Source organism: Lonchura striata, chromosome 2, assembly GCF_046129695.1.
Source record: "Lonchura striata isolate bLonStr1 chromosome 2, bLonStr1.mat, whole genome shotgun sequence".
Lineage (NCBI taxonomy): Eukaryota > Metazoa > Chordata > Aves > Passeriformes > Estrildidae > Lonchura > Lonchura striata.
In genome coordinates this window covers 62,223,944-62,368,122 of record NC_134604.1, presented here as the reverse complement: position 1 = coordinate 62,368,122, position 144,179 = coordinate 62,223,944, and the positions used below count along the sequence as shown (strand labels likewise).

General features: G+C 39.4%; 3 protein-coding genes across 9 annotated transcripts in view; all 3 read right to left on the bottom strand.

Moving 5' to 3' along the window:
- CDADC1 (cytidine and dCMP deaminase domain containing 1) overlaps nucleotides 1–12,442 on the bottom strand; it is a 14,755-nt gene extending 2,313 nt beyond the window's left edge. The window contains exons 1-9 of the mRNA XM_021528413.2: nucleotides 12,269–12,442; nucleotides 8,799–8,893; nucleotides 7,408–7,585; nucleotides 6,085–6,663; nucleotides 4,093–4,142; nucleotides 2,940–3,109; nucleotides 1,701–1,890; nucleotides 1,108–1,168; nucleotides 1–8 (exon numbers count right to left, since the gene is read on the bottom strand). The exon at nucleotides 1–8 is cut by the window's left edge and continues 2,313 nt beyond it. Of these exons, the coding sequence (XP_021384088.1) occupies nucleotides 1–8; nucleotides 1,108–1,168; nucleotides 1,701–1,890; nucleotides 2,940–3,109; nucleotides 4,093–4,142; nucleotides 6,085–6,663; nucleotides 7,408–7,585; nucleotides 8,799–8,893; nucleotides 12,269–12,341 (1,404 nt within the window). The 5' untranslated portion in view covers nucleotides 12,342–12,442. The remainder of the gene's footprint in view (nucleotides 9–1,107; nucleotides 1,169–1,700; nucleotides 1,891–2,939; nucleotides 3,110–4,092; nucleotides 4,143–6,084; nucleotides 6,664–7,407; nucleotides 7,586–8,798; nucleotides 8,894–12,268) is intronic.
- A 12,062-nt stretch (nucleotides 12,443–24,504) lies between these two features.
- Nucleotides 24,505–27,524, bottom strand: MLNR (motilin receptor). Its single transcript, XM_021528476.2, has 2 exons — nucleotides 26,746–27,524; nucleotides 24,505–24,918 (listed from the first exon to the last, which is right to left on the bottom strand). The coding sequence occupies exons 1-2, from the start codon at nucleotides 27,506–27,508 to the stop codon at nucleotides 24,605–24,607; spliced, it is 1,077 nt and encodes a 358-aa protein (XP_021384151.2). The 5' UTR covers nucleotides 27,509–27,524; the 3' UTR covers nucleotides 24,505–24,604.
- Nucleotides 27,525–27,677: 153 nt separating this feature from the next.
- FNDC3A (fibronectin type III domain containing 3A) lies at nucleotides 27,678–139,488 on the bottom strand. 7 transcript variants are annotated; one of them, XM_021528415.2, is made up of 26 exons: nucleotides 139,380–139,488; nucleotides 122,258–122,386; nucleotides 102,166–102,241; nucleotides 78,944–79,020; nucleotides 74,081–74,318; nucleotides 71,260–71,532; nucleotides 69,130–69,188; nucleotides 63,664–63,821; nucleotides 62,442–62,501; nucleotides 58,335–58,473; nucleotides 57,828–57,881; nucleotides 57,115–57,239; nucleotides 53,770–53,944; nucleotides 53,084–53,170; nucleotides 45,814–45,952; nucleotides 44,090–44,158; nucleotides 42,689–42,807; nucleotides 40,533–40,638; nucleotides 40,266–40,441; nucleotides 39,101–39,214; nucleotides 37,354–37,503; nucleotides 36,986–37,269; nucleotides 34,882–35,091; nucleotides 33,374–33,540; nucleotides 32,687–32,814; nucleotides 27,678–30,199 (listed from the first exon to the last, which is right to left on the bottom strand). In XM_021528415.2, exons 2-26 carry the CDS (start codon nucleotides 122,357–122,359, stop codon nucleotides 29,885–29,887), a joined length of 3,600 nt encoding a protein of 1,199 aa, XP_021384090.1. In that variant the 5' UTR covers nucleotides 122,360–122,386; nucleotides 139,380–139,488; the 3' UTR covers nucleotides 27,678–29,884. The 7 variants fall into 7 exon arrangements, with proteins under 7 accessions (XP_021384090.1, XP_021384089.1, XP_021384091.1 ...); XM_021528414.2 differs by lacking the exon at nucleotides 139,380–139,488 and adding an exon at nucleotides 139,227–139,335; XM_021528416.3 differs by lacking the exons at nucleotides 122,258–122,386; nucleotides 139,380–139,488 and adding an exon at nucleotides 111,446–111,725.
- Between the last annotated feature and the right edge of the window lie 4,691 nt (nucleotides 139,489–144,179).

Sequence of the window (144,179 nt, the reverse complement as noted above, 5' to 3'; positions counted from 1 at the left end):
GACCCCATCTAAAGAAAAAAACATGCATGGAGCATTAATGTAACAGCAAGCATAACCTAATACTCAGCATGGAAAGGACACACTGGAATAACACTGGGAGTGGGGAACGGGGTGGAGATTGTCTTTTTCTCCTTACAGAGGACATGCAATAATCATAGCTAAAAGGAATACACCAAGGAAAGAGAGGAACTTAAACCAGTGCAGTATTGAAAACTGCACATCACATTAAAGAAAACTGTTAGAGAAATGAGCCTTGTTAAATTTGTCAAAGTACCCCAAGATTAATCTTTCTCCAGCTGGATCTGAAAACCATTAAGAGAGAGAGGGACAAACAAGCCCTAACATTTTGCAGTGATCACTAATATCATAAACAATACTGTGAGCCCTTCCCTCCCCCCTTCCCCCAGCCCATAGGAAGTAGCTAACAAAAAGACTTCTCCATTAATCTATCTCAGTACATGTTAGGAATTTGCTTGGAGTATGTGGCTATTTGTGTGCCACAGAAACTAACTTCAGTCTTTTTTATGGTCCTAGCACAGTACTCAATTCATCTTTACACTGCATCTTCATGCTTGAAGCACAAAAATTATTTATCTGCCATTTTCCATGTTGCTTTCCCCTCTGGATGAGTAACATTTTAAGGATTGGTAGCTAACAGCAGATGCCTATGGTGGGTCTCTTTTGTAGCACAAAAAGGCTTCAAAATAAGACTTATCCAAACTCTGTTTTGAAAAGATGACAGCTCCCTTGTTATAGGGAGCTCACTCTAAAAGCTCTAATCTAAAAAGTCTTTCTAGAACCAAATTTAAAACATGATTAAGCAGTCTGAAATGATCTACGTACCAAACAGCATGTTGCTGACCTTCATAGTAGCATTGCTGGATTTTGTAATGTGTGTCAATGCCAAGCATTTTGTTCCAAGTAAGTTCATCTATTACAGTTAGCTCATCTATTCAAAAACCTCAGAAAACTTTTCACAGCAAAACTTAACTCACTGAAGTCAAGACTAATTAAGACTAAACACTCCCAGAGGGAATCAGGTTGGTTTCAAATGTGATCTGACTTATTGACTGCAGTTATAAAATGAATTAATAAAAAAATACTTACTTTCCCTGGCTATAGGGTCATGGAATTCAAGTGCATTAGTCTGCAATGGACTTAACTGCCACTGGTAAAAGAAGAAGAAAATGTTTACTTATTTCAGAAGACAGAATAAGGAGCCAAGCAAGACAGGAAAAGGACCCTACAGGCCTTCACTGAGAGGCATGACTAGGGGTGAGGTGGGGAATGAAGAACGCTCCCTTGAACACATTTGCTTTGAGGACAAGTAACTGTTACAGGCATGCAGACATTAACTCCCTTGAGAAGGAGGAATGAGGCTGCTACACCTTCAGTGCTTCAGTTTGTCCGGGAGAGTGCCCTGACTGCAGGTGCACTTGGCCACATTTGATACCCACTGTAGCTCTTTTGGGAACTGCTAGAAAGGCAAACAAAATCACACAGCGACCTCCCAAATCATGCTGTCACTATGCTGTGACAGGGGAGGCTTGGAGAGAACTTCACCATGTGAAGAGATCACCTCCAACAACAGCTAGTTAGAGGCAAATCCTCCATGTAGATAGAAAAAACAGAGCTCACTCTACTCTCCCATCAATGCTGCCCCCAGTTTTTAGAATACAGTACATTTAGACATTACTTACTGTAAATTTGCTTACACCCTCAAGTTCACCAAACTTCATGTAGGATATGTCTGCTTTCTTTTTTCCAGCATCAACATCTCCTGCATAGATCTGCTTGATACCAGCTCCTTTAATTAAAGGGACACATTCATCACATGGACATTTTGTTACAAATATCATGCTTCTCTCATCTGGCTTTATTTCTCGACACCTACAAGCAGTCAGAAAACAGAATTTCAGAGTTTGTATCTTGGTAGTTTTCAATTGTTACAAATTTTATGCCTCAGAAAACAAGCAAAAAATTATATATACTCTCAGAAGCAACTTATTCCTAATCAAGTGCACAAGTACAAAATGAAATCTGGTTTGGTATCACTATGTGTGAACAACACCCATCCTATGTCTCCACACCTATTATTGTTGAAAGCTTCATCAACTGCCACAATTCCTCATTTTGGGTTATAGCATGGTCTAGTAAGAAGCAGAGCCAGTGGCTTGTATCTGAAGGATAACTGAAGGAGACAATATCCTTTAAAAACAAAGTTCATTTAAGAAATCTCAAGAAACCCCAGGAGCTGACTGTGCCAATATCCAACTTCTACATCACTGGCATAAAAAAGACTGTGACTGTAATTCACAGTTTGTCACAATGACATCACACATTGTCCAAGTGTGGGCTGGAATACAGTTAATTTATTCTCAGCAGTTGGTGCAGTGCTGTCTTTTGGATTTAGTATGAGAATAATGTTGAAAACAGACTGATGTTTTAGTTGTTGCTAAGTAATGCTTACTCTGAATCAAGTGCTTTGATTCATATTCTGGCAGTGAGGAGCTGCACAAGAAGCAGGAATGGTGACCCAAACTGGACCAAAGGATATTCCATGCTAGAGAGCGCCACTCCCAGTATATCAACTGGGGGAGTTATAGCCTAGAAGGGACATTGATGAGAGTTTGGGGATGGGGTTGGGCATTGATCAGTGGCTGATGAGCAATTGTATTGTGCATTACTTGTTTTTACCTTGGGTTTTATTGTTATCTACAATTATTAATAAATTTTAATTTGTTTCAATTATTATACTGTTCTTGTCTCAATCTACAAGTTTTACTTTTGATTCTTCTCCCCATTCCACTGGGGCAGGGAATGAGAAAGAGGCTGCCTGGTGTGTACCTTCCCCACTGGGTTTAAACCACAACATGCATTTATCATGGAATTGTTTCCAAACCATCTCATTCTTCTCTGTGGAAAAATAAACCCATTACCTGAATGTCAGGGCATTCTGCTCCGCATGGATAATGTATCTGAACTTTCTGATTTCCCGATCTTTTTGCTTATCATCCATGTGTGGAAAATCAGCATATTCAGATCCAACAGGAAAGGCATTGTAACCACAGCCTATAAAATACATTGCTCCTGTTCCATCACAGCCTCTCTGCAACAGTAAAAAGAGCATCAAATTTGGAGGCATTTTAACCAAGTTCTAAGTCAAAGTACAGTTTTGCATGATCAGACAGCTCAGCTCTTGCCAAAGGCTCCATATCTGTATGAAGCTTTTCCACTGAGTCCTGTAGGAGCTGCACAGGTAAAGTATAACACCTCTGTTACCTGCACCAGGCTTTTGGGGTTTTCCTTTTGGCAAGTAATACAGACAGCAAGGACAAGAAGTCTGAAGGATTTAGTCCTTAACAACATACGCCATTAAATACAGCTGGAGTTCATCCCTGATGTAACAGAGATGGTGTTTTGCCTGACTTTTAGCAGACTCAGTGACCAGTGGGCTGATAAGAGGCAATTGGTGATTGAAATAAGTAAAAGAAACAAAACAGCAATAAGCAGCTGATAACTGAAGGCTTAAAAACAAATTAAAATTATGTTGCAGCTGTGTGAAGAATGAGGCTTCCTGGGATTGGTAACATGCATAAGCAGAGATACAAAGAACAAAAACTTTATGTTTGGATGGGAAAAACACTGTAACAATATTCATAGAAAAATACCACTTTGATCCAAAAAGGAATGTGCTAAAGCCCATATAGCATTTATATCCTCAGGAGACTGTCACGCTATAGTTGCACTGAGACTTTTCCTAAAAAGAGCTGCAAAGAGGTGCCATGCAGGGCACACGCTGCCTGATCAGCAGCTGTGGCAATACCTTGTAGCCAGGATACCTGGAATAACTGACAATGACTGGGAAAGCAGGCACACTGAAAATCCATGCAGAGACACTGCTGTAATTACTAAAATAATTTATACTTCCTCTTCATCTTAAAGCATAACAATGAACCAGCCATTAACTGAGTTATTAAAGCTGTGTGTGGGTATGAAAAACAGAAGCAAATAAACTTTAAGGAAAATAACAAGTGCAAATCCAGTGTATGAATTGTGAGTGCAAGAAAAAGTAACTTTTCCAATACTTACTGATTTTTCCTCTGCCCAAATAATAGCTCCAACTCCCGTTTTATGATCCTCTAAAATACATAACATTTTAGGAGTAAATAACAAATAAAGCATTTCTGATTTACCTATACATTAACATATGACATCCTAGAGTAAGGAATAACATTTATTGTTGCTTTGTCAACAGGAGGAATAAAAGCTTGGAAATTATATGAATCTACTGTAAAAGCTGTGTGTGCTTTTACTGCAAGGCAGTCATTCTAGAATTTTGCTGTGTACATTTCTTCAAAAATGAAATGAAGTAACCAACACATACCTAAAATGTGTGCCAAGAATATGTGTGGACAGGTTCACTGATGTGAGACATCTAACTGATAGGAACCTTCTTGTTTACTACTTAATTTAATGACTTAATTTCTGCTATTCTTTAAGTTTACGCTTCTGTGATCTGAAGTCCTATCAAAATTAGACCTATTTTATACCAAATTCAGAGACAAAATATTAACAATTGGATTTTGGGGGTGCAGTCTATCACCACCATAGGAAAACTGGTACAGAGCTTTCCTTATGTGACTTGGATGGTTTTTATGACACTTGAAAATCTTCCCCAGTAGCTACTGATGAGAATCTTCAGCATATCAAGGAGAAAAAACACTTCAGGCTTCCATTGATTAATATTGCAGAACACACTGTTTCCATGAATCATTTCCATCATCCTTAGTATCACTGCCATATGCAATAACTCAAAGAGGGTCTTTCCTGCCAAAGATGTCCTTCATCAAAGCTGTCTTCATCTATATTCTGCGTATTTATTAGACACTGATGAAGAGAAGATGATAATGACTAATTAAACCAGCAAAGAAAATATCCTATCCCATGTTCTTGCTCCCTTTATATCCACCTATATAATAGTGTAAAGCACCTTAATATGTGTGTGAGCTGCTATTTATTTTAATTTAATTACAGTGCAATAAAAGTTGGCTCAAACCCCAGACCTTAGTCCAGGCTGAATACTACAGCTAAACCTGAATTTTGCTGTTCCAAGAGTGAGTACTCAAACTTGGTCATTTCATCTTGCTCTGCATAATGGAAGCTGTACAAAGAACTCATAACTGGTTCCATGGAACTTCTGAATTACATCTAAAAAATGTCATTTCTGCAATTTTTGGAGAAGAAATTTGCTGAGGGTACCTGACCTTGTTGGGTTTGGATGGGTGCGTTGGGGGGATTAGTTTTGGTTTAAGCTTTATATATGTACTATTTGTTTGTTTACAATGGTTTTTAAAAAGCCACTATCATATCTAGAGTACAAAACCATCTCTATGGATTACCATCAAGTTTTAAGCTTTCTGTTCTCTGGAAGAACCTATCACTTTCCTGCATTGGTACCCAGAGAGAATAAAGCAGCTAACAGAAGTCATCCCTATCAAGAGACAGTCAGTAACTATCTGTCAGTAACTATCTTTCTACCTCAGAAACCTGGACATAAAATTCCAGCATCTGTGCAAAGAAAACCCCTATCAGATATATTAGCACTTTCACTAATAACTATGAGACTTAATATAATGGTACTGAATGTCCTACTGAAGGATATTATTTCACTGTTTTTTTTCTGAAGTGTATATAATCTTCTTGAAATATTGACATTTACTTGATAACAGAAGCATCTTGTGAGACCTCAGTAAAAAGAGCCTCAGAGCAACTTCAAGAATTTAAATGTCATTCTGTTCTATTTTCAGCTGGGTGTTGGACAGGGCAGGGCAGGACATTGGCAGGGCAGTGTTTGCCAGCACTGTATGTGAAACACCTGCACTGATTTCCTCATGGAAAGCTTTCACACACAGTACTGTGTGCCCCTGTGGAGTCTTTACTATTACTGTTGCACTTGTTTCACATGTGTAGGAACAGCATTGAGCAGCTTGCTTAAGGAAGTATGTGGAAGAATAAGGCTGATATTAGGAACTTGCTCTACTGATGAGACCCCATCATTCCTGTGCTCCAGTAACGACTCACCTGTCCGATAGGCAAGTAGCCTGGCTTGTATCATACAGTGCCTTGCCACGTCCTGGGGCAAACACTGGTCATCTGCTTCATTCGTACGTTGGGATCCACTCCTGTAAAAGCCAAAGCATCCAAAGACAGGGACACTGGCAGCCACTGATGCCAACACCAAGACAAGATCTTTCATATTCTGTCTAAGGTTGCTGAAGTACGGGTTTTCACAGAGGTTCTCCAGTCCTATTGTCATCAATATTTGCTTGTGTATTTCCTCATTTGAAATTAGAAATAAACTTTCATACTCTTTTATTCTCTCTTGCCTACATGCAGTATAAAAGTCAGTGTTATAGTCAGGCTGTGATTTTGCTATTTTCTGAATAAAATCAAACTTGGTGGAAGTTTCTTCAATAAACTGCACCATGTAGCACACCAAAGGTTGAAGCAACACACACACACGAGCACGACTGTTTGACTTCAGTCTTTCCACTGCTTTGGCATCCAGCTTTGCATCTTCAGTGCTTGTTGGATTGGATACCTCATTCTGCAAGCTGATCTCAGGATCCGCAGGCCAGTAAGAAATCCTGTTCACCCCGGCTGGAAGAGAAGATAATGCAGCAGAAGAAACCATGCAAGTCCAATGGAACATAAAGCTCATATTCACTATTGTTTAATCCTGGTTTTTCTTATTTAAGGCCCCATGTCCTGCCTAAGGGCTGTCTAGACAACAAAAATGCTGGTAGATAGAAGTATCAAGGGTTATCCAACTTAATAATCAGATTCAGATAAAAATTTGAGTTACCCAAGTTCTCAAATCCCAAGATCTTTGTGACTGCCTAATTTTGCATCTTACATCCAACAGATAAATTAGCAACACACAAAAAGAAGTTAGCACAGACAGACATTGCTGCTGAGATTAAAAATCAATATTTGCAGAAGGGCTGTACCAGCAGATCCCATTTCTCTGGAAGTGAATGATCTGATTTGTCTTCGAATCTCATAGGGAAAAGAAAGCCTGTGATTCCTGCATAAAAACCTATTTTTCCCTGTCAGCAGAAGGACAGTCAGAACCTCAGCAGTGTAGCCCAGCTGAGAGACAAGGACCACCAGTAATAATGGTTGCACATTACAGAAAAATAGGGTCTTGGCAGCAAACCCCAGTTTATTGACCATCAGCTCCAGGAAATGCACATTCATTTTTTCCTTATGGAAAACATCAACGCAGGCTACACAAATCAGGGATTTGCATTCACAACTGGCACAGTCCAAAGAGAAAACAGGCTTTCTGTTTTCAATCACAAGCGTAACATCTACTCATACTCTACTACAGTCATTGCTTACCATTTACAATCATTTTTAAACAAGTTGAACATGGTTTTCTGGAAAAATAAAGATCACAGTTTTTAAGTCTTGATCCATGTTTAATGAGTGCAATCTGGCCAGCATGCAAGTCTGTACTAGAGCAATGAAGACCGATAATCTTCATATTTTTCACCACTACCAGACCACTCTTCTTCACCTACAGAGAAAGGCATTATTATTATTTTACTTTTTTTCAGTATTGATTCCACAAAGAGGTTACAACTCTTCCTTGGATAACAGAAAGCAACCAGCAGCACAGAACTCTTCAATACAAATTAATCATTAAACAACCTGCATTTTCCTAAGCATTTTTTCTTGTTTTGTTTTCACATGTGCCTGTTAATATCAGGGTGCTGTGTCTCTGTCAAACTACAGAGAGGGACTTGTCACAAATTCCTGATTTTTTCTGGTCATTGCTTTGCCTGTAACAAAATCCAGAAGCAGCATAGGAAATTCTGTAAATTATAGCTGAAACCTTCTCTGAATCACCCAAATCACCCAGCATCTGGAAATGCTCATTAATTTAATTTCTGTCTTAAGCCTGATCATCCTGAGAGCTAATAGCTTCTCTAGTTTTCAGCTTCTCTAGCTTTCTGCCTCTCTAGATGTCTCTTCTATGTAATGAATCCTGGTTATAAATAATCTTCCATGGAAGAAGTCTGCATACCACAGGCAAGAGCTATTACATCTGGATTCCCACGTATTATGAAAAAAATGGATACAAACTAGTTTGATGAAGCTGGTGAAACAGATCTCTTTATGCAATCCAGCTGCTACTGAACAGTTGTCTTAGATCTGTAAATTATTCAACTGCTGTGTGGCTATAGAAATGAGACTTCACTAAAGCCAAGTGCCATTTCTAACCCAATTACTAAATTTCAAACTGCTTTTGAAGGCTACAGGTGCTACTCAGCTGTCCCTCCTTGGGATCTAGCCTGGGACATACCCAGCATTGAAAATGAGGCCTAATTGTCACTCAGATTATTTCCTATCTTTTCTTGCCCTGGTTGATACCTGTGCTATGGATCTTAGCACATGGATATGCTCTGCACACAGGGTACATACCACACCTCCTTTGTCGTGCTCTTTAAAACACCTGCCATTTTTTTAGTGCTTGCTTCACCTCTTGGGGTATGCATCTATCCTTTCAGAGGTTTTCAGAAAGAGCATGCTATTTAGCCATTTTGCTATTTTTCTCCTACTACTGGATTTTTTTTTCTACTTCTAAGAAATATTTGAAAAATGTTTATTACATATGGTTGTTTCTTTTTTTTTCATCTGGACTATATGTCATCTAAAGAGCAGTTGGGTTAAATTCACTGAAGGAGCTCTTCAGAAAGACCAATTAACAATAAGCACAGACATTTTACCTGGGATTTTTTCTGCTGCTCAGCTGAGGGAAAGAGCTCCATCCAGAGACTCAATAAAGTAAAAAGATTGACCTTAGAAAGTCTTGGCATTTGACCTGTTTTGAAGAAAAAAAGAGAAATATTTATTAGGGAATACTTATAAAGAAACTCCGTACTGTGAACATTATTTTTCAAGTCTTCTGCACCACAGCTGCTTCAGAAGCTGGTTCTGCTCACTCAGCAGCTCCAGACACACTATCCTTTTCAGGAAAAAGTCACTGCCAACTCAGGATGTTCACATCTAGATGCAGATTTGTGCAACAAGAGGAACTGGTGAAACTTTCACTGAAATTCAGTGAGTCAGTTTGACTCAGAGGTGTAGAGCAGAAATCACAGATCAGATCATCAGACCTCCACAACTTAATGTGCTCAAATGATTCACAGATGCTTACGGAAATCTGAGACAGCTTCTAATTCAGCTTCAGACTCAACAAAGAAGAGGGCAAAAATATCCAGGCAACACATCATGATCTCACACTGATGTCTGCAGCAAGAGTGGATAAGCCATTGTGAAACTTTCCAGTTGCATTGGTTCTAGACATCCTGCTTCTGGATTCTTACAGTCTACTCAGATTTTGGCTAGGTTTTTTACAAAAATTTAAGCCTTTTGCTCAGGCTGTCACTTCTGACAAAATACTCAAATGCAAAAATCCCTCCTCAGAGCACAACCATGTTTTTGTGCTTCTACTCAAAATCTGAAAGTTGTCCTGTGAGGGATAGCACAACTCAGCATTACTGAGTCCCCCATAAAGGAAAGAGGAGGAAGCACTGTGCTGCTCAGTATAGCTTGCACTGTTCCAGATGTAAAACTCTCTTGCCTCACACTTGGCAAGAAGTTTATTAAGTCTTTGAAATATCTCCAGTCCCCATTTCAGAGGTGCTTACAGAGAGCTGTAATGAGCACATATTCCTCTACAGGTCTCACACATGCTGTCTGTAGTATTTCTATCTTTTCCCACAAATGTTACAGTTTTTGCAAAGGAGGACATGGCAGTGGCAAGAATGGAACAGAATAGAGAAAAACATTCTTTAAGTAGTTCTAGCAGCTTGGAAGAGATACAATCAGATACTAAGATTACCTAGCTGTGGGAGAGGGTTAGTTTAATGGCACATCTGTGAACCCAAACAATTAGGACAACAGATAAACATATGCAATCCATGACTAAAACACCATTTGCAGACAGTATTTTAACAGCTTTTTTCACACGTAAATGTGGTTTGGGAAAGTAAATATAGGCCTGTTAGCAGCAGTATCTGATGCCATATTGTCCACTGTTCCTTAGGCTGCCCAGCTCTGCTACCCCACTTGGCACAAGCACTGCAAAGGGCACCTGTTTGACACAGTCAGACACATGTCCTAGAAATGTACATGGCAAGCAGCACAAGATCTGCTGTCACTTGTACTAAAAGCAAACTGTAGAAGTAAGTCTACAAGCCACATCTAAAGAAGCAGAATCTGTTTTGTTAAATGGGAATTTGAGTTCATTCTCATTACAGGCCCCGTTTACTTCTGTCATAGCACACACATGTAGCAAGTTAAAACACATGTGGCAAGTTAAAACAGTGCAATTAATACCAATGCACACACACACTCCTTTGTGTTTTCTAAAATGGACTACAATATGACACACAGAGAAGACTTAAAACTGTATGCACCACAAAGAAGTTTTAATTACGCTTTGTTTTCTTGCACCTAACCTGAATATGACCTGTCAAATGCATGGGAAACAAACTGAAGAACATCCTGACATGCATTTATAATGAGAAGCATAAAAATATTCTGAAGAAGGAAAGAACTTTAGTAACAGTTATCGTATCTGTGTGTTTGCATCTTCACGTAGGTAGTTAAACACTCCCTTAAGTTCAACAGGGTGAAGAGAAGCCTGGTTAAAATGGACTGGAAAAAAAGGCAGAAGATATCTTACAGAATTAAAAGCAACTACAGAAGACTGGGGAAGTAAAGGAATCAGGCTCTCTGCTACTGAGAGCAAAGCCACATAGAAGGAGTGCTCTTTGCAGGTGCATCAGACCCACTTCACACAAAGGTATGATTTTATTCCTCCTGGTTACGGATCTTGCTTCAGTGAGGTGAGGCATGCTCTAGGGAAAGTGTATGGAGGCTGGTGCCAAAAACCCTGCTGCACCTGGAAGCAAACAGGAGCCAGGCACAGCCTACCCGGACATGGCTCAGATCCAGGATTATGTCCTGCCTATAATGCAGGAGTTCCTAGTCCAAAGTCTGAAAGGCTTCTAACAAGTGCTTGACACCAGGGAGGAAGCTACCAGTGATATCGCTCTGCTGCCTGGAAAAAGGAAATTAAAACCCATTTTCAGACTTCATCGATTTTGCTTGCTTGGAAGCAGGATTTCCACAAAACCAGGATGAAACAAAATTCATATACCCACTCAGGAGAGCTGGCTGCTCTGTCATGGTGCTCAGTCTGAGAAACATATATACATCATATCTATATGCACACAACACTCCCTTGGGATGCAGCAGTAAAAAGGAAAGGAAAGAATCTGTGGAATCTACCAGCATCTGTTTCTCCTGGACATGCCCACTCTGTGAGAAAGTTGCTCTCTACCAAATCCATATCATGGGCCTGCTGTGGGGTTAGTTAGAACACTCCTCAGAAGGTGAGCATTTTCCTGCCCATTGCATTGTATGAACATTAAATATACTGATATAGGGCAAGAAATTGCTGTAACAGGGCACAAGGGGGGAGGAAAATACAATCTTATGTTATCAAAAGGCCCTCAGGCAGAAGGGTGTTGTCAAGCAGGAGTAGGGGAAAATGGAGGATATATATATATGTATTTTTTTTAATTTGATGTATAGATATATGCTTAACGATACTACACACAGAAATATAGATATACTTTATGCCTATATACACGCACTGTATATATAGCATACATGTGAACACACTAGATATATAGTATATATGTACACACACTATATATATAATATCAAGTGTGCATATATATAAAGTATATACTTATGTACTGGAGATGATACATATATTTTTGTATATATATTTATATATAAAATTATAGGTACATATAAGTTATGGATACTTTATATATACAGACACATATATGCATAGATAGATAGATGTTTATGTACATATACATTTTATTGCACTGTGTGTGAGGGTCAGGAGCACTCTCTAAGCATCACCGGCCGAGGGGGAAGGCGCGGGCTCTCTGAACATCCCTGGGATGAGGCGGAAAGCGTCCCCTGGGGAGAGGACAGAGCAGGTGGCCCCTGGATGGGCCCACTGGGTGAGGCGACACCCGCAAGGGGCCGGCCAGCGCACGCCCCCCTCACACCCACCCACCGGCCCGGTGTCAGCGCGGCGCTCCCGCGGTTCCGTCCCGGCGGGCCAGGCCCCGGCCCGCCTCCCTGCCACCCCCGCAGCCTGGCTCACCGGCCATGCTGTCGGTCTGCGTGCTCGCCGCTTTCACCCGCGGCCCCGCCGCCGCCTCCTCCGCGCCGTGCATGGGTCCCGGTGCCGTGCCGGTCCCGGTACGGTCCCGGTGCGGTCCCGGTGCCGATGGCCGCGCCGTGCCGGTGCCCCCGCCGGCCCCGCGCCGCCCCCGGGCGGCACCGCCCCGTGCCCGCCGCGGGGCGGGGCCGGTCGCTCGGCAACGGCCGCTGACGGGCGGGAGCCTCGGCCAATGGGAAGCGCGAGCGGCGCGGGGGCGGGCCCGGGGGCGGGGCGGTGGCTCCCGGCGCGGCCGCGCTCCGTAGCGGGGACACCGGGACACCGGGACACCGGGACACGGGGACACCGGGACACGGGGACACGGGGACACCGGGACACCGGGACACCGGGACACCGGGACACCGGGACACCGGGACACCGGGACACGGGGACACCGGGACACGGGGACACCGGGACACCGGGACACCGGGACACGGGGACACGGGGACACCGGGACACCGGGACACGGGGACACGGGGACACCGGGACACGGGGACACCGGGACACGGGGACACGGGGACACCGGGACACCGGGACACCGGGACACGGGGTGAGCTGCCTTGGAAGCGACCCGCCAGGATCAACCAGTCTACTTCTGGATCGGCACAGGACCACCCCCAGGGCACCATGCGCCTGAGAGCACTGTGCAAACGCTTCTCGGGCTCTCTTAGGTTCCAGTGCCCAGCCACCGTCTGGCTGAAGAGCCTTTTCTTGATACCCAACCTAAACCTCCCCTGACGCAGCTTCAGGCCATTCCCTAGGTCCTGTCGCTGTCAGCACACAGAAGAGCTCAGTGCCTGCCCCCACGCTGCCCCTCACGAGGAAGCTGTAACTGCGATCAGGGCTCCCCTCGGTCTCCTCCAGGCTGAACAGACCAAGGCACCTCAGTGCTCCCCATGCGGCTTCCCCTCAAGGCCTGCCACCACATTCGTAGCTCTCTTTTTGGACACTCTATTAGAACCACAGAAGAAGATCCAGAATATTCTGAGTTGGAAGGGATGCAACAGGATCATCAAGTCCAACTCTTGCTTGAACGGGATCCCAGGAAGTTATTTTCTGCAACAGGTGGCTCAGCTGAAGTGGTGCAGGTGGAGCAAAGAGCAGAGCCCCTGCTACTGTGCTTTACTTTATGGTGTTATGAGGGACTTGGGGATTGTGCTCTGACAGATTATTCAGCTTTCACCAGAGGTGTCTAGAGGGACCAACCTTCATAAATAAGCTCTGCTGGGCATCATGGTCGGCATAAACCATCTGCTTACGACCTCTGGGCTTTTAGATCGGAGCCTCTGGGGTGTAGTGCTTAATGTCCCTGCCATTTTTTCTAAATATCAGAGTATGTAAAAGCTTCTCTGTGGATACATTTTTGGAGGTATATCCATAAACTGCTGTCATGTATAAAACCCCAAAAAATTATTGCAAGTCAGTGACAAAAAAAATCCCATCTTGAAGAGTTTCAGAAGTCCCAGACCATCTAGACTACAAAGACTCAGGAATGCCTGAGGATTTAGGTCAGGAATTCCTGAACTAAAGCAATACAGAATTTTTTGAGTCTCAATTCAATTGAAGCCTAAAAACTGGATAAAAGCATGAATTAGGTTATAAGTAATTTCTTTCTAAGGATCCTTTTGTTTCATCTATGGCCTAAAATTAATTTATTTGCTGTGCATGCATTGCATGACTATCTCAGATGAATTTTTCTTGTTTGGAAAAATTCCCTTCTAGACACCCACTTCATGAAAGACTACAAAAATGCTTTGTGCATTTTCACTTATCAGTCTCTCAAAAGTGACTGGACCATTGATGAATTATCTGTTGAAATAGAGTGCATCAAGCAAATGTACCTTTAAGTACATTTTTATCCTGGTATTCCAAAAACAAACCAAGACTTACAAGAAGTCTCTCTGCTCTGTTACATCTTGAAGTGGGCTTTTCCCCACCTGTGTTAGAAAAACTTCTTTTTTCACAAGTAGCTTTCTGATTCAGACACAGTATTTGACTTGTGTGCTCTAGGGTTTCTGTTCAGAGCTGGGCATGGAGGTGGGCTGTTCGAGGGTCAGTAAGCCTGAAGTAAGTGGAAATCAAATTTACAGCAAAATTCATCTGCGATTTGCAGTCACCTCTTTGTGGTGGAGTTGTCTTCATTAGAGGTGAGGCAGCATGATAGATAGATAGATTAGATAGATAGATGATAGATAGATAGATAGATAGATAGATAGATAGATAGATAGATAGATAGATAGAGGGATAGATAGGTCCAATTTTACAATGGCTTCTAATCTAATTATGATCTTGAATTTGAAAGCTCCCACTGACTGGATTGGGACTCAAGGATTTGCTGCTTGTTTGCCTTCCACCAAAAGCTGCAGGTAAAGCTAGAGGGCAGCAGAAAACAGCATCTCTGTGGAGCATGAAGAGGGTACTCATTCACTCCAAAGTGAAGAGAAATAATGTCATTCCCAAAATTTGTTGAAAGGAAAATGGCACCAACCCTACTGCAGAAATGATCCCTGCCCAGGGACTAAGTGGGCTTCTTTTGTCAAGATTATAGTGGAGAATGGGATGGTAGTAATGAGGAAAAGTGTGTCTTAGGCTTACTGTTCTTTTATACACAATTCAGGGCAATTCAGCCTTTACAGTTAACCAGCATGTTGCCCTCTGAGCTTCAATTTCTACAATTTACAGATTGGCAAGAGTTTCTGGATGGGCCTTTTCTCCTTGAAAGGGATTTGCTGAAAAAACCTACTGCTTCTCTCAATACTGCATCTGTGTCTTACAAACCCATTTTATTCAAGTGATTGATTGCTTAACACCCCTTTTCCCTCACCCCTTTTTTCTTTACTTAGCAGACCCATTGGCTTGGATGTCCCATTTGAGGTGTCCCAGAAGGCTCTCATTGCTGATGTGTTGTGTTTTGATCTGACAGATAGGAGAAAGCAAAAGCTCTCTGCCACAATGTCCTTTGGAAGTTGCCATACCCCTTTGTGTTCTTATACCTCTGGTATGTTCCTATTTGTGCAGGTACCTTCTGATACACATGTACAAAGCTGTGTGATCATCATGGCCGATGATTTTCAGGATTTTATCCTTTACAATAATTTAATAGCCATTTGGTATAGCAAAGGTGCTCACTGTTTAAATTTACTGAGATGTTTTGCTCGGCTTTTATGGTGCTTCTTGTACCACTGTGAGTACATGTTTACACCCTCATCTTCATGGTATTGGTGGACTGAAAATCTCATTCAACATCACCATCTCTTTTGGGGTTGATTTGCTGAGAAAACTTATTCCTGCATTGCAGTTACCTACTTTGCAGTATTTTTCTGTGTCTGTGCACTGCAGGTTTTAGATCCTGGATCCAGGTTTCCTGTACTACCATCAATTCTCTTAAGGTAGATGACTTCACACCTACCTCAAAATTCTAGCTGGAATATAATGACAAACAGTGAAGCTGTTAATCTGCTTAAAGACTAGGAAGGACTGGGGAGTTGGATCTTTATTAATCTCTAGGAGTTCTACTTTGACCTTTATTAATCTCTAGTTCTATTTTGACCTTTGTTTTGCCTTCTGGATTTAAAAACAAACCCTCTTCTCTTTGAAAGTTTTATCTGTGAGCTGTTAAACATCTCTAACAGCTAGGCCCATCAGTTCATGTAGGAAATATCTAGTATTTGTTACTATCATGCAAATACAAGAAAGTGCTCTTTTTATCTCTTAACACCCCCTGTATAAATGACCTTGGAAGAGTTGTGCTTGCTTTATAAAGCAGCGTGATGAAGTACACGTAGTGGAAAGGGAAATAGCTGGAATGTGTGGTGGCAGGAGCATGATTTGTGATGGCTGTGTTGCTGAGCAGGGAAACCTGCCACTCCAAGAGCCTCCGTCTTTATCACTCGCTGCCTTTTCACTGCTTTGAAAAGCAGCAAGATTAGGAATGATGTAAAAGTCAGTTCGACAACAGTGAAGGCATCATCTGTCAACTCTATGTCATGGAGGCAAAAAAAAAGGGATTTACAAATTTTCTGCCTGTCTCTTGCTGTAGATGTTTTAGGCCCCAGTCCCTGCTTTGTGAGGGGGAGTGCAGTGTCCTGCCATGTTGGTGATGCATGGCACCACTGAGACTTTTTTAATGAGCAGCTTCTTCCCCACTGGTCACTGAAAGCAGCCAAGTGATGCCTCTTTCTTCCTTCCTCCAAGCAGGGCCAGGTTTGCGCAGGCAGCCTGGAAGTGACCAGTGAGGAAGAAGCTGCTCATTACAAAACACCTCTGTTGACACCTTCTGGTAAACAACAGCCACTGAGGCACAGCAGAGGTGTTTTGTGGGGTGGTGAGTGAACATCCTTTGGCTGCACCAGGGTTGCTCTCAAATGGCACCAAGCACTATCAGGATCCTTTGTACCTCAGTGCCCTCTTTGAGTTTGCTCCACTGGCTTCAACATAAGTGTGAGGTCCTGGTCACTCCACACCACCCTGCCCTGTGGGTCTGTGACCCAAACTCATTCAGGTCCAGCTTCCCTGAACACAGGTGTGGGATTTTACTCCCTGTCAGTTGTGTGATAAAGCTCAGTTTTAAAGGTTCTGTTGTGTAAATATCCCAAAGACTAACCAGTACCCTCTCTGCTCTTCCAGTCTGCAAGCTCACAGATGCAGTTTCTCCTAGGGTTGTCTTTTTTGATGACCATCAGTTGTAATACAGTGTATCCATGTGTCAAATGGTCTAACATGGATATTTCTCCCTTTATGTAACAGAAATTACCTGTCAATTTTTTCTTACTGACATGTGTTTCCTTTGACACCCTTGTCCCGTGTTTGACAAGTAGGCAAGAAATCTATTTTGTTTCTTTATTTAGAAATAAATGCATTATTCCTAGAGCCCAGACTAAAATGTAATACACTGGACATTTCCACATAGAGGCATATTACTCCTCACAACACAGCACTTCACAAAGCAAGAGGTGTCTGAGAAGAAGGAAACCAAATGAAAGTGAGGACTCTGGCTATTGCAAGCTCCTGATGAGCTGTAGTTTATCACCAACAGATGTAAAACAGACTGAAGACCAAATCAATTAGTGAAGGGAAAAATATGTAAGGAGGGAAGCATTTATAGGGAAGAAATGGATCTGGGTGGATCTCATATGTGTGGTAGGGGGGTTCTGCTCCATGAGACCAACTCCTACTGCTCTTCCATGTTTTCCTTTGCCTTTTTCATGCTTGTCTCAGGCAGGGCTATTTTCAGCCATGTCCATCCTTCCCTGCTTCCTTCCAGTCCCCAGGCTCTGCAGGAGAGATCTCCCTTCACAACAGGCAGCATGGGAAGGAGCAAACATTTGTTTCTTCTGAGTCTGTCCCTTCTGCATCTTTGTGGTAACTTCCCAGAGGCCAGAAAATTGGCCTGCTACTCTGGGAGTAGCTTCCCTTGTCTCAGCTGCCTTATCTCACAGGCTTGCTCTGGAGGAGCAGAATGCTGTGGGCAGGTGGATGAGTTGATTCCCTGGCACAGATATGGCTTGTCCAGTCAGTGACCTCTGCTGAGGTCTGGTGAAGTCTGTAAAGAGGTAAAGACTACAAGCCTCAAATGAAGTCCAGAGCTGGGAATGCTGCCTGACTTGGCAGAATTGCAATCCTTGAATAAGAGAATGTTCCCTATGCTGTGCTCAGCTGCTGTAGGAGATGGGGAAACAGCCTCTCTCCACATTCCTCTTCTTCTGTGGTTGTGGACAGCTTGTGCTTCCACAGTTGTTCAAAACACTACTTGTCTTTGGGGCGCATTTGTGCAGCACAGACAAAAAGCAGACCTATACTCAAATTAGGGAACTGATTTCCTCATTAAGATGGGGAAAATTTGTTGCACAGGAGCCACACATTTGTTGAGTACATGCTTCTCTTTATAATCAGTTTAGCTGCAAGCTGGGCAGTGGTGGTATCCTTGATTTATAGCAGATGCCAGGTGATTTTTGTTGCTTTCAAGGTTTCCTGACATTGCTTTGCAACCTCTGCAGAGCTTCAGAGAGCAGAAAACATTATGCAGAATTACACAGAGTATTTTGAGCTGAAAGGCACCCACAAGGATCATTGAGTGTAACCCTTAAGTGAATGGCCCAAACAGGGATGGAACCCACTTGCAGAGTCTGCTGTGCTCAGACACCCCTGATACAACAAGTCTTATGGAACTGCCATGGGCTCTGTGAGATGACATCACAGCTGAGTTTCTGAGAGCACTGACACAGAGCTGACTTGCTTTTGCTGCAGTGAAATGCTGCTCCTTGTTGCACAGGATGATATTCTGGAGGGGAAAAAGGTTACTTTTATCCTTTCGCTGCCTTTTTTCTCTTACTCTGGCAAGGGTAGCTGTCACGTCTGATACAGCAACTGCACCAACCTCCTCTTTGCAACAATACACTGGTGGTGGTTCTCCTATTCCAGGTAAATACACTCTCCCATCTGGCTTGCATTCCTGTCGCTTCATACTGGTTTTAGTGATTTACAGATGATGCATCTCAGGCTGGTTCACTGTGCTGAATTTGCTCTTTGCTCTTTGCTAAGGACAGTGGTATTTGATGGAGTCTCAGGTTTAGGCCTGACTTCAGCCCTCACTGAAGGTTGACCTTGTGAACACATCCCTGGTTGCATGCAGGGACATACTGGGCTTGAGGCAAAACTGAATTTCCTCTCCTGCCCTGTCTGTGGGCCTTAGGACAGTGTCCATGAGGGGCTATGGGGAGCAACGGAACCTGTGCAATGGCTTTACATGGCCTTCATATCTTGGGGACAAAATGACCCAGCCCTTCTTAAGGGTTAATCTTTTTTTAAAATCAGCCCACACCAGAGGTGGTATTAAAACTTTAAACAACTTCAGTGTGAGCTCATACAGGCTCATGGCTGACAGGGAAAGGCTGTAGTCGAAACATCTGGCTCCCCACCAATGCCTGGCAGCCGGGATGAGCGCCTTGGCAGAGATATTTGTCATAGATAGCTTCTGAAAGAGAAATAAATGATTCCATCTGGTGAGTTCTGGCTGGGAGAAGGAAGGGGAAAAGGAGGGAAAGCAGACAGCATTAGCTGTGCCCCACAGCAGGAGAAGGAAGATGAAGTCCAAAAGTGGAGATAGAAGGAGCAGGACTCATCTTGGAAAAGGGGCAGCATTCAAATGGGGTGATCTGAGGGGAAGATGAGGCAAGTGAGAGGTAGGACAGAGTTGTCAGCCCCACTGCTCTCTGTCCTCTCCCAGGGCATATGCCACCCCCATCCTGGGTATATACCCTTGGATTTCTGCTGTTCCAGGGGGCCTGGAAGCGCCCAGACACTAGGAAGGAGATTGAGATGATGTGTAGGGCAGCTCTGATCCTGGCTTTGGGGGACTGAGGACATGGACTCTTGGACGTGTGCAGCCCCAGGAAGAAAAAAAGCAGTGCTGCTGCTTAGAGCTGCTGCAGAAGGAGATTCCAACCTCACCTCTGTTAGGTACTTCCCAACCCGGACAGCAATTTTCTGATCCAAAACTGGCCTTCTTAAATGCTCTGGAAACCTTAGGCTTTGGTGACAGACTTGAAGATTTGTGTGGTCCACAGAAGTACTGGATGACATCAGCCTTAACATTTTGGGTCACCAGAGTAGGGTTCCCACAGTAGGGACACTGAGCAGAAGACAGCGTTGCTTTTGCTTCTTAGTATTTTGAGTCTCAGTTTGAGGTTCCATCAGCAACATCTGGGCAGGCACCAGAGATCCTTGGCCCATTGATATTCACCCAGATGTTGCAAACCCTTGTCTGCCTTGTCATGAGAAGCACCAAGCCTGCCTCAGAAGTAAACAACAATGCAACAACTGGACTTGAGCCTGTGGAAAATGCTGTGCTTTGTCTGATGGGAAAATCTTTTAACATCTACTGGTACCAAGTGCACAGGTGGTTAAATTTTGTGTCTGCCCCCCAACTCCTCAAATGCAAACCTTTTCCCCACTTGCAGTCTTTTTCCCAATTTTCTTTTGAGTTCCAGGAAATCCCCACCAAAGATCAAGTGCAGCATCACAGGTGACCAGGAGCATATAGCAACAGTAAACCAGTTTGTAAATAGTTCTCTAAAGCAGTGAAATATACTTCTGGACACTAATTTTATCATAGAATTGGCAATTTTGGCAATGTTAAGCCTGCTCCTATAACAAATAGGAAGGGGCTCCCCAGGGATGCTGGGGTTTGTTCCCATCAGACTTGATTGATGATCCAAGGTCAAGACCATGTTTGTTGGTTTAGCTAATTCAGAGTAGTTTGGGCCGTTTTATGCCTATTTGCTTTCCCTCTTTGTATAATCCCTTTGTTTTATTGCTGAGACAGTCTTAGGCTTTGTGTTTCCTGTGGGAGTGATGCAGCACAGTGAAAAAAGGAATTTTAAGGGGATGACTGTGGGAAGGAAACGTATCCCTGTACCTCTCTGTTTGCCAAGCCAGCTGCACATGGCCCTTGGAGACAGCATCACTCCAGCAAGTACAAGAGCAGCTTTGAACTTGAGAAGTCTTGAGAGGTCCCTCCCTCCCTCCCTCCTGTCCATACCTCCTTCCCGATCTTCCTCTCCATTGTCCCCTTCCTCCCTCCCATACTGCAATGCCACCCTAGTGCTGGGGGCCAAGCTCTGCCTTTAAACTATGGTCCATGGGAAGAATTTCTTTCCTCTCTGTTAAGAAAAACCTGTCACGTGTTTAAAAATGAAAAGTTTTAGGATCCTTTCAAGCTTCAGGTGGCTAACTTTGGGTTCAGCTCTTAGTGCAGCCACAACTCTAGCAAATGTCAGGGTTCTGTCAAATTGCTGATCTTCTTTCCTATGATTTTCAGCATGCTTTGAAAAAGAGACTATCTCACCATTTTTCCCTTTTTATCACCTGGTCTCTGTGCTTTTCTTTCACATCCCTGCCCCATTTTCTCTCTCCTTCTAGACCATTCTCTCTTGTATTTCATAGGCTTCATGTTATGGAAACTACTTGTCAAATACTTAGAGATTGCCTGCCTGCAGCTGGACTCAGAGTTCCTGGGAAGTGTTATTTTATTTACATCTCTGCTTACACAATCCAGTACTGAATGCCAGAGAGAGCAGTGCCAGGCCTGGTAAATTCTAAACACCCCAAACTTCATCTATTTCCTAAGCCTTTGCTCTGGTGGAGAGGGAGCATTAACAACAAGCTCACACGTGGGATTTTGCTGCCTGTGTTATTCTACCAAGCATGAAAGGGATAGTTTTCCCAGAAAACTAGACCATTTCAATGGAGTCTGCTAGTGGGAGCAGAAGCCTGCTGCTGCAGCATCAGAGGCCGGGCAGGAGCAGCCCAAGCCTGGAGCTCCCTGCAGAAACACAGTCACTCCGTGAGCAGCTTGGGAGCAGTGAGCTGGAGTCCCAGCTGAGAGGGACCCATCTTGGACACCCAGCACACACACAGAGCAGAGCAGTGCCAGGGCTGTCTGTGCCAGGGAGAGCACCCTAGAAAAGGGGGTTCAGGGCAGCAGCCCACCAGGGCATTTCCCTCCTTCCTCCACTCATTAGTGCGTCTGGTTCCTATGCAATTGCTTTTGGGGAAATTTCTGATGAGCAAGTATTTCACTCCCAGTGCAATTTAGCAGCAATTGATAAAGCAAAAGCCATTATCAGGAGACTGCAGGCAAGCAGAAGCAGCTCCACGGCCACATAACTATGTGATAAAGCTTTCTTCCTCCCCTTGGTCTGCATACATGTACAGAGATTACTGTTCATAACAACTCGTCCAAACCCCTCAAAAATAACAGCTGTTCTTTTGTGATAATTGAACATCTTAATGACACCCCCCCAGCAAAAGCAACCTAACTCAAGCGTTGCAGACAACTGCTCTCCACCAATATTAAGCTGACAAAAAACTAAAACGTTATGTGTATGCAGTGAGATAGATTTTTTCCTGTCTTTAGATTTTTTTAGTTTTTATTCAGTGATTCAGAGTTACAGACTCTTTAACGGAGAACTGGTTGTATTTTTCATACTTGGAGAAGACTTGGGTTCAGCTCTGCTGCCCTGAGATTGTCAGAGTCCAGAGAATCCCTTTGGCTGCCCTGGATGCCTCGAGACCCTGGCAAGGGGCTCAGGGACCTTGGCAGCAAGTCAAAAACACCTGTGGCTTTGATTTTAGCCCATGGGAGAGGCTGCCAACCTTATATGAGGAATTACAAGCCAAAAGGGTTTGAGTAGTGTAATAGGGGAATTGACACAGGGTGGAAAAGTATAATTTTGGGATTTTTTAGAATGCAATTCAGGGGTACAAGATGGAGGAATCTGGGCGTGCCCTAGCCTCTTCTTCCTTCTTCTTGTCCTCCATGTCTCAGTGTGATAGTGACACTTTTCTATTGGTCTAGGATAGGGACACACTGTCAAACACAGATTTTAGGTATTGGTATGGGAACTGTAAACAGGTACACGTAATTTTGAGTATATAATGTGGGAGATGCCCAGGGCTAAGGAGACTGCCATGGTTTCTGTACTAGCTGCACCTCGGCAGGTCAGAGAGAAACTATTATAGATAAGAAAAAATAAACAACCTTGAAAACTCGGCTTCATGCATTCCAGACCTTTTCTTCAGCAGCCAGGCTAGGGAGAAAAGTACTTTCACTCTGTTGGGGTCTTGCCAAGCTGACCCTGACAGAGATCTCTGAGCTAGCTGTTGAATTCTGTTGAATTTATCTGGACAGGCTGGATTGATGGCTGAGGACAGTTGTATGAAGCTCAGTAAGGCCAAGTGCTGGGTCCTGTACTTTGGCCACAACAGTCCCAGGCGGTGCTACAGGCTTAGGGAAGTGTGGCTGCAAAGTGGCCCAGCAGAAAGTGACCTGAGGGTGCTGGCTGATAGTGGCTGAACATGAGCCAGTGTGCCCAGGTGGCCAAGAAGGCCAATGGCACCCTGGCCTGCATCAGCCAGTGTGGCCAGCAGGACCAAGGCAGTGATTGTACCCCTGTATTCAGCACTGATGAAGCCACACCTTGAATCCTGTCTCCAGTTCTGGGCCCCTCACTACAAGAAGGACATTGAGGTGCTGGAGCATGTCCAGAGAAGGGCAGTGGAGCTGGTTAAGGCTCTGGAGCACAACTCAGGAGTGGCTGAGGGAGATGGGGGTGTTTAGCCTATATAAAAGGAGGCTCAGAGGGGACAGTTATCACTCTTGACAACTGCCTGAAAGGGGAAGTTAACAGAGAACCAAGGGCAAACATGGACATACCATCAGTGATGCCCCTGTAAGTGCAGTCCCACATAATTGATTTTGGTCCAGATTTACACCACTAGAGCCAATAAAGTAACAAGTAAAATGAACAGACGCGATGATCCTCCACAAGAAAACACCACTGCAGCTTCTTCTAGCTTTTCCTCACAACTAGCCTCCTTCCTAAGTAGTGCAGTTGAAGTTTCCAATGAAAATCTTTTGAAGCAGAATTAGTGAGTTGGTTTTTGACTCGCAGTGCAGTGTTATGCAGCATGAAGCCCTGAGCATAGTCCAGCACATTCAGTGATGGGTCTTGTTTGTGGCAAGGTGGGTTAACTTGGTGTATTACTTGCACACACAATACACAATGTGACACAGCGGAGACACACTGCTACTAATTACCAAACACTGCTCATCTAGCCTAAGGAAGATATCCGAGATAGCTCAAGTTTTACAACAGGCTGCTAAAATATAAATAAAAGACCTTATTTGATCCTGTGGGCCAGGCCCAAAGGGTTAAGCCCAGCAAAACAGCAGCAGATGCTTTCCTAAGGAAAAGTTCCCTTCATGATTACAAGACCAGGTAGTAAAAGCATATGCCTCTTTTTCCAGGGCTGTTCAGGTGGGTTTTTTTTTTGCATCCATCTCTTTGCAAGAGTCTGTTTTGTAAAATTTTGTTTATAAGAAAACCATTTTAAAATGGTGAAGGCTGTCTGGGAATTTTACCCACTAGAGCTCCCAAGAAGTGCTCCTTTGCAGACCTTGGTGTTATTATTTTTAGAAAACACTAGAAATGGCATAGAACATGTGCAATGAACACTGTGTAATAAAGCAAACCCGTGGTTTTACTGGCAATTTACTCCAGCTTCTCCTATTGACTTATCATCTTTCACAAGTTGCACATCATTCTCCCTACTTCACGGTGCCTGCTTGCTCTGTTATCAAAAATACAGGTATCCCAAAACACAGACAGTTATGAAACACCACATGCCCTAACAAATGTCCATCCTTTTGCGACTCTGCCCTGAGAAGGAAGTTCCCTTCCTTAGGCAAGAATACCTGAAGAAGCGTGGGGTGCAGTCTCAGAAGCTGGTGGTGTACTCGTTCCTTGTGCTGGCGCTGGTCTCTGTGTAGCCCCCAGCATCTTTGGCTACTGTGAAAGCCCTTTCTGCAGCTCGGCGTGGCAGCAGCAGCTTGCAGGCTGCTGCCCTGTACTTCTTCGAAACGAGGTTGTAGAGGACAGGGTTGATGGATGCGCTCAGGTAGAAAAGCTGCAGGGCGAATATATTAAAGTACTGGGAGAACAGCATCGTCCTCATGTCCCGGGTGTTTATAAATATGATCCTGCCAATGTGGAAAGGCAACCAGCAAATTACAAAGGCCAGAACCACCACAGCTATAAGACAAAATAACACATGAGGCAGTTAAGGAGTGAGTTAACTTTTCAACCATCCAGTAAACTAAATTTTACGTGGCTGATTTTGCAGGTTCTTCTATTTGATACAAATGATATACAGAAGTAATGGCATTAAATTGTTGGAAAACTGTGAAAATGGGAATAGCATAAAGTCTGACTGTTAGTATTTGAAGTAAAAAGTAACTGGTAAAATTTTAAGCTCAACTTTGACATGAGGTTTGCTGCGAAAAATGTGAACAACAACAGTGGAGTAACATCTGTATAATAACATCAGGAATCTCCCCTGGCTATGTTTGTAATGCCACATATGAGACAGGAAAATAAAAAGTCAGAATGAGGAGATTTTGTGGAAGCTCCACAGCAGCTCCATTTGATGCAGAGCTGTTGTTTAACTTGTCTGCATCACTGAAAAAGACCCAGGCTGCACCTCAGTCACCCAAGCTCCCACAGAATTCGCTCTATTGTGGTGGGATTGTATCTAACATAAAGACTTTATAGTGCAGTTGAGCTATTGATTTTTTCCACTAAAGCTTTTTCATGCATCCCCAGATCATTACTGCTGGACATGGCTATTTGCCTAGATGGATCTCTAGCCCGAGTCACTTCAGCTGTTTGCCTGGTCCTGTGTTGCAATTTAGTACAATAAGAACAAATACAAACCCTCATGCAATGGCAACACAGCTGGAGTAGATGAGAAACAATTAGATAAGTGTATTACTGTATCCATACTTTTAATTATTCTTGTTTATAAATGCATGCAGCTAAAACAATCATTTGTAGAGCATCCTCCGTGTTTCTCAAAGCTTAAATAAGAGGGATGCAGCCAAATGAAGTTTTCTTCTGAAAAAACAACACACACCTCTTGCTGCTGGATCTTTGAGATAAGGGGGCACTGGTCTCATTCAGTGGGTTCTGAGATCATGAATATGGGTGTTTCTGTCAGAAAACCTACCTACTTCAGTGTAAGTACCTTCCTCAAATAAGTCGGCAAAATTCTCTCAGGCTTACTGGTTTCTTTCTTTTGTGCTATGCTATTTCCATCCAGCTGATTACACTCTCAGTAAAATAAGTCTTCCATGTGTATATAAAAACTACACTAAAGGTAGGCAAAAATAATAATTGGGGCATCTTGTTTTATTGTTCCTTAGTCAATAGCTGGATTTCTTTTTTCTTTCCCTTCAAACTGGTCACTACTTACAAACATTAAAGCCCCAAAGCAGACTAAGATCTCTAACTTTCCAGAGCCTGATGCTTGGTTACTGAATATACGAGTAAGAAAATGAACTAAAAATTATCAGCATCCTCCATCTGTAGGAAGTGCTTTGGTATTATGAGATTTGTCTTCAAAGAGCTTGTAGGGGCTAAGTTGCTGTTTTTCAGCCTCCTTGAACAACCAGTGGATTTACTCCTTGGAGAGCTACAAATGACCACTAAGAACTTAGTTTTCAGAAGCAGAAATTTTCTATGCAGAGGTGCGGCTGCCAACTGGAAGAGACTGCTGATGTTACCACAGTTTTTCTGAAATTTCAGGCTACCTTGTACTTGATTCTGCCTGGTAAAATTCAGGAAACGGGTATTTCTACGGAAGGCAGTCGTGCTGCTGGATGTGCAATGCCACGCGGGTGAAGCCTCAGCTGGGAGGGAGTGAAATCCCTGCCGCGGCAGTTCCCGGGAGCGTGGCTGGGACGTTCCCCTGTGCTATTCCCTATCTTGCACGGGAGCTGCGGGCGCTTCAGCACTGCCACGGTCCCCTAAGCCCCGGTCCTCGCCCCAGACGTCGCCCGGGGGGATGGCAGCGGGACTCACCCAGGATCCTGACTGTCTGGCGGTGCCCCTTCTCCCGGAGGAGCGAGCTGGGGCCCCGCAGGCGGGTGCTGCTCCGCCACAGCTGGCGGCCGATGCAGGTGTAGAGGACGCCGAGGCAGGTGACGGGCAGCACGAAGTAGCAGGTGGTGACCCAGAACATGGTGGCCAGCAGGCCGGACTGCAGCGCCTGCGGGGTGGGCTTGCACTCGCGGCTGAAGTCAGTGCGGTTGTCGGGCTGCTCCACGCCGACCAGGAAGAAGAAGGGGCTGGCGGAGAGCAAGGCAAAGGCCCAAAGGACGCCGATGGTGGCTTTCACCCGGCGCTTGGTGACGACCACCTTGGCTTTGAGGGGGAAGCAGATGGCGAGGTAGCGCTCCACGGTGAGGGCGGTGATGTGGAGGATGGTGCAGTAGGTGCAGCCCTCGCTGAGGTAGTGCGAGAGGCGGCACAGCAGCTGCCCGAAGATCCAGGGTCGGGAGCGCCAGAGGCGGTAGAGGTCGAAGGGCAGCCCCATGAGGATGAGCAGGTCCGAGACGGCCATGCTGCTCAGGTAGAGGTTGGTGGCGGTCTTCATGTCTCGGCAGCTGCGAACGACCAGCACCGTGAGGACATTGCCCGCCACGCCGACCACGAAGAGCCCCAGGCAGACGGCCGTGATGGGAACGAGCAGCCACATGGGGAGCGCCAGGCACAGCCGCTCGTCGCAGGGCGGCCACGGCCACGGCCACTCGGGCTCGCTGCCGTTGCCGCCGCCGCGCCGCATCCCGCCGTGGCCGGCAGCGCCGTCCTGCCCGCGGCCCCGCCCCGCCCGCGGCTCCTCCGCCGCGCAGGTACCGCGCCCCGCCCCGCCCGCGGGCCCGGCCGCACCCCGGGGCACGGAGGAGGGAGGGGACAGGGCGGCGGCGGTGCGCGCACAGGACTGACCACCAGCAGCGAAAAAGAAGGTACTTTTATTATTGTCCACAGACTCTTGAAAGTACTTTGCTACATCGTTTCATGTATTTTCTATCAGACTATACAGGTTCGTCTTCATGGAGCCCGACGTTGTACAACCGTAAAGTGATATGTTTGGTAGTGTATCTATAGCGTTTTAAAAACTTTAGAGTTTATATTTTTATTTTATTTATTTTTGGAATGTACAGTATATGAGGTAAAATTAAGATTACATTAAAAACTGTCTTCAGTGCAATAATATGCACTGAGGCTCAAATGGCAAATACACTATTAAATGACTATCAAAAATAGGAGCTCATTTGAATTTTACTATGAAAAACGTAAGTCACTGCAGGTTGCCTGCAGTAACAAATCTCACCGTTTTAGACATTCAACCATAAGAAATCTCTGGGCTGTGACACGCAACCTCATTTGCACTGCCAAACATGGCACTTTTAAGAAGGTTCTAGAAAACATCAGTTATCGTGGTATCCTGCGGGAAGGTATCAACCGATACGTACAAATGACAAATTAGAAATAAAATGTAAACATACAGTACATTTTAAAGACAGATCGTTCTTGCCACATGGAGGCCAAGTTCTTCACCATTTCTTCTTTTTTTTCTTTAAAAAAAACAAAACTCAGCAACATTATTCTACAGCACAGATCAATTGGACGTATAAACAATTACAATACATGCCCGTTCTAATATAAGAAATTCTTCAGAGATCTTCAAAGCACAAGACAGAGGTTCCTTTTTTTTATTATTATTAAGACTGACAGAAGTGTTTAATACTATTAAAAATGCTAAACTGAACACAACCAGAAGTCATTAATGATCCACTATCTTGTAACTCAAATAAATTAAAAGTAGCTAATTACAAAGTGTATAACAAATAACATAAGTGTGATGAGACAAGGATTTTTTTTTAAAAGATAGTATCACTACAAGCTTTGTGTCACTGGCAATCATTGACATCTAGCAAGATGTTCAATGGGATACTTGTTAAAATTCAGTCTGGTCATTCAAGAACTCACAAATGCAAGCTCACAAAACATTGATGAGTTATGCAATTGCAAAGTGCTCTAATGCAACATTAACTACATGCAATCAACAATTTGGTACAGTATCCAAAGAGACATTACATTAAACATTAGGATCTCAAGAAAAAAGCAGCTTTAAGTTTTCTGGTGCAAATTACTACACTTCGTCTTCTGATTTGGTGCCCCAAAGAAAGAAAGAAGAAAAGAAAGAAAGGAAGGGAAAAAAGAGAAAGAAAGAAACAAAACAAACAAAAAAAGGCAGTGCTTATTTCTGGTGGAAATGGCAAGTGAATGTTGGGGAAACAGCAAAAATTCAATAATGAATTTTATCTCAAAATTCTGTTGACTAGCCAAAATCAGAGGGCACAGACATCTGTATAAACTGCATCCAATCAAAGGTCAACTCTGGAAACATGTTTTTCAATTTAAATAACAAATCTAAGAAGGTCTCTCACACTCTCTCTTGTATATTCAGAAGAAGTAAAAGTGGCATTTTTTGTAAGTAAACATCAAATCCTGGGGGTAAGATAAACCACTTGTGCCATCTCCTTGTAGTCTTTTGAAAACATCTACTTGCAGTGAAGAACTCCACATTTATCAGGTAAGAAGCTTCCTTCATGCATACTCTTCCATCCAGTTTATTATTTGCTGCCTGAGAAAAGCCCCTTCTGTTTTTCAGCATAAATCCTGCTTCCCAAATAATTAAGACAAATGAGGAGGTAGAAATACAGCGCTAAATTGCTTTCACAGCATCAGATTAATATTGTGTACAGCACAAGTTTGTTAGTGTAAGTTTTAAATGCGATCTACACATTCTTCCCTGTTATGTTAGCAACCCTTAGAAGTGTGGGCCAGGAAATCACCTTTACACTTGTGTTTACTGATCATACCCTTTTCCTTAAACACTGCGTGCCTGCCCCATATCAAGTTTGTACTGCATGAAGGCATATAAAGAAAAGATTATATTTCTGTGGCTTGCATTTTAATAACATGTGTCAGCCTATACCTATGAGTAAGCATTTTAAAGTGGCTGAGAAAGTTTGCATCAGTCCCAATGCCGGTGCTAAATGCCTGGTTTTGTAAAAGCAAGAGAAAAGAATTACTTTTAGATTATGAGAAAGTAAAATGTAATGGGCAGCATTATAAAATAGATCTCTTTTCTTCACTTTATGACGAAGTACTGAATGATAACAGCAATCAGAATGGAAAAGATAGCAAAAAGTGCAAGGATGACAGCAGCACACACTTGGTCGCTCTGTGACCATTGTGTCCTTGTGGTTTGCACAGTGTCCTTGTTGGTGCTTGCCGGTGGCTCAGTCCTCTGAGAGATGAACAGCACTGGGGCGCTGTAGGGGCCCACCAGGTCCTGGTGACCTGTGGCCTCTTGGCACTGGCGAATGGCACATGTGCGGAATCTGTATTCACAGTTCAGCTGGAGGCCTGTGTATCGGAACGACCAGTCTGGGCCCTTGTAAATCTGGAAATAAGGGGGGAAAAAGGGGATACTTCAAGTTAAAAAGTACTACATACGCACACATATATCTTAGTATGATTTTGCTTATGGTGAAGGTAACTAAAAAGGACGACAACTTACCAATGCTTTCACCCACACAAAGAAAATGGTCAAAAAGCTCAAGCACACAATTTAAATACCAGATAAAGTCACCAGTTATTTTGGTGAAACACAAGAACTATGCTTGCTTGTGTGGAATGATGAGTACACACCAAATAAACTCTGTCACAAGCCCCAGCCTTAGGTGTTTTAGTGACCACTCACAATGTGATGCAATATACAATATTTTATCATGGGATTTTAGGCAGTTAACTCTGTATCAAGCCAATTCATTAAGTCTAGTCCAATCTAATGTATCTTGTTGCAATTATCTGTATTTAAAATATTATGATTTATCCCAATAAACACGGTATCAGGAAAGCCAGAGAGTCCTCTTTGTGATTCTTAATTTCATCATATTCCCAAGACAGAGATACCTTGTGAGAGTGCTCTTCAGAGGTCTCTCAGCTGGAGGTTAACATGAATTCACAATGCTTCAGCATGGAGTGCCTAATTCAGTGAAATCTAAATTCCATTTTCTCAAATTAATTAAATTTGCAGATACATAAAGGTTCTGTGAAAGCAAATAAAACCTCAAAGGGGTGCAGTTATTGGTACTTCAATAGGTAGGGAGGTATTAGGTGAGTAGCACAGTGCAATTTGATTTCTCTCTTTAAATCCCTTCACCCTCCCACCTCCAAATATCTGGATTTGCTTTATTTAACTGGTAGCACAATACAGAAATATCACATCAGGAGCTTTCCCTACAGTTACCATACTGTTAGACAGTATCCTGAATGAAAATGCACACTAGAAATGTAAAGAAACAGGAAATCCCTTCTGATTGTGCTGTTCAAAGAGCTCTTGTTGTGCCTGAGGCTACTCTTAAGAGTTCTCTGACAAGCTGAGCTTTACTGGAATCTACAACCTAAAGACTTCTAAGGCAGGGCAGGCCATTGGAAGTGCAACATCCTCAAAATTCTACCAATTTGGATCATGCATTTGGGAGTGAACAAACACACGTGTGCCACTGACACACATCCTACTTCAGCTCCAGCTTTGCTAGCTAGCAGGGATTACCATCCTCAGCTGCTTGTCCCCAGTGCCTTGCCAGAAGTTGCCTTCCCCTCCAGTACGTTTCCTAGGGTATTTATATGGTTGTTTCCTAACCCCTTTATGATCTTTGACTGATGTATACAGCTCAAACAGCACATTATTAACTTATTTTGTCTGTAGCATGGAGGGAGCAATGACATGAACAATTTGGATGACAGATCAGGAAGAAGGAGGAGAGTAAAGGTTTGGCAGTGAAATAGCCAGGAACAGCTTAGAGCAGACTTCCAGGCAGTTTATTTTTTGTCTGTGTCAAATAAAATTGCCACCATCATGTCTAAGTGTCTTAAAGATTGTTTTCATACTGTTTACTTCTTGATTGTTCCGATTTAAATTTCTGCAAATTAGTCTTTTCATTTTATTCTAATTTACTATGCTAGACTGCTCTGCAAAAGGCAAAAACAATCACACACCTCAGTCATTATTACCATAACCAAAGTGTCAACTATATTTTCTTGCCCAGGTCATTTGGCAACACACACTGATAATCAAAGTGTGATTTGTCCAAAAGCAACACAGACCACGCCTTATGTACTTAATGTTGCACTTACAATGTTGAAGTTACAAAAAAGACTATTCAACATGGCAAGACATGTTGGTTTATGGTTCATCTTTTTACTGAAAAATTTAACAAATGACCATAACAAACACAGTGCTATCCTAAAAGTTATGAAAATATTAAGGCCTATAATCTACCAAAGCACAGGTGAAACTTATTTAATACTGAACTATAATAAATAGTAATATACTAGAATTAACTGTTTCTGTTGTGGAAGGAAGTGCCTAATTTCATGTCAAATACCAGGCAGTTTGTAAACTGTGAAGCAAAAAAAAAAACAAAACCAAAAAAAAAAACCAAACTGGGAAGCAAAATTTCTACTGAATGCAGGATAATTTGTATCTTGGCATTTCAAACTGCTTCTTTGCGCTTAGTGCAAAGAGAACCCTTTGCCCCTTTTCTCTCCAGTTTCAATTCTGTACCATTAGGTAAAAGATTTCTTTTTGTCAGTTGTTCCATTAGTGGATGACTTCCTCACCACTTCATGTGTCACGCTGTATTTAGTGAACATCAGTGTAACCCAGAGAGGCTGCAATTTAGTGCAGAATCTCCTTCTGAAATGAAGGAGATGGGTTTAGGAGTTATTACCTTATATTATTCGGTAACGAAAATTTAACATAGTGACTAAAAGCATGCTGGAACACAATAAATTTTACTAACTCTAATCTCAACTAGATTTACTAAAGTAGTTACCACAAAGAATAATCAAAGAAAACTACAATGACTTAAACACATCATACCTGTTTGAATTCTGAGTCTTTTCCCACCATGACCTGAAGACAGTAGATAACTGGATCACCCTTCATGGGCTGCAAAACCTCCCATGTGATTTCACAAGTGTGATCGTTTATTCTCTCTATCCTTGGTGCTGAAGGAAGGAAAGAAGCATCAAAGTGACAGCTAGCTCTGCTTTCTCCATCACATACTGTCAAATTCTAATGACCTTTAAAATTCTATATTCTACCTCCTGTTTTGTCTCAGAGAAACAAAAGATTCAGATTTACATTTATTCTTCTTCCAGTTTTTTCTGGAGCAACAACTAATAATTCATATAGGCCTCTTTTCCTAGTTTAGGTATCATCCAAGAGAAAGCAAATAAAATTTAGTAACTGTAAGTGTGCATGACATACCAAAAAAAACCCCTAACAATGCTTAAAATTATTCTAAACATGCTAGAAAGCATTTTCACCTTAACTTGCCACTCTCCTGGTAAGCAGGAGAACTAAGTACAAACTTCTTAGGTCAAAGAATGCATAAACCCCAAGTCTTCCATTTCTGGAATTAATATTTTAGGCAACTACATGAAAGAAGCCTTCTCCCACTGCACTTGAAAAGGGCTTAATATTCTCAATATCCCAAATACAACGTAATACCAAAACCAACCTGCTATCCTCCCATCCCTGAAATGAAAAAAGAAGCACCCTTACCTTTCAAGGCAGCTGGAACAGATTTGGGAGTAGTGAAAATATATTCTTGAGAAAGGGGACCTTCACCAGCTTCATTACATGCCTGAATACAAAATTTGTATGATGTTGACTCACTGAGTCTTTGAACTTTGTATGTATGACATGGTCCTCTGTATAAGGATACAAACCTGAAAATGGAACGAGCAGTTTATTTTGAACACAGAAAAGGACTTCTGAAGCAGTATTGTCTTGAAATCTGTTCCCATAATTTCTCAGAATCTAATGAAAAGCCCAGAAACACTTATTGCAGAGTTAAACAGTGTTCTGGCTGCTATAAAACAATAAGCTTATTTTCCAGGGCCAAGTTTTTATTTTGCATGTCTTGGAAATAAAAATCTATTGCACAAAGAACACTACAGATTCTCTCTTACCAAAAATGTTCCTAAGCGTTTTAATAAACTATTTTGCATTTGAAACAATGGGAAAAGACAGCAGTTGTGTCTCTCAATGAACTGCATTTTTTTTTTTTTTTGCTTAGCCATCTACTCCTCCAGCATCCTTAGCTTTTCAAGATTCTGTAACTAGATTTTAGCTTTTTAGCCTTTTGCAACATTCCCTTACTACACCTAAAAAATGTGCCATGGATCCAATTGCTTTTGTACATCATTGTTGGAGATAGGCTCATGCAAACCTACACAGGAGGGCAGAGTCACAACTGTAGTGCACACCAAATCTGTTTCTGGGAGCTTTGTATACTGGCCCCTGTCCTTCATGTGGCAATTTCTGCACAAACTGACCATTTCACCTCTTGTTTAATTTTCAGTCTTGGTGTCCCCAGGACACAGCACAAATTTCTCTCTTCCTGCAGGGGTCATCATCTACTTCAGCTTTTTAATGTCCTTTAAAAATAAAACAGCTTAGTCTAAAACTAAATTAGCACATGACCTAGTCTTTAGGAACGTCAATAAATTCCCTTCCACTTAAACAGCCCAATTTATAGTAGATCAGTTTTATCTTTTTGTAAAACTAAAGCTACTCATCAGACACGGAACACTTTGTAGCAGTACTGCTTATCTTACCATTCAGGCAAGGGTTCTTGCTGTACCACTTCAGTTGACTTGACATTCTATTTAACATGAAACAAGGAATCCCTCAAAATAATTTGTATTAATTTCCACTAAAATAACTGCATATAAGGCAACAGAGAGTAAAGCATTCATCCCTTCCAACACTGACTGGACTTGTTACTTTGAAAAAATACTTAACCAAAAGTGAGAGAGAAATGTATGCTGGTATGAAACACTGCATTAAACTCTTCATGTTGAACTGTTAAGTAAAAAACTATAATGTTTTTTATCTTGTACTTCTCAGCACAAAAACACTAGAGCCCTTCTTGAGTTGCCAGATGAGATGACCTCCTACATCTGCTGTAAATTCCCCAAAGCATATGGAATTTTGCCCTTTGCTGCCATCTCCCAAGCATCAGACCACAGCAACACTGGGCAGATTAAAGCAATGTCAAAACCAACCTTCCATTCTTATCCTCCATTTGAAGGTGGTACTGGATGGAGTCAGTTAATGCTTTTGCAGTTCCCTCTCCCCACTTCAGCTTAAGAGTCTGAGAACTGTATGCAGCACATTCCAGGCGAGGTGGATCCGGGGGGAGAGGCTTTGTTTTCAGTTTTATGGTGTGGCTGAAAGGACCAGCTCCAAGACTATTTAGGGCTTGAATTCGTACCCTAGCATTTGGAAAAAAAAAGAATAAATTAACTTGAAATTAGATTCTAAAAATAACTGGTCATATCCACCATTCTCATTAAATTGAGAATAATGGTACCATCTACAGTGAAGATTTTTATCAGTATTATGCTTTGTTAAACTGTCAAGAATATGGAGGTGAATCACTTTCCTTACATTTTAAGGAGCTGGCCTGATTAGAAATAAAAATATTCAAAAGGAAATTCACATTAGTGAAAAGAGATGCAAAAGCTCTGTGAGTTACTTCAAGAGTGGTCTACCATTCTGACTGTGCAGGCCTTGAACCAAAATTTAGATAGCCACACTGGAGTGATGAGGGAAGGTAAAAAAGCCCCACCCCAAAGAGGGGATACCATATCTTTGACTGTTTTATCAGGTGAGTTCAAGGATGACTAACAGACATTTTTATGGACTTTTTTGAACAGATCCTATTTGCGTGAAAGTAAAGCAACGGTGCGCAGCCACCTCTCTTGCTGTTTCCACCAGTAACACATCTCTGAGCACTTGCAAACACAAGCCCTCTTGGGTCTGCCTGAAAAGTGAGAGGGGGAAACCAGAAGTTGCCAAAGGACACAAAGCTGAGGAAGTTGTAGAACTTGATACTCAGGGATAAGGTAGGGTTTTGTTTTTTTCTTCTTTGATACTCCAAGGAAGACAATGTACATTGGATTTGTAAGAATCAAAAGACTTAGCTAAGAAACTTATTTCTCAATAGAAGAACACAGAAAATAGAGGCTCTTTACGTATTTCACAGGTAGCCACAGGGAGCAAAGTGTGTCTAATTTAATTCTGCAGACTTAACATCTGTTTGTCCAAAACAGTATCTAGGTAACTGGAAAAAGTAATCACACTAATTAAATTCTGAAACAGTCAACCACACAACTGCAAAATGTGGAAACACAAATGAGTACGCAGGCTAAAGAATAAATATTTCTCCTTCACTACAGTAATTTTTAACATTATGCTAATTTATTACAGCCCAGAACTAAGGTTAATACATGCAATTTTTTATCTGCACAAGGAGTTGACAGTGTATTCTATTAAAAACAACTTACATGGGTTGAAGTATAGACCTATCTCTGCAAATGACTCTTTTTTCAGTCTACTGATACAGAGAGCAGACTGCCAGCATTATTGTTAAATAATTATAAGGCACACAGAAACACTGTATTCTGACATAATGCCATAAAACAGTAATTAAGGATTCAGAAACCTGCATAGCCACATGATATCCTAATTATACTGAAATCAGAGTGGGTTAAAAGTCTGACTTCAGTGGGACTGTCATTCTCCTTTAACACTGAGGACATGTTTTTGTAACAGTGCCTTCAGACAGAACAACTGATTTTTGCATTTACATTTTTCAGTAACTCTTGGACTGAACATAAGGGACTATTTCAGCAACTAAAATTCTTCAAAAGAGACACAATGCTGGCTGATTTTTCAAACTGATACTGTTCATGCTGACTTCCACTTTTTCTGCAGATACAGCACTGCAAGTTGCCATGAGCTATCATTAGATCAGACTGGGCATAGTCCTTCCTTGGATGGATTTTACCTTTTCAAACAGAGAAGCAACCAGTCCAAAATTAGTTATGAATCTGAATATGTGATGTGAATTCAGTTAAACTGACACATTAACCAGATAGATACAACAATACTGCAGTAAACTAACATATATATATTTTTTTTTTAAGAAAATAAATATTGCACATCTATTTATGATGAGCATCATTAACAAAACTTTTTGCTCCATGGCTGTGCACTAATGTGCCTCTGAGAGTAATAATGAAGATAATAGAAAAATACAAGGAAACAAAGCATCTGCTCTTGTGGAAGAAACAGTAGGCTGTCAAGTAGCTGTGCATCACATACCTGTAGGTAGTATCTGGCTGTAAGCCATCTATAAAATAGGTCAGATCCTTCCCAACAGTTATTGGCTGCTTATCTCCAAAGTCTATGCTGTAGCCGAGGATTTCAGATCCATGGTCACAAGGTTCTTCCCAGCTTATAGCAAGGCATGTGGAAGAAGAATAATGTGGACTTTCAACTTCATCTTCACTTAGTCCACGAAGACATGTCACAACTGCAGGTACAGAGGCTGGAGTCATACATGCTACTACTTCACTGAAAGGGCCTGCACCTGCAACATTCACTGCCTGCAAATCCAAAGTAGACCATGTTTTTATGGCAGAGTCAACTCCTGTTTCCAGATTTCATTAACAACAGTTTTACATCTTTACCTGAACTCTGCAATAGTATATAGTGGCAGGCAAAAGCCCTTTCACTTCACAGCTTAGCCCAGGCCCACAATAGGAGATTTGCATGCATCCTTCCACACCGCCCCACTCCAGTCGATACTCCGTGACATCAGCTCCATTACTTACTGGTACCTTTAAAATGGATATCAATAATTAGAAGCTAAATATACTGACATAAGAGAAAAAATAAACCAAACTCACCACATCTGTATTTTGTTTTTGTTCCAGAGGAGTCTTACCCTCACATTTCTTTGCTGATTTTTAATTTAGTACAATAGAAGTAAGAGGCAGAATCTGATACAAACTTCAGGAAGTTCAACTAAGACAATTGCAAACACAAAATCCTGGACTGCTACAATAAAGTACAAGCTGAGGAGGAACCTTTACCAAAAACCTCCTGTGTGTCATGGAGAGGAAGTTGAATAAGAATCAGCAATGTTTGTTTCAAGAAGGTTAACTATATATTGGTTGTATTAGCAAATGAGCAACAAGAAGGGTAAAAGGATTCCCCTCTACTCAGCACTTGTGAGGCTGCATCTCCAGTACCATGTTCTGTCTTTGGATCCCCAGAAGGAGATGGACATTGACATAATGGAGTCGGTCCAGTGAAGGGTCACAAAGTAGGAGTGCGACACACAACAAAAAAGTTCACTTAATAGCAAGGTGATCCACCTAAGGAAAGAACTTACTGCTGCCTGAACTTACTTACTGGGAGGGTACAAACATTATGACAAAAGCTTTTCGTGAAGATAGCACAGTGCCAAGACAAGAGTCATGACTTACCTTAAAGGGTATTTTGACTAGACATAAACAAAAAAATCCTACAGAATGAGAGTTTACCCAGACAGTTTTACTAGGCTGAAACATCTTCATTTTTGCAGATAAATAAAATTTCACTGGGAAAGGCCCTGAGAAACTTAATCTATTTAAATAGAAGGTTGAATTAAATGACATTTAGAGGTCTACTTGTGCCTTAATTACTGTGTGACTCTGTAAAACAGACATCTAACATCACTCAAATTAACTCTACCTGAATGTTTTATGGTATTTTTTTTAAAAGGGCTTTGCCTTGTACATATTTAAGAAGTGCTCCTCTGACATTCCTCCAGTAGGAAGCATGAACACTACTTTCCAGGTAAAACAGTCTAATTTTTTTTTCTGTACAGTTCTGTAGCTCAGATACTTCACCCCATCTCTAAGCCACTAAAAAGCTGTATTTAAAGAGTATTCCCAGATAGAATCTTTCTTTTTGCAAGCTTAATTTTTATCTATTGCATTTTTAAAATCAGATATCTAAACATATGGGTTTATAGGAAGTCTGTGAGGCTTTTGCTACGTTATTGCTGAAGTAATTATATAAAATTAAATTAGATTATAAAACCAAGAAACGCACAATAATCGACTGTATTATGTGGATACATTGTCTCTGAGGAACTATAACTGTGTTAAAGAAAAATTTTAAGATTAGACTCCATCACTCAGAAATGCAGAGCAGCAGCTATGGCAAAACTTTTAAACAAAAGAACACAGTAAGATCCAGTACCTGCAGCCTGCCAACTTACTGCTGCCTTATAATGGCATGATGAATGACTAAGGTTTTACCTATTGGATGGTCAGGTAAGTTTGCTTACAAATAAAGTGATTAAAATACAGTATTAGACTTCTCAAGCTGAACTCAAACATGCAGAAGACCATTATGTTAAGACAGGTGTTACCGTGGCATTCTTACCTCCCACGACACCTGAGCACAGGCAGCAGATCTGCACGCCACTTGAGGGGGCTTGCACTGATCTGGGGGTCCAGGTGCTGTAGTTACTTCACATTTTTCTGAGTAAGGTCCAAACTATTAAAAAGAGAATTGATACAAACACATTGTAAAAATAAAATCGCTACTTTTAAAAAAACAGTTTGCCACAGCAGGGACATGTAACAGCAACCAGAAATGTTCTATTACTTTTTATAAAAGAAATTTCTGTGGACTGTGGATTCAGGATTTATTTCAGCATCCAACTATTCTCCAGAACAGCTATAAATTTTTCTTCACTCCAGCAAATGTAACGTGAATAAATTTGACACTTCAAACTCTTGGGAAAACCAGGGAAGTACTATCCAAGCTTATTCTGAAGTTACATGATGGTTGCACTGGAACATAAACCAATTTGTACTGCCTATTTATACCTATGTAAAACAAATAAAGGATTCAAAAACTACTGAGCTATGAACCATTCTTTGGGAAGATAAAAGTTAGGATAGTGCTCTAAAACCTTAAGCTGCAGACCTCTCCACAAACACTGTCAACGCACCCTGACAGTTTTCAATGAAGTGTACATTATTGAACAAATCAGGACTTTGGGTACATAACTAAAAAGCTTGTTCTACAGCAAGAATTGATTTAAACACATTTAATACTCCAAAGAGGGAAAATAGTCTTGTATCTGACAGAACATGTACTCAGAAGTTAAACTAAATATAAAAATGGAGAGTCAGGAAACACTAATTATTATGTTCTGAACACCAACAGCTGTAAAAATAAAGGTAAATCAATTTACAAAGCTGTATATAGAAATAATTTGCTACCTTACTTCACATGAAAATAGTGAAGTTGTAACAGTACTTTAATAAAGTACTTAGCATTTCCTAATGATTTCCTAATATTACTGTTCAGATAAAAGACATAATTAGCTATTTTCTCTTCCCTTCATCTAAAAATCCCCTTCATTGTAAACTGATTTTTAACTATCTGTTCCCACACAACAATAAGCTACGTGACTCAAATGACTCTACATTAGGAAATCCTAATTTTAAAATTGCTGTTAAATGCTTTGTTTGAAATAAAAATCTTTAATAATGATTGCAGTCTCTGTAATGAATTTCATTTCAGACTGCCTCCTTACCCCAGCCTTGTTAGCTGCTCTCAGTCTGAAGCTGTACATCCTCCCTGGAAGAAGGCTACCCACTGTGCATTCAACATCAGAACCCTGGTAAACCTCTCTGTGTTCATCGCTTTCTGCCTGAAACATTTCCAGACCATAACAGGTAATGGGTGAACCACCATCTACCTGAGGTGGTCCTAGAAATAAGAAAGAAAGAAAAGCTTATTTAATTTTAACATGTAACACATTTGGATTCCTTATAATCTCTAACACTTGTAATAAAATTACCCCAGCGCAGCTGAATTTCTCTTGCTCTTGGTCTACCCTGTAGCCTTGGAGGCTGGCATGGACCTGGAACTACTGCTGGTGTCTGCACCAATAAGGAATCAGTCACCTAAAAAAGAAAGACAGATTAATGAAGTTATCCAGGCCAAACCAAGGACTATCAGTTACACAATAAGTAAAGGCAAATAGCTGAGTCAGAAACAAGATCATCCCCTTTTTAAATGACATCTTCAAATATGTGAAAATACTGAAGTGATCTGGTATATATTTCTCATAATAGAAACCATGCCAAAATAATCACACGATATGCAAAATTTGCTTTTGTATTTTGGTACACATGTAAGGAGTAGAATTAAAATCAATGGTTAATTATCAGTACAAACATAGTACAGATGCTTGAAATATGACTCATTCAAAGAAAACTCATTCTTTTTTGCATCAGACTGCAGTTTAATGAGTTCTAAACCCTTACTCTAGAGATTGTATACTTTCCATGGAAGAACCTGTCAGAAAGCAAAAGTGGGAAGAAGTATCATTCAGAAGAGATTAAAAAAAAAAAAAAGAGATTTCAGCTTTTTCTTTGCTTAGCAATACCTAATGAGCAACAAGTTTCCACCTCCGATTTGAAGTTTGGGCAAAAATTACCTAAGAACATAAAAGATGCAGCAGATGCACTTCTGTCTGGATGCAGACAGAAGTGAGCAGAGACAATGAGGGGTTATTAGCTTCAGCTTGATACAGAATAAATATGAAGTTGGAAAGACTTTAGGTTTACAGAAGAAATTAATCTCAGAGTCTCATTTCACAGCTGGTTTCTGTGTATGTTCAAGAAAGAGTGGACTGGATGATCTGCTGCTTTTCAGCTCCTTTAAATATATTGTTCATTGAACAACTGCTGCTACTTGAAAGGCAGAAAATTTTACGTATGTTAGTGAGAAGCTGCAGAACAGTTAATTACATCTTTTTTCACAGTTCTTCTGTTAATTTCTGACACCTTCAAAAAGTATAAGGACTTTCTGGAAGTTATTCTCTCTTTGGTACTCAAGGTTAATTCTAAAATCATGGGGTTGGGCTGTAGGGAAGTAGGCTGGCAGGGTGAAAGTCTCCAAAGACTTGTGGTCTGGTGACTGGGAAAGCACTGCAGCCAAGACAGTTTTGAACGAGTCCCGATTTATTCTTAAGGCAAGGTGGCTGTAGTCAAGGTTATCTTTGCAGGAGACTTCAATGTGTAGGAAGAGCACATATGTTTCATGTCATAGGGTAGGGCTGGGTAGAAACTGTGACCAGCAAGAATGGAAGGCTTTAAGGTTTTTGTGAGAGCAGCTTGACAGTAAAGCCCTGCTGGAAGTCTGCAGAGAGTCAGGGCTGGCTTTGTTACGCTTGTTGCTGAGAAGAGAGAGCAAATACAGAAAGACGCTTTGGCACTGGCAGCTAAACTACAAGACAGAATTGACAGTGCACATGTGTGTGTGTGTAAAGAAGCACAGTATGGTACAGCAAATTGTTTGGAAATACTGAAAAGTAGGGCAATGAAAACATTTTAATTGTACTTGAGAGAGCATGGGAAACATAACCCTGAAAAGCTTGAGTGAAGACTTCTCCCCCTGCCTGCTGGGGTAACTTGGCTACTGAGACAAGGTACTCCACTGACTACAGGCAATACATTAAATTCATAGAATCACAGAATCTTCTGAGTTGGAAGGGATCTACAAGCATGATCAAAGTCCAGCTCCTGGCCCCATGACAGCCCCAAGAATCACATTACGTGAGAAACCATTGTCAAAATACTTTGTGAACTCTGTTATACTTGGTGCTGTCACCAATTCCACAGGGAGCCTTTCAAATACCTTTTTTAAACTGCTGATGTTAGGCCTTAATAAATGACATTGTATAAATGTATCACATGGGAAAAGTATCTGTTTCTGTAAATAAGACTATCGTGTCAAACAAAATATCATATCAGGAAAGAATATTCAGATATTTTTCTTTAACAAATGAGCAGAAACTTGAACCATTGTGCAGCAATACTGGAACTTCTCTGAGGTTCTAATTAGGGCTATTTTGTTAGGCATTTCTGCACAATATTTGCTTAAATACCCACTGGACCAGATTTTCTACAGAGAGAAATTTTGTTTAATAAAAATATTAGCTGAAATTACCGTGCTTTGTCCTCCTTCCCCCACGCAATATACACGTAACCGATAGGAAGAGCCTGGATTTAGTCGGTCACACACATGTTCCCTAGTGGCTCCACTGTATATTGTCTCCCACTTGTTTCCTGAAAGGTTAGGAATAAGCGTGCAATGAACCAAGGTGTAATCTGCCACACTTCAGTACCAGCTACAGCAGGTATCCTAATTTCACTAAAATATGTGTGTGCCTAATGTTTATTGCAAAAAATAGAAATTGAAATTGGTCTGAATTTCCTGGAAGATCTTATAATTTCATAAAGATAGTTTCCTAGGTGTAGATCTGCAGAAGTGAAATAGCTTCCTCATTTGGGATTTACCTTAAATAGAAAAGAACTTAACTGGGTCAGCAAGTACATTCAACATCATAACCAAATAAACAGGTAAGACACAAAAGTAAAATTGTTCATAGATAACAAACTTCATATTGCATTATCACTTTGCAGACTGTAACTACACTTTACAACTGATGAAGTTTGTTCCTGTGTTCCTGAATGGCCCAGAAGCACGTGAAATTCTTATTCCATTATTTGCTACTCTTGAATCAGAAACTCTTTAGCATTCTCTTTCTTTTTAAGTTAAGCAGGGAACCTTGGGACTTTTAATAAATCTGCCAACAACTCAATACACCACAGAATTTAGAGGCCTGGGAATGAAACATAATGCACAGCTCTCTATATTTACATGAAAGGCTTGGGTGCATCATTCCGAAAGTGGCTTAATGTGGACACATGATAGAGAGATGAAAGCAAGAGACTAACTACCTGAGAGGGCTCCCATCATATCTGGGGGCAGTACTCTGTCTTAATCTGACACAGCATTGGTAAAGTTGAAACTTTCATTTTTGATGTGATTGTGTTTCTGAACTCAATAAGGTTACTTAACTAGATTTTAAAATAATTTAGCAAGACAGATTTATGTCCAATTTACAAATACTGTCAGTTTCCTTTCTGTATGAAATAATAGAAAAGCAAATAGGAGAAAGTTACCCCAGCTGCATCATTGTTCTCTTTTAATAGTGATAAATGGAGTACAAGCTTTTCTTTCATCTGCCATGCAGACAAAGCTACATGTCCCTGTCTTCTTGCCCTAAAATGTCTGAAATGTGTCATTTCATTTCCAAAACTGAACAGACCTAATTAGTAAGTTAAACAAAAAGCATCTCTTGCATCACAGAATTTTGTGGCATCTTTCTTTTCTAAATCAGAGAAAAAGAACTTCTTGTGTACAAGTATCAATGTGCCACTATTTCCTTTTTGATGTCAGTCTCTGGCAATAACTTAGTACATATTTTATTCTTCCCACATGCACACAGAGACAGGAAAAAAAACCCCACACAAGTGAATGCCAATGTATGATCCTAATACTTACCACTTAAGCCTTCAGACATTTCCACAACATATGTATGTATTGCTGCTCCCCCATTGTCTTTTGGTGGATCTATAAAAAACAGCAATATTCCAACTAAGCAAGGTAAGTTAAACGGCTTTATAGCTTTTGGGGGTGATTTCCCAATGGCAAAATCAACAGACAGCTGGAGGTGGGTGCTTATTTAGACAGAGAGCGTCCCAGTTCAGGGAAGCAGCAAATCACTCCAAGTCCTGCTATATGAAAGGCAGCTCTCAGCCCTTCTGTACACTCTACACAGGAGAAGGGACAAGGGAATTGCCCTTGGGAGATGCCACAGAAAACATTTCAGTCTCAGGTGCCTGAGTATGGATTCAGGGACACAGACACTAATGGGCCTGTAATTTGGACTGCAGACAGGAAAAATTATCATATGGATTTGTATATAAAAATTAAATTATTTAAGGACCAAATTTCAAAAACTTAAATATTTTGGGACAAAACAGAATAGTCAAGAGCTCTACACTGAAAACTTACCTCTTAACTTCTAATATATCACTAGTGCACTATCCTCTCTGGTAAAGTATTAATGTACAAGATACAAATCTACAGACCATTCTTTGACATATAATCCTAATACTGTTTCTCAAAGATGGCTTAGAAAACAGCAAAATTATAATAATGTAAAACAACATTTTGAATTAATATGAAGACAGCATTATACTTCAACAGTACCCTTCAACACAGAAGGGCACTCCTGCCTAAACATCACAATATGCTTGTACTGGATGAAATTATATTGGCTCTTAGGCAAGAGTTACATATCATAAAATGCCAGCTAAATAAAATGAGACTTAGATGGCAGATAGCACTTCCTTGGTTTTAAGGAAATTACTCCAAATGGAAAATAAAATGGTCACATTAATTACCACATTAATGGAAAGAGCATCACTGGTCCAAATAATGACTATTTAAAGTTTTATATATAAATTGATATTTTAGGCATCTTTTGATATACAAATCAGGTATTCTTAATAACTTCATACATTATGCATTGTACATAAAAGATCAAGTATCAGGTCCTGATGTAGCAAAGCACTCTGGGAAGATACAAGACTGGACCTGCTGAGTACTATTTGTATAGTAATAGAAATAAATTTCTTATTATTGATGCTAAAGAATTAAACAGACTATTAAATGGAAATAGGTAAGAAGTGACAATAAATGTAATCTTTTACTGTTTGATTTTCTGCTGAAGTACTGCATTGCACAGTACTGTTTAACCTTCTCCTATTTTACAGCATAAGGCTAAAAATTTCTGATCTTAAGGAAAATTTTCTCAACATCCTTAGCGAACAAAAATGTATCTATCAAAACCAAATAGTTTGGAGACACAGGTTGAACTTCAATCTTCTCTTTTGATAAGGACCCAGAATGTCACGCACCTACTTTTTGCGCCAGAGAAACAGAACTTCTTAGTAGATCAATTAACCACACTTTTTAAATTGCTGTAGAGTCCTCTGCAATAACAGTCCCTATTACAATTAGCATATTATTCTTCCCATATAATTAGCTGTGCTGCCACACTAAGTATTTTGAGTCAGTATTTTTCAATATAAATGGACCATAATGGCTCAGTTGACTGAAGTGTTACTAAAGTAAAACCTAACCTTCTACATAAAAAATATTATATATGTATTAAAAATACAGAAAAAATACTCTAAAATAGAGCTGGAAAACATTCTTACCCCAGATTATTTTAAAACTCTGTGCATGAATTTTTCCTTTCACTGTGGGTTTTGAAGGTACTCCAGGTTTGTCTGGACAAGTAATGTACTCCACTGTCTCACTTGGACTGCTTTTCCCTTCTGAGTTATAAGCAATGACCTGCAAATATATATAAAATACTATAAACATATTGGATAGTGGTATGCTATTCACTGTTTATGGAATGGACAAATTAATTTATGTTGTATATACAGACAAACACATAATAAATTAGCACAAAACCGAAAGTTATTATATAATTTCGTTTTACATTTTCATTAGTCTCATAGTTAGACAATCACTACACTGAAAATATAAATGCATGCAAATTGCCAGGAAAAACAAAATCCTTAAAAAAATCCCTCCCATGCTAGTACAGCACCTTCTTTTACAGAAATACTGAGATAGAAAAAGTGTTTATATGGGTAAGTTGTATTAACAACAGCACAGTGATTTTATAAATTCTACAGTCCTGAGGATTATTATGGTAAAGGTTGTCATGAAAATCATGTTAAAGACAAGGGACTACATTTGTAATAGGTAAATTTTGTTTAACCAACTGTCGTGGTTTGACACAGAAAAAGAATTTTCTTGGAAGGAAGAGGTCAATTTGGATACTGACCAATTGAAGGTGGACATGCCTCTGAGAACACAGAGGGGTTAAAAGCAGAATTCCCAGGAGAACTGGCTCTCTTTGGTTCCAGTCAGCCGCAGTGCGGACTCTCCCCTGCCCGGCCGTGGCTGGGTGGGGAGGGGAAGGCCCATGGCCTGACTGACCCAAGGGTGGAGGGACTGGAACCGGGCTGGCCCCTGCAGATGGAAGGGTGGAGAAATCTGGGATGTCTCCGTTCCCCCCCCAGAGTCTCTCTCTCTCTCTCTCTCTCTCTCTCTCAAGAGACAGCAGCAGTTTTGTCAGCAGTTCACCAAGGGGAAGGAGAAGAGCGAGGGGGGGCCACAAGGTGCCCAGCTGGCTGTGGGAGTTGGAGCCTGGGCATCGAGCCATCCCTGGGAGTTGGGACTTTTAACCTTTCCTGAGAAATGAAAGCTTTGTGAAGTTTTTCTCCTCGTCAGTTTGAAAGAGAGGAAGAGAGACGGCTTGGACCCTGGGATGTTTGAGGGAGAAATTTTAGATGGGAGGGGATGATAGAGTGGCTTTTGGCTGGACTTTTTCCTTGGTAGCCACAGACTGAACCGATCTTCTCCTCCAAGAGAGACTGTATTTTAGGAGGATGCCAGTGAGCAAAGAGACCTGCTTCAGCTGGGAAAAGACAGAAGTGGAGCGAACAGAGAAAAGTTAGGGGGTTTGTAGTGGTGCCCCCTGTCCTCAAAGATGAAGAAGAGAAGATCTCTGTTCTTGGACCCTCAGCTCCAGGGGAAAATGGCGGGGGGGAACTGTGGTCCCCAAAAAAAAAAATGAAGAACTGAACTGTTGTTTTTTCCCCTCTTGGCAGGGCATCCTTGAAAGGAAAAATCCTAAAAGCAGTCTGTCCATCCATGCATTGGTGGTGAGAGCACTGTGCATGGAAAGGAGAAGGGTCACCATGGCAAACTTTTTCTCTGGGCGGTGCCATGTGTGACATGGAAACACAGGATGTGGAGCTGTGTTTTCTTGGGGGGTCTGTGGCACAGGAGAGACTCTGTTCCCTCGATGGACTGAGTATCGATTGTCTGGAGGGTGGAAACCTGATTGGGGTCCAGGTTGTGTCTCACTGTGGTTTGTTGGAGTTGGGTGGTGGGAGGAGGAATGTTTTGCAAGGTTTTCATTTTGATCTTTGTGTGTTTTTTTTTTTCCTTTCTTTTTTCTTTTATAGTAGTAGCTTAATAAAGTTTTTTTTCCTGTTATTAAGCTTGGGCCTGCTTTGCTCTGTTCTTGATTGCATTTCACAGCATTCAATTGAGAGATTGCATTTTCATGGGGGCACTGCCATTGTGCCAGTATCAAACCATGACACCAATCTGAGTGCTTCAATGATGAAACAAATTGTTTAAAAAATGGGGGAGAGCTGGGGACATCATCTACCCTAATTTTAGTTTGATCTTCACAACATTTATGTAGACAAGCTGGTTAAGATATAACACATGGACCACAAGATGGGTGTAGAAAACCTGGCAGAATGCCAGGCTCAAAGGGTGTTGGCTAATGGTTTGAAGGAAAATTAGCAGATGCACATGAGTGGATTTCTTCAGCAGCCAATCCAATGTCAGATTTTATTCATTATCTTTGGAAGTGATCTGGATGACAGTAGTGAGTGATGCTCCCAGATTTGCATATAGAACCAAACTAGAAGACAAACATATGCTGGAGAGAAGAGCCATCATACAGACTTTGATAGGCTGAAATATTGCATGAACAAGAACTGTATGAGCTTTGGACAAGATACAGTCTTGCACCTGGGATGGAATAATCCCAGCACCAGTACACTCTGGGGTCTGACTCTACCCAGTTTTTCTCTTTTCAGCTCTGCTGAGAATGACATTGGCATTTGAGTAGGAGCATGTCAAATTAATCAGCAAAGCATCTTGGCAGTAGCAAAACGAAAGTGTGTCATGGGCTGAATAGCAATAATTTACCCAGCAGAACAAAGGATTTAATTATGTCACTTTACTCAGCACTTTTAAAGCCAAGCTTGGAATACTGTGTCCAGTATTTGGTCCTCCCAGTTCAAGAGACATTGGGAAACTGGAAAGAGTTCAGAAGAGGGCCAGCATGATCAGATGGATGATCAGAAGATTAGAGAACCTGACATCAGAAAAAAGCTTTGTTTTATTCTGCCTGAGTAAAAAGAAGTTTCATTGGGAATAATCTAATCACAGCCTTCCAACACCTAAGAGACAGTTACAGAAGAGATAAAGACATTGCCTTCCAAAGGATCTGTAATGACAGGACAAGAGCCAGCAGACACAAAGTGTGTTAGGGGAAATTCTAGCTGGATTTAAGAAAAGAAATTAATTACCATTAGAACAGATAGTCCAAAGAAGTGGTTGAATCATCCATGTTGGAAGTAACAAAATCTCAGATCAACATGGCTGGGACAGGGTTGAACTGCCTAAGATAAGGCCTGGCTTTCTACACAAATTTGACCCAGATGATGACTAAGAGTCCCTTCCAACCTAGAGTATTTTGTGATTCTAGGAAAACAAATTCTTGCTATTTTTTACGTTGTAGTTTAGTTTAGTAAAAAGCTAAACCACCTAGAAAAAAAAGATAAGATGTTTTTTCAGCTTTTAGTTCTGTTTTAAAAATGAGCAGAATTGAAATGATAGCAATGATGTTAGTAGACTGAGAAGAGGAAATGCAAGCTAACATGTCTCTCAGACATTAAGTCTCCCAATACAGTTTACAGGATTAATAATCATCTGGTTGTCTTTGTGCCCTTACAAATCAAGTTAAACAGGCAGTTTGCATTTACATACTATAATAAGGTTTCAAATGGTTATAAAGCTTCTTTCAAAAGCCTTAAGGAATATTACTACTAATTATGTCTTTCCCCTGTATAATAAAAATTAAAAACCTGATCAACATAACATTTGCTTCTCCTTTATGCTCCATGAATGAGTGAACAGAGACTTCTGTTTATTGTTTTGCTAATAAAAATAGGGTATAAACACTGGAGTTTATTTTAATGAGAAGCTTAGGATGTTTAACTATACATTTACTAGTAATAAGTATGAATCATGTGTAGTATTACTTTCAAAGGAAGACTATGTTCATGTCCTGCAAAAGCTAGTTTCAAGAGAATTAGCTATTCTTTAGTTCATGTGTAGATGTAACAGTGCTAGAAACAACCTGTATATTTTAAATTATTAAATACTAAGTTATGCAAAAACACAAACAAAATCATATTCATAAGTGAAAAATATCATCTGAAAATGAGTACTCACATGCTTTAGTGTTAACTCAAAACAAATCAATCAACACTTAAAACTATTGCCATTCATATTGCAAAGAGAAGCTGTTCTTCAACAGTTTCCAATTCCTCCTTAAGTATTTTACTTGCTATTCTTCCTTAGTATTTCAGGTGTATGTGTGACAACTATCAATATTTTTCACTTGCAGACAGATAAATCATGTTATTCTGACTGTACCTCAGGTTGCACCAGGGGAAGTGTAAATTAAACATTAGGAAAAATTCCTTCACAGAAAGAGCAGTCAAGCATTGGCAAGGCTGCCCAGGGAAGTGCTGGAGTCACCGCCCCTGGAGGTACTTCAAAGATGTGCAGATATGTTGCTTAAGGACATAGTTTAGTGCTGGGTTAAGAGTTGGACTTGATCTTACAGGTCTTTTCCAACCTAAGTGATTCTGAAATTCATACTGTGGGACATGTCTTTAGCTTTGTTCCAAAACTCAAGCAACTATTCAAGAGTGACTCAGAACACAGAACAGCCCAGGCTGGAAGGGACCTGATAGATCATGTGGTCCAACCCTTCAGGGCAAAGTGAGCCTAGATGAGATTATCTAACACCCTCTCCAGTCATATCTTGAAATCATCCAGTGATGGGGATTCCACCACATTTCTGGGGAAGTTATTCCAGTGATTACTTGATCTCACTGTGGAAAATTTCCTTCCTACACCAAGATGAAACCCCTTCTAGTGCACCTTGCAATTCTTGCCCCTTGTCATCTCCAGGTGGCTCCTTGTGAAGGGAGAACCTCTCTCCTCTCTGTAGTTAGGCTTTAAGTACTGGCAAACTGTGATGAGGTTCCTCTCAGCCTTCTCCAATGAGAAAATATGTAATTACTTTAGACTTTCATTATAGGGCAGGTTCTCCAGCACTTTTATAATTGTTGTGACTCTCCTTTGCACCAGCTCCCACTCTGCCTGTCTTTTGTGAATTGTGTGGATCAACTGGACACAGATCTCCAGGTGATCTGACACAAGCTGAATACAGGGAAGATCTCTTATCTCTGCTAGCAATGCCACTGCTGAGTCGGCCTAGGATCCAGTTTGCCTGAAGGTCCCTTTCAGCAAAGCTGCTCCTAGCCTATCCAAGCTGCTCCTTGGTTATTCCAGCCCAGGTGCAAAACTTTGCACTTGGTCTTTGTTAAACTTCATATTGTTTTTGCTACCTCACTCTTCTAGCCTGTCCAAGTGTTTCTGTAAGATAGTTTTGCATTCTGATGTATTCATCTGACCACTCTGTGTGGTGTTATCAGCAAACTTGGTGCGGGTGCTTTCAATCCCATCGTCAAGATGAGTTGTGAAAATTAACAGCATGGGGCTATTGGTTTCTGGGTGCCATGCTGGGCCCCTCCCTGGGGATTTATCTTGTCAGGGTGAAACCCTCCTGAAGTGGTTCTGTGTCAGGAAAAAGTGACACACAGGACTTTTTTTGTCTTCAGCTTCTTGTTTATTATTATCTTATCTAAAGTTTTGTATGCTGTCTATACCAGACTCTGTGTGCTGGGAAAGCACTGCAAAAATGGCCAACAATCTCTTGTTACAAGGTCTTTTAAGACTAAACTATCCAATTATTTATATATAATATAATATATAAAATAATCTATACTTAGATTAATTTCCCTTTTAACCCAATAACTGATCCCTCAAAGCCTGCAATGTGAGCTTTTCTATCCAATTACAAGACATCACCCAAATCCATGAAGAAGAAGGAAGAAAAAGAATTTGCTTCTGCCCTAAAACCTCCATCTTGTTTCCATCTACAACATACTAAAAATCCAAAAACCTAAATTTCTCACCCAAGTGACATACTATACTACTCTCTAGAATCTATTTCACACTTTTGTGGACTCTAGTCCATCTTGGAAGTCTTGGAAGTTTTCTCCCTGAATGAGGGTCAAAGTCAGTGCTTCTCTGGGGGTTAGGAGCCCTGTGCCCTGGGCTCCCACATGGGATCTCCTATCCCTAGGAGTTCCTAATTCAGACAGGCTACTAGCCTGACTAGAAACTATTGCTCACCACCCCCTCAGTGCGGCCTGTTGGCCAGTTTTCTACTCATCTCACATACCACCTATCCAGTTTGTGTCTTGCCAATTTGGCCAGAGAGAACGCTGTAGGAAACTGCTGAATGCTTGCTGAAGTTCAGGTAAAGAACATCCACTGATCTCCTGGGACCAACTGGAAGTGTTACCTTGATGTAGGACACGAGCAGGCTTACTTTACATGATCAGCCATTATTTACTTTTGGAGTAGGCTATTCCCAACTGCCTGCTTTGTTTGGCTTGTAGTATTTCCTAGGAAAACTTTTCCTGTTTTTTTTCCAGGCACTGAAGCAAGATTAATGGGTTTGTGCTTCCCTGGGTCCTCTTTTGGGCCCCTTCTTTGTGATTGGGGGTATTATATTTGCCCTCTTTCATCAGGGATATCCCTTGACCTGCATCACTTTTCAGATGTTATAGATAAGGGCCTTGCAGCAGTGTCAGCAACTTCTCTTAACATCCAGAAGCGGACTGAGCCCTTCCAAGAGACCAAGCCCCAGCCTTGTCACAGCTACCTTATCCTGTGATCTGGGGTCCAGTTATGCTGGTAAGGCAGAGGCAAAGAAGGTTCTGAGAACTTCTGCTTTATTGGAATTATTAGTAACTTGCTTCTTTGCCCTGTTTAGGAATGGCCTCTGTATGTATTCCCTGTGCTTCTACTTCTTGCATATCTGATGAAGCAATTTATGTCATTGTTATCTTTGGCCAAATTCAGTTCTAGTTGATCCTAAGCCTTCTTTACTTCAACTCTGCCTATCCTGGCAATTTTTGTAGTCTTTGGTGGCTATTTGATGATCTTCCCAGGGCCAGTATGCTTCTTTTTACCTTTTAACCACACCCAAAAGCTCATAATTTGGCCAGACTTCTTCCTGAACTAAAAGTTCAGCCCTCAAGCTTATTAGAACAGGCTCAGCACTATGGTAATATGGATAACTTCCTAACAATTTTTTTTTTGTATCAAGGCTGCTCCTTACCCTAACACTGTTCACTGTGTTTACTGTCAAAGAACCCATAGCTACACTCAGTAATATCACCCATGTATATGAAACAAACCAGACAAATAAAAAAACCCAGCTGTTAAGAACATACAGTTTTGACTCAGAATTTCAAGATACCCGTAGCTGTGTTACACCCTTGCAGAGGTTCTTATTGCATCTGCAGAAACAATAATACAGGTGTTCAGCCAACAGTGTCAGGAAATTGAAATTGTAAGAAACTGGCATCAAATTCAACTTTCCTTAAAAAAGGCCCTCCCCACTTCTGAGTCAATCTCAAACTAGTCTGGTGCCCAAACATAAGAAAAAAATCTTACCCTAAATTTATATTTTGTACTACGCCTCAAATTCTTCACTGTGTAGGTAAGATCGTCACCATCATATTTTGGCTTGAAACCATATCCCTGCAGAATTAAATAGGATTATTTTAAACATTATCTTTGCAGACCAGAGGATCTAACATACTTCATACAAACAAATTACTATTTCAAACTGTAATTATTAAGCTTCTCTAACAAAATAGTGCACCTTCATTGAGTAAACACAGGTTTTTTTTAAGAGGTGTGAATTCATTAACAATCTTCCAATCAGGAGAGGAGAAAAGATCAGTAAGAAAGACATATACAGTGTCACTGAAAATTTTACTAACACCTTCCAAGCGTAGAACAGTACTGATTTTAAAACAAATGTTGTTAGTCTGAAATGTCATCTAGAGGGATCACACTTCATGATGCAATTGCTTTGATCCAGCTCTTACAAGGCTTAACTTGCACACACAAATTCACAAAGTTATAAGCAATTTAAAAATCTTGGCAGAAATGGGGCTTAATAACACTAAATACAATTAAAAGAAGAAAGCTAGGTGGTCTGGTCACAGCAATGACAATCATTAGCTTAATTTCAGAAAATACAATTCCTTGTAGAATATTCTAGCAAAAATAATCATTGCTACACTAATACAATAATGTATCAAACATAGTGAGAATAAGTATTCTAAACTTACTGAGTTCTCATCCTCCATCTCTAATATATATGAGATTCCTTCATCTGATGGTGTTCCTGAGGGTTTTGTCCACTGAAGGGATAACCAAGTAACTCCAGCATTAATCAGCAAAGGACTTGCTGGTGTGGATGGGGCAGTGCCTGAGGTATGATACAGGACTTCTTCACTAAAATCACTGTTTAAAACAGACAGTATGTAAACTAACTAGACACAATAATTAATAGCTAAAAACCATAATTCTTACTAAATACAGCTATGACAATTTATTGGAGATATGCACAATGGAAATTGCAAGCTCTTACATGCAAACAGCTTAACTTGCCCATGAGTCTGTCAGTAACCAGACATCTGAACAAGGTTAACATGTTAAAATTGAAAGATTCTTTTGTATAGTTACAATGTTTTGATAACCAAAACATTTTGCTTTTTCATATTAACTCAGTATTCTAAAACACTAAAGCTCTATATGCAATAATATACTAATATCACAGTGTCCTTCCTTTTCAAAGTGAAAACATGAAGGCATAACATTTAGGCAAGACCTCAAAACAAACTTTACTTATGTGTTCTGAGCTTACTTTGAAGTACTGGTTTCTCTAGAGACTCAGAAAATAATAGAATAGTCTCATTCAGTGGTGAGCTACTTTAAGAGTTGATAAAATGAAAGCCTTATTGCAGAAAAAGAAGTAGAGTGTATACCAGTAAATCTCCTAAGACAACTGTTATCCTTATCTGATTTAGATTAGATACATCTTGTGGTGAAAATACAAACATTACATATAAAGAGCTACTGTGAAACAGGAAGATGCAAAAGTCAGCATGACATGCATCCAGCTAGACAAAAGCCCCACCTGCTCTCATGTGGCTTTGCTGCTTTACATCAGATCTGAAAAACCACAAGCCTAAAGCTAATCTAGTTTTTTTAACCATATGAAACTAATTTAAAAGATGTAATTTTAATCTAAAAGTTGAGGATTACCTAAGTGACCATCAGGAAGCCCTGAAAATAAAACCCTCTGTTATAGCTTAAACAAAGACACCAGTTAAATATCCCATGTGTTTTGAAACTTGCCTGAAAAATCTAAATAAAAAGGTAACTCAATTTCACTTTCTCTCTTACTCAACCTATGTTATAGTGATACACATGTTATAATTTTGGTCTGCATTGTGGTATTTTTTTGGCATTTAAAGGAAAACATCTTACAGACAACACATTATGAAGAGTGTTGATAGCACGGAAAACAGACATATTGTTTGTGAGAACTGCCAAAGAGGTGTGCACCAAGAAGGGAAAAAGTAAAAAAAAAAGAGAAAACTTCTAAGTTTATGGTAGTAGTAATTTTTTTTCTTGGAAGAAGTCACAAGCAAGAAAATTTCTGGAATGGAAATCAAGTGATACCTACAATATATTTACTAAAAAAAAAAATCAACATTTTGTAGGCAGCCTGAAGAAAGCATGAAGAGAGGTTAGATACAAGTAGTATATCTAACTCTTCTCAAAACAAGTAGATATAAGGTAAAAAAACCCACATCTCAAAAAGATTTAATCTCTCAACTTGCTTGAACCACTCCAAAATATACTGAAATAAACTAAGAGTTCCAGCCATAGTCATATTTGAATGACTATTAAACAATTCCCTCAGAAGTACAGTATTATCTTTGAAAACAGATTTTATTTTTCCAGTTTTTTTAGCCACTGTTTCATGTAGGTTAGAATTAAATTTAAACATTAGTAACTCAGAGAAAAAAAATCTGTTCTTTGTGGTAAGATTATTTAGACAAAATTCTGTTTCCGGATGCCTAATGTTCTCAACATTCTTCATAGGGGATAAACAGGCACTCTACACTAATAAATATTATTTCAAGAGACTTCTTAATTAAATAATACCATAAAGACAGTAAAGCACATCTTCATAAGATTATTAAATACTGATTTAAAAATCTATTCAGTGTGATTAGTTTAAGAAGGGTACTTAACTGATCAGTGTCTTCAAAGCTTACACTGGAGGAATCTATAATATGTGCAGCTATTCCTAGAGGGTACAGCTACACTCAGATGTAAAAGGGGAACAGGAAGAGAGCCCAAGCACTGGACCCTGCTTAACTGCCAGCTCCCTTCCTGTCTTTATTTTTAACAGCTCCAACTGAATCTCAACAAGACAAAGTCCAGGAGCAACTCAAGAGAATAATTAATGCCAGGAACATCATCCAGAAGGCAGTAATGTAATAAAGACTATTGGAGCACACCAAAAGTCATTCTAGTCAACTACAGTGTCCTCTGACAGTAGCAGAAAGCAGGTACTTAAGGAAAGACATAGGAACAAGCACTCTGTGCAATGCATTCCCTGATTACTCTCCAAAGCCTCCCAGCACATGCCTCAGATCTCCTCAGCCAGCTGTATTTTTCACATACTTAACAGTCTGCAGCAGATTCCTTCTGCCCAGCATGAATTGTGACCCGGGTCTGGCTCCCTACTCTTTACATTGTTCTTTAACACTGGCCAAGCAGGCACTGTTGCTTCAAGCACCTCCTTCTGCCAGAAGATGGACACACAACACACATTCTCTATTTCATGCTATAAAAACACCACTTTAGTGAGCTGCAGCACAATGTTAATAATATTTGAATTTAAAAAAATGAACACAAAAAGCAATTTTATGCTGATGGTGAGGGAAACTCCATTTTTATGCCCCACAGGACCCCAAGGTCCAAGTACTACTAGGTAGTGTGGACACCAGGAGTCTGCTGTAGAGGAAATGAGCTCTGGTAGTGTGATTGTTAGTCAGGTGCATCTACTTTGCCTGATGACAAAGAAGCCTACTCAAGAACTAATGCACCCAGTAATACAAGCATAACTTTGCAAAATATTTTTTTCCAAGTTCTTACTTATATTCTCCACTGAAGTCACATGTCATTAATTCAAAAATTCAAAATAAAGTTTGGTGTTCTATAACATCTGAAAAGTAGCAATTAAAAGCAAGAACCACATATCCTAAGCATTGATAATAAAGGCTAGAACTTCCAAAGAATTCATTGACATGGTAATGTCATATTCTGTCTATTTCCCAGGGTAATGGGAGACTAACAGACAGATGAAGGGACAATCTCACAATAGCACAAAGGCTTTCTGCAAATAGAATAATCCAGTCACATACTGTGAATTAACTAAGCACTGGACTACATGATCACTGTAGGTGCCTTCCAACTGAAATATTATATATTTTATATTCCTTTTCAGACCACTTTGACAAAAGACCTTTTTCTTTAAATGGCACCACATGTTTTTCCTAAAGTAGCACATGCATGTATATGCATTCCATATTTATGTATGTAATAGTATTTACCTCATTCCCACGTCATTTTTGGCTGCTAGCCTAAAGGTGTACCCCATTGCTGGTGATAGTTTAGTGATCCTGTACTGCTTCTGTTGACCATAATAACACTGGCAAAACTCTCCATTTCCTTTTCCCTAAAAAGTAATAAGTTAATAATATTATTCACCTTATTACATATGCATCCATCAATTAAAATACACATAAACATGAAATAAAATAATTTTTTGAAATTAAATACAACTCAAGAATCTCCATATGGTGAGGCAGTAGCATATGAAACTTTGTATTAAATTAGCAGGTTTTTTCCTTCCTTTCCATTTCCCAGTTTCTTAGGGCTGAAAGAATAAAAGACATGAAGATACTGCACCTCTACCATCTCAGGATAGCTGTCTAGGTAGAGACTGCAAGATCATTGAGGGCCATAGCTGATCCACCCATTTATTAAAAAAGAAAGACTGTTACAGCTTTCACGTCAGCTCTTGAACATAGTATTGGACTACACTATTAAGCTACTATTAAGAGTGGCAGAATCATGCAATTAGGATTCTTTCATTTTATATCTCCCAAGAAAAAAAACTGTGCAGTAACTGTATTTTAGTAATTGTTTCAGGAATCACATATTTGTCACACGCTTATAATCAGAAATCTTAATTTTCACACAACTTATCATGCACATTCACATACAGCTACTTAAAAAAAACCCAATAGAATAACTTGCTTACTTCATCCCATTCTAAAAGGTAACTGTGGATTTTGGAACCATTATCACAAGATGCCTGTAATATAAAACAAGAAAATTAGAATTCTAACTGGATACAAGACCACTTAAAAATGCATGTGTGGGCCAAACTGTAAGAACAGTGGAAGACAAATAATTCTCCCCTTATATAATTGTTTCACTTGCCAAGATAGTCCTAATTTAGTTGCCATACAATCAATGCTTGTTCCATGTTTATGGTTTTTTTTTTCTTATTTAGTCATTGAAATGCAGTGGGTACTGAACTCAGTAATTTTACCTTGAAAGACTCCTTGCTTTTCTGTGAATCCTTCTCTTTTCACTCAAGCCCACATTTAATCCAGTAAATCTATTCCCAGTCAGGGAACTATGACTCAAATGAGTAGGTCTGACAAAAATTTCAGTTTCAATAAACTGGTATTTTATTGATAAATCCACAACAATTCTGAAGAGTTTAAAATATTTATTTTAAAGGCTGTAAAGCAATCCTTACCTTCCACTGAAGAGTAAGAGAATTTTTGGTCCGATTAGTTATCCTGGGCATATTTGGAGTATCCGGTTCACAACTTGCTGTGGTAAAACTCTCTGTTTCTGAAGGGCTTCCCTTTACACAGTTGCATTCTACTTGGACTCTAAAGTGGAAGAGTCAATAACATTATGCTTCAAAATCTGTATTGTTTCCACAGAAAACCAAGCATTTGGAATTAAGTTGTTGCCTTGCTGCTTCATTATTAAAATATCACTGTTATAAATGAAAATCTGGGGGAAACATCTTGGTCAATAGAAGCAATAAGAAAGAAAAGAGTCCTTTACTTTGGATGTACATCATTATCATGAGTCGGCTTTAGTTTTGCAATTATATTTGAAATATGTCTGTTATTAACTGTACTGTGGTTGGAAAATAATGGCAGCATTTTGCAGCCTCACTATCTGTTGTAGAGATATAAACTTATATTATGAATAATTCTTCTGCAAGTGCTTTCATCAGATGAGCACAACAAAGCTGTTGATGTATTTTCAGAGTATCCTCTGCACTCAAATGAGCGTCCTGCTGAGTGTGTCCACCTTGTCCTTTACTTTAGTAAGGCTATGAATTAGTTCTCCACATACTTCCAAAGAGTGAATTTTGCATCTGTCTCAAAGAGAAATGGCTTGTTTTTCAAAAGGCTTGTCTCCAAAAGGAAATACATTATAATGACCTGGTCTCCGCCTGCCCCCTAAGCTGTGCAGCTATGCCTTTCCTCTTCTTAGGGTAAATGGCACATTACTTTCTTCTTATTCATCTGTTCCTTTGAAAAAAAGCCCAAAACCAAAATTCTCCAAAAGACCCTTTCCTCTGATTACCAAGGTAAGATCTGAGTTGCTATCTTAAGAAGATAAAAAAATCCTAATATATTTTTGATGCATGAACAGCAAGTCACAGGAAATTTGGCTTTATAGATTTCACAAACAGAAGACATTCAAACAGTGACTAAAGTTGAACACTAAGTTGTTTGTGCTTGCATACAGTTGCAAATATGTAATATGTCAATTATCTTGGTGGTTGAGTCATTGCAGTCTTTATTGATTTTCTGCAGTGTTCATACTGGCAGAACTCTGTTTAGGAAGAGCTTGGATGGCCAAGCCATTGATTCCCACACACTGCCTCCAACAACCAGGAATAAGCAATAAAAAATAAGAATGCATCATGATAGAAGAAGACATAGAAAAAAAAAATTCTAGGCACTGACCCTTATTCTCCACAAATTTTCAACTTTAAACTTGTTGGATAAAATATGCAAATGCTACTAAAAAGAGGAACAAAATCACTGGTAAACACTTTCATATGAAAGAGCTTAGAGCCAACTTACCATTCATCCTTCTCTTGACCTTGTGCTCCAGGCAATACAGGGGCTCAAATTAAATGAGAGTTGTGATAAGAACAGACCAACCTTCTTTTGCTTACAGTTTGACAACCAAGACAATACTCTGGAAAACAGCTCTGGGAGGTGTAGACCCTTCCACACCAAAGGCTGGGAACCTAGCTCTCTCACTTGAGCAAATGTCAAAAAGGCTATAGTACAAGGCAAATCCTACCCTAAACTTGATGCGGAAGGAGGCAGAACATTGTTAACTGGGAATCATTCTCTGACACACTTCTGTTCCCTGTGCTTCCTACCATCTGCCTCTAAATTGCTTCCCTTCGTCAGTACACAGGAATCTTGGAATTCTCCACACAATCAAGAGAGGCAGGACATTCAGTCATGTCTAAGAAGGTATTCTACACTTTCCATTACCTCCTGAAAAGGCATTTCTTCTCAGGAGGCCTTCATTTCTGCCTTTGCAATGTTATTTATTTGTAAACTGCTGTATTTATGCTATTTTTTAAAAACCAAGAATCACAGAGTAGTTTGCGTTGGAAGATACCTTTAAAGGTCAACTTGTCCAAACTCACCTGCAAAAACTAGAGAATTTTTTAACTAGAATAGGCTACTTAGAGCCCTGCTCAACCTCTCTGTAAATGGTTTCCAGGAATGGGGCATCCACCATCTCTCTAAGCAAGCTGTTCCAGTGTTTTACCACCCTCAGTGAAAAAAAATTCTTCCATATATCTAGTCTAAATCTACCCTCTTTTAGTTCGAAACCATTATCTCTTGTCCTATCACAACAGGCCCTACTAAAATGTCTGTCTCCATCTTCGAGGCCCTCTAAGTACTGAGTTTTCTCTAGGCTAAACATCTTTTGTGGCCCTCCTCTAGAGCTACTCTAACAGGTGACTGTCCTTCTAATGATAGGGATTCCAGAGCTGAACGTAGCACTCTGGGTGGGGTCTCACCAGAGCAGAGCAGAAGGGCAGAACCACCTCCCTCACCCAGCTGACCATGTTGTTTTTGATGCTGCCCAGGACCCAACTGGCTTTTTGGGCTGGTTGCAAGTGCACGTTGTCAGCTCATGCCCAGCTCTCCAGCCACCAGGACCACTGCATCCTTCTTGGCAGGGCTGCTCTCGATTCCTTCATCCTGCAGCCTGTTTGATACCAGGGCTGCCCCGGCCCAAGGGTAGCACCTTGCACTTTGCCTTGTTAAACCTCATGAAATTCCCATGGCCTCACTACTCAAGTTTGTCCAGGTTTCTCTGGATGGCATCCTGTCCTTCAGGTGTGTCAACTGCACCACTTTGTGGCTGACACTGCAACTGCTTGGTCTTTTCTGCTAGAAGCTCACTCAATCCTACTGTCTCTGTCACTGATGAAGATATTTGACAGTACCGGTCCAAGACAGACCCCTGTGGGACACCACTAGTCACTAATCTCTATCTAGACATGGGGCCACTGACCATTATTCTGTGAATGTGACCATCCAACCAATTCTTCATCCATCAAGAAGGATACTGTGGGGGACTATCTCAAAGGTCTTACAGAAGTCTAGACCGGTAACATCTACAGTCCCCTTTTCCATTGATACAAGTCACTTGATCATAGGCCACTTGGTTCTTCAGGCAGGACTTGTCCTTAGTGAAGCTGTGCTTGCTGTCCTGAATCACTTCCTTGTCATTCATGTGCCTTAGCATGGCTTTTAGAAGCATCTGTTCCATGATCTTCTCAGGCACACAAGTGAGGCTGACAGGCTGGTAGTTCCCCCAGTCTTCCTTCCTAACCTTTAAAAAAATTGGTGCACTGTTTTCCTTTTTCCAGTCACACAGGACTTTCCCTGATTGCCATGACTTTTCAAATATGATGGAGAGTCATTTAGCAACTACATTAGCTAATTCCCTCTGGACTCTGGGATTAATCTGATCAGATGGAGACTTACATCCAGGTTCCTCAGGTGGTCTCAAACCTGTTCTTCTCTTACTATGGGAGGGACTTTTCTCCCTTCAGTCCCCATGCTGCTGCCCATCCACTGGAGAGGTGTGAGACGTTGCCAGTGAAGACTAAGGCAAAAAGGTTGTTGAGTACCTCAGCGTCTTCGTCATCCATAGTTATCAGTTTTCCAGTTGTGTTTGTCTGGGAGGATACACTTCCTCTGACCTTTGTTTCTGGCTGGCAAAGCTATAGAAGCCCTTAGTCTTTGCATACCTTGCCAAGTTCAGCTCCGGATGACCCTCTAATATTTAAAAAGAGGGGGAAGAACAACACCTAACCACATCTTCCCTATCCTATGCTATTTCTTCTGATCTACTGAAGTAGTCAATTCTGCTACAAGGGTAGAATTACACTGAGCACATTTTGTCATGTGTATGGGGTCAGGTTTACTGACCTACTGGAGCCAAGCAAAAGTAGCATGATATGACCTCCAGGTGGCCAAGCAGAGGCAGCATCTTCCAGGGCAAGATACTTCGCTGCTTGTGGAAATTAAAAGCAGCATCTGTGCCTGGCTCCAAGGTCAGAAAAAGGTGACTGTGCTAACATAAAGGAAAGACCATGAATGTAGGATGAATGTGCACCAATCTTGTCTTATGTTGTCCAACATGGACTCAGTGGTTAGCTAAGTCAAAAATGCTGATTGTGACTCAAAAGAGGGTGAGAAGTGGTTAAGACCATCTCTGAAGACTTAGGCAACACAATGAAACTTCTAAAACATTTCCACTGAATTTGATGAAGAGAAAGTGAGATACTCACTTTGCATGGTAATCAGTTGCTGGCCTGAGATCATTTACAGTAACTTTATTTTCTTCTCCACTGGAAAGAGATACAAGTTTGTTTTAAAGACTGTTTCAGAATTCCATACATTTGTAAAAAAAGATGTGTATCATCTAACTCAACACACCTTCTATGAAATATATTTGCTAAGAGTTTCTCTTTTTCTAAATACAGCAATGTGTAAATGCATTTATCTATGAATTTTAGAGGATTCTTGTGTTATTTGGGTCCTTTTGCCCTGGTGGTTTTGGAGCACTTTGCTGCTTTCTAAAGAGTAGCAATTATTTTCTTCTTTACTTAGTAGGACAAGCTGCATGTGGATGCATGTATGTTATTACTCAAAAAAACCACTGAATTATTGTAGCCTACAGCAGCTCAGTCCAGCCTTGCAAAAACAATTATATAAACTGTACCCGACTGCACATACCTACTTGTTAGAGCCTAGGAAAGAGAAAAGGCACCAAAATAACATCTGTTAGTCTGCTTTTGCTAACATCAGCTTATCTTAGCAAAGGTCATTTCTCTGCTGCTAGTTTCTTGAATAGGGATACTCAACTTTCAATTGCATGAAATCCATGGAAGGTGACCAAGATAAACTAGCTAGACACAAAGATTTATAACTGTTAGAGAACTCTATACCCTTAATTCTATATTTTGCTGTCCTATTTCTCCAAATTGCAAAAAAATGTCTGAAAAGTATTTTGTTAGGAATTAACTGAACAGTTTTGTTTGCTTTGCTACTGCTATGAGTTGCATTCTCTGTGAATTTGCTTATTTTCTTTTCATATCATAAGACTGTCTCTTACCAAGATCAATTTTAGTGAAAGGAGGAATAACCTTACTGGGAGGAGAAGCATGTGCTGATATAAAAAGTAATAAATACCATTTATTTTTCTCACTACTTGTATGTCTCACTGTGTGAGAACTCATGGTGACTAGTGCAGCTGGTTGAAATACAGCAAAAGTGGTATTAAAATATGCCTCCAACATGTAAGAACAAAATCTTTACATTCCAGTTGATGGCAGAGACTTCAGTAATAAAATGAAACAAATACTACTGAAAAAAGGTAGCTAATTTCAAAACAGAAGTTACACAAAACTCCTAATGATTTAACTTTCTGGAAACAAGCAGATTTTTAATGAGGTTTTAAGACACATATTTCAGTGCAGCAGTGACCAAATAAAAATAGCCAACACCTACATGTACACAGTTTTGTACTTTCCATCTTTTCCAGTACTTGAAATCATCACTTCATAAGTATAAACCTCTGGCATGTCATTCTTGTCTGTGTCTTCTCCGGTATCACTGGATGGAGGGGACCACATCAGCAGGGCTGTTCTTGCCTGAATATCAGATACCTGTACAAACACAAAGTTTTGAGATCTCTGCCATTTAAATGCTATTGTATGTAAATGTTATTTTGCCACAAAGGATCAAAGAAGAGAAAGGAAAATCATACAGCATTAGCACATCAGAGTATTTATACTGATACGCTAGCTACTAACTAATTTTACAGATGAAATCAGGTTGGAAATGCAAGGAATGCCATGAGAAAAATGCAATGCCAGGCAGGAGGCTGCGGGCAGAGATGCCTGTTGGTACATAACGCCACCCAGTGGGCTGCTGAAACATGGACCAGAGTGTTGGCCAGGGATGGCAAAGCACATCCTGGGACATCGGGCACTTCATTAAAACATGCTTCTAGCACCTTTTTCTTGGAAGCCATTGGCATGATGACTTTTTAAACACCTTCTTCTTTTTTATGTAATATAGGGAGATGAAGGCATGTTTAAAAAGTCCATGTACATACACATAGAGACAATAACCTGAAGAATTTCTGTGGTGGTGTCTGCCTGAGCACCCTACCCATTGCAAAAAGGCCTGGATAAGAACAGTTGGTGTGACAGAAATAGGAGTATGTGTGTCACAGTATGTGTGTGGAGTATGTGGAAATCACAGTGTGTGTGACCTCCAACTTTCCAACAAGTGGTCCCAGCAGACTAATCGTGCCAAAGGGCAGTGACCCCCAGGTGGGTTAAACGGAAACAGAATCACAGGAGACTCCTGAAACACAGAAGCCACCAGCTTTACAAGTGCAGAGGTAGCATGAAAATTGGTAATGGGGGAGGTGAGTAAGAGATGCTGTAGTGGAACAGAGCGATGATCAAAATCTGGCCTGACAGTGCAAGAAACTGTCCTGCCAGCCACTGCTGCCTCAATCCAGGCCTGATGGATGCTATGCACACCAGCTGATGCAACAGCATCTTGGGGCACAGCAGGCATGGATTTGCAGCCCAGGTGAGTGCATGTGACCTGGTGGAGAGCCTTCTCAATGGTCTGGATTAGCAGATTGTAGGGAACAATAGATTCTAGGGAACAATGCAGTCACACACAAAGCTACTGAAGCAGCCACATTTTCCAAAGGAGACACGTGACTAGAGGCACCCACACTCCCAAAAGAGTGGACGATGTCTGAAACCATATGTGCTGCAAGGGGCTGAGGATGCTTGTGTCCCTTGTAGGTGAGTGCACAGGTGCATGCAGGTGGTTACAAATTTTTAGGATCTGTTATAGAAGAATGCCTAGAAATTTGTGGCAGTTCATAAGTATTGCACATCTGCTATTGTGGTTTATATGTTGTACCCACCTACTGTTTCCAATAATTTATAAGAGAACTCAAAACACATTTCATTATATGAAATTACCACTTTTACAATATGACTGTAGTGTATGTCTATTTTGGGAATAATTGCTTTTGAAAATCTATTATCAGAGTATCAGAATCAAAAAACTATCTTCACAACTCATGCTCTCAAATTACTATCATCTACTGAACTGAAAAACTGAATAGGTCAGCTTCAAGAATGAAGCAGAGAGGATATGACTTATTGATAGCAAACACAAAGGAAGAAAAATCACACTATGTGAGCCTTAATGTCTTGGAAATAATGTCACTAAACTGTTATGCACTAATAGGACTGTATATCATATCCTAAAAGGGATCAAATGTTGGTATGACTAAACACTGAAGTTTCTCTTTAAAATCTGGTTAAGAAAAGTTCCATGACTATCTTGATGCAATCACCAACTAGACAAACACTATCTATAACGACTGCAGTAAAATTCTAGTTTTTCTGTAAGTCTCTGGAGTTGTGGGAAGCATCTGATGAAGTTCCCCCCCTGGCCAGTCTTTACCCCACCCTCCCGAGTTGCAGCAAGTGGCAGGAGATCCAGAGGAAAAGAAATGCAGGCTCCCCAAGGACCTACTGTACTTCAGGACTGTTAGATCTATTTTAGGATGATCTGTTCTTAGGTTTAGCTACTTTAACAGTTGAATTTTTTTCCCTAGTATCCAGGCAGTGTCTCTCTTACTACCAGCTAAGACTGCTAGCATTTGAGTTTCCCCTCCCCTATAAAATCTGATAATTCTCACTGTTCTCCTCATCTCCTACTGATTCATTTTCTTTAGTGCTTTGCCCAGAACACCCCATCTAACACTTTGCTAATGCCAAACTGCCATCTGACTTACTGCATTTCCTTCATACATAGGTATTTTCTACCACTGTGAGACATAAGGAAAAAGTATTTTTGAAGAGCCAAAATTTACGATCAGGAGAATCCACTACTATTATGTGTTCTGAGACAGTTGGGAGTGGCTTTTTAGAAAAACTTTGCATTACTTATTACTTTGTATACTTATGCAAGCAGCTGCAATTGATTCTGGATGCAACTCTGAACACTATGTGTTCTGCAAAGCAGAGTTTAATACCTGGGTCAGGCTCTAGCACTTTAGAAACAAGAGGTGAGCTTGTCTTCATTAGCAATCCAGCTTGCCAAAGTGAATATCCTTATTAAATATGTTACACATGCCATTTGGGTCAAACAAAAGAGCAGTTTTATCAGGGGCAATCTGGACTGCATTCACAGTAACCCAATATACTTAACTGTGAGTGAGGTGTATCCCATGCCAGAAGTCCGCGAACATACACAGAACCAGAAAGTATGATGTTCTCCAAAGGGATGTACATGCTATATAACCAACCCTGAAATTCTGAGCTTTTATTGCCTCTTATTGCCTTCTGCATCATACTTCATTTGGCTTTTACTTTTTCAGGTCTTCTTTTCTGCTTACTTTGTTATTTGGTTAACACACATGACAGCTAGTGAAGACTTTGCTCAACCACCGAGATGCAATCTGCAGAACCACTCCAATTTAAATCTGGGTATAAATAGCTCAAGACCCCAAAGTCGAAGGGTCATCTGGTGCCAGTATCATTTAATCAACTTGACTTAACACTGCCATGTATGAAAGGATAAGGAGTCTGGAGGTAGCAAAATCGAGGCATCCCATACTACATAGAAATGAAAGGTATTCGTGAATGAAAGATCATGATGGAGACCACCACCTGATTTAGATGTACATGCCCTGGACCCAGACATTGAGACATGGGACAGCTCAGGACAGGTCAGCACAGCTCCAGGCTTTCTGGAGTAGGATATGGTGTAATGGACACTGTACTGGACAGCACCCTGTATGATCATCTGATTGTATGGCCACCCCCACAGCCAGTACTGCCCGTGCCAGCACGGTTCACCCAGGGAACAGAGTACTGATGATCCAGCAGAAACCACAATCCTCGTAGTAAGTGCTTGAGCCGAAACATTAATAAAAAATCTTCAGGAATATTTCTGATGAGAACCACAAAGAGAAGTCAAGAAAAAAGAGTCCTCATTTATTTGAAGGAGAACAAACTAAAAAAGTGAAGGAAAACATCTCCTTGATGGAACTGTGGGAGGGTGACTTGAGATCCTGCAAGGCCCAAATAGGTAACAGAGACTCCTCTCACATCGTACCACACTCCCCCAAGCTCCAACATCAGCTAGACTTCCACCCCCTCACAGCCATGACAGTCCCTTGCCTTCATAAAGCATATGCCTCTCCAAGTGCCAGAAGTCTAGCTTTCTGCCTTGTGTACACTCTGAATCTGTAGCAGAGTACCACTGCCTGTGATGCCTTCTGAGGCCTGCAGAGATCATTTGTGGCACACCGCTCTACACAATGACACTCAAGCAAGAACACGGTGGGGAGATAACTACTGTTTCTTTACAGTCTCATTCAGAGAGACTTCAGAATTCCCCTTGGCAATGCAGTCACTGCTAACATCCCAATTTCAGACCGCTCCTACCTCCATGCTGCTTAGCCACCAATGATACAAGGGGCACTGAAGACATGTCAACTCATCCTGATACTCAGACAGAGCAGGACACCAAGTGTTCAAGACTTCCTCTATACAATCCCTGCTCAGCACTTGGACAACCACTGATCACAGAATGGTTGAAGTTAGAAGGGACCCATGGAGGTCATCTGGTCCAAATCCCTTTTTTAAGCAGGGCCATGTAAAGCCAGCTGCCAGGAACTATGTCCAGATAATTTTTCAGTATCTCCAAAGAGGAAGTCTCCACAAACTCTCTGCCCAAGTTGTGCCAGAGCTGATGTCCTCACAGTACGAAAATGTTTCCTGATGTTCAGAGGGAACCTCCTGTGTTTCAGTTTAGGCCCACTGCCTCTGGTTCTGATGCTGGGCACACTGAAAAGAGCCTGGCTCCATCCTCTGTGCACTTGCCTTGCAGGTATCTATATACATTGATAAGATCCCCTCTGAGCCTTCACTTCTCCAGGCTAAACAGCCCCAGCTCTCTTGGCCTCTCCTCATCAGGCTGTAAAGAAACATATGAAAGAAAAATCAAGACTAGGGCACTAAACTGGGGCAAGGTTACCTGGAAAGTGAAGGGAAGAAGGTAGGTAGCAGATGATTGGAGGAAGTAGCTGACTGACTGGATGAACCCATGGCAAGCTCTTCCTGGAGTTTCAGTTGTATGGACTGTGCTACAATGGGGAACACAGACTGTTTTTACTCAGGAAAGATGGTGGACTCATGATTGTAGTGAAGATTTTTGGAAAAGATATGCAATCTTCAGAGAAAAGTTGGGACCAGGTAAGGTACAGACAATGAAAGAAAAAAACATTGGCCTGCTCTAAAATGTAAGAAACTACTGAATTTGGCAACAATGCTTTAAAGAGTATCTACACAAAAATATGCATCAGTTTTATAAACTGAAAATATGTTGGTAAATTTTCAAGCAGGTAGGTCAGAAGTCCACTGCTGATAGTCACCTTCTGTGGTGAATTTTATGTCTCTCTTCCCTGAAGCTGCCAAAAACTCTTGAAAGAGAAATAGGTGATATTTTTTCTCTACTTTGCAAATAATATTTTACAAAACCTCATTTTTGGTGATGTTTCCAAAACCTTGCCAGGTATCTCTCATGCATAGAGATTTGTAGTATGTAAAATTGCTTCCTGTACAGTTAAGACTAAACAAAGTTGCAGGAATTTGAGTACAGATTCTGTAGTTATGTTAATATTGAGAGTCACAGAATAGCCAGAAGAATTCTGCAGTGGAAGTATCAAGACAATTTTAGTTTCATAAATGTTCATACACTAAAAATTGCTCTGGTTGTTTATAGTACAGTGACTGGAAGTTAAATGAACTTGTTTTAGTATGGAAAATTAAAGGCCCTTTAAACTTAAGAGAGAGAAACAGAGGTGCGATTGTGTAAAATAGCAACAGATATATTCTGATTTTATGGAAAGCTTTTGTTACTTACCACTGGCTTGGCTATATTAGAAAGAAGTGCTTCCAGTGCTTTTGTTTCTTCATCCTTTTCTTAAAAAACAAAATCAAAGCAAAAGAGAAGTACCCATGAATATTGTGCAGTAACTTTACAGTGATATAGCTCTTTAAATTCAACAATTGCACACGGAAGAAAGCATTTATAAAGTAGAACATCTTGCTAACTTGCATTCATCTAGGACAACATGAAACCAAAAAAAACTTCTGAAGAAGTTGTTAATATAAAACTATTTCTAAATCCCTTCTGTGCTTTATGGAATACAGAAAGCCTGGTTATAATTTATTAATGTATAACTTTAAACCAACTGTTGCTCTGGAGAACTTAAGATCTTGGAGATCTCCCACAGATTTCTCTTTGGATGTAGATACAGTCAGGTTACAGTAGTTTGAATATGTTACTGCACATCAGCTGGGAGCCTACTGGTAACATTGCTGGCCTTCCTCAATTGCAAGGGAAACAATCAAAGGTGTTTTGTGCCAGCTGAAGGTATAGATGAGCTTTATAAAGGATTTATAGTCTACAGAAAGCATTTTATCTGCTTTTATCACATAATATTTAAATTTTATTATCTCAATAGCGAAAGTGAACAGGCTACTCAGTTTTGAAGGTGTGGCCAGGCATTTTTAATTCATTTAACATGCCTTAAACTAAACATGAAAGAAAACAAAGCCTGACAAAATTATCAAAAAAACAGATCAAATCTAATGACAATTCTCTGTTTTTAAGACAGCTTATGCTGTTGAAACAAATAAAATACTTTTCTGACTGATACGACAACTCTAAGTCACCACCTTCTGTTTGGCAAGTCTAAATCTCAGCACACAATTCTCCCCAATGCCTCCTAAAATAGTTTTGAGAAGTGGACATTCCCATTTTTCATATAAAATATTTCTAAGGAAACATCACTATAATTTTTGTAATGTGTAAACAACAGTATATTTCATCACTTGTGCCTTGTTAAAGTTAGCTCATAGACAGACACCAACAAACAGAAAGTAAACTGAAGCCTAACAGAAAGTAAACTGCCACTGTGGAACTATAGTGACAGATATCCAGGTTTGAAGCAATAGTTCCCAACTTCTGATTTTAGGTTGTATCTCAAATGTGACCGTTGGTACTAAGCTTGCATAGCATATCATCTACACATGTTTTTAAACAGCTCTCATAGGTTGAGATTTCCTGATTTTGATTAGATGTACTTTCTTCACAATTCATTTAGTTTACAGCAATCTAACATACATCAGCACAAAATTATTATCTCAAAGTAAACTTCAGAGAATTGAGAAAAATCATGGTTTATTTCCCTTAGCATCACCAATTACAGTTCCTTATTCTGAGAACATTGCTCCTGGCTGATGATATGTCTTTGACATCATGTTCACAATCTGAAGGACTATGGCAGATACCTCAAAGTTGCATAGTGACACATCAGATTTGACAATGACTATATGACTGAGTGAATTCAGTCCATTTATGAGGTCACGAACTTCCCAGTGAAATAAAGATATTACTAATAAGCACACTCCCTATGGTAGTGTCTTAGAAAACATGAACTAATGTGAGGACCAGCCTTTTTCTACAACCGTCTTTCAACAGTGAGTGTGTAGGGATAGATCAATTTTATGTAACAGCAGTATCTCTTTTCCAAAATATTCTTTATCAAGTTGGACGTATATATTTTGATTCAGACACTCGATTCTTTCCATGTTTTCTACAATAACAAGCAGGCCATCAATATTCTGTGATTTCTTAAAATGCAAGCACTCTGAACAAAACAGAGATTTTTCTATAAACAGTGTCACGAAATGTGACTCATAATACTTCCTCAAATTTACATGGAGATTTCCCTACCAGTAGTTTTTGTTTTCTTAGGCTCACATTCCCATGTGATGAGCAGGCTGATCACCCTTAACTCCACTCTATGTAAGTCAGGGCACTTCGAGGTTGCTACTCACTTCAAGACTGTCAAAGTGTGGTGTTCTATATACAAACGTTATGTTCAGCCACTATATTAGTAATATATGATTATTTGTCCAGTCCAGACACTGGGCTTGCATCATATGTTAATATGTGTATATGTGCAGTATTTTTGATAACACCTACCTTCTACTTCTGTATCTGTCTGAGAATTGCTTTTTCCTTTACCCAAAGACTTGCATTTGGTAGAACCTGTGCTTATGCCAGCTGCATCCTGTCCTTTTGTAAGTCCGTTAGGTTCACTTGTAGGAGAAGGACATTTCTGAGGAGATGATGGAGGACTGTTTAACTTATCCTTCTGAGTTCCATGTCGATCTTTTAACTTTTTTTGTAACCTTTCATATGTTTTACTAGACCTTTCATCTCTAAAGTTGGATCTTCCATGAGCAGGCAGAGTATCTAAATGAAGGAAGGAAAAACAAATCATTAAGAACAGAACAGAATTTTAAAATTTACCTAAAAATGCTATACAAGTTAAATGTGCACCTGTGTGTAAAGCTGTATCGCTACTCCTATTTGAAAACTGAAGTGTCCAGCAGGTAAACTGATACACATTAAATGGACATTAACAATATATTAGGGAAGAGAGTGTAATAACAATATATTAGGGAAGGGAGTGTAATCTTTCCCTCCCCCATATTTTCTCCACTTAAAAATTACTCTTGAAATGTTTCTGTAATATTCCTTGAGGTACAGGAGGAAGTCTATACAGAAAAAATGTGCTACTTTACTACACTGGAGAAGGTTTGAGGTAATGTTGAATAAAAAAATCCATTACGTTTTGGAATGCAGCTAGAGCTCTAATACTTTAATGATGCTTCAGCAGGAATCAACAGGGAAAACACCCATAAAAGCATAGAAACATAGAACCTGTGTTCTATGTGGCAATGGAAAGACACCAAAACACTGAAGACAGCTCGGCCAGTCCTTGTAAGTGCACTATACCTGTACACAGTAACCCCAGGCATTGCTGCAGCCGCCCCGAAGTTTCATCTGTAAGTCAGAACTGGCTTTGGAAAAAAGTCAGCACCAGACTACTCAGCATTAAACTGTGAATTGGTGAACTCCTTTATCCAGTTCTACATTTGTATTCATTTCACCTTTATGCTTAGAAACACTTTACTGACTCGAGACTTTATATACCATATCTTTCTTCAGTGTAACCCTGCCTATGATAAATGCTGAAAGCTTTAAAAAAAACATCCTTCAAATTCAAAATCACCATACAATTTGCTCATTTTCAGGTAAGTTGGATAAGTCAGTCTGAAGTATACATTATTTTTTATTCCTTATAGATAAGAAGTACTAAAAATAAAATCAAATAAGAACTTCCTTGCAAGGATAAAAAGAAAAAAAAAAATCAGAGAACTTCCCAATTTCTGTTATTTTTTTAAGTCAGCTTAATTCAAAGAAAGTATGACAGAGGACTTCTAGATAAACTGTTTCTATTTAGAAATGTGATTTTTCACTAGATTTAGAGAGTTCAGTGCTCCTGTCAGGCAACTACTGTTCTCTGTGAGCATCTGGCTGTTTTCTGTGGGTGGTATTTTTTTTTTGTGTGTGTGTTTTTTAAATTTTTTTTTGTTTGTTTGGCTTTTCCCTTAAATTTAGATTCCTGAAATAGGAGCCTAACTGTGGGTTTTGACTTTTGAAAGCTACAGCCAAAGTCAGAGATCCAGAATTAAATATGAAATCTGTAGCAAATAAATTACAATATTAATACTTAACTTTGCTAAACCCAAAGGCATTTTACATACACATTGAAAATAAAGCAAACAAAGAATCCCACTTCATCATTTTTTTTACATTAGCAGTTTAGTAAATTATACCCGAATTAATATTTAAAGTTATATAACATGGCAGCAGAAATATAAAAAATTATTCCATTAAGAAACACCATTTTATGAGTTTAATTATCATACCCCAGTTTCTTAATTTAGCAAACTAAAAGCAAACAACTGCCATCTATAAGAAGTCAGGAAATTAATAAAACTACAAAGAAGCACCCAAAGACTATCTAGTAATGTACTATTATCAAAGTAGTGCAAGAAGAAATGAAGTACAACATAAGAATACAGAAACACTAAGAATTCCAGAAAGATCAAGATATTCGTATATTCTTATCTGATCACTTTGCTCGTACCATTTAAGCTCAGCGAACTGATGAAGGCCATTTTTAGGTTATTTTAGTGGTATCACAGAATGTTGAAAAGTTGTGTTTAACCTCCCTCCTCATAGCTTCTAGCTTTTTCTAAAAACAGAAACCTAGAACTGCTCTCTGAAAGTCTTTCAAGGTCGGCACCTGCCTTACCTAAAGAAAAGCAAATCTACCAGAAATGTAAATATTAATCTAACAAACCAGCCCCTGAGTTTGAATACAAGTACATTTTGCCTCCAAACCACAGTAAAGGCAGATGTCAACAGCAGTATCAAAGATGGCTTTAACCACTTTATTAAATTTAGGTTAGTGGCACCTCATTAATCCAACTGGACTTCAAAGGGACATTCAATTAAATGCACATAGTTTTATGAAAAATGAACCACATTTTTCCCTAATACTAAGAATTCCTATTTCATACTTCAAAAGGATGTTTGCAAAACAGGAGATCTCAGAACTATGCTCAGGCGTGGATTCAAATGCTGAATCACTACAAACACTTTCTGCACCATTTTCCTGGGAAAATCTGTAACTTACACATGTGAGAAGCAATCTCTTAAGTTTAGTGGATCACTTAACAGACAACCAAATAAATTAAAAAAAAACTTCTGGAATAATAAGCTTCAGCTAAATCAAGGTTGGTATCCACGTAACTTTTTTTGGATATGACTCCCATTCAAGCTGTAAGTCTTGCTTAACAAAGCCCTCACAATAACCTAACAGATACTGGAAATGAGGCAGAACATTATTCCCTTTGTCAAAATTGGCAATAATTGATGAGCTACTTACCCACATCCCCATAGACTTGTGAAGTGTGATACTGTGGAATGTACTGCGTTGCCATGTCACCGGCTCCAGTCACAGGTGAGTATATGTGACGAGGTGGAGGAGGTATCATGGCTGGAAGAGGAAGGAAGCCAGGCAGTGGGGGATGTGGAGGCCTGTGTATCACTGCGTGACCACCAGGATGAAATTCTGGAGCCTGGGGAACCACCACAACCCTTCGAACACCGTTATCCTCAATAACCTGTACAGTGAGAGACACCACGCACCAAAAGAGAAATGACAGTCTGAAAAATATGTTTCTATAGATCCTTACACAAAATCAGGAATAGTAAATCCCTTAAATCTGATAAAAGGAAAACAGGAAATAGCATAGGAAAAAAAGGGACATTAAAGGGCTATGTTAAGTGTATTAACTGCAGCAATGCCATTAATTTCTCAATGTGGTGGGGAAGAAAACTTTTAAAAAATCTGCCTGTAAGAGTATATAACAAACAACCTGGGGTATTAATGGCACGAGCCCAGCTTCTCCTAAGGGTCCTGTTTCCACCCTCATTCACAGCACTTGTATGCTACACTGCTGTAGGATTTGTTTGACAGCATAACAACTAGATTGCTTCCTAGAAATGAACTGGTGAACTGACAGACTTCACTCTGCATCAATAGAGAGACAAAAGCAAAGAAATGCCTGTTTTTTGCTCTGTCCCCAACTTAGCCCACCAACACTAACCCAGGAGACACCAGCCATACTGGCTCTGCAGCAACCATCATGTGCATCAAGCTGTCAGCAAACAAACTACCAGGATAGTAGTCAGCCCTCTCAAAACTCCTTCACAAGTCAAGTAGTTCTAAAATTTTTTGTCTTTCTCCTCCCCGTATCTTTCTACCTGTAAAGAAGTCTTGAATCTTGAAGAAAGTCACCTGCTACTCAGAAAACAGGGCCTTTGTGGCAGCCATTGGCAGACTGTAGTGTAAGGGATTGTGAAAAATTAGCAAATGGGAGATGTGACATCAGCCTATGTGTGAGGTACCAGACTGTGGCCCTTAGCAACGTTGGCAGAATTTCCAGGCAGTGGCAGTAGCATATGCAATCCCATTATGAGAATCTGTATGATGCACAGAGCTGAGGTGTGCTGAGCATGGTATTTGTAGCATGTCTGGGCTGTGCAGCACATGGAGCTCTGGTGGAAAGCAAGCACAAGGGCACAAACTACCTACCAAGTACTGAAGCAGAAAATGTTCAGTAAATAAGAGTGGGTCACAAACTAGACCAGGAACAAGGATCTGCCCCTGAAGCACCTCACATCATTACCCTCTCTAAATGTTTATAAACTCACATAAATACATGACTGTTGAAGACATCTAGAGACAATCTTGGCATATTTTGACTCGTGTATTGTGGTAACAGTAAATTTAGTGTATGGGATGCCAACAAATAAAATGTTCTTCATTTCCTAGTAAAATGTTGTAAAGTCACAGCAGAAACAGCAATGGAAGGTTTAAGATAGAACACTTATTCAGAAAAGGGGGAGAAGAATGGAACATCATGACTACATTGAATAGCAGGGGACAAAGCAACCCTATGACATAACTTTTCACTGACATTTGAAATGAGATGGGGACATGTACACATACACAAATAAACATCCTGGTGCAACAGGAACAGATCAATAGATCAAAACACTTAGTGCCAAGCTGTTTTCAGCTCCACTGTTTAAGGTTAATGGAATCATGCTTGGCTAGATTTAGCCCTGTGCCCTAGAGTGAATGCTTTCATCAAGTCTGTGACAGAAAGCTGCTTGGAGGATCATTGGTTTTACATGTCCCCATTAGGGGTTGATGTGCATCTGGTACATCTGGAACAGAGCTTCTGATTTTGTTTTCTCTGCCAGCAATCTAATTTGTACAGCCCCAAATTATCCTGCTAGCTGAACCAATGCAAGGTGAGATTGGTACAGGAAATTGTTTCAAAACTTCACCACTGTGCTGAAAGAAACAGTGCTTTAGATAGAGCTGCATGCTTCTGGTACTGTAGGATATGCATATACAACAGCATTCAGAAGACACAAAAGTGTGTACACAATGGATCTGACCTCACTTTACTTAACAGACAATTGGAAATTAATGTTACGTAAGTGAACGCAGCTTTAAAAAACATGCATACCATATGACTTTAAGAAATGGGTTATTTTCTATACACAGAAATCTATCCTTCTTGGGAAAGAGTAATTAAAGACAATACAATTCAAATATGTGCAACCATAGCTGTGTGATACCCTAAAGGCAGAATATATTAGCAGTAAAAACAACTAGAACTTCTGCTGTCCAATGAAATTCTCTAAACACTGAAATGTAGTTTTAATTATTTAAGTCCCTTTTGGTTACAAAACCCTCAAAATACTGCAACTTATTATGATTTTTATGAGTAAACTCAGATTATGTAGGAAGCAGCTCCCATTAAAAAACAAACTAGCTGCTTAGTTTACAGCTTGTTTCCTTGGGTCTGCTAATAGCCTAAATAACTTAGAAATAGTCACCCAATTCATACCAGCAGGGACCTTATGTTTAAACAAGCCTGTAACTGTGTTTCCAGATCTAACATCTGCTCAATGGTAGGCCTCTTACAGACAACTACACAGATAAAAACGCTCCAAAAAGCAGTCAGAGCATCATGCTGAGTCTATAATTTTAAGTTTAAAACGTAAACAAGCTCTCTATTATGCCAGTTGTGCTAGCAAAACATGGTTCTGGCACAGGCCTGTTTGGTTGAGTGAACTGGAAAACTCACTGCAGATGGTGAATATAGATGGCTTAGGAGAGGATGAATAAAGATGTGCTTTCTTTCAGTTTTACAACTACACTTCCAAAAGAAGAGGAAAGGAAAAGGAAATCAGCTGATGAATTGCTTTTTAGTTATGTGACATAAGAAAAATAAATCTTTTATTCAATGGTTATCCCCAACTTCTAACAGAGGACAGTACACTGTACTACAGCCAAACGGGAACTGAAGCAAGCAGAGGCATAATAGAACTAAATGAAAATGGAGAATCAAAATATCATTATGTTGAAGTTCTTCCAGGCAGACAGCTTAGGACATTTAGCTGGTTTCCTATTCAATACAAAATAAAATTGCAGCTGCTGACCTTTAAAAATATACTATACCTGAAGAAACCATAGAAGTTTGCTAGGACTGCAGAAAACTCTTAGCTCAATAATGTTAGACTTTCCCATTTTGCAAGACTGCTATCAAATCTTCTGGCTTGTAAGAGGAACTCCCATCATAAACCTCAAAGTCTGGTATGTTTTGTCAGTCATAAACCCTTCAGAAGGCTTATAAACTATAGGTCCTTCTGGACTATGGTACTTCTACTCAGATGAAAACAGCAGATGAGCTCATTCCACTTGCACTCTGAGCTGGATAGATGTGAGACACCTGCAGTTCAAAGGTCAGAGTGCTGTGCTAAAACAACACCTGCTTGGACTAACAAACTCCAGTGAAAGGCTAATGAATGGGCCAAGGCCCAGCCCCTCAGCATCTTTAATTCAAACTGTCCTCAAAGGAAGGATAAACTAATTAAAAAAATATTTTTCAGATTGGCACATGTTACACAACTTTTAAAACATGTACTTCATCGAATTAAACAAATAAGAAATATACTAAAATTCCAATTTTTACTTAGTTCTAAATTTCTTTCTCTTCTTGAAAAATTAATTCTAATAGGAACTAGCAATTTTTACTATGATCTGAAGATATATGGACTTCTAATGATTATTTATAAGTCATTTTTCTTCTGCCTGCTTGGGAACGCAACTACAAAGGATGCAAACAATCAATTTACCACAGTAAACTTCTAAGAGATGAAAGATAAAATCAGAGTAGTACTCTGCCTGCCCTAACAGCCTTTTCTTTTGCTAGAGGACAATTTTTTAATGTTGTTTAAATAATTTGTCCAACATCTGCTGACACTGTGGGCTTTTTTGTTGGATTTTATGCACTGTAGTCCCTTCACAGTGTACACCATTGGATACACACTTAATCAGAGGTAGACTGGTCATGATAACAGAATGTCCTGAGAGAAACTTACATCATGGGGAGTGGCATTCAACTGCTCTAACTTCCAGATCTGACCTACTAAGCCCTAGACTTGTTCTACACACGAGGGAAAAAAAGAGGCAGCATCTAAAAGGCCACACATCTCATTATAACTCACATGTAAGAAACAGCCAAGAGAAATCATCCTTTTAATCTACTTTACAGGATGTCCAGGTTATCTAGCTCACATTTAATTTCCAGGCATCTAAATCAGTAATCACACAGCAGTGAAAAAATGAGCTGCATTTTAAGATAAGTGGTGGAAACACTTTTTATGTGATAACGTAGTCCCAATGGACAGCTGACATTTTTTCCATGTTGTTTGCTGTACTTTTTCAACTGACCTGTTTTTCTCCTTATCTACAGGGAAATTCCCAGACATGAACTATGTAAATGTATAAATTATATACTATATATTTTATATATATTGCTGCCACTATAAAATATCCACTAACACAGGAATCAGTACATGTCCCCAACAATATTTGGTTCACGACTGCATTTTATATTCAGAAAGCACCTAGTACTTTAGGATTCTGAACTCAGCAAGGAACTGTGCATGCTACTGTCATGTACATAGTTAATATATAACTGAACAGGCACAGACACAGCATAAGAAGTCTCCCATTTCAGAAATACTGAGAGATGTCTCCTCTTATCTCCGTGCTTGATCATAGTGACTGAAATCTAACCAATTATCTTATTAAATTAGTGATTATGGTTCCAGTTCCAAAATTTGCATGAAAATAAATTAAGAAGCAAGTGAAGTGACATACCTGTGGGGCATATCCAGGAGGCACATAAATAGTAGGCACTGAACCATTTGGGGACATCATTGGAACCTGAGCAGGACCTAAGTGGGTTACAGAAATATTCAGTACAGCACTATTTAATAATTTGAGAAAGATGAAAGAACATACTGAGCTGTAAAGTCTCTGTGAAAAATATACAAGACAACATGGATAAACAAAGGCAATGAACTGTACAGATAAAATTACAGCATTAGGCATTCTTTGAAATCTAAAAACCAGTTGAACAAAACCAGAAACAAGCTAAAAAAAAAAAACAACCCAGCAGATATTTCTCCCTTCTCTGTCAATAAGCTCACAGAAGAGCTCATGTAAAAACTCAACTGTTGACAAATCAAAAGAAATGCCCCAAGATGAAAAGAAATACCAGAAGATGACCATAAAACAGAAACAAACAAAGATATTTGAAACCAGCTGCTGAAAACAGAACCTATTTAGTTAAGAGTTACAAAGAAAATTACTTACAAAATAGCTGGTTTTTACTATGGTCTTATCAACTAAATTAGTCTCAGTACCACAGCAGTGGGAGGGGGCAAACGAGACATGAATTTAGGGTCCCATGGAAAAGGCAGTGTATTACCAACTAGTAAGTCTGCTCCAGCTAACAGGAAAAGTCAGGACACCATGATGATCCTTGTACCATACAAACCATAAAGAAAGGAGTTTACACACGTTTAGATAAATATGACACAATTTATGTGTTAAGGTGGCATTCGTAGATAAAGTATTGCCTAGAAAATCAGATACCTTCAAAGAGCACTGGGATGCTGTTACATACTTGGATTTTCAAAAGGATTTTGACACTATCTCTCAAAGACCCTTAAAGAAGTAATGCTGCCTTTGGTTAAAAAGGGAAAAGGTCTTTCCATTAATAATTGATTGAAGAACAGGAAAATAAGAGAAGTAAATTATCAGCTTTCGAAGTTCTTTGAGTGATCAAGAGAAGAGTCCCACAGGCACCTCAAGAACCTGTTCTGTGTATTAGACAAAGCTTCCAGAAAAGCAAATGAACAGCAAGGTGATAAATTGTTGCTATGTTCTAAGAGAGCTGCAAAGGATCTCACAGTACTCACAGATCAGATGACAAAAACCCAGAGGTGCCAAGTAATGCACCTGGATAATACCAGAAGTGTTTCTTTACAGTGATAAGCCATAAATCAGATGCAAACAAACACACAGTGCAGCTACTACATGGATTTCCAAAGACATACCAGCCAAGTGGTGTTTAGTGGTATTCGTAGAAAGAGAGAACATTAAAAAATCATTACTAATGAAGGGGAACAAGCAGAAAACATCATTATGCTGTGGTATAAATTCATGCCGTACCTCAAATCCTTGAGCAATGTGTTTGACTCCACCTTTCAAAAAGAACACACAGGACTAGAAAAGGGTAAAAAAAAATGTTTACAGTGGCTTTCCACCTGTTTATCAGGAAAGATTCAAGAGACCAGGATTATTCCACCAGAAGATGGTTAAAGGGCTGGTAGCAGAGAAACAGTAAAAGACCTATTTAAAAAAAAAAACTAAAAATGGAAAAATAGATAATTTATAATTTCTCATTTGCAAGAACTAATTCACCAAGTTTTAAAACAGATAAGGGAATTTCTCATAAAATGCACAGCTAAATTGTCTAACTCCTTGCTTTAAGAACAGTGTCGAAACTAAAGATTAGGTTCCATTTGGAAGAAGTAATCCATTAAGAGCTGTAAAAAATATAAATACCACTATTGTTTCATGAACAAGTAAGTTTCTTCTGTGTGCCTGCCCTATCCTTATGCTGTCTTCTTTAGTATTTTATACTGGCTCCTACCAGAGTGAGCATGCTCAAGAGGAATGGCCTTATGTTGCTGTGTTTTAAATACACAAGGGAACAAACACTGAATTTTAATAATTAAAGAAATACTGAAACACAATAGAATTTGAACATGTTTTGTGACAAGACAAAATGTTGGAATTCAGACATTGTAGGCTGCATTCTGCAAATTTCAAATTCAGTCTACTGAAGCTACCAAAAGTACCAATCCAATTTAATGTAGTTTCAGTAATACTTCTAAAAGGGCATTCATAGCTCCACCTTAATGATTTTTAAAACTCTGTTAGGATTGGCAAATGGAAAGTACATAGTAAATGCAAAGTACGGTAAATAAGATTAGCACATCTCATTCTGATACATATGGACTTCACAGAAAAATAAAGGTACCTCTGTCTGAAAGCAATGGGAAAAGCAATGAAAATCACTCCTTAGAAAAGCAGCATGCAATCCAACTTGATTGCACATATTATAGGAACTTCTTTAGAATAAGACACAGAAGTTTGCAAACATGTTACCTAAAAGGAATCACCTTTATTATCAACAAAATGCTAACCCACAACAGGGGGAGGGGGTGAAGACGTTTTTAAGAACAAGGTCTTTAATGAATTATTCACTGAACTGTGCAACAGTGAAGAATATAAAGACTACAGTAAGCTATAAATTGAGAACTGAACATTATTCCAGTGTTTTTGCTCATCTGAAACTGAAACATGTTTCCGCAAAAGTTTCTCCCGAGTATGAAGTGCTAAAAAGAAAGTGAAGCAAAAATCAGCTAGAGAAACTTAAAATAGTGCATTACTTTACTACAATTCCAAAAGGTCAAAAATAATGGAAACACATTTATTGTAAGTTGCCATTGAAATAAATAATGGTTTAAATTCTTACATAAGAAAGTGGGTTTTATACAACTTGTATCTTGCATCACTTACCTGCAGATTTTCTATAATGAGTACAAAACACTGATACTTCCATTAAACTCACAATTTTAAACGATGTAATTTTCAAGTAAAGGGAGAATTGAGACCACATTTACTTGAACTTCTTACAGAATACCATGTCCTTGGTTGATGACAAAACTCACATATGCAAGTGGTTTCTTTGAGAACTGGTGATTATCTGTGTTTGGCTTTTCTGTTTTGTTTTGCTTTAAGAATCTAGAGAATACTGTTTAACAACCTTTTTAAGGTTTACTTATTTAGCACTTTAATCTCTCTAACAAACACAGAGCAGTTATCTCCCATCCAGTACAAAGGTTGATCCACAAAGCCATTTTCAGTATACCATAATCTAGCAGTCACAAAAGTAAAGGCACAAACTAAATGTATGAAAAACTATTGCAATGTTAGAATAGAGTCAAATCAGCAGTTTCAAAATTTGCATCCCATCTTTTGCACTTTAAGTACCAGAACTAATGAAAACATATTTGAATATTCAAGAACTCAAATTTACTTCTGATTGGATTTCCAAGTGGCTGTGAAATGAAATTTCTAGGCGGATATCCAAGAAAATAATAAACATGGGACAAAAAGTCAGCAGACTTCACAGGTGTTTTGAATGAACATTGTGTTTTACAGCAAGATTACCGATTTCTTGATAGGAAACATACTACAACCTGCAAAATTTTATCTGAAAATAAAATTATAATATGCTAAAAAACATGTATTTTTTTTCTTCAGTAATGTGAAGATCTCTACTCTCTTGTGGTGTAATACACTGTAAGAGGAATTTTCATATTTTTAGGTATTGGCTGGACTGCTGCATGACAAAACCAGTGTGTTTTACTGTGAAGTGAGAGTTATTACAAAGCATCAGCAAACAACAGAATCAGGAATTCATGTTACAGAAACATCTGATTTTCCAGTGCACATAAATAAAACTGATTTAATCCAAATCAGTGTATAATGAATGTTGATGACTTGATTGTTGGTAAGGGGAGGTCTAATATCTTTGATACATTTTCAGGTACACAAGTTCTCTTACATAGTAAGTGGAAAAGAAACATTGTGGTAGTGGAAACAAACACATAACTGGTTTACTTTATTACTGAAAAATGTCAACTAAGGGTAGATTTAACGGAACTGAAGCCAAGAAACAGATGTTTCACTACACTCTCAATTTATTATTGACCTAAAAAAATCCCACCAAGGAGGAATACCTCCTTGCCCTAGCAATAGCTGATGATCTTCTCCAACGTGCCTATTTGAGCCGACTATAAAAACCTCATTATGCTCATTACAGCCACCATAAACATGCAGCAAAATTACCAGCGCTGCACCATCGCTAGGATGGTGACAAGCTGACCTAAATGTGGTAACACCTGAAGACCTGAGGATACCGCCACCGCTCGCCTTGCACATACACACCATTTCTTTTTATTTGAACCATGAAGCATCGCTCCATTTTAAGTGTCTCGTAGAAGCCCCAGCGAAGGTGCACACACGGGATTCCCAGCGCCGGGGCAGGGAATGCTCTTCCGGGGCGCTCAGCGCCCGGCCCTGCGCTGCAGCGCCCGGGCTCCCACGGCCTCCGGGAGCCGGGCGTCCTGCTCCCCGCACGGCCCGGGGGCCGCGGCACCCCCACTCCGAGAGCACCACCGACACAGGGCCTGGCAGCGCTCCGGCTCCTGGCCTACAGACATTTTTTTTTTTCCCCGGCCATTGCAGCTCTCCCCCATCCGCCACTGCCGCACAACCACGGAGGCCGCCGGCCCGCAGGTGTCGTGTTTCACCGCGGCGGCCGAACCGGGCAGGCAGGAGTCCTTACCGCTCATTTCGGGCCGGGCCGGGCCGTGCCGGGCGGGCGGCTGCTCCCGGCGCGCCGCGGGGCGGGGCGGGGCGGGGCGGGGCGGGGCGGCTCCCCCAGGTGCGCGGCCGGCCCGCTCCGCTCCGCTCCGCCCCGCGGCCTGTCCGCGCCCTGCGCCCCGCCCCGAGGGGCAGCGCCCCGCCCCGAGGGGCAGCGCCCCGCCCCGAGGGGCAGCGCCCCGCCCCGAGGGGCAGCGCCCCGCCCCGAGGGGCAGCGCCCCGCCCCGAGGGGCAGCGCCCCGCCCCGAGGGGCAGCGCCCCGCCCCGAGGGGCAGCGCCCCGCCCCGAGGGGCAGCGCCCCGCCCCGAGGGGCAGCGCCCCGCCCCGAGGGGCAGCGCCCCGCCCCGAGGGGCAGCGCCCCGCCCCGAGGGGCAGCGCCTCTGCCGTCCCGCGGGCTGCCCGCTCCGCTGTGCGCTGCAATTTACCCGCTGCCACCGCCTGGCGCGGCCCGAGTCATTCAGCTGAAAGCTTCTACGTTAATTAGCATAATTAAGTGCTACAGAATTATTTAGGCCCAGTCCTTCCAGAGCATTTTCCTTGAGCTGACCTGCTAATCAGTTTACACCCAAGAAACGGGGTGCACAAACAGATCTCGTTGCAAACAAACGCTTTCCGGCCCAGCGTTTGGAGAGCTGCAATGACTTTGATAGTAATCTATGTGGATACTGCGGCTCATGAACACTGCTATACTTAGCATTAGTCTAATGTGAACGGTGATGAATCATTGCTATCCCCAGGAGGAAATAGCATTCAGGATTTACTGCAGCACATTAGGTTAACTATGGCTCTATAACCAAACACCCACACTTTGACATCACACAGGCGATGATATGCATCACTGACGCAAGCACTGACAGGATCAAACACAAAGGCCACAGCAGCAGAAACAATAGAGCGCCAGCTGACGTAGCAGCACACCCCTCTAACACTGATGGGCAGCAGTAAATCAATAGTCCCAGATGCCACAAACAATTGCACCACTGTCTTTTACATAAGGAATAAGCCTTCAAAGTTTTATTTTGGGTTCCCAACAGCTACAACTAATTAAAAAATCCAGCAACCACAACCACCACCAATTGGTCTACATTTGTCTTGTAAGCCGTGCCTGGAAAATACTTCCAAATTAATACTTTAAGTTAATCTCAACATCTTTACGCATACTAGGTGCAACACAATAAAAGTAATAAGAAGAAAGAAAGTACAGAACTTACTGTTTGGCCTAAGCTGGAGAAGAAGCACAAGAGGGAACTGGGAAGGTCACAGGTGATCAGAAGACTTCAGCTGGCAGTGCTCTCAATTTAACTCATCCCTTATGCTCTAAATTCATCCTGACAAAACAATCCCTTCCCTTCCCCCATCCATCTGTCTACTTTTGCCATCAAGGCTGGGGAGCAGCAGCTGACAAAGCCGCAACATCAATTGAAATGTATTAACTGACTAGAAAAAAAAAAAAAAGAAAACCTAGCAGTATTCAGCAGGCTTGCAAACAAAAGGAAAAACGGAAGGTAAAACATTATCATAGTTCCTTTCAAAAGTGGGGGGAGGAGCATCAGTTTCTTTTAAAGAGACTTTGGAATAATGGATAAAAGAGCAGAAAGCTATGAAGTCTAACTAGAGTATTTCTAAAGATTACATCCTAATGAGATCCTGATCTTTCCCATGAAACCACACATACATATTCACAAGAAAATCCCTTCTCAGGCAAAGTGGGCAAAGTGCAGAGATGACAGGTTCCTATAGCACTTTATCACTAATGCAGCTATCAGTTTTCTCTTATAATGGCCTGATATACTTTCAAAGGAAAAGAGTGACAATGGTTTCTATGTTCAAATGTTAAAAGTACTTTTATTTCACTTGTTTCTAAACAATGACCATGATGCAATTTTGTAATTAAAAAAAGACTGCAAGTCCATGCCTTTGAATAGCACAAACTTCATAACACAAAGTTACACTTGGGAATTTTCAGAAGAATGTAGTGGTTTGAAATACTACAATAATAAGACTTTTTATACCTACTTTCTGAAGCAACTGTTTGCCACAGTGATAAATTCTACTTTATTAAAAAAAAGTAAAATTGATTCAAAGATGTTAATGTGGAAATACAACACACACTTTGTACTGTGCAGCCCAGGCTGTTAAATTACTCTGTTTATTTTGCCAGTTTAGGGCAGTGATTTAGTAACTATATGGAAGAGTCATGTCAAAAAATTGTTCGCTCCCTCACAGAGTTCCAATTGAAATATTGGGTGAACCATAAATCGCTGCATTTCAGAGGGAGTCAAATGTGATATACCACACAGAGAGGCTTTGATAAAAATGTTATTATACTTAGCAGGAAAAATAATCTGTTCTCATTCTAATCTAACGACACTACATATAGCTTAGCTTTTTCTTCAAGGATAACCCAATGTCCTAGCACTAATGCTGAGCAGTACATATCTGCAGCTTTTTCAGACAAAAATTTAGTATTTGTGCATGCTGCTTAATCATGTTGCACTTGATACACAACATTCAGAATAATCTACAATTTAATAATCTAACAGTTGTTACCACTAGAATTGGTGTTCTTCTAATCAGGTTTGGTTTTTTTCCTCCCATATAGCACTGCAGATCAGGAAGTTAAAAAGTTAAGCACTGCTACTAACAGCTGCTTGTGGGTAAGAGTGAAAAGCACAAGTGAGTCTCAACAGTTGGCAGTTCTTGGTGTGTAGACAGTCTTCTGCAAAAGACTGTGTTGATCCAAAGACAGATCTTGGAAAGAAACAAGCATTAACTACAACCTCCTCCCCTGCCTGCCTGATTGTGCTAAGAATAGTATTATATAGTATAATTACTTGTAAAAGCCTTTTCATCATCCTGGTATTCAACTTATTACACTAATGAGTTTTGGTTTTTTTTACTTACCTGGCTACATTGGCTTGAAACTAGAATGCAGAATTATCTGGCACATTCTGCTGTCTCAGCTGGCACCCGAGGAAGTCTCCTTTCCTATGTGCAAATTTAACATTACTGCTTCCCAAATTATTATGCGCACACACACACACACACACATATATATCTATGTATATATATATATACACACCTATAATATACATATAATTACTTTAATATGAATTACTGAATATTACTTATACAAATCTAATGTATTGATTAAGAAAACCAACAGCATTCATATAAATGCTGGAAGAATTTTACCAGATTCTAAGAAATTTTTAAAATTATGGACAAGAGAGAAGAGTCCATGGATATAAAACAACAACAACAAAAAAAATCTGTTTGTGCAAACTGGGATTAATACATCATATACAGTGTGAGAAAACATAGGGAAAAGTCACATCTGAAAAGGTTGTCAAGAAGAAATTCAGTGTCCAACTAAGATTTTGATTTCTATCCAAGGCAGACCTCTCTAAAGACATATTACTGTGAGTCTCTGGAATCTACTAATAACAAGTACTTTCATCTGAAAACCTTTGAGTTGTCTAGGTTTCAATCTAATTATATAAATGAATACAATGCAGATTAATATTGCCCACTTAAAATAAAACCACACCAGAACAAAAAAAAAAAAAATTATTACTATTATTAACAGCCAAAATCCTCCTAGTATGTAAAATAAATACAAAATACATCTTTCTTTAAAGGGACCAGTTTGGGAGTGATCATTCTTAACTAGAATATAATAAAACTAAGTTAGTAGGATGTAGGGTATTTCACCTTTCTAGAAATCCCATAATCCAGCATTCTACATGATTTAGCTGAAGAGGGAAAAATAAGTAACTCACCTCCAAAAGACAATAAAAGAAAATGCCAACTCAGAATTTCTCAGAGCCTCATGCCTAAGAGACGCTGGAATCAGGGAACTATAGATTTAGATTCTGTGGTACTCACACAACTCAATTTTTTTTGGTTGTGGGCAAGTGCTTTAAACAATTTCCTGCTGATGATACTGTTTGCATTTCAGAAAAAACTTAACACAGCCCAAGCAGACAAGCAGCCTTTCTTTTTAGAGAGACAGAAAGTCATCATTTATACTGTTTCTATGTCTCTGCCTTTGATGTTTGTGTCCTGACTGTCCCCTGCAGCCTCATGTTTTGTAGCATTAGAGGCATGTAGGGAATTCCACACACAAAACAGGAGAAGCAATGGATTCAGCATGCTTGCTAGAATTAAATCATTATTTAGTGGGTGACCTGGGCTGCATCTGAGACTTCTGCAGCTAAATCTAAGTTACAACTAAGGCAGAATCCAAGCATCTTAAACATGACCCCTTGCAATCACGATTCTTCCCACAGACATATTTTTCCTGTCTTTTCTCTAGTAATAAGCCTATAAATGCAGATACAATAGAGATGCTCTGAGGACAGTGGAAATAAAAGTTTGACTGAAAAATTACTGACCTTGAACACTGTTATCATTTCAACTGACATGATAAATAATTAAACATTTAGATTAAGATTCCTGGTTCTGCTATTGACTTAAGGTCCACATACAAGAATCTTCATGTCCAAAAAGTTTGCAGAAATCTGATCCCAAATTTATTAACCCTAAATCAGGACACACATAGAAAAAGCTGTCTGACTGACATGATATTGTCAGTCAGACTTAGCAACACAGAAAGGTGCCATGCTTGCTGCAAACATCTGCAGCCTCTTCTGCTGTGAAATGCTTCTACTATTGCACAAATCCCTTAACACTATCAGCCAATTTGCACTGCAAACCTCACATTTTACTGCTCAAAGTGATGTGAAAGTGGTTTTTAGGATCTGCAATCCCACTAATAAAGACTTTAAAATCGGTATGTTTTAAACTTGTTTTGGAATTTGAAGTTTAAAATTTGATCTTTTTGGTGTTTTATGTGACAGACTCCTTGATTCTCCACAAGGGACACTTTACAGATCACTTAAATGAGGCATTATTTTCTACAAATCTCAAGCAAGTTACCACATATGGGAAGTACGTAAGCTCAAATACTTAAGAGCATCTATGACAAAGGCTTCTCTTGATGAAAAGCTTTCAGCAGTGCTAATAAATGTCTATTACCTGGAAGAAATTATCTGGAAAAGCAGTAAGCTGGGACCAGAAACAAAGAAAAGCCTATACCACTGCAGTCTTCTCTTCAAATTCAATTTGCTTCGTAACCAGATATGTTTTGGAAAGTAACACACCCCCTGCTTTGGCATCCAAAATGAACCTGGAGCCAGAAAGAAATATGTAAGGAATTTACCTGTGCCAAACAAGGGGCCAGGGATGAAACAACTGAAGAAGAAAGAAGACATGCATACAGTGGAGTTCCTTACTATACATTATGTATGGATCAATATATCCCTCAATGAAGGAGCTGAGACAAGAAAATTGCTCAATAGCTGTAAAGTAAATGTGCCCTTTGTGCAGAAATCTTTTTATTGCTTCACTATTGTCTAGATGTAGGAGTTGAAAATGTTCTGTTGTTGAACCATGAGGGCTCAAGGCCTGAAAACCACTTCATTAATTAAGACAATTCACCTGCAATTGCAATGTCATTCCTCTCCCCCTTTATCATACATCAAGATCTACTATGAATGGATTCTATGTAGAAGCACAAAGACCAATAGCAAAGCAGTTATTTTATCCATATGTCTTCCCCACTGGACTGCTCTTCTAGAGCACCACTCTCCTATGTAGCCAGGTTTCTTGTAATTATATAGAAGTATTTCACAGCAGTTTGATATCCAACTGGACTCTAGACTAGCTCTGGCATTAATTTTTTTAAAATCCCTTTTGTTTTCTACCAAAACTCATTTTTAGCCAAGCAAATCAAGCTCTTCTACTTTATATTTTCTCCTGAATATCCTAACAGTTCTTATTCAAAACACCTGGAGTCAGCTTAATTTCATCTTTTGTAAACATGAGTTATCAAATTACAGCAGAAATCTCAGCAGAATCCTGTAAAAATCCCAAGCTATACTAACAACAACTGTCCTGATGCATTTTACAATCACAGTAAGCTTTACAGATACATTACACTGGAGATAATATTTACCTAGTGAGTCAAATAGATAGCTTGCTTGCTTCTTCCTCCTCCTTAGCAAGTTTCAAGTGAGCTCCTCATCCATAATTTATTAATATTATACACAACTTTCCATTGTATATAACTGAATTTCACCCAGTTCAGGGTACCATTCAAAAACCACTCCTTTGGACAACTACTGTATGTTCTTGATTTTTTACCATTTATGGAATATGGATCTCTTGTGCCATTATAGTTGTCTGGATGATAAGCTTTGCTGAAATACCAAGTATTTATAGAATGCCGTATTAGCTGAAAGACACCCAAGTGCATTGATTACTGAGTGATTAAAGAGGAATATATTTACATCCTAGGCTGTCTGTGCATCGTGCTTTAGCATTCAATACTTTCCTATTCCATTAAAATTTAGAACCTTTAACAAAATAAAGGTTATACTGAGTCTGCTGAAGTTCTTTGGAAATAGTGATGAAAAACATTCTGCACTATGCTTTCAAGGGAACAGGCAACACACAGGTATCTGGCCTCAAGACTCCACTGCAAATCTGCAATTCTTTACACCTGCATTTTCTAGTCCTTTCTGCTTCCCACTGGCCCCCATATCTGCCAAAACTATATCCTAAATAGATCTAACCTTACCCAACATTAAGCCTCTTTTTCTCTGTGGAATGTTCTGAAGCACTTCAGACCTTTTTCCCAGCTCTCTGAAGCTGCACAGAAATGTTTACTGTACTATTTGCTTAGACCCAGCAGCACAGTACCACCATACAAGATGATCCAGCAATGTACATTTATGTGCTTCTGAAAAGAACTCAAACCCAATACCCTTCTGTTTAACTACTGTCACCAACATGAGAGCAGATTCTTTCCCATAAAAATAATGGATCTGTTTTTCAGTTGAGAGGACAAGGCTCAGTAACAAAAAAAAAAAAAAAAAAAAAAAAAAATCAATCCCCAAAAAACCAAACAAAAAACCCAAACCAAACCAAACAAACAAAAAAAGACAACAAACTGAAATTCTATGAACATAATGCACAATTGGAAAGCTATTGTGAACAAATCAGTGCTCTGTATGGCATTTGAAAGCTCAGACAGAGGATGAACAGAGAAAGCTGTGTGGGCATAATAACAATCTACTATGTGTCATATCTTTGCTGGAAAGTGATGCAAGGAAGCTCTGATGTGTATATAGCTGCAATTAAAAGAAAAGATAGGGTATTTCCAGGGTACATTTTCCTCCTGTTCATGCAATTTTCCTTTTCATAAGCATTAAAAGGGTGTAGTAAGCATAAAACCATATCTTTTACAAATATTTTATTGAAAATACTACTACATATCATGTCAGATTTACAACCTGTGTAGAAATGCACTAACACACATGGGCCACAAGTGAAAAAATGATCAAACCATCAATAATTAATCAAAAGCCTCATGCTTGACAGTGGCCTTTATCCATTTCTAATACAAGTCAGGTAAATGACTGGAAGTTAGTCTCACACTAGCCAGTCCTCTGCACCTATGATCAATATTTGTTGATACTCACTCTTACTTTTCAACTCTCTTAGCAGGTGATTTTTAGAACTCATTCATGTTGGAATAACTTTAACTGGTTCCAGTTGTTTAGACTGCCCTTGTAACTTACTAAATATTTTCACTCATTAATGCATTGCATAGCCATCAGATGCTCACCAAAACTGCACCACCAACAGTGGCAAACTCTTACTGGGAGATAGTCACTTTGCTTTTGACCCCAATTCAGAAAAAAATTATCTTTCAGAAAAAACTCAGTTTAGCTTCTCAAATTCCCAAACTCACCTTGGGCTTTAGGCACCCCAAGGATCTGCCTGCAAGCTTTAATTGTATGTGCCGTCATTTGAAAAGTAAGAGTAAAAAGTCAGGTACTGAATTTTAAATCTAGGTAAGAGTCAAAGTACCTTTTTTTTTTTTTTTGGTACATCTAACAGAATCTGATCCAAAATCATTGCCCAATCACAAAACAAGAAACAAAATACAAAGTAAAAGGAAAGCATAACAAAAAGAAACTTAAGTATGTGTCATGTAATTTTTCAAATCTGCCTGCTGCTTAAGAGCTTTGCTGAGATGTCTCTTGGCTACATAAACTGAAAGAGTTAACACTGTCCATTCAACCTCTGAACTGTACAGATCATCCAAGGGAAACACATTATATACAGTATTTATGAAAACGGCCCATATATCAAAGCAAAAGGATAAATGAAACTTTTGAGGAATAGGCTACTGGAAAAACAAATTGAGATCAAGCAAAGGAGATAAACCATATCCTCACTGAACAGCTGATTAATCAAAAGGGAGGGAAGGAAGGTGTCATAAGCTTCTACAGAAGCTCCAGTGCCATTAACCTGAGACCTATCTACAAATTACTGGATGCTATACAATCTTGAAAAAATCTGAAGCTCTTTGAATGATGTCTAGAGCACCTGCCCTAGACAACTGAGTGTTCTAATACAACTGGAAAGCCTTTTGCAGTGTGAGAAAGAGCTTCTCTCTGGCATAAAGAACCAAGAACAGCAGCATGGATAGCTGAATCCACTTCCAGTGAATTTGACCCTTCTTACTTTGAAACCTCTTATGATAACACTTTTTCTTAATGGCTGTACGTGGCTGAACTTACTTGTAACCAGTCTTTAATTCACATTATACAGGAGCTATTTTACATTTGTGCACAGCTAGCCTATATGTAATGACCTTGGTTATCTTCTGTCTCTTCTTCCTTTCCCTCATTTGGATAATAAACTGCTTTAGATGTAAAACAGATTGCTGTATGTCTTCAAAAGGAAAAAGGGAACTTATATTACCATGATTTTAAATAAAGTTTAAGAGTGACATGATCATGTAAGTCATGCAAGCTGACAAAACCTCAGTCATTTCACAGCCAGCCAGAAAAAGATAGCTATTAATTTACTAATAATAACACATGCACAGCCACATCTATCAAGCCATGTGCTGCTTATTCATCTATTACTACAAAAAAAAACAAAAAAACCCAAAAGCAAAACCAAGAACAGAGTAAAAAATCCCTGGATTCAAAGTATTAGCATTTAGTTAGATACTACATTCTTGCAAGGACAGACAACTTATTAGCTTTGTACAGGTGAAAATGAAGGAAAGGGAGACTAACCTCCTGGGTATCCAACAACTTTTGGCATCAGAGAAGGCATGGAGGCAGAGCAATGCCAGCTTTTAAGCTTGTTGGCATGGTCACGACAGCCTGAGCATGCATGAGGAACTAGCTTTCTTTTGAGAAATTCTGGAAAAACAATGGTCACGAGAGGTGCTCCACAACTATGAAGGCTGTTTTCCTTCCCAGTGTGTCTGCAACCCATCACAACTACCAAGGGCCTGACAGTGGCAGTGGCACAAGATAAGGCAGCCATGACTACAGGTGGGCAAGAGTAAACCAAGATCAATTCAAAACTATTTTCTACTAACAGTAATTCTGTGATAGAAGTCTGAATAGTTTGACAGCTAGAACTACGCTTCAAGACTTCAGCAATACAACTTTAATTGCACAGGGTGGAACTATGAGAAACTCTCCTGAGGTCTCATCTAACAATGTACAGCATTTTCCAACAGCTGACACACCAGCCTGTATTTGTACTGTACATAGTTGTGAAAGAGGACCCAGCAAAAGTCCTTTATGTACGAAGTTCTAGCCTTTCCATTTTCATGAAACGCAGTACAAAGTCCATTTATAAACACTTTTTGAGTTTCTACAAAATAAAAACACCATTTGTTTTTAAATAATCAGATAATTAAATTAAGGAACTTCTTCCATTCTTTAATGTTAGCAATGTTCATGAATCTTTATTATTTCAGTTAATTGGATTGCATCCAATTAAGATAAAAAAAGTTTAAGCTGTCAGTTTAAGTTATGCTAAATGTTTGTACATTAAGTGAAAATACTAAGTAAAATGCCCATAGCTCTAATTTTTTTTATTTAATTCAAACTGTTTACATTAGACAAACTTTCTACTTAAACTACTACTTCTACTAACTCTTCAAAGAAGAGCTCTTTCCAGTTTTCCCCCCTTCTTTTCTCCCCATAAAGCAAGTAATATAGCACTATTTCTCTCCCATCAACAGCATAGTCACAGAAGAAATCGGATTAACTGATTGCAGTGCCCTGGGAATACTGTAATATTGCCAGACACAAACCTGTCAAGCCTAACATGCTTCATACAAGACTCATTGAACTGATTGCAGACTAAAGCAATAACAGCACCTGAATCTCAGCAGCTTGAGTTAATACTTCACAGCCTTGGGGGCTAGACATGTCTGACTAGAGTAACAGAAACCAAGTTTTAGAGGCATTCTCCAGCTGCAACTTAGTGCTGTAAATTAATTCCCAACATGCACCACCAAGAACCAGTACCATCCTTGTAAAATGTGATGTTAGATGCTCATGGAAATGGATGAGCTCAGAGTTCAGGTGCTTGAGGACAAAGACATTCATTGAGGGTACAACTGTGAATCAACACACCTAAATGAGGCACTTTCAGGATGTAGCCTTATTTATTTCAGCTTATAATAGCTAGGCTTTAGCTCCAAAATGGAGACATCTCGTTTAGGTATCCAAAATTATATGCCTGCATGCAAGTTAGGACTTTGAACTCCCATTATAGCAAGTGGAGACCTACTTGGTACAGACAGTGGAGCCTGGAGAGCTATTGAGTGCAAACTGATGTCAGCTGAAAAGCACTGAGTGCACTCTACCTAGTGACTACATCTTCACTAGTTTCAATAGGAGCTTAGATCCAAGGCCACATATAGAAACACACATTTAGACACCTAAAATTAGATGACTTCAGTATGCAGCTGAAGCACTGATATTTCAAACAAAATGTCTCCAGAACCTTCCTATAGTCAGGCTGAGTTTGCAGTGGGGAGATTGCAGTGTAGTCAAAAAAAAAGGAATAAAGGAGAAGATTAAAGAAGATACAAGGGAAGATTAACTGATCTGAATATACTGGAAAATCAAACAGGAAAAGGAGGACCTGACTGAACACTTTACAATGAATATAGTACCTTATGAACTCACATCTCAGAATGCATGAAATAAGACAGAACAAAAGTTAAAAAAATACCTATTAGAAGAATGAGAAATAATTCTTCTAATAGAGAGAGCAAAAAATATTAGACACATTTTATCCATATAAAGATATTGACTCCCTTAAACACATTTTATATCGAAAACAATGGCAGAAAACAATGTTTTTCCTAAGACACACTACAATCAACATCACAAGAGAGATGAATTAATGCATTCCCTTTTTTTCCTTAATTTGCTACTGCAGAAGAATAGAAAACAAGTCTAGTTTACTTTTAAATCAAACTTTTACCAAATTCAATTTGTTCTGGGAATAGAATGTTTTAGAAGTCTAGTATTTATAATACTAACAAAGTAGGCATAACAGTAATGTGAGCTGCTCTGGCAGAAAATCAGCATGATAAAGTAAATTTTTCCAATAACAGCTTCTTGTGTCATCCTTGCTTGCTTCTTTAATGGCTCAGTGAGACTGGGACCACAAAGACCTGGTCAGTCATCAGAATTAATGGAGGAAAAGGTCGGGCAGTTCCCAGAGAAGGCTCCATTACGAGGTTAATTCTCATGGTCACTCTCAGAGCAGAGAGAGGCCAAGCTGAAGAACAGAACTCTGGATTTCTGTGTTTTATTCTTGTCAGGAGAATGACCTTGTTTTGCACTACTTTGAAATTTTCATTGAGTTAGCACAACAAATTTGAAAGATGGTTGTGACTCTAGAAGACTGCCTCTGTCCTACTGCAAGAGTGCCTACAGAATCAAGGAGATGTGTCTGAACCCAGCTTTAGTTCAGCAGTTGTACTAGAAGAGCTGCAGCAGCAGGGCTTACAGGCAAGTTTTACCTGCCAATAGTAGTTGACTTATAAACTGAACTTTTGCTACATGTCAAAGCCAACACATGGGCATTCGACATGCACTGCACTGAGGGCTTAAATCCATCATTATTTCTTTACTTACTAGAAGTGTATTTGCTATATCTCAATCTAATTTTTAGGCTAACCTACCAGTAAAAGGTAGAATGGTTAAGTCTTCAACAATATTTACAAGGGCATTCATACACCCTGTTTATCAATCTAACCTATAAAAAGAGTAGCTCCTACTTAAAATTATTTTCAAATGAGACAGTTCCAAATCAAGCTGCTACAACCATGTTTTGCGCTTCATGACCACTTTCCCTCATTATCTTGTTTCAATACAAAATGGAATTATGTCTCCTCTGCAGTCATACTCCCACATAGCTGGCCAAGACTAATATTATTTTTAGTTTGAGTGCAGATATCTAGAAATAAAAAAACTTCAATTTTTAAAGAAATTGTGTATATTGAAGGTCACTCCCGAAAAGAGGTGCTTTAGAGTTAAGCTACTCCTATAGACTTGGCTCTGACCCTCTGCACAGACATCCTTAACCAAGAACTAATTAGCTGCAAATCACTGTAGCTTGCTCTGCCCCCATATTTTCAGTTGATTTATCTTAGCTTCCCTCAATGCCTTTTATAAAAGCCCTCTAAATGCTTCCAGTGGAGATCCTAAAATTAGTATGTAGAGAAGGAAGTTAATCTAAGTATCCATATCCAGTTTCAGTCTTACATAATATCTTTAGTCTTCTACATAGAAGGAATGTTGATGACAACTGAAATAATCTACCATTTAGGGTGAGGATGTTTTGCGGGATTATTTAGATGTTTTTTTTAATTAACTGATACACAAGACCTTACATCTCTTTTTAGAAGGCTACTGTGGAGAAAAACTGCAAATCGTCATTAAAAATGAAAAGGAAACCAAATAAACTTACAGATGCTGTAATGCAGCATTTCAGTATTTAGAAACGAGAAACACATAAATGGAAACAAGGATGAAAATTTAGTTTCTTCTCAGCTACAGAAAGAAAAAAGAGCACCCAAAGCACCTTCTCTGGCTGGCTTGAGTAAGCTGTCCTTAATGGAAGCAGGAAAATCAAAGCACTAGGTCTCTGTAATACACATCCGGGTTTACTTTTAAGGGGTCCATTACTCAGGCTATAAAGCTACCTAGAAGACTAGATATGCTCTAGGAGAGAACTCTTGGTAATAGTATTTTATTTCTTTTGCTATTTTTTCCATTATTAGAGAGCTGTGTATTTAAATAAATGTTCTTTTATTCCTAAACTTTGCCCAGTGCTAATGTGGATATCAAGTAATTTAACAAACAAGATATGATATTTCTAGACGTGATGTCACCTTTTAAGTCTATAAATGTGACCACTACTGCAGTGCCAGGTATCTTTGTACATTATAAAATTACCACAGAATGACAGCACATACTTCCTCCACTTACCACAGTGGTTTAGGATTTGATAATAACCTATAGTGGTCTTCTGAAGGAAGCACCCCCAATGACCATTAGCAACTAAAAGTCCCATTCTCAGGGGGCTGTGGCAACTCGTACAGAATTAGGTCTTTAACCACTTCCAATATTAAAATAAAACTCAACACCAAAGCAGAAGATGATATTTGAACAAGATAAATGTAGGGGGTTTTGCTTCAAATGTACTTAAATCTTAAATAGCAGTTACTTTCAGATTTTAAGATGCTCAGTCTGCCTATCTGTAAAAAATCAAAACCGCACCAAGCCTGACAGCAGAAAAGAGTAGAAAATATATTAAAAGCCACCCTGCAGAAAAATTTGGGATACTGGTGGATGAAAAACTAGACATAAACTGTCAATGTGTACTTGTAGCCCAGACAGCCAACTGTACCATGGGCTGCATCAAAGGCAGCATGTCCAGCCGGGCGAGGGAGGCAATTCTCCTCCCACCTGGAGTCCTGTGTTCCTCAGCACAAGACAGACATGGACTTGAAGACGGTCCAGAGAAGGGCTAAAAAAATGGCCAGAAGGTTGGAGCATTTCTCCTGTGAAGAAAGACTGAGAGAGTTGGGATTGCTCAGCCCAAAGAAGAGAAAATGCTGGGAATACCTTATTGCAGTCTTTGATTATATGAAGAGGTTTATTAAATAGATGAAGACTTTTTATCTGGGCGCATTGTTACAGGTCAAGAGGCAGCATTTTAAACTGAAAGAGAGGAGGTTTAGATTGATATAAGAAAGAAATTTTCATGAGGGTGGTGAGGCACTGTCATAGGTCTCCAGGAGAAGCCATGGATGCCCCATCCCTGGAAGTGTTCCAGGCCAGACAGGATGGGGCTCTCAGCAACCTGGTCAAGCAGAAGGTGTCCCTCCCCATGGCAGAGGGGTTGAAAGTAGATGACCATTGAAGGTCTCTTCCAACCCAAACCATTCTGTGATTCTGTAACAGTTTTATTCACAAAATATTCTGGGTAATGGACAGATTTGGCTTTGCAAAGCTCATGCTGATCTTAGAATAAACTAAAGTTTGTGTTTCACTACTGTAGTCTCAGAATTGATGTATCTTCTTTTCCTCTTGAATTCCTTGAAAACATTTTTCAGAAGAATTTTATTTCTTATTCCAAAGAGAAAAAAATAGGTTAAGCTTGCTTAACTTTTAGCCCAGAACCTAACCTTAATACTGATACTTCATTTAATTTCAATGTATGAAGCATTTATGACTCATTCTAATTTACATAAGTCTTCTTACTCTATTATGTAGATGGCAATTTTCCTTTGCAGAGACATATAGAACATGGTCTCTCTTATTGTGTCAAGTAACATTTAATAGCCTTTAGCTGTAACTTGGGACTGTTACAAAATGTCCTCAAGATGAGTCATCTTCATTCATTAATTCTGCAATAGGAAGAATTCATGAATGAGTGATCTGCAGTAATTCATTTCTACAAAGAGAATCCATTCATACATTTCAAACCTGATTTTCTGAATCACTGTAATGTAGCGGATTATTTCATATTAACAGAAGAAAAATTTGGCTTAAGGAAAGTTCCCACAGAAGGCTGTGTATTTCTAGTATATGCAAAAATTTTCATATATTTAAAAGACCTCTTTTGAAAACAAACATTTTGATCTAATACATGGGTAAACAGACAGATATGGTCATATGGTCATATCTATCTAGCAAGAAATGCATGGTGTTTTTGTAAAGTTAGATTGAAAAATAGTTTAAATTGAAGCTGCATCAAGGGGCAGCATGAGTTGTCACTATCAGACAAATCACTAGGCAGGCAAAGAAAATATTTTATAATATCCAAAAAATATGGCCATTGGTACACAGAAGTGCTCAATCAAAGCTGTATTTAAGTCAAAATACAGACAACAGAAACCCAGTTATGATCCAAGACTGCTAACTACAGAAATATAAAGTACCCATGCTTCTTATTCTACAGAAATAAAAGATAAAATACATGTTATTTTAATTCATTAAAAGGTCACCAAAAGAAAGGCATGGAATTCACCAAGGATCAAGGTCCCCTTAACCATCATTGCTCTCCTGCCACTCTTAGGAGATTTCAAAGCAGGAATTATACTTAAGAGTCTTTTCACTCAATATTATTCACTCAATATTCCACTGCCATGGAAGAGGACCACAGAAAGAAGCTGCTTCTCACTTAATGTAGTTCCAAACCAGTCAAGCTTTACAGACCACCTGTGAGAGCAGGTATGTGTAAGTCAGTACAAAGACCTGCATGTAAATGCAGAATTTTCTTCAGAAGTGAATTTCACAGAAAATGCATTGTGTGCTTCTCCATTAACTAGTGCTTTAAGTTTTCATTACTTCATTTACTCAAGGACAGCTCTAAACAGCCATTTTATTGATACCTCTCCTTTCTCCTGCAGTCACTAACTCTCATCATTTTCAGGTTGAGAAATTTTACCCTATGTACTGTGTTGCCAAAGTAAGGACAGTTCTCTTTAAAAATAGAACAGATGACAAAAACAGCACAAAGATTGACAGAGCATCTGAATGTTTCCAACAGGCAAATATTTGATGCAAAGAAACACAATTAACATTATGGTTAGATTTATTAACAATCCACATTGACTTCAGCAGACAGCACAATATCAAGGTGAATTGACCAGCAAGAAAGCACAAGAAAGATTTAGAATTAACCAAGGAAGCACGACTTACCAAATCATTCAAACTAATGTATTTGGCTATCTGCACTTCTCTCTGGGATCCATAAGCAGCTCACTATTTCTCAACTTCGACTCTTTCATTTTAGTACTGTATGTACATAATTTCAATTTTTTCTATCATACATCACTGCAAAAACTGCATATGTGTTCTTTGCAGAGACTTTTATGCCAGAGAATTTAAGAGACTTTTAAGTCAGTCATCTTCATGCTTGCTTTCTAAAAATAAACATCTTTGTACAGTCATCCAAACCATTCTCATTATATATTTCCGCATCTATAACTATGATTTCACCTAACAACTGAGTGTATACAGTGAAGAAAAAATCAAAGAACTGATGTGTGCTTGCTTTCTTTCTTACTTTCAAGACAACGCAATAGATTCCTGCAGCTGTAATCCATTTTGCAGACTGAGAATACATTTTGTAGACAAGTCAAGGGCAAACTATGTTTGAGAAATTGTGGCAGAATAAAAAAAGGACCAATACCAAATTACTCTCTGTAGTTTACACCATCTAAAATAGTTTATTTTATACAAATCTCTGCACAGAAAACCAAACAATAGACACTCCTCATGAGCTGCAATAAATATAATGAAAAAGGAACAGTATCAATTACTAAGGGAATTTCTTCTTTAAGGCAGACAGACTCAACAACTCAAAAGGTAAAAAGATCCATTGGTGTAGCACTCAAAAACACATAAATGTCTCAGAAGTGGCAAGAACAGACCAGAAAAGCAACCTTCAAAAGATCAGGTGCAACTCAGGTTCTGTATAAAGATTACTGAATTCACACATATGAAAAAAACTTTATGTCCCCTACTTTACTACCAACTATAATCCACAATTTCATCTCCAGGAAAGGGGAAAGACAAGAAGAATATCTATGTGACAGGAGGTTTGCAAAAGCTGTGGTACTGATTTGGGATGTAGTTTTCCAAATTGCAGTGCTATTTTTCAGGGAAGTTGTACCATTTTTCAGGGAAGACCGTACCTCAGCTTACACTTAGTGAGTCCCAGAAAAAATCAGGTAGTAACTTGCTCATGCTCACTTTCATATATAAAGGATGAAGAAATCCACAGCTGAATCAAATCACAATAAGCAAGCTACCTACTCCAAAAGCAAGAGGCACCAGGCAAGGATAAAAGCTGTACCACAGAAGGTTAGAACCACATCTGTAAGGATATGATGTTAGTATTTTTGCAGTTCATTAAACAATTCCTGCTTTGAAGACAATCGTGCCAGGAAAGTGTCCATTCTCCACCAGTAAGACCATTTGGTAAATCAAAAAATAGAACCAAACATTCAACACATGCCACTTCTCTCAGTATTTTGTGCAATAGAAGCAAAATATATATTATCTGTTCTTTAACTTGAATTGCAAGACAAAAATAATTTTATTTCCCTCAGTACTGTCAAGTAATTATTACATATCTTGTTTCAAATAAGCTGTATAGAATGGTGAGCTGCAACACTGATCCATGTGCAGCTAAAAGGATGCAAGAATACCATGCAATCAGCAAAAAGTCTTGAAATATGGTGCTAACAGACACGTAAACTGTCAATATAAACTTTGAACCAGTTGTTTTGTAGCTGAAGGACCTGCCTATGACACTGGAAAGCAGACCTTTCAGCTCTTCTCAGACTGGAGAGAAGAGGGAAAGGAGCCGGAAAATATTTACTTCAAATTCCCAGAACAGTATCTGTTGGAACTGGGCCAAAATCTGGGGGGCAGGGGGGAAGGTAGGATTCACTGGCCCAGATGATGACAAGCAAAAATGTGACTCCATAGCTGAATCTGTGGATACTCTCTCACAACACAGTAAAATGGTATTCTATGCAGCAGCAATAGCTGATTGCTCATTTCTCACAGTACCTTCTAGATATGCTTAACTGGTAGCTCTGGTCATTTGGAATAGGAAACAACATCCAAACTGATCATCGCATAAGGGGATGCTATGCTTAGATGAAACATTTGTATTTTGAAGCTACACTTGCTAGAACTCAGAAATAATGCCATTTGGCCCCTAGAGATAATGAGAAACTAGGTGGAATGACTGGCAGGGAAACAACATCCACATAGCAAAGAATAAAAAAACCTAAACTCAAGCCATATTAACAGTTTGAGCTTTTAATTTGAGGTTTGTGAAATAAATGAGCTTAGTCAAAATTTGCTACAACAGCCTTTCAGTGCTTGCTTTGCAATCTGAAAATGTTCCTCCCTTCTCCTCCCCACAAACTTTAATTTCATCTAATATAACATAAGAAAAAGTACTTGGTTTATGGCAGTGAAATCTAAATCACAATGATCCTTAGCACATAATCTTTTAGGTCTTTGAATAGCTCTTGTAGTTAAAATAAATTCTGTCATTCTTTTACTTTCACCATTAATTTCCTTTTATTAATCCTGATTCAGACTCAGAAAATATAAAAATAAATTTATCAGCTTTACCTGTAATGCACTGAAACTGTCCATCTTCTCTTCTTATTGTAAATGCTTCCCCTGGATTAACTTGCACAAGAATAACCTTAAAAATAAAAGAATGTTTACAACCATTACACAGGAATATGTTACAGAAGTCTGGTGTGTGCAAAAACCAAACGTTTTACTGGGAAAAAAACATTTTTTTCTGGTTAGTAAATACATTATTTTTTCACATCACACTTCTTGCTGTCTTCATCCCACAGAGAAAGAGATAAGAGCAAGAACAAGCACAGATATTTTTAAACAAACATTTTTCAAAGAGTGAAGGAGAGAATAACAACTAAGGAAAACAGTACCTGTACAAATTTTATTTTCTCAACTGCTTGATATAATTAAAAAGCTATTTGTACTGCTTAAATTATTTCAACAAATTGCATTAACTTCAACATTAATCAAAACATTACATAAACTTTCAGAAGGAAGCCTAGAATTCACAGTGCTTGACATCAACCACTTGACAAACAGTTTTCAGCACAAGGAAAATACTGTGTCATGTTCTTCTTTACATGATTCAAGCATATTTGTACATCCATTAATGATAAAAAAATATCAAGAAGTCAAGACAAAATAAGTGCTCCACATGTCCAGCATGAAACAGTATGTATAATTTTATTTATTGGTTACCCTAATTTTGTAAAACCAAGCAATGCAGAAATGATACCAAAGCACACAGCATACAAAATAAACACAGAAAGTCTGTATCAAAGCAGAAGCCTGCTACCATTTTAATTTCTGTACTTTTATTTGAAACTTGCTCTTCCATGAGGAAAAAACTGTAAACATGAAAAACCTAGCTAGAATTATAAATAAAGGATAAAAAACTTTAAAAAGTAGAAAAACAGGTACATTTTGTAAGTTTCTTTCTGGACAGAACTTTCTTCAGTCTTGCTTGCACAGGTCTAAATAGAGCCTATATCCTCCTCCCTCTACAAACCAGAAGGAAAGTAATCTTTATAAACATAACTCTTGAGCATTACAGCCAAAAATTTACTTTGTTAAATTGCTAAAAGAAAATAAAATCTTTCATGTTCACAAAAACACAATCAACCAACCAAAATCCCCAGAACTGGAAACTTGAGTGCTACTCATTTTAGGAATACCAGAGACAAATAAAAGGACAAGAAAATGGCAGAAATCATATTAATTCCCCTCTTTCAGGTGGAGCAATTTCACAAATTAAAGAAAAGATGGCAAGTTCTAACACTAACATATTGATGAGATATGATAGACATTCACATTTTCTAGCTTGGGCTGTGTGATTCAACACTGATTATCTCAGGTTTGAGCAAGCACTTTAAAAATACTATCTTGTTTCACATGTTTTTTTCTGGAAGCTCTGGCTGTTTGAGAAAAAAACATGAACTGTATCAATATTTACATTTTTATCAAGCTATTACATCTTCCAGACCTTCTGGAGTGTGGGTCAATGTAAAATTCAGTTAGCATGCATAATACAATCTAAACAAGATGATTTTAGTAATGAATTTCAAAGACTTAGAGGTCTTCAGAAAATACTGTATTGCCAGAGTTTATTTTGAAGTGTTTGAAAGTAGCATTTTAATAACGGCTATCATCCCCTTCACAATGTGATGAAGGAGAGAAATATGAATAGATGAGTTCTTACAATTTCTTTTTTGGACTTCCCAAGCGGGCATAACTTTTTGAAGACATATTTCATTGATATACTCTCCTCTTTGCTACAATTAAAAATTTTAGCTTCAGTTTAGACTGGAATAAAAGTACCTAAAAAGCTTCATGGTACACAAGAATGTCTCTCCATCTGTTATGTGTGGGCTGGATAGCTACATTTGCCCATCTCTTTTGGCTGATTTAGATGCCCAAACTCCTGGGAGGAGCCATTCTGGCTACAGCTGACATGTCAATCTGTACCATTCTCAGCACAATATTTCTGGTCACCATCATAAGAACTGTGAGAAGCAGAAAAGCTTTAGGGTGATGGCTGGCTCTTGATTCCTGATTTTAAAGTAACAGGGAATGTGAGCTGACTGGTATTCCCAGTTGTCCCTGTTTATTCTGTGTGAGTGCCTGAGGTTGGTGATCTGGGTAATAATGCTGCTGCAGGAACTTGCTGGCTTTCCTCCCCCAGACCTCTTGCTGCAGATCATCCAAACCTGAGGTCCAGCTGGCAGAGGGGATTTGAGCATGGGAACAGACACATTGGCCCGACTGCAGCAAGTGGGCTCTATGCCTCCTGGTTTTGTTTTAAATCAGCTTCTCCTGTGTGAGCATCTTTGTTGCTCATATCACAGCTGCTCTGAGAAGCTAAAGGCTCAGCACGGCAGCCATGGTGCAGTGAGACAGGCACCCTCAGCAGCAGCAACAGGTCAACTGCTGGGAGTCCAGCACCATTCTGACACTCAGGATGCCATCAGATTTTCACATCTCTGATGACATCTGACTGCCAATCCAAAGGGTGGGGAGACTCACCAACTTCATCCAGTTTAATTAGATCTCAGTTCCCAGAAACAGGAAAAAGTATGTCTTTTGTCAGTGGACAATTAGCCTACTTGATGCGTGACTGTATTTCATTGACTCCTGCTTTCAGCCTTGCTTTTATATAGTGTGTTCACATTTTTATTTTACAACTATTACAAGGTAGGCTGTGTATGCCGCCAAGTGTGCCAAAAGAGATTCTGAATCAGGGTATCAGGGTTGAAATTTCAGAAGTTTTGAGAACTGCTGGCTTCAACAGGATTTGTATTGGGGCAGTGAATGACCAAAAGGGGTTTCTGGACCAACCTTATCACAGCTGAACCCCATGGTGTGATCACAACTTTGAGAAGGGCATTTCTGATACTGCACCTCAGTAGACATGATGTGAAATAAGAAAAATTAAAGCTATACATAGAGAGATTGGTACCTTTCTGGTCAAAAGAGATAGTACAAAAGACTGACAGTCACCCACAGGAATTCCCCCTTATCTAATGGAAGTCTGCAGTACATAATCAAGGACGCAAGAAAATTTCTCTAAAGGAAAACAAAACATGGATTTTACATAGCATCCATATTCTAGGTTAAAAAAAAAAAAAAAGAAAAATAAATCTATGGGTTGCTTATTTATAGCTCTTTAGCTCTTTCATCTCATTCGAGGTGCCCTTGCGCAGGCTTGCACACCCCATCAGCCAACATGCTACCTCATGCACCCTGACATCAGTACTTCTGAAAACCAGGGCCTGAGTCTTTCACACTGAATATTCTAGATCTTGAACTCCTTTCTGTTCTGGGCAAAACATTCAAATTGGCTTGAACTAAGAGAAAAGTTTGTAAAAATATGATAGTTCAGCCTCTCTTCCTGTGTCTCAATCTTTTTGTGACAAATTCTGTTGCTTTACTCACAGCACCCAAAGTTCTGCTACCCAAAGGCTGACATGCATTTTACCCTTTGCCTGCTCCTCTAAGGTAACTATGATACTCAGAAAAAAACCTCATTTATGATAAGTCAGTCTTAGTGGGAGGCACCTTTAGCACAGGCACTTTTCAAGAGCTATTTCTCTTACTAAAACAAAACACTAATTGAGAACTTCACAATCTTGACAAAATAATGTGAACTTAGGATACTGAAACCTTGATACAAGTTCTAGAATCATATAAGCACTTTTATAGCACTTCCAACTCTAATGAAATCTAATAAAATTTAAAAGTGTAATTTCTGAATACAGTCAGAATTTTGACTTAATGTGTTTTTGTCTCAAAACATGTTAAGGCATTGCCATTAAGAAACAGGAGTATTAGGTCAACTAGATCTATGTAATTTTCACTGTGACTATAAACTGTTTCCTTTAAACAGTTGTTTAATGATGATCCACATTACCTCAATACAGTTCCTGATGAAAAACAATACAAAATTTCTTTCCAGCATACAAATTGACAATACAAGAGTGCAGATACACACGTTAAAAGCAGTTCTTGCATAAATAAAAAATGGCCACTGAATGGCTGAAGTTTATAATACCTGAAACATCAGTTGTCAAAACTGTTGGTTTTAGAAGTGAAATTTCACATTTTAATGGTACTTAATTTATTCTATAGAGGCTACTTTAGAAAATAAATCCAAAAAAAATGAGCAACATAGTAAGCTTTGTAGTAGTTTAATTTAATTGCCCGGATTGGCACTGACCTCCTAACAAAAAGCCTTCTAACAAAACTAATAATACCATGTATTAGAAAGCTCAGTGTGTATTTCCTGAAAATGCTATTTGAGCTCAGGAAGAAGTTGAAGCTAAGCAAGAACATAGGAAATGACCTGATGGTCTGGGTGAGCAGCCCATCCAACCAAGCACACTGACTCTAATATATCAACTGAGATGCTGTTTAAGGAGAGTGTGTGAGCCAGGCCACTTTCTGTAGTCCATCTCTCTTACTGTCCATATGTTTGCCTAAACTCTTTGAATTCACTAACAATTTGAATTGCCTCCACAACGTCCTGAAATTTTCTTTTTAGACATTTTAAAACCATCTCCTACTAATTACATGTTCCCTAGCTTCTCTGCTATGAGATTTGCTGAAAAACAGTTCTCAATAAATTTCATCCACCTCCTTCAATATTCTTTAAGTTTTAGCAATTCCCATCTCCTTGTACCCAGTCTGTAAACCAAGGGGTTTTAATAATCCTCATCTCTCCTGGGAGAACTGCTACATTGCTTTGACCACACCAGTGATACCTAGAGCCACATCTACATTAGCAAAGCAAGCAGTACTCAGGAACATTCCCAGATGGTGGAACAGCCACCTGCAATAATGAACATGCTAAAGTAGACCTGAGCATAACATAGGTCCATACAGAACTGAAAACTGTTCCTGAGGTCACTCTTACCAGGCAGTTTGTAAGAAAAGATTTACTACAACTTACTTGTTTCACAACAAAGTCTCAGTCTCCATGAACATTCAGAGCCCATGTAAATTACTAATATGTAAACAATTACTGTCAGTATCCTGAAGAAGCACTACAATATCATGCCTTTTTGAAAGAGTAAGTAAGGGACACACTCTAGAGTGGTTTTGAAAATCTATTTTTTACTTTAAATTAAAATTTGAGCTCAGCAGATCTAGCAAATATATTTTTAGAATACAATAATTCTCTCCCTAAAGAATTCCAAATTGAATATAATTTTATTGCAACTCAATATAATCCCATCCTACAGAGATATATAACACTGATGTGCACATACTACCATTAACAGACACAATTATTTTTAAATTGTATTTTAAGATCTCATATAGGATTTATTACTACATCAGTGTGAGCAGGATGGAAACTATTCAGATCTTGCATCTAAAGAATCAATGGAAGTACAAATGTTCAAATAGAAGAATGCTCAATGTTACTTATTTTTATTCAGTAAAACTTCACTATCTGCAAGAGAAAATATAGGAAGTTTCTGTAGAATGAAGCAGGAAAGTAATTTTTTTCAAGTATTCAGCTTGTTTCTACCATGAAAGAAATGAATTTGATAAAAATGGCTAGAGTCATAAAGAAACCCCTGTAAGAATGCAAGTAACAAAAGGTGGAAGAGAAAGCTGTGTAAGGCAGAGCTGCAGCCACCTTGACTCAGCAGGCTGCTCCAAAGAAAGGAAAAACTTAAGGCCAAATGTTAACACTTACCTCCATAAAAGTCCAGAAGCAATTTTTATCAGCAAGAAGCAGAAGCTGCAGAAGCCAAAATAAGATCCTTTGAGGTATTTCTCTCTGCCAGTATGGTCATGGCAGTATCTTTCAAAAGCAAAACAGCAGCAATACAAAATATAGGTGATTTGTATCTTACTAATCTTTGTCATTAGGTATACAGAATACTTTGATAAGCAACCTAAGATTTTACTCATGCCAGATGAATACAGAGTTAACTTATTTCTTCACTGGAGCACAATAAGGGCAGAATGGAATTTAAAATACAGAGTTAGCTAATCTTGTTTTGCACACTAATTAAGGCCAAAAAGCCCATTAACTCTACTGAAATAACAATTAAAACCAACCCTTCATTCCGTAAGATATGCACTTCTACAAGCTTCTCTACTTGAATGTCTATCCTCCTAACAGAAGTAGTGATGTACCAGGAGACTGACCAGTTTCAAAATAATTTCAGCTACCTGACAGAAAAGAAATGCAGCATTAGACTTGTGGCACCATCACTAACATGTATTTACATTGCAACATGAAGGAAAAAGCTTCCCTGGTACTTTCAGTGGAAAAAAAAGTGCCTAACTATAAATAGCCTCATACAATTAATAACTGGTCTCCGTAAGGTGGTTAGTAAGAAAGATGGAAACATAAACCTATGCACAGCATTGTGAAATACTAATATCAAAATTGGATTCATACTGAAAAGGACCCTAGATGAGGTGAAAGACTTGCAGAGTAGGAAACAAAAACAGATCAGGACTAATCCCTAAGCATTAACATCTTCACTGTTTTAAGGCAACATCTTTCCATAGTAGAAACTGTAAATACAGTTAGAAGTCCAAACTATTTCAGTCCCCGTGGAGGAAAAAAAAAATAGCTGATAAGTAAATAATGAAATAAATCAATGAGCTCTAAAAGCTAACTTCAAAAGATCTCACAGCAAGTTTGACATATTTCTCTTCTGGTCACCATTATACATGTGCAAAAGCAGGTCTCAGAATTTAAAAGGCTAAAGAGCAAAGCTTCCTCCTAAAATAAACACAAACCATACAGCCAATCAAAACCTAGTATCTCAAAATTATTTTGCCATTTCTATCAATTACACACATGCAGTGGGCCTATAAGGCAAAAGAAATTATATTTTATAAAAAATCTACATATTCAAAATATTAATAACACTCTTAATATATTAAGTTCTAAAAATTTGAATTTAGTCTAAAGTAAAAAAAAAAAAAAACCACAACCACAAAGCCACCAAAACCCAAAAACCCCACAACAAAACAACTCAATACCCAAACAACAAATGATTGTATTTAGAAGTATGCTAGATACTCTTTTATACAGGCACAAAGCAAAACAAATCCAGAATTAAGACATTTGTTAACCTTCATACTGCTCTATAAAGTTATGAGGATCTTTCTAACTTGGAGAATTTTTTGCAGATCAGATTTGAATAAGGTTTATGGAAGAGAGTTTAAGTTACCCTTACTAAATCATAATTATCTTAAATATTACACATTTTAGAGCCATGTTCAAATAATACCTGTATTTCTAACAGGAGAGGACTGACTGAAACAGTTTCTGATACTTCTAAGCCAGCACAAACATCAAGAGAATCAAATCAGATACAATAAAACTTTGTTTACAAGTTTGATATTTACAGCCAAATTTTCAAACCCTCTCTAGCACGTGACAAACTGTGTTGTCCAAATAAATGCTTTTACACCTAAAAGTTTCTCTGTCTGTAAAAGAAGTTATTAGCTACTGAATGTAAAAACATAATTCAAAAACTTTAATTTTTTTCCTAATAATTATAGGTTTATTCCAAAACAGCTAAGTGTTAGCTGAAAAACTGAAACTATAATTTTAGAGTTACTGGGATATGGGAGTAAAATTTTTGTATTTGAAATAAATAAAAATAAATCATCAAGTTTGTTCTGTCTCCAGAATATCTTAGCTTTCAAATGCATTCTTCAGTACCAAAGACTATCAGACTCCTGAAGGGGAAAAGAAAAAGGTTAAATTTTTTAATCCTGACTGAGACAAAAGAAACCAAAATACATTTGTTTCTTGTGTGAAGTTGTGGGATAAACCCACATGAGAACTGGCACCCAGTTCTGTCCATAGTTTAGCATTACCTACAGCCACAAAGGCAGGAAAACCAAAGCAACCAGACTGAATTTCAGGGTAAAAGGGCATTTTGAATGCTTCTCCCTCCCCATCCACCCATCACCTCACTCCAAAGGGGAAAGGAATTGAAAGGGTTACTTTGTATCTTTCTCTAAAAGAAGTTAGATATACATTGTGAATTTACATATTTTTCCAGAATGAGTGAAATCTGGGACAAATTTTCCAACCAAGCTAAAAGCCTCTGAAGATATATAACTTGCACGCTAATAGATCTACCACTAAATATAGCATAACAAACAAAGCAAACCTTTAGCAACAATGCAGATTCCTAGCCTGGCATACACATTAAAATACCAAAAAATGCAGGAAGTAAGATGTGAAGGAAAAAGTGGAGGGGGGAGGGAAGCTAGAATATGGTACAATAATTTCTGTCATTGTTGATATTAAATATATAACATGAAGAAGAGTATGTTACATTACAAACTGTGGTTAAAGCATACTTAAATGTAACTACATAGTAAGAGACTATGTTGTTCCTGTACAACAAGGAAGATTACAAGTTGGAGCAAAACAATATTACTAAAAGGCAGAATTCTGTTTTTCCCTCATTATGGAGTGGTTTTGTGGAATGTATGTGTTTTTTGAGGTCATGGGGAGTTTTCAGGTTTTTTTCTCTACAAACAAACTTCCTAAAAAGCAAGAGGGTAAGGTGTTTCAAAATGTTTACCTGGACATTTAAAATCATAATTTAAAGATAATAGAATCACAAACCATTTATATACTAGCATAAACAATATTATTTTCTGAGGTGTTTTACCTGGAAGAGGAGAGCGTTCCAGGCTTGGGTTTTATTTTGGTTTGGTTTTGGTTTTTTTTTTAATTATTATTATTAATCTTAAAACATCTATATTTAGCATTATATGGTTATAGGTGCTGAGTCAGTAGCAAAAGATTGTCAGCAATCACAAATAATGAAAAGACTTCACCAAAATCGTATTTCTAAATGCACTGCTAATACAAATCAACATAAGAAAAAAAAAAAGACAGCAGTTGATGTCTAAAAATACTGCAACTGAAATAAGCTCAGCAGTACTCATGAGAAGATTTTTACCGAAAAGCACAAAGGTAGAATAATTTTTGAATATTTTTCAAATTTAGGAAAACATCGTAGCTAATACTCTTGGTCATCGTTCTGACTTCAAAAAATTTTAAAACACTGAACTTGTTAAGAGGGCGGCACAGTCAAGCTCCTTGTAAGATGTACACTGTATCTTTAACAATCTGTCTGCAACAAAATTATAAAAGGGTGTATTTCTAGAAAAGACACAACTTCCAGGCAGAGCCACATTTATGCTCTGTCATTAGGGCACGTATTCAGAACAATTACATTTTTCTCCACTAATAGTTGCAATCAAGATGTTAATTAGTGACATGCTTTATCTCATAACCCATTTCAAAAGCCTTAGCACTTTGACTTACTGTTGCTCGCATCCTTTTATTTCTCTCATTCAACTGGTGCTACCACAGTGACAAAGGATGAAGGAAGATTCAACAGGCACCACTCCGGCTGCTCCAATCTGTTCCATTCACTCAATACTGAGGTAATCTTCGGTGATGTGTGGAATACTGCCCCCCCCTCCTGGGAACAGGGCACCTAAACCTGGATGCCACGCCGGAGGATCTCCCTTCACCTTCCCCTATAGCTGTGCATCCACAAAGCATGTGGAGGCAGGATGTGAAAGGTAGGATCAATTAACAATATAGTCAGCAATACCTACCTCAAGCCTTCCTTCCTATCAAATTAGCCAACGTACAGTGAGCTTCCTGCTGTACATGAATGTATCATGTCACCATAGCAACTAAATCAACAAATAGCTGCTGCAGCATCTGCTTCTGGATCATCTAACGTCAGTCAACAGAAGGTTCAGGTTTAAGAGAACAAAGCTTCCAAATACATGCCGTTTTATAACTGCATTTTTAATTTAGCCTCCCAATTCCCAGACAGGCTATACTAACTAAGGGTGAACCAACTTCTGACTTTATAATCTGTGATACAGTTTATGACTTCGTTTCTCAAGTAAACCAGAAAGAAGGGAGGAAAAAAATACTCTGTAAAAGAATAAAAAGAAACAGCAAAGACATAACCAGATTCTAACACACTCTCTCAAACACTGTGTTATTTTATACCATTCATTTACTAAGAGATGAGAAAAGAAAAAGTATGTTTCTGAACTTTGCTTTATAATTTACATATGTCTCCCCTAAATAATACTATAGGCAGAAATACCTTCTATTAAATATTAATATTAAAGACATTTCAGATAGCTGACAAACATGGTTTCCCTCTATTAGTCTCCACTTCAGAGCTAAATTGAAAACATCCAGTATTGTCTTCTGGCAACCTCACATCTGCAGTTTTTAATCCCAACAACAGCAGGGGACCACTGGCACACCCTCACCTGAAGAAGTTACACAGAGCAAAACACACATCTCTCTCTTCTTGGGAGAAATTACTTCAAATGCCACTTCTGCATAACTGGTTTAAGTTCTAACCCATAGGGAGACAAGATACAGAAAACTGCTTTGAATTTGCCTTGGTATTCAGAATGCAACAACATGAGATTACAGATTAAATGTTGTTTAAGGTATAAAAAATTCTAATATTATCAACATCTAATGTCTTTAAAGGTAATAAATGTACAAAGACACAGACACTTATGTAAAACCACTCAAAGCGACAGCCTACTTACAATAAAAAAAGGGATTTTCCCTTATTTTAATTTCAAGTCATATTCCTAACATTTGACTGGCATAAAATTATTTACCAAATAAAAACACTTTCTAGGCAAAAAGTATAAGTTATTCATATCCAGGATAATTTTATTATTAAAAAACACCTACTTTTAGTTTTCAAATCAGATGTTTTTCCACCCATCTTTTGTTACAAGTCTTTTCTTACAAGGAAAATCATTACATCTAGGCTGGCTCCACAGAGTGTGGTCCAGTGAGCAAGGAAAACTAGATGCACACTCAATATACTAACACTGCTGTGGCTCCCATACTGACTTACTGTGATTTGTGCCTTTGTCACTTCACCAATGCCAGAGTTCCCATTTGTATGTCTAGTCCAACAGTATTTTAAGTTCATACCTGCTACTGGATCAAACAATACTGCAAGACTTGAGTGTTTTTATTCATTAGTGGCACAGAAATTGCCAGATGGAATCACATCTGTGGTTGAGCTAAGGTGATGTCAGTTACAAACACAGCACAAGTTGTTTTTCCATAGACTGTATGTTCAAAATCTGCTGCTTATATCATAACAAGGCTAATGAGGCTATAAACTACTCTTTTCCATCATCAAGCCCACTATCACTTAAAAAACATATTAAACGGAAAAATGCAAAAGATCTATGCAACAGGCATTACAGAGAGTATATGATTATTAAATAGGAACACCTGACATCAGTAATAAAAGCTAAATTAAAACAATAACTTAAATTGTTTTAAATTGCCAAAGGCTTATGAATTACATGGTCATGAAGTGTTACTTCCAAGTACTTCTTTCTTAAAGTCATTTTTCAAAAGACCTTTCTGCCTCCCACCTTTTAAATTTAAAAAAAGCTTCCTCTCTCCATGTGTACATTGGCTACCAACCAATAAAGAGTTTTGAAAACTTTAGATTAAGCTTTGTACCACACAAATTCATAGCAGACTGAGCACACAATATTTCTGTGTTATCTATAAGGAAATGTTAGAATTTTCTTTTTTTCCCTTAAATGATCTTCTGGTTTCAGTAGCAATGACAGAAAAAAAAAGGCTTCTCACCATTATTTATAGAAGCGTCCTATAGACTGATCTTTGTCCAAGTAACATGATGCAACACTCTTAAACACCGAAGTTCTAAATCTTCTATTTTCCACTGTATTTTTTTTTGAGCAAATTCCAGTTTACAGGTTTCCCATCACTACACAATTCTCTACCCTAGCATCTGCTAGTACTGCCTATAAAGATCTAACTGCTCTATATATGGAGTTTAAAACTTTCTTCATGAGGAAGAGTAAAGATATGCCATTAACAAATCTTGGGTTTCAGGTGAAGGAGGAAATCCACAGAGAATTAATTGTTGTACAATATCTTGCAACAGCAATTTACATGCTTGGGATTTTGAAAAAAAAACCAAGTATAATCCAAACTATTTCAGCTTACAGACAGTAGCTGTATATTTGGAAAAAAAAGTGAGTGAAAGAAGCCATCTTTTCAGTGACATGCTTCTAAGGCCTGAATTTTCAGAGGACAGACCAAGCAACTCTACATCATTTTTCTACAAGGCAGCTGACAGATAATAAAATAACCAGTAAACATTTAATCTTTAACCATTGCTACAACATACTGTCAGCACCACTGATTGCACTAAGGCAAAAGAAGCAACTGGAAAAGGGGAGATTGGAAAGATGCTGAGACAAGTTCATTGGCACAGTTTTTGAATGCTACAGATGTCAATAAACTTTCCTTGCTCTTTGTAGAAAGGCAGGCTGGAAAGATCCAAGAATCAGTGATTCCTTTTTTTCCTAGAAAATGAATTTATTTATGAAAAGTTCTAAAAATTTTTACTGTACTTGTGCTTTCCTCCCTTCTGTTCACGTAGAAGATAATCAGCTGAAAAAGCAGACCACTAAGAAGGGAAGGCAAAGATGATTTTTAGACTTGCTTTTTAAAAATAAAAAGTTTTTTGAGAAGGACCAGTAAAAGATAAATGTTGAATTCTGCATTGAATGTCAATGATAAACGTTCAAGACTTGTCAGTGTCTACACATAATGCCAATCACTGTACATTCCACACGTCTGTCTCATTCTTTAGTATTAAGAAATAATTACAACTTTGATCTACTTGATTCTTCTTTGTCTCTTCTCTTTTGCATTCTCAGTCCTCACAGCTTGCCTAAGCAAAGTTTTATTTGCCTCATTTACAGCAAACCCAATCTGTCTCATCAGCATTTACATAGTGCACACAAAATTTGCTACTTAAAATAATACTACTATCTTTAAATCAGCAAAAGTATAAACATGAGTATAACAGCAGTATTTCAAGGAATCTGGATAATGCAACAGACAAACATTTGGGCTTCAAAGTCTTTAACTAATCCATGTTTACAGGGAATTAGAAGGAAGCAGTGTAAGGGGCAGTCACTGAACTCTGGAACTTTCTGACGCATCTGTGGTTAGACACGTCAACCTCTAAAAATAAAAACTGTAATACTTTAGTCAGATTATTCTCATTTTATGATTTGTTGTTTGAAGTCCCTAGGAATTCAGCTTCACAATACTAAGCGGAAGTGGATGAGAAACAGAGCTCACACTGCACAGCAAATGGGTAGCAAGGGCTAACTAAGGTTTCAGCTGATACTTCACAGGGGCTAGTCCCCTCATGAGGCATCTTCCCTGATGCAAATATCTGTCTATTTGCAACAATCCAAATGTATTATGGACTAGAAGAGAATTTTATATTTCCCAACATTGCTTCTGACAGCTCAGATTCCTGTTTGCTGCTACAGCAAGTTAAAAGCCCATAATATTTAAGACTGATGGATGTGTTTAACTTTTTAACTCTAAATACAGTATAAAAGGAAGTGCCAAAGGAAGAACGTTGTTTTCTAGTTATTAAAAATAGCATTTACTTAAAAAAAAGTTAAACATAAAAAATTTCAATATCACTTCTAAAGAAGCCTTTTTTACCCTGAAAAAGTACCCTATATACCCAGTTTTGCATAAATATGGGCATCACTGTATATCAAAACACTGTAACAATACAAACTTGAGTTGGAAGAGAAATTAAAAGACACATCTCAATTAGATCAGATTGGAATGACTTAGTCAGTAATGGACCAAGGGTTTGTTGGAAAAAATCTCTACAACCCCAATCCTTTCCCATGTATTTTATCCTCTTATTCAAAGTAAAGAGAGGGAGAAAAAACAAAGCCGACTGCCATTTTTTGCTACAGTATGTAAACTATAGTCTATCTGTTTCTAGAGAATGTCATTCTGGCTGCTGTATGAAGTGTATAATTCTGTAACACACAGCAGGCTCATAGACTCTACCCAGTTATGGCAAAGTCTCAATCTCTAGCGAATAAAATATGACAGACTATTTTACTTGGAAGGGACCTATGATCATCATCTAGTCCAGCTGCCTAACTGATTGAGGGCTGACCAAGTTGATGTTAAGGGCATTGTCTGAATGTCTCCTAAAATACTGACAAGGTTTGGGACTTTGGCCACAACTCTAGAAAGCCTGTTCCAGCAGTTGACCACTGTCTCAGTAAAGAAATGCTTCCTAGGGAAAAAAACAGGTTTCAGCTAGCAGAGGGATGTATCTCAGATAACTTATTTGCCAGGTGTGTAATTCTCACGTATTTTAAGAGTAGATTTGAAGAAACATAGATAAGCACTTGGGGTGACTGGGTAGGTAATTGAGTGGCAATCAGGTTATGGCTTACTCAGCATTAAGCATCCCACAGCACAGAGAAGGGGAGAGATGAGGACATGCCTGGGTCCCAGACACTATTCAGGCATAACTATACCCTTCCAAACCTTATTGATTGATGAGCGCACAGACCCAGCAATCAGACCCATTTGCAACAGACTGCACAGAAAAACCAAGCTACCTCAATGCTTATAGCTCCAGGCAATTTGCACCTTCTCACCTCATAAAAAAAGAGAGAGAACAAAAAAGTACAGATCTTTAGTCACCTTCATACACCATGAAAGGCATCATCTTCTGGACATGCTTATTTCTCCCAATTGACTGTATTAGTAACCTACAGTGACTAACTGACTTCAAATTCAATTTTCATGTGTCATCCAATTCTCCCAAATGTCAGTTTCTGAACAGATTAATTCAACAGAGGCTGAATGCCTCAAGTATCTTGGGAGGAATCCACCGCAAGGAGACCAAAATTAATCTAGGATTCATATCATGCATACGAAAACAGAAATTTTAGACAGAAAGGACAATTACTGAAAAGTTTTATGAGGATGCTTCATTCCATGAATTTTCATATCAAATAGAAACAGAAAAGGCTATGAACTACAAAGCCTTCACTCTTGTTTCTACATTTATTTTCAAACAGAAAATATTAAAATAAACATATCTGAATGGTAGTAACAATTGTGCAATAAATCTGGTGCTGCTTTCTTCTCAACAAAAACAGCATATGAATACATACATTACTACAAATCAAAGAATTTTGAAATCTTTATTTTCTGCTGAGGATGATGGCTTCTTCTAGGAAATTTAAAGCAAGTTTTCAATGCACCTGCAATCAAGGACACAGTTTAAAAAAATTGGAAAAAAATTCTGATCTCTAAGGCAAAAAAAAAAACAACAAACCCTTACACTTAACTAAGAAAAAACTTCCCCCTTCCTAACTAAAAAACATTATTAAGTCAGATAGGGGAAGGCTCTACTAACCCTGAGTCATCAAAACTCACGTATTTTTAACTTTTCTTTGTGATGTTATTTTTTTTTAATCATAGCCAACAATCAGTTAAAAACTTCCATGGAAAAGATTTTTCTGTCTATGGAATGTCTCATATAAGTTTGATTATATATTTTACAGTGATGGTTGCTACACAAAAGTACTAATCAATCCTGGGGAAAAATACAGCTTGATAATGAGGTTCCACAAGCTGGCACTGAAGCATTGCATGCCTGAGAATTCCAATGGTTCCAATGAACACACTTCTGCTGCACTTCAGAGCTATGAAGTCACTGAAGAATGGAAGAATAATTGTCAACTAAAACAAACTTCAATGAACCTTCAAAATGAGAAATTGGACATATCTGCTAATCCAATAGAGCCAAAGGGGAAGTGCAAGTTAAAAAAAAAAGGCAAAAAGAACAGAAGCAGCCATGCACATACTCTGTGTTCTATGAAATGAAAGCACAGATAAAAGAAAGTAAAAGAGCACAATATGGAAAGTGACGGAAAGTGAGAACAGTTATAACACTATATGTTGTTAAACAGCTTATCACGGATTTTTTTTTCTTGTTGAGGAAAAAGATAATGAAACATATTGCAGTTCTAGGCTTGATTTTCAGCAGCAAGGCAAAACCAAAGCAAGTTGGAACTTGATAATATACCATATGGTTTTCAGAAGCAGAAGTGCCAGAACAAAAACCTAGGAAACTCATTTAGCAATCTAGTCTAGATTTATATTTCCCAACACCATCTTCACCATTATACTTTGCTGTAATGCCACATATATAAACAATCTGAAAGCCAAAAAAAGGGATTACTTAATTTGTTTTATAGCCCTCTATTACTCTGCTGACCAAAGGCATCCTCCTATGACAAGTTAGCAATAACAACTTTAATATCAGAGGTTTAAATATTTGAAGAAGAAATTGATTTTAGGAACACTAACTTGTAAATTTTACGTTAAATACCTACTTAAACTCTAACACAATATACACACACACTACGCATATATACACACAGAGTGGGATTTTTGGAAAACTCGCCAAACATCTAAACTTCTCAATAAAATTTGAAGGATAAGCATCAAACTCCCAAGCTAGAAGTGTTACTTTACCCCTATACCTTGCCAAGAAATAAAGTCAATTAAAGATCAAACACTGTCCCATTCCCCAGAGAAAAGGAAATGGTTAACAAGTACTGGGCTACTTTGAGAGCGCTATCTATATTTTCTGGTAATAAAGGGCACATAGGTCATACAGGAATGTCTCACTTTGCAACTGCTAGCTTTAGTGGGAAGGTACCATGCGGGTCCAGAACTCCACAGCTGCTGCATTCTTGTGTCAGCAATTTACTGATTTGTTTTGGAATAGCACTGGGTGCTGTAGCAACTTTCCAAAACAATTTAACATCAGTGTGTTAAAGTAGTTTGAACTCTTGCCTCTTCTTTTCCTCTCCTTCCACCAAATCAGGACTCACATAATCAAGCACATCCTTCCTGTCCAGGCTCAGCAATAATCACTAAAACATCACTGCACTAGTTACCCTTATGTGAAAAACCCTCAAGCACTTCTGTCCTCATACCATGTCTTCCCAGTTTCACTTGGTTTCTATCAGCTCCTATAGATCTGCTCCATTCTCCATCTACAACCTTACTCACATCAAGACACAGGAAGTACACTATCCCCTCATGCTGAACACAGTGATAGGAAGGTGCAAAAACAAGCAGTGCTTCTGTACTTAACAGAGGAGGGGGAGCCAGCAGGTTCGGTCTTTGCTTTTTCTTTTCATTGTTTTTGTGCTACGACACTAACAGTAGTCCCTTGTTCTGTGGGACAGAAAACCAGGCAATCTCCCACAACAGTACTGAGTGACATACAAACATCCACAGTTTAAGTTCCCCATGTTTTCTGACTGAATACTCACACATTCCTCTAACTTTGTGGATTGTTTTGTTTTAAAACATGGTGGAAAGTTGCAGCTTTAACCTGATCAGACACTTCCACTGTTTGAAGCATATGACCTTTCATCTTAACATGTTCAAATATTTGTACTGCTATTTCACATTTACACTGCTAGCAGAACTTCAAGTATTTGAAATAGATTATCTTGAAGATATTAACTGTTCCAGAAAAGTACAGAATGATCTGTATCCATCTAGTAACTCAGTTATGCATTATAAACAATCTAAGACACCATAATTACAAGAGTTAATTCTCGTAAAATGTAAGAGGGGGTAAATTGATTTTAAAAATCCTCAGATGTCTTACACATGAAAAAAAAACTTTCAAGTTTAATATAGATTTAGCTAGTCTAACATAGAAAATACCAACACAGAAGCAAAATAATTAAATAAAGAATCTTGTACTAGTTTTCAGAAGCAAAATACCTAAATAACCAATTTTCTATTTGTTTTCAATAATTTTTTCAGTTAGGACCGACTAAAACTAATTAGTTCAGCTACAGACCAACTTTTACACTATGAATATAGAAGAAAATATCCATTTCTTTACATGGACAAAACTGCTCTGAATTTTGACTGCAGGAACACAAATTTTGCCAGCTCTACAGGTTGAGTTACATTTTATGTAATCCAACACCAGTGCTGTTATGAAAGGAACTGCAGAAGTACTTTTCATACATACGGAAGTAACCATTACAAAATGTGTGTACTGTAGCTAAGTAAAAAGACTTTCAAAAAAATTAGTAACTCCACCATAAAGGCAAAAGTCTTCTTCCTTCTTATAGTTCCAAAGTTCAAGGGAAAACGAAGGAATACAATGAAATATTATTCAAGTTTAAAATATTTAAAAAAAAATATGAAAAAGACTCAACACTACAGTGTTTTGTACTTGAATACATCATATTTTCACATGCAGTATCTATCCCTTTCATGAGTACCATATAAAACAAACATGACACATCATTTTAAGACTGTTATAAATAAATAAGCGACTTGATTTTAAGATACATTGTTTTAAGACTGTTATAAATAAATAAGCAACCACCTGACCTTTCTGCAGCCTAAGCCTTAACTGGGCAACTTTGACAGACAACACAGTCCCTGCAATAGTGGACTTCCAATATTTCATATATACAGAGTACTTTCAACCTACTGAAGGCTTTTAAATCACCAGATGCAAAAAGGGTTTCCACTACAGTTTCCTGCCGCTGAACAAATGCACTTGCTGACTCTTCATGAGTCTTGTATCAGATGCAAAGGACAGAGAACAAAAGTTGCAACTTTCATTCAACATTGTGAAACACGGAATAAGAGACAACATTGTGGTATATAACTGCCAGTTACCATGAAATGGGGAAAGAAAAGAAAATTATTTTCCTTATTGATGACCAATGCCCAATGAAAATTCTCTTTTTTAAAACACACGTGTTTACTACCAGTCCCATTTTAGACAGTAGTCCTAATGAGATGCATTTTGTTTTATATGAAAAAGGACAACAGCATATATGTTGTTTTTTCCATTAGAAGATTAACACAAACTCCCACAGCTTCATTTCTTTGAAGAAATACTTTGCTTGTTTTCCAGTTTTAATCCTCCTTGGCAGGAGAAAAGAGACAACATTTTAAAGAAAACATATATCCAAAAGAACATTTAAAGTTGCATATGACTCAAAATCTTGCATGATAACAGTGTAAGCTTGACAGAACAACCTGACAGTCTTATGTTTATGGAAGGCAGAGCAGGTAACTCAGTCTCAACTATGTTTGAAAGGTCATGGAAAACAGGGGAAGCTCCAAAGGACTAAAATAAAGCAAATGTCAGTGCCATCTTCAAAAAGGGCAAGGAAGAGGACCCAGGAATCTAGAAGGTGGTCAAAATCACCTTTAGCTCTGGGAAGCGGAGTGGACAAAGCTTTCTAGAAGCCGTTTCCAAATGCATTAAAGACAAAAAGGTGATTTGGGGTAGTCACTATGGATTCACAAAGGGTAAATCATGCCAGACAAACCTGGATGGCCTTCCACAGTGAAATTACTAGTTTGGTGAAGGAGGGGAGAGCACAGCTAATGTTTATCATGACTTTAGCAAGGCTTTTGACACTTTTGAATAACACAGAAACTGATGAAGCATAGACAGAGCACAGGCACCAAGGTAGACTGAAAACTGGACCAAATGCCAGTCTTGAAATGTTGTGATCAGCAGTGCAAAGTCTAGCAGGCAGCCATCCACTGGTCACCTACTGCAGTGGCTGACACTGGGGCAGACAAGGACTACAATCTTCTTTAAAGATCTGGATGGTGGGACAAAGCACATCATGAACAAGTGACACAAATCTGAGTGGAGCAGCTGATGCACTAGATGGTTGCACTACCATTGAGAAATACACATTCAACAAGTGTCCAGGCAGACACTAACAGACAAAAGCATGTCCCACCATTCAAACTACCCAGCTGTAACCAAGTATCTGTCTGGAGATCATAGTTATTAGCACATGTTGTGCCTCAGCTAGTATGTTCTAATATAGGGAAAGGTTTATTCACCTCAAGAAGATCATGCAGTAATCTAAATATTTAACTTCTAAACTAAGACACAATCATGGCTTGACAACTTGGCAGCTGTTTGGTCCCATTCTTCCATGAAGAAGTTTTTCCAACAACACAGGTTTTCTGCTTCATACTTCTTACAAATCTTATTTCTGCACCAGTTCTGCCTTCACCTCAATCTCTAACATATGTGTATGCCTAAAGCTGCACAAGTATATTCCAGATGAAGCATTACTATCTTTTACAATGTCAACATGTCAGTGATGTGTTGGAAGGAAGAAAAAAAAATGCATAATGAAGTTTCCTTACCTGTTGTGCTCCATCCCCACTAACAATAGGGGAAGTCAGAAGAGGGATTTCACTACTTATAATTGAAGTGGTATCCAGTAATGGTGGATGTTCTGCCATCATTGACGGTACACTAATTCACAAGATCACCTGCAAAGGAAAGTTACTCAGATGGTTAAACTATATCAATATTTCTGAATAATTCTTCTTAAAAGTTGCCTCACTTTAGAAATAACAACAACAAAAAAAGAAGATTATGAAATTAGACACCTTAAGAAAGTATGTTTCCACAACAACCAGCAATCACACAAGCCTGAAGATGAGTTTTTGCAAGCTAGTACAAGCCTTGGTTATATAGAGAGGGTGGTTTACACCCCCTCTAGCGGCTGAAACTCAGAAGAAGATAGATCACTTCCCTGCAGCTAACAAACCTGAATCTTTAAACTTTGTACCAAGGTTTCAGCTGACTGGCACTGCTGACAAAATGCCTACGGAGGAAAAAAAAAAAAAAAGAAAAAAAGAAAAAAAAAAAAAGGAAGAAAAAACGCATTTGCTTTAGAACCTATGTGTATAGCGTTCTTGTTTATGTGATTGGCAAAAAACCAAGACATACTAACAGGGACACTTACTTTTTTTCTTTTTTAATAATCAACCCACTTTTCCTATTATTATAAAGGATAAATACTTTAGGGACAACTTGTTACTAGGAAATGTCCTAGTGAGGCACAAATAAGTGAATAATAATAATAATAAAAAAATCTTCTGCACAATCTAACATATCATCATTTTAAAATGTATTAGATCCAGAAATAAAGCTGTGTCACTTTGATAACCAGGAGCCCTTTACTCAGCAGCTAAAACTTGGGGAGGAAGGGAAGAGATAACGGCCACACACACAATTGTAATCCTCATAACCATACTACAAAAAAGCCCTCACTAGCACACACTGTAAAGTTACAAGAAACTTGGTAACAAGAAAAAAAGCCACAGAGGCAAGAGGCCCAGGAAAGTAGGGATACACTTTAACTGAGGAATATCACATAACAAGGTTACAGAAATCAGGATTCAGCTGAGCATTCCTTTCAATTATATTAGCAAGTCAAAAGGAACATGTTTTCTGATATTTTGCATCTTAGTGTTATATGAAGACTGGATAGAAGAATTAAGACTGAAAAAGCTGAAGATTGTAATTTTTCCATGCTGGAAATAAGTACTGCAAGTCTAAGAAGATGCTTTTGAAATTGCATTTAATTTTGTTTTCAAAAAAAAAAAAAAACCAAACACTAAATTACATTGGTTTACTGTACTGGTCTTAACTCAATCTCAGCTAGAGGTAGTACACTTAGCTTTTGAAATAAAAAAATAATTAGGTCAACAAGAATTGAGAAACTGATATTTCTTAACAAAACAGAAAGACAGATGGAAAGAATTCACTAGGGGTGAATGGCACATTTAGAATTCCCAAAAGTTAATCACATTTTGCATCTGCAAACAGTGCTTTACATCGAACACAGACATAAGGATTAGGCTGAGAAGAAGCTTGTACACTATTTCTAAAGCAGAATCGCCTCTCTTAGCTAGTACTTATAGTAGCCTGGTAAAAAAAAAGTAAATACAATTTTAGAGTAATACAGCCTGACAGCCAGCAGTGTTACAGGCTTTTACAAGTTTTGCCTTGATGTCATCTGGCTACTGAAACTCCGTACGAACACTTCCGAACTTCTAGTTCAGATATACTGTCTGCTCATAAACAGAGGTATTTACTAGTTACAGCATTAACTTCAAATGAAAAAATACCCAATAAAATGGAAGGAGTGATAAAGTCAGCTTAATGACACTAACTTCAGTACCAAGCTCTAGAGATGTTTGCTTAACCAGTACTGCTTACTACTCAAAAGCATCATCTAAAACTTCATCCCACCCAATGGGCTGCTTTCACTTGCTTGCCCCTCTTTGGTGGATGTTGTAGCTCTGCTGTGGGTTGAAATCTGTAATAGAGTGCCCTCAGTAGAAGAGGACTTGCACATTAACAAAGCACTACAGGCCTCTTGTACAGAATTTTTTCCTACTATCCAGCGTAAACTTCTCCTGGTGCACCTTGAGGACACTTCCTCTTGTCCTATCACTTGTCACCTGGAGAAGAAACTGACCTGGCTCCACCCTTCTTTCAGGCAGTTGTAGAAAATGATACAGTCCCCCTGAGCCTCATTTTCTCCAGACTATACACCCCCAGCTCTCTCAGCTGCCCCTCACCAGACTTGTGCTCCAGACCCTTCCCCAGCTCCTTGCCCTTCTCTGGACACACTCCAGCACCTCAGAGTCCTTGTAGTGAGGGAACAAGAACTGGACACAAGGTTGAAGTGTGGCCTCACCAGTGCCATGTACAGGGGGACAATCCTTGCCCTGGTCCTGCTGGCCACACTATTCCTGACACATGCCATTGGCTTTCTTGGCCATCTGAGCACATGCTGGCTCATGTTCGCCTGCTGTTGACCACCACCCCCAGGTTCTCTTCCACAAGGCAGCTTTCCATTCTCCTGCACAGCTGTTTAACGATTTGATTTGTATGACATTAGGTTCCCACAGACACCCAAGTGCTTAGGTCCGTAGTCCATCTTCAGCACCCAGTCTTTAGTGCCTTAACTGGGACACAGCTAAATTCCATGTCTGGAGTCAAGCATTTGATTTATTCTGGAGACAGGGCACACTGCTCGTTGATAAACCCTGACAGGAGGCACTACGTAGAATGTTATTCCTGACACCCTCTACAACAATAATAAAAGTGCTACCTGTCAGACTGCGTAATCAATCTAAGAAAAAAAAAAAATGTTTCCTTGACAATACAATATTAGATTTCTCGGCAATGTCACTGAACTAGTCTCAAAGACTAAAGGTTAAAACTTCATACCAATGTGGGTCTATACTACACATTCACCAAAAGCCTTTCCCCCCATTAGTAGTTGGGAGGCAGCAATCCATATATGTCAGTGCATGTAATATTGTCACACAGTAAGATATGGTATGTTCACACACTGTAGCTGCCTTTTTTTTTTTTTTTTTTTTTTTTTTTTTTGCTGTGAGGACAAAGAAAGACAACAATTTGAAAAGACAGAATGTGTGGTAGGAGAAATCAGCTAAACTGGACAAAAGGTTGGCGTCAAGACAAACAGGAGTGCTCAATAAATATATCTTGGAAATAATTTATATCACATTCAATGCAAGGACCTCAAGTGTGTGCAGACAGAGCCTTTAGATCAGCCGATGCCAGTTGCTTGCATTCAAGACCTCTTGAAGACATTTACCTAGACCTTTGAAAAAGACTTGCAAATAACTTGGATCCTAGGAAAGTCTCAGAGGTCTGGAAGAAAAGTAGAAGTTTCGGTTAAATTCTGTGTTGTAAAAGGGACAATCTAGTCCTGTTAGCAAACAATAATCTGGGCCAACACTGGATGTTATTTGTAAAGAACTAAAATACAATTAAGATTGATTGAAAAAACTTGGTCCAATTAACTTCATACAAACCTTCTTGTGATGGATATTGCTGGAAAAGGTACTAATAAGTGGACTGGAAAAACAACCTTAAAATCTTACTTGGCATTAGAGAGCATTTCTCTTCAATAGCAAAACAGAACAGATGGATTAAAGCTGAATGGACAGTTCTTAAACATTAACAGCAAATACAGAGTTGTTGAGCCGTGTGAGTGAGTTTCCAGTAGGCAGGAAAGGTATCAGTTGTCGGCTTCTCATTACAAAACATATTTTTAACTTGCCTCTCAGAAAAAATAAAAAAAAAAAGGAAGTCGAAAGGAAGTCTGGAAATGACAAGCAATGACAATGATAAGAGACTGAGTCATTTCAGTCCACTAAAATGGCATGAATAGCTTAAAAAGTTAGGCATAGCAAAAAGTATTAATGCATAAAGGAAAAGCTGCTCTTTATAAAACTAAAAAGAATGAACTCAATCCTGTGAAGGGTTGATTCTGACAATAAGAGAGTAATAAAAGTGGAAAGTCAAACGCAAGCTTGCCAAAAGGCTTTATCAGTTATACCAACAGGTCTACCTCCCTTAGCAACATGGAGGGGAGGACGTTTCTCCTGCCTCTGGCTGCAAATTCCTACCATCTCTACTGGAATAACTTCAGAAACTTTGTCTCCAATTTTCTGACTGGAAATTGCTGCTAACTGTTCCAAATGTGAGCAACAACTTCTTGAACATATTGTTCCTTATTGAAAATACTGAAAGTAGAGTATGTACATAGCATAATTTCAGCCTTAATCCTCATAAAGCTGCCCCAGATGATGCAACTGTCCTCCAACTCCATCTAATTTCTGGATATACTCAGGACTTGATGAGGTATTGAAAAGGGCACAAGAACACTTGCTATGGACAACAGGTAAGCTTCAGCCTGCAGAACCACTACAAAAAATTCACTAGCCTATTGTCAGATTTCCTGCACCATTGAAAACTTTGATGTACCAGCCTTCAGAAGGGGTAAAATAACATGAAGGATGAACCAAAGGATTTATTTAAGGCCTACTCACTGCACCATTCTTGTGGACATTAAAAGGGACCAGACAAGGAAGAGGACACATTAGATGAACGGAGAGATAATTCTCAGTTGCTAAGCACAGAAGCAGCTGAGAAGTAATTTGCTACTGGTGGAGCATTAAATGCATGCTTATTTACAAATCTACAGTTCCATGCACACCAACAACTGCTTCATGAACAACTATTTCATTTCTTGCCTTGCTACTGCATATGCTGAACTAGTAGCAGACATTCAAAGTCAATTCAGGACTACAAATTCAGTCTACTTAATCTGTCCTGAGTCTGTTCTACAGTGCAAGGAAAGTACACGGTCTCTTGAGATTACAACCAAATTGTGTAAATTAATGCTTTGTACAAGACTCACATTGCAAACTACCTATTGCCCACCATCCCCACCTGAACTGCTATTTGAAAATACCCTGAAAGAGTTTTCTGAAGCCTATCAAAGCTGAAAGAAAGTACGGGTATCTAAATTTACTGGATGTGATTTGTTTAGACTCCAGGACTTATGCCTGAGGAACCTTTAAGGAATTAATTACACTAACTAGGCAAAAAGCTAAATTATGTTAAAGCTCACTGTGTTCTACTCCATAGTTCAGTAAGCAAGTTTGCCTTCCTGAACTATAACAACAATTTCACTCAATCCTTAAATGCCTTCAGATTTGGTCCTTTATTGTTTCTGTGGCATTACCCTCAAGTTGTAAAGCACAATACAACACTGCTTTTTACTCTGTCAGTTGTTCACTAAGGGTTAAGCAGTGTTGTAAGGCTGAGATAATTGGGCAGTGCATTCAGTGCATTTCCTCTGCACATGCAAAGGATCAGCGTTTCTCCAAGAGACTAGCAGTTGATCTTAGGGACAGTCTCTGAAGAACACATCAGCATTGTATCAGCTGGATCACCAAGGTAAAACAACATGAGTCAGCAGCACATGTCCTATAGCAATGAAGGCATACGAGGCTGTATTAGCAGTGAAATACAGCCAATGGGCTGAGGAGAGTGATTATTCCCTGCTACTCAGTGGTAATAAGCTGGACTCTGGAATACCAAGTTCGGTTTTCTCTTCTCAGCCACCTCCTCCTCCTCCCAGTAGAAGACAGATGCCACAAAAACTGTTCCTGGGCTTAGACCCATGAAACACAAGGAGAAGCTGAGAGGACTAGAGTAGCCAGGGGTCACCTGCTAGCTGGATACCACTACCTGAAAGATGCTGGCAGAGAACCTTAAATCAAACTCTTCCCAGAGGCATGCTGCAAAAGCACAAGTGTATGGACAATGCTCTCAGACACAAAGCGTGACTCCTGGGGTGTGCTGGGCAGTGCCAGGAGTTGGACTCTATGACCATGAGGTCCCTTCCAACTCACCATATTTTATGATTTTGTGATGGGCATGCACTGCACCACTGGAAATCGTCTGTCCATAAATATTTTTAAAAAAAGGTATCTTAGCAATGAGAGTGTTGTAGCACTGGCATACCTTGCCCTGAGAGGCTGCAAAATTCTTAATCCTGTAGATCAGTAATCTCCAAAGAGTGGTAAACACACCCCAGCACAAGTCAAACTCTTGGCGTGTCAGAAGAAATGACATTTTGTCACTGAAAAAAAAATTGATTAAAATATTCATTTTCATCTCTATCTTATTATTTTTTTGCATATGCTTTATAGTATACATATATCAATAAAGTAGCATATGCATATAATTTAAAAGATTATATATATTGGAGATGAATGCTTAATACATTCTTTACTTATGGGGCACTTGACCAAAAAATTTGGAAACCAGTGCTCTAAAAAATCAAAACCTGACCATGTAAGGTCCTAACAAAGGGCTGGAGTAGGCAATCTCTGAAGACCCTGTCAAGCAGAATTCTTCTATGAATTCCAGAATATTAGTCAAACAAAATACAACACATAATGCCAAATTTGAATGGTTTGCAGTAGACCAGAACCCAGAGAGAGGACCATAGCTTGCCTCCAAGCTCTTAAAAGCTATCAAATTCTCAATTCAAATTCCAAAGCAACAATGACAATGCTAATCAAAACTCAAACTAGCTAAGGCTCAAACTTTGGAAGACATACACATAACTCTGTCCATAACAAACTGCTTTACAATCTGGCCTTTCTCCTAAAAGAGGAAGGCTGCATTAGAGGATAGTTAAGAATTAAAAAGTTACACTTTCACATGAACATCCTACACAAACAGGCTTTCCAGTTCAGCTGGGATATAGGCACTACCATGATAAATGTAGTTATAGCTCGTAACAGTGCTGTATACAAGAAAAACATATGGACCACTCATTTCCTAGAGATTCACTGCTTCTGGTTATTGAGTTTAATACAAAATATAATTAATTGATTTATTCTCAACTAAAGGACTTATAAGGCCACTCTCCACAGTGGTATCACTGGTGCCTACGGAAGGAGAAACTTGCATTGCTGTTTTTTTCCTCAGTTTTTATGATTTACAGAATACTGCTTCTCTACCTACCTACCTACGTATCATCACAATGCCTACAGCAACTTCACACTCTTTCACATCCTAATTCTGTCAAATCTGGGGAACAACAGACACAAACTTTTATTATTCCAGAGAGCTGTTCAGAACAGCTGTGAATTCTACACAACACAAGGACAGAAGTTTAAGCAGGGACAAGACAAAAGCACCTAACACAAAAGGGTGCAGTGTTAAGAAACTGGCTTAATAAAATCAATACTAAATGTTTCCAAACTGCATGTTGCTCTTACACAAGAAGTAACAAACTCGGGGCTTTTCCACAATTTCTTTGTCAGTACTGCAGTTTCATGCATGCTCCAAGCAGTATCATATTACAGCCACCAATTCCAGGTTGCCATAAGGTGTGTTTTCCCAGCAGGTTCAGCACAGCAGAGCAGGTGTGCATTCCTTGTTCACCTGGGTCGTCACGCAGCTCCAGTCCCCAAGGAACCACAGGCAAGGCCCATCCTCCAATCCAGGTAACCTCCAGTAAGAAATAAAGGCTTCTCTGAATAGGAGACAACACTTAGGTTTTGCCAAAGACCAAAGAATGAATTGACAGAACCTAAAAAACCATAAAACCATCACCCAATCCTAATGCATTAAATGCTTTGATTATGCCTTCTCCAACATAGGGACAGCAGATGTACTTGAAAAACAAACATCTTTCAAATGGCTGAAGCAAAAAAGCCAATTCCTTCCAATCTGTCAAATCGGCCATCCAGTTCAGAACTTATGAGACAAGAGTGGACAAATAGAAGTGCCCAAGATGTACAAATATGCTAAAATGAGGAAAATTCGAGAATATTCCAATGCAGCCCTAGGGTGAAGAGGAAAGAACAAATATAATACAACAGATGTTGGTAATATCACTTAATGCACTACTGGAAAAAGCTCAGATAGAGTGGTGCAGCTGATGTAGAAATGTATTAGAATATAATTACCCAGAGATCCATAAGGTTGTAGCTGAGCTATTAAAGTTATGAAGCATGCTGAAGAGTTTTGTGTTTGTTTTTAAGAATCAGAACTGAGCAGAAGGATTTTAATTTCTCTCCCTCCCTGTACGTTTACCACATTTTCCAGTCAAAGAATTTTAGATGTGGCAATTACAGTACACCAACTTTTTAAGTTCTGAACGAAATATTTCAATTAATATGCAATTTTATTTAAAATATACACTTTCTTCCTGATAAAGTATTTTTCCTGTTTCAGAAATGTTTTCCTGGGACACTTGATAAAATACTTTCCATCACAACAAAGAAGGGTTGTTATTTTTTGTTAGAAGAAGGGTGTTGTGGGGAACATTTCTCTTTCACTAATTTGTTAACCTCCTTTTAAGTACAGTGAAATTGAAATGGCTATTCCCTTCAGTGCTGGTCATAATACTAAAATCGCAGATAGGCAATACAGGAAAATTATAAAAATAGTATTGTTTTATGAAGTAAAGCAAAAAAGTCAAAGTCTGACAGTCATTTAACAGTGAAGATATGCTAAAGGCTTTAATAAGCACTGGAAGTTCCTATTAAAAAAAAATCTACAACATTTACCATCAATATGGAAATACTTCAAGTGTTGTCACAGACACTCAACATAATTCTCAAAGTCTGAGAAACACGATTCACAACTCTGTTCATACTATGTTACTACCAAAAGATGAACACTAAAAGGTTGTAAAATTAATGCAGTATGCTCTTGTGAAGGAAACACTGACTGCTGAGCAAATGCAAGTGCAGGTCAACAGGCAGTTACCAGATCAGACTCATGCCCAGTAGTCACCACCTGAATCTACTCGGAGCAAGAATGGCCAAGCCCCACAACAGCAAACCTAAGCACTGTAGGAGTTTAGTGTGCTATAGTAAATTAATACTTATGTCAGGTTACCTTCATACTCCAGACGATAAACCACAATGATTTAGGAGCAGCTTCAAATGCAGTTCATGCATTCATGCCTATACTAGAATGCATAGTAGATAATTGGAAATACCCCAGCTGTTCAAGTTTAATGCATTTGTATTCATATGCCAGCAGTTTTTGAATCTGAGCCAAAAAGGCCAAGTTTTTAATAGTAGCTGATGTAGGAAACGAAACTTTTGAAGGTGAGGACTACATAGAGGAAAAGCTAGACAGTTATAAACCAGTCATCCATAAAGGCACAATATGTTCATGGACACTTACTAGCTCAGCTTGCCCAGCACAAGCGCTGAATGCTTGACTGTGCACAGCAAGACCAGTGCAACTGAAACTACCTCAAAATACCACATTCTGGTTTTAAATGTTGTTGGTATTATTATGTTATTTAAAAAACATCCACAATCCTTATCTGGATGAAGTACATGTAAGTTGAATGCTGTTGCCCAACAAAGAATTCAGTACTTCCCACCTCTCTGCCTGTCCCTCTTATACCTTCAAATAAGTCTAAGCTTTTAGAAGTGCAAACCTAACATAAATTGGAATTATCTGTTAATTTTATTTGGAACTACATTGACAGCATGCATTTTACAATCAGAGAGCAAACTGTCAGTAGCCAGGTGCAAACCGATACCTAGATTTTAGCAGGCACATTAATCCAATGCACTCACACAGACAGGGTGCAATACTATGATCTCCTTTGTCCTGGAGAACATCTTCATTTAGATACTCATGGGAATCATCCCCAAAAAGAAATGAGGAGAATAAACTGCATACTGTATTTTTTGCACCACTTGTAAAAAATCTGCAATGCAATTCCGCTTTATTTATGCCACACTGATCTAAACTATGTTTTGTTTTACACTCTTGTAACTCTCAAGAATTTCCTTAAATCCTCCTAGTTTTACTTTTATACCAGTAAAATTAGATTCTTCTAAGCTTCTGCCAGGACTGGATTTCCTTCAGTTTGTTTTCTGAAAATTACATGGCTTCAAAACCAACTTGGCCTTTGCCATTTAACTGTTACTTTTGCCTTCATTTGTGTTTAACAACATGCTTAGTTTTTGAGAAAACAAGCAAATTCAATGCCAAGAATCAAGCTACTTCCTCATTTGTCACTGACTCCCTTTTCTCAGAAGCTGTGAGTAGCCACAAGAAATTTCCAAAATAATTTTTCATATGATACCTTTAAGGCAAACTAAAAACATGGATATATTTTTATTAATAAAATAATATGACCTGTAACTGGACAGTGAGATAAATTTATTGCAGAGACAACTGCTGGTGTTTGAGCTACAAAGAGTGCATGACCCAAGCAGAATGAGCAGCTTTTAAAGAACTCTTACGAAGCAGCTTTTTCCTGCTTATTCTGAAAACTGAAAACTCTGCTATCCAAATGTAAGGTGATGTAGGATCAATGAGCCTACAAGTCTAAGAGACTTGAAAATTTCTCTCCACTGATTATTTTGGAAAAGCTGTAGATCTCTGCTTCCATAAGGAACATGACAACAACAGAACATGATAAAGGCAGACATATGAAAACTACTTCCCAAGAGTATAAATTCACCAAAAGAAGTCTCAAAAGGTCTTTTGAGGCCTAACAATCACATTTGAAGGGTATGCTATTATCAGGAATTTAAACTCCTCCAAGTCACTTCTGCTAAATCATACTAGCAGATCCCATTTGCACCACTGCATGCAACTGGTCAATAAAGTGAGTTAAAGTGTAGGACAGATGCAGTTTAAAATTAATCATATAAGAATTGGTCAGTTTTAACACAGAAGCTTCCTGACTGACTTTACACACAATATGTGCAAATACACAAGTGAATGCAAAATGTAATAATAAACAGAGAGAAAATGCTTGTACCCCAAAAGCAGAATGGTCAATCAGGATCTCAACTGAATGCAACTCTTGAAGTCCAAATGTGCTACTCATTCAAGAGTTCTCCAATGCAGGAGTATCTGCAACCACTGAAGGGGAAGACCAGCAAAACGAGAGGTTTCTCAGGTGATATTAAGCAATCCTTTCTCCTAAGTTCCCCACCATTCCCCTATAAAAGTTTTAGTTTATCAAAACACCATGGGACCAACTAGTTTGATTGCTCAATCAAGTCAAGAGAACAAAGCTGCTCTTAGCTTCCTCTTTTACATATGAAGTTGCAACACTGAATAGCTGTCAATTTGTTACCAACAATACAGTCACAAAGTCAGAAATTGATTTGTTTTGAGCCATATTGCCATGATGTACATACTCAAATGCACTGGGGCATTTTTAAGATCTACTACTTTGTTTACAGTAACTTACCCTCACCATTGAAATGCCACCACTGAGTGGAATGTACAGATAAACGAGTATTCTTAAATGGGGGCAGTCAAGTTATTAGCAAGCCTGAACAAATTAAAACAAAATACGTTTCTCCTGCATCTATGATTAATCATTGCCAATAGTCACTGCTTACTTCCATGGCTTTTTTTAGTCCTAACTCCTAAGTACTTCATTTCAATATCTTCAATCCACTTTCATACTAAACTAAATGGGTAAATACTTGTCTTACAATGTCATACTTCCAATTTTACATTTTTAATAGACTCTACAGGATTTGCAAAGACATGGTAACTCTTGTGTTTTATGACATTTATTCTTACTGTAGAAAGTCCCCTAACAGTCTATCAATAAGTATTTTGAAATATTACTACATAGTTATAGTCACACCTCTCCCTCATTGCCAAGAAATTGCAAGTCACCAAAGTTCGTGCTGAACCTTCTTATCCATTCAATTTCTGCTAACAGATTAGTTTCCAGCTACTTGCACACTTTTTGCAGACCATTACTACTTGATTTGCTATCCCTACCTAAAATGTGTTCTTCTGCCAAAGTAAAATTACTTGACTTGCTATTCTGTGGTGTCCATTTCCTTCTGTGAAGTCATCTAGTAGATACAATTCTTCCAGTTAAAATAACAACAAACTACAAAAACCCAAAACCTTTCAGTTTAAAATCTGGAACTTGGAGAAGATGGATTTATTTTATAGTCAAAGGAGTAAGACCTGGTATGGAGTATGCTACGTTAGTGAGGGGAAATGGGACAACAGCTGGGCAGCAGCCCATGCCTATGCTTGTAGGATCCTGTATGCCACAGACATTGGGTCTATACACTGGGGAAACTCAACCCCATTTACAAGGGAGTATTTACACTTGTGAACTACAGAGTTTTTTTACTTTTTACTGCCAGTAACAGTAAAGCTCAAGATTTGCTAAGTTCTTTTTCACTTCAAGTTATTCAAAATCAAAAGCAAGTAAGAACTGAGCTTCACAGATTTAAATTCAACCAGGGTACAAAAAACCCAAAGCAGATTCAAAAAGAACTGTTATGCAGAAGGTAAAGTTAACATTCATGCCCTGCCTATTCCTCTTCACTTACAGTTACAGAATAAAGTTACTGTCCATCCATACTTGTCACAGTATAAATACTTTCGGACCTTGCTGAAGACATTTATTACACCTTAAAGAAGTTCCGTGCTCCTCTTATTAATGGCTAATAAAAATTACCTCTACTGGTCAAACTGGAATTGCAAACATGTATATAATTTAATTTTTGACAACTTGTTATGCCCCAAGCCATTCAGTATATAGTAAGGTACAATATTTTTTACTGTCTATAAATGCAGAATTTTGCAGTGTATCTTCTCATGTGTTCTAAATGCTTTGGAACAACTCTGGCAGCAAAACTTGGGGGGAGGTACACCATAGGCATATTCAGTGCTCCTGATTAACTTCTGTGGACTGGTGTTGGGGTGGTGTTTGATGCCCAAGGTACTAAATCAAAAGAGAAGATACCAATGTCGGCCTAAGTGATGTTTTGACTGCAGAACAGCATGAGCAGAAGGTCCACATATCCTGAAAAAGTAAAAACTTAAAGGGAGACAAAAATATAAATCAGTTAAGAACAAGCTATATCGGTAGGTCTGATGAGACTGAGGCCAACAAATGTGCTTGCCTAGACATAAACAGTGAAAGGTTTCTTGGAGCCACGAAAAAAGAGGGCTAAGCAGGTCCAATCTAACTCAGTTTGAAGTGTGCTGTGAAGACATCACAAATGAGCATGGTGCTGAAGTTTTAATTAAGTATTTAGAAAATAAAAGGATATTTCATTCTTGAGCTACTGCAATTCTGAATACAAAAGCTTTCTAAAACAGTACATTAAAGAAGAGTAATAACACAGTGCTCTACACAACTGTCATCAAAGTGAAGACCAACAGTTTCTGCAACATGTGTTGTAACTAAAACAGCTTATCAATACAACCAAGAAAAGATGCATAACCTAACACATGAGTGTATCAGGAGTCCACCATGAAAGGAAGAGCTAAAAATTCTATTTCATTATTGACAAAAGAGCATAGCAAATGCTATTTGAATTTACATTTCATTAAAGTAATCTATGACAGGTTAGCAAAAAGTCTGCAGATTTTCAGTGGTTACAGGCTCAAGAGTGTGTCAGCAGCTGGAATAGGACCAGATTCCTGGGGGGAAAACAAAATTACTTCAAAAATACTTGTTCCATCTGAAACCAAATGTAAATTAATTGGAACAATTAAACATGACAACCTACAAGAAACATGCAATAGTACTATGTGTTACAGACATTTCCTAAACATCCTGCTACCTCATCAGCCCTACAAAATACAGATCTGAGGATGACAGTCCAAAATACCACTGGACATAAACACAACCATTAAACTTCATGAATAGAGAAGATTAAGAAAAAGGCTGATAGTGTTTTTTTATTAACGTCAAATGAACATCAGCATTAAGGAAGCTCAAAGTTTACTGTATATGGCAAAGAACAAGCAAAAAACCAGTCTTTTCTGTAGCTCAGGAAACATTGGCCCCATGAGCAAAATAAACATTGTTCATGTTTGCTGAACAGAAAAAGCAGTGTATTCATTCCAAACTATTATCGTTTTCCTGAGATACAGACAGTATCTTTTAGTTAAACTAAAGACTTGACAGTCCAAGTAAAATCCATTTTTACTGAGACCTGGTCCTACAGGAAGAACATCAGCTCTCAGTTTAACTCATGCACTCTAAATTGCAGTGAAGTTGAATTTTACTACAAATTGCCTGGGAATTTCCCCAAGCCAACAGTCTTAAAGAAATCAATGATAAAATATAGAAGTGCTATTGACACCTGTAACAGAGAAAATCCAATTCGTATTATAGATAACTGATGCACTGATGGAACATGACACTATCTGTAGACATTCTAGCAGAGATTGAACTAGAAATCCCACAACAATTAGACAGTAGAAGTGAAAAAAAGATACAAAGTTGCTAGAAGAAGATAAGAATTCCTGAGGTTCCAGAAGGCACTGACTAGGAACATCAATGGATGCAGACAACACTGTCTAGAAAGTAGGCCTGCATCCTCACAAAAACTGTCTTCTCTGGTATCTGTCTGTATGGGAATGAACAAGATGGCATGTTTGCCAGTTCAACCCCAAAAGGAGGACGGAGCTGGGTTACAGGATTGGCCACTCACAGTGCCATCAATAGACAATCAGAACAGCAGCACACAACACCTACCCAGCATTCAGTATTTCTAGAGACCAACACATGTACAACAGCATACACTATTGCAGAAGTGACCTGCCAGCAAGGGAGATTGTGGCATTGTCTAAAAGTATTTAGATGTTAAAGCCATCTAGGAGAAAGTACTGACAAGTATGAAAAATTGAACCTCTCATCAAGTCAGACTTTAAGAATTTTTCTCAAGTCCTAAGACAGAACACTGCAGAAACATGTTCAATTAAGCAGTTAACGCTGCAATAACAATTCTAAAGGATCTCTTTGAGATCTTCAGCCAAAATGATCATCAGAATAACACTGAGTTAGCCGATGGAGGTCCAGTTCACGTAAAATCAAATGGCCACGAGGCAAAGATAAACAATGAAAAGCATCCCAAGATCTACAGGACTCACAGCCCAAAGCAAATGAGTTACTAGTCCAAATCACAATCCAAGTTTCTGCAGCTCCATTACATCACTGCCTCTAAAAATCTAAAGCTTTTGAGTTCTAAGTTCACAAACTAGTAGAAAGTCCAACTTGAAAAAGGTAGAAATCTCATTAATGGACTGAAATCGGGTAACTAATGTTCAGAGTAATGACCTGACCCTCATGAAACTCATACACCCAGAGCTTGTCATATAGTAAAAAGCCTCAGAACAGTTCCATTTGCCCTGAGAAAAACCTGAGACACTTACCTAATTCTGTTTTAATATTATCATCTACAGTAGCCAGCCTGTGACTCTGCTCAAAGCCGATTGCTCATCCCCCTGACCAAGTGAGCTAAGCAACAGATCACTGAATCCTGGCCTTTCTGAGGACAAGAATCTCTGTCTCTCTTAACCCAGGCTTCATCTGCTAAAAATCAGTGTCCAGTATCCCTGTGGAACTCATAAAGCACATCAACCTTCTCCCCCAAAGTCACCAGAAAAATCATTCTGGTGTGGTTTGTATAAACAACTCCCAGATTCAGTATATGCTTGTCAAGATGACTTGCGTACAGAGTGAATCTAGATTAGATGTGTTTTCCAACTTGACCAGCACCCTTCTTGCTCCCTCATGCTTAGCAGAAACACTGGTTGTCAAGAACTCTATTTAATTTGCCAACATTGAGTGCTGGAGATACTCAGCTACCTCTGACTTTCACATGTGTGTACATCTTTCTCCCTACCTGACAGCTTGCTACTTCCCCATTCATCATGTGATTAAATTTCATAATTATTTGAGACCATTTCCTTAAAAAACAAAAAAGAGGCAGAAAAAAATGTAACTGATCATCCTCTTTGAATTTTAAGGACCACTGGTTTGCTGTGACTCACACTATTTCACAACACAGAAAATAAACACATCTACGGATGCAAATTCACATCAGTTAAATTTCTACACTGTATAAAGCAGAAAGTTTCCCATTGCCATAACAACAAAATAGCTTCTTAAAAGCAGAAAGCTTAGCAGGACTGGGTCCTACAGCTTCTGAGACAGAAGCTGCCAAGTACTCAACAGCAAAAAATTTAGAGATTTTAAGTCTCCTTGAAAATTCAAGGCATTTCTAATCAGGTATGTATTTGATCAAATGCAGACTGAAATTTTAAAACCAAAGAACATTTCACAGGAATTACTTCGTAATGTGAAATGTTCTAGAATAACGCTTGACATGCAAGGTGGCTAATAAAATGCCTTTGACAGGGTTAAACAAATGACTAACACATCTTGAGGTGCCATTTATAACATTTTCTCCTACCAAATACATTTTCTCTTGTTTCTACCGCTTAATTTCTTCACTTCGCACAATAAAAATCAGCTGAAAAGTTTCATTTTTGCTTTTAGTTGGTTTCACTTTCTAAGTTGCCTGGAAGCAACGAAAAGTTTCTGTTTAGGTTGGGCGATATTCAGGGAGGGGGAAATCGGGAGTAAACCTGGCTGAAAGAATAATGCCTCCGGCTAGGAGTCGGCAAGATGATGACCGTGTTTTCGCGAAGACTTTTATCTACATAGAGACGCTCAATCCCCTTAGCTGGGCGTATGAGGGAACCTTTTACGGCTTAGGCGGAGGGCAACAATAACAACAACATCAACAGCGAGAAAGGGGTGTCGAGCTCCACCACTGCCTTCTCCTCCCCGCCTGCCACAGCCGGCTCAGCTGTTCTGGTCGCGCTCCGCATCTGCTTCTTTCTCCGGCTCAACCACCGCCTCCTCCCGCGGCCGCCGCGCCGCAGCCCGGCGCTGACAGCGGGCGGATCCCGCGCCCCGGCCGGCGGAGGCACCGCCGAGCGACCGAGGGGAGCGAGACACAAAGTTTCTTTCGCGGGGCTCTGTCGGTGGCGCCGGCTCCCGGTCCTCCCCGGCGGGGAGCGCCGCTCCTCAGGCACCGGGGCAGGCACCGGGACAGGCAGCGGCGCCGCCCCCGTCCCCTCGCACCCCTCCGGCCGCCCCGCGGAGGGGAAGGCGGCCGTTCGCCATCAGCGCCTACTCACCGCCATGGCCCCGCGGCTCTCCCGGCTAACGGTCCGCGCTCCGCCGCCAGCGGGCAGCGGCGCCGAGGCGGGCAGCGCCAGGGGGAGTTCCCGATGGCGCACTCGGGCAGGGGCGGCGCTTCCCCCACCCCTTGGCCCGCCCACTCGACGTACCTGCCCTCCGGCCGCCGCCGCTCCGCCGCCTCCTCCTGCCCTCCCGGCAGCTGTCACTGCCCTCCGCTCCCGCCGCCGCCCCCGCCCCGCCGCCGCAGCGCTACCCGCCACCTCGCCCGGCGGCGCGCGGCCGCCATCTTTGGGGAGGGCTGGGGGGGCCGCGAGGGGGCAGTTAGCTCTGGCGCGCAGTGCGCCTGCGCGGAGCGCTCCCGTGCGGGAGGGCGGGGGCGTGGGCCGGAGGAGGGGCGGGGTCAATGTGTGTGGGCGTGGCTGGGCGTGGGCTGTGTGGGGGCGTGGGCCGTGTGAGGGCGTGGGCCGTGTGAGGGCGTGGGCCGTGTGAGGGCGTGGCTGTCGGGGGGCGGGAAGGGGCCGGGGAGGGCTGTGGGGGTCTGTGCGGTCTGTGGGGTTTGTGGGGTCTGTGGGCTCGGGGCTGGGCTGTACCGGGGTCTGTGGGCTCGGGGGTCCGCCGTACCGGGGCCTCGACCTTAGCCTGTACCGGCGGCTGGGGTCAGCGCTTGCTTGTGTATGCCCTGCTTAGAAATAACAAAAACGTCTCTACATTATCAGCCCTCTGTTCAGCACCAACCCAAAACCAGCCCCATATTAACTCTACCCCAGCCACACCCAGCACATATTCCACCCCTTACCATAGCATTTATACCATGGCCAGACCTCATACTATTCAATACAACCTCACTAGCCACCACCCTTCTTCCCATACTTTGATAAAATACACAGATGTTATTCCATTAGTCGATGGGCCACCATTGCAAAATGTCCATAAGATGTTATTTGAGCTCATGTAGTCCATGACTTTGGGTTCCATCAGTTATGGTAATCACTTGGAATGGCAGAACTGTTTTGTGGAAGTGTTTTGGGCACCAAAGCCGCGTCACTGCTGCACTTGCACTGCTTCTTGTGCATTGTTTTACGTGGTTTCTGCAGTAGTAATTCCTGTAATATGCAGCTCAAGCCATGGGGTTTGCCCAGGCTGAGCTCATGCTGGGTGGAGTGAAGGGTTGCCTGTTTCCTGTACAGCCATTATCACAGTGAAAGTCAAAGGGCAGAGGCTGAGGAGGGCAGGACTGTGAACACCTGAGGTGTCCCCTGCCTCCTGCCCAAGCATGTAGTGTTTGCCATCAGAGAGGAAAGGGTAAGAAATGTGCTTTTCCTGGCACTTGTGCAGGGAGGAACTATCTTCCCTCAACACCTGCAATGTTCAGCTGGTGTCCTGAATGCTAATTTGTGATTATCCTTTGCTTAATGTTTGTCCTTTCTGTCATTATGGATCAAAATTATTTTACTAGTGTTTGGCTTAATGACCTTCTGCAGCAGTGGACCAAACCAAATGAAATGTTTTATAAAGTGGTTAATTTACCTTAAAGCTCTCTGTTATTAACTTACTAAGTTCCTATTTCTCCTGCATTTCAGCAGTGTTCATATAGTTTTGATAGCTTCATGGCAGGCAGAAAGTAGCTCCTATCAAGGGATGCACCAACCAATGTCTGGTCATCACCTGGCTTCTCACTACAAGCTCCCTTTCCCAAATGCAGAATTTGAATGGTGAATAGCATACTAGACTGTGATATCGCGGATCTCAAAAACTAGAGAGACTTAGGACTGATCAATATTTGGATGAGCTACCTCGTTAGATACTGCGGAAAATGCTGCTGGTGATTCATTCAGTGGCAGTCTTCTGTCTATGAGTCAGGGCTGAACAAATGCCACTGCACAGCATTAGTGGGCCGTTCCATTCAGGGGCATAAACTGGAGATTGTTGCCAGTTACAGCTGTTGGAAGATCACTGATTTTCCTGCCTTATTCCAGTTTCAGTATGGCTTTCCAGAGCTCTCCAGCAGTTTGGCAGAACACAGCAAAGGGTTTCCACAGTGTCAGGCACCACTCACTGGTGGCAATGGGGCCAAGAACAGCAGTGGCCATGGGCACCACTGTAGGCAGCCACAGATCCTGGCTTTGTGTCAGACTGTCCAGTTTCAACTGATGATGCAGCACCAATTTTATGTGCCCCACTGCTGAGAGCCCTGTGAGGGAGCGTCCTTCATTCCTCCTTCTGGCTTCCCACCCATTAATTCCTTCATTCCTCCTCCTGGCTTCCCAGGGCTACCTCCCCTGCTCTTCCCTTGCAGATAAAATCAAGAAATATGTGCAGTGTTTTGGTTGTATGGATGCAAACCTAGAGCTGGGACAGGGGATAGATGAGAGTGTTTAAGGCTCTTCTCCCCATGTAAACTCTGGTCCTGGTGGTGTGTAAGTTTGCACTACATGGCACAGTCCTTCACTTTTTTCTTCCTTTCTAGCTCACAGGTGTATAAATAAGTGTATATGAAATTCCATTTTCTGCTGGAAACCTGGTTAAAGTTACCTAGAAATAATTCTGAATAGTACTAAAAGTGGATGGAAGGCATTGGGAACCAGCATAAAGACCTCTTTGTCTCTCTTTAGGGGCTTGTGAATAAATGGATTTTTCTAAACCTAAACTAAACTAGATTGGAATTATTTACAAACCTAAGTTGCCTACATGGTTCTCAGGTATTTCTAGATGATTGACCAAATGCTCTTGCTTTCATTCACTCCAGAACTTCCCAGGAGGACTCATTCAACACAATTTATTTCAATTCAACAGAATTTCTTTAAAGAAATGTACCAGATACACATCCAAATGATGAACATTTATGAAATTGATATTGTAGCTAAATCCAGCAGAGGAGAGGTGAGGAGAGAAATACAAAAATACAGTCTGTATCATAATGCCCTCCTTCTCTGGCTCTCACTTTTTCAGTCAAAGTTACTGTCTTCAGACAACTGAGAAGAATTGGTGTTACAATGGTCATTATTTCAGGTTTGCTTCGAGTTGTATTTATCCAGCAAAACATGTAGCAATCTGGTGCTGGGACCAGAACTGAGCAACTCATGATAGTTTTGAGACCTACATCATTTGATCCAATCCTCCTATTCTCTCCATCCTTGCAAGAAGCCTCATCCCTGGAAACATTTAAGTCTAGGTTGGAAGGAGCTCTAATAAGCCTGATCTAGTTGAAGATGTCCCTGCTTATTGCAGGGGAGTGGATTAGATCTTTAAAGATCCCTTCAAAACCAAGTTATTCTATGAAGCATTCAATATTAAATGGGGAAAATCTCCAGTTCTAAAGTTAAAATAACGTGGCTTAAGTTGGAGAGTTCAGCAACTTTCTCACACAGCATGCACCTCCATAGTGAACAACCCATTTTCACATTTAGCTGAATTTCTAATCACCTCTAGCACCTCTGCCAGGAGGGACAATGGTGACCTCTCTCCGTAGTGGCAGCTCTGCTGCTGTCACAGCTTGCTGAGCCTGTAAGAGCAGTGGTAGCCAAATGTAGATCAGCAGACCTGCAGTCAGACTCTACAGTGTCTTTACGAACAGGTTTGTCATCTAAACCTCACCTGAAGACATTAGTGGGAACATTTACCCGGGCCTCACAGGCCAGAGGAGAGCAGCTTGGATGGACTGTGGGCTATGAAAGCCGTGAGTTCGGTAGCGCCGCTGCCTTCTACCAGATAAGTAGCATCAGTGCAATATACAACAATTAAAGAAATACAGCTGGTGCTTATTTTCTAAAACAAGTAACTAATGTATGACTGTAACTCCCTGAAAGTAAACTTGCTGTATATAATAGCAAGGTGAATGAGGTTTAATTTTGGTGTGTTGGCAAAAAAAAAAAAAATGCAGAAAGTTTTATGATTACAAAATTGAGTTACTGATCCCTCGGTGTCATCGGGCATACTGTGTCTTCACCTGAGCTGCAAAGCATTCTTTTATTTGTTCAAATTACTTTCAAAGAGGCTGCCAATCAGTATAAACTATTTGCTGGTTTCTGATTTGCATGAAGGCTTTTGAACTGTAAAAAATCCAACTTTAATATCAGAATGTTTTATCAAAATAAAGGTTTGCTGACAGCAGTTTAATGCTAGGTATGATTCACCTCGATGGTAAGATATGTGTTTGTGGGAAAAGGAAATCTCAGATTTAATTGATATGATCAGCTGTGTTTTTACATAATTTGGTGAACTAGTAAAACTCAAAACACATTGAGGAGTGGCATATAATAAAATTCCATGTCAAGCAACTGGCAAAACCATGTCTATAACTGGTTTTTGACACTTGTTGTAGAGTAAGTCTTGTATGATATATTTTACCATGCTTTTCTCAAAACACTGAGGGACACAAATCCACAACTTGTGGATTTGTCTTCTTTACCTGCTGTTCAGGACATGGATGATGAATTAAATAATTCTATGACAGGATTGAACCAGCTGAAACTTTAGAATGGTGATACCAGAAAGAAAGGGAGGATTAAATGGATAAAAATACTAATTCTATCATAGGCAACAAAATTCAACCATTCAACTTCACATTACAGAACTAACTACAACACAGAATCAGGAATTTGAGGAAAATTGCAGTTTCTTAACTTCAGAGGTTAGCTGGAATCTGCCATTTCCCTCCTACTGATTAATTTCATTTTCTGGAAGAAATTCCCTTTATTTCAATGGGATTACTCTTTAAACTGGTGTTGAATAACAAGAACAGGTATGGAAATGTGCGCTTAAGGTGTTTGAACATTAAACCAAACCAAATTCTTTAAGAAAAATTAATTAGTCAATTTTTTTTAATCTTATTACCATGATTTTAGGCTTCAAAAACATTCACTGGAGCACATATGGAGCAACCTAATTGTGTGGCACTTGTTTTTCTGATATGTACATATGCCAACAGAAAAAACAAAATGCATACACAC

Excerpts from the sequence above, each read along its gene's own strand:
- MLNR (XM_021528476.2), bottom strand. The coding sequence starts at position 27,508 with ATGCGGCGCGGCGGCGGCAACGGCAGCGAGCCCGAGTGGCCGTGGCCG. Across the intron at positions 24,919-26,745 it reads CCAGACAGTCAGGATCCTGG|CTGTGGTGGTTCTGGCCTTT; the intron begins GTGAGTCCCGCT and ends TTTGTCTTATAG.
- FNDC3A (XM_021528415.2), bottom strand. The coding sequence starts at position 122,359 with ATGATGGCAGAACATCCACCATTACTGGATACCACTTCAATTATAAGT. Across the intron at positions 74,319-78,943 it reads CTCCTGGATATGCCCCACAG|GTTATTGAGGATAACGGTGT; the intron begins GTATGTCACTTC and ends CTCACTGTACAG. Across the intron at positions 44,159-45,813 it reads GAGTTTTAAAATAATCTGGG|ATCCACCAAAAGACAATGGG; the intron begins GTAAGAATGTTT and ends TGTTTTTTATAG.